The 144179-nt window shown below is 42.3% G+C and overlaps 3 protein-coding genes across 7 annotated transcripts; all 3 read left to right on the top strand.

Moving 5' to 3' along the window:
• The first annotated feature begins 9064 nt into the window (after nucleotides 1-9064).
• nprl2 (NPR2 like, GATOR1 complex subunit) lies at nucleotides 9065-29948 on the top strand. 2 transcript variants are annotated; one of them, XM_060918292.1, is made up of 11 exons: nucleotides 9065-9164; nucleotides 11848-11939; nucleotides 15220-15388; nucleotides 17528-17636; nucleotides 23999-24135; nucleotides 24354-24451; nucleotides 24545-24581; nucleotides 24696-24789; nucleotides 26590-26704; nucleotides 29190-29332; nucleotides 29422-29948. In XM_060918292.1, the coding sequence occupies exons 1-11, from the start codon at nucleotides 9081-9083 to the stop codon at nucleotides 29487-29489; spliced, it is 1146 nt and encodes a 381-aa protein (XP_060774275.1). In that variant the 5' UTR covers nucleotides 9065-9080; the 3' UTR covers nucleotides 29490-29948. The 2 variants fall into 2 exon arrangements, with proteins under 2 accessions (XP_060774275.1, XP_060774276.1); XM_060918293.1 differs by lacking the exon at nucleotides 29422-29948 and having other exon boundaries at nucleotides 26590-26693; nucleotides 29190-29328.
• Nucleotides 29949-32863: 2915 nt separating this feature from the next.
• zmynd10 (zinc finger, MYND-type containing 10) lies at nucleotides 32864-80682 on the top strand. Its single transcript, XM_060919512.1, has 12 exons — nucleotides 32864-32949; nucleotides 47715-47823; nucleotides 47941-48057; nucleotides 48150-48203; nucleotides 51318-51470; nucleotides 52138-52226; nucleotides 52342-52442; nucleotides 69473-69645; nucleotides 77567-77692; nucleotides 79205-79326; nucleotides 79464-79589; nucleotides 79811-80682. The coding sequence occupies exons 1-12, from the start codon at nucleotides 32864-32866 to the stop codon at nucleotides 79908-79910; spliced, it is 1356 nt and encodes a 451-aa protein (XP_060775495.1). The 3' UTR covers nucleotides 79911-80682.
• A 1994-nt stretch (nucleotides 80683-82676) lies between these two features.
• Nucleotides 82677-121985, top strand: LOC132885164 (ras association domain-containing protein 1-like). 4 transcript variants are annotated; one of them, XM_060919513.1, is made up of 7 exons: nucleotides 82677-83162; nucleotides 85344-85873; nucleotides 107711-107835; nucleotides 117685-117789; nucleotides 118586-118880; nucleotides 119324-119439; nucleotides 119832-121985. In XM_060919513.1, exons 2-7 carry the CDS (start codon nucleotides 85564-85566, stop codon nucleotides 119976-119978), a joined length of 1098 nt encoding a protein of 365 aa, XP_060775496.1. In that variant the 5' UTR covers nucleotides 82677-83162; nucleotides 85344-85563; the 3' UTR covers nucleotides 119979-121985. The 4 variants fall into 4 exon arrangements, with proteins under 4 accessions (XP_060775496.1, XP_060775497.1, XP_060775498.1 ...); XM_060919514.1 differs by lacking the exons at nucleotides 82677-83162; nucleotides 85344-85873; nucleotides 107711-107835 and adding an exon at nucleotides 114633-115065; XM_060919515.1 differs by lacking the exons at nucleotides 82677-83162; nucleotides 85344-85873; nucleotides 107711-107835 and adding an exon at nucleotides 115424-115510.
• The last annotated feature ends 22194 nt before the right edge of the window (nucleotides 121986-144179 follow it).

Here is a 144179-nt window from a genome sequence, read left to right as displayed (position 1 = left end):
GTAAGGACGGCTACGCACTACTACCCCCGGGGGCATCTCTATGTGGTGCTCTATGAGGTTAGTGCGACCGGGCAGGGGCGAGAACACATCCGAAAACTCGGTCTGCAACTGAGCGACCTCCGTGAGCTGGGTCGGGGAGAGGTGGTCTCCACAGGGGACCGGAGGGGTACGTGATGTTAATGCCCCTTTTTGAACCTCCGGCCCCAGCTCCGCCTTCTCCGGAACCACCAACACCAACGCCACGGGGACATCCTCCTTCCAGAGTTTAAGGAGATTGAGGTGGTAAATTTGTAGCGCCCCACCCCTGTCCGTTCGCCTCACCTTGTAGTCGACGTCCCCGACTCGCCGTGTGACCTCAAAGGGACCTTGCCACTTGGCGATCAATTTGGAGCTCGAAGTGGGCAACAGTACGAGTACTTTATCTCCCTGGGTGAACTCCCTAAGGTGCGTACCCTTGTTGTACAGGCGGGCTTGCCGTTCCTGGGCCTGCCGCAAATTCTCCTGGGTTAGGTGGGTGAGCGTGTGGAGTTTTGCGTGCAGGTCCATAACGTATTGAATTTCGTTCTTGCTTTGTGAAGGTCCCTCCTCCCAGTTTTCCCACAGCACGTCTAGGATGCCGCACGGCTTACGCCCATATAATAATTTGAATGGGGAGAACCCCGTGGAGGCTTGGGGAACCTCTCGCACTGAGAACAACAAGGGCTCAAGCCACTTATCCCAATTACGTGCGTCCTCACTTACGAATTTTTTAATGATATTTTTGAGGGTGCGATTGAACCGTTCCACTAAACCGTCCGTTTGTGGGTGATACACACTGGTGCGGATCGGCTTAATCCCCAATAACCCATACAGTTCACGCAGTGTCCGTGACATAAATGTAGTGCCTTGATCAGTCAGAATCTCTTTCGGGATTCCGATTTGGGAGATGACGCGGAAGAGTGCCTCTGCAATACTGCATGCTGAGATATTGCGCAGAGGCACTGCTTCTGGGTATTGCGTTGCATAGTCCACCAGAACTAATATAAAGCGGTACCCTCGTGCTGACCGATCTAATGGCCCGACGAGATCCATCCCAATTCTCTCGATCAATGGAAGAGGGCGCAAAGGCGCTTTTGGAATGGCCGCTGGATTTACTAACTGGCATTCGCGGCATGCCGTACACCACCTACGAACATCGCCGCGAATCCCCGGCCAATAGAATCGGGCCATTATTCGGGCTAGTGTCTTGTCCTGCCCTAGGTGTCCAGCCATGGGATTAAAGTGAGCCGCCTGGAATACCAATTCCCTGCGGCTCTTTGGAATTAAAAGCTGCTGTTCTGGGGTGCGCCCCACGTGCTGGAGGACGGCCTGGCGGAGGTCCGCGTAGGCCAGCCGGCGGTCGGCGGGGAGCTGTAGCGCGGCCAGCTGTGCCTCTCCAGTTAGCAGGGGGAGGAGGCGCGCCATGCGCTGCTCCATCAGCCACCCCGAGGCTTCGGCGACTTGTTCGAAGAGTGTGATGAACGCCTCGGGGTCATCCTGCGGGCCCATCTTGGTGACGGTGAAGGGAGACGGGCCTGCGGTAGGAGCGCTGGTGGACCCCGCCAACGCAAGGAGGTGCCGGAACGCCTCTCGATCTTCTTGTTGGGCCAACACCAGGGCCTCGAACCGCTGTTCTTGCTCCTTTCGGAGGGTGAGTAGCGCCTGTTGCTGGCTTTGCTGGGCCGTGGTGAGGGCGTGGACCAGTTCAGCAAACGGGGAGGACTCCATGGGGCTGTTAGGCTGCTGTGCTCCAGGTCCCGGGTTTCGGCACCACTGTAACAGTTCAGTGTTCGTGGGTGGAGCACAGAGGACGGCAGGACAGAGATCAGGTTTGACAGAACGTTTTATTGCCACACTTTTCAGCATAACAATTTCGTATGCACTTTGCAGACACACACGCTCAGCGTCTGGTTTGGGAAGAGCTCCTCTGCTCTCTGCTCTCCCTCCCTAAATAGGGCGCAGTCACTGGGAAGACACACACAAACAGGTTAATTGCAGTCAGGTGTAGTGATTCTGCCACTTACCTTCCCTGACTCCTCCCTCCTGTCACAGACCGGCGCTTGACCACGCCCCCACTGCCACAATGGTTTATACCGTCTTTTCTTCTCCCGGCACTTCATTCCAGCTGTGCATCCCCTTCTCCTTCTCCTTAATTCCGCGGGGATCACCGGTCTTTCCACGGGGAGTACCTTGGTGTTGCGCAGTGCTAACAGCTGCTCCCAAGTGTAAACAATGGAGCCGTGGCTAAAAGGGTCCGCTGATGCCGATTTAACTAGCCCCAGAAAGAAAAAGAGAAAAATACAAATGCACAGTCTCACGAGTAGTACATCCCGAGGTGCACATTCCCGACTGAGACTAGTGCAGAAAGAAACACGAAAAAAGTCTAAAAACATACCAAAACACATAAACACTCTCGGAGCTACTGCAACTAGCTGCCACTCTTGCGGCGCCATCTTATCATTGATGAGGCGGAGGGTGTAGCAACACCAGTCTTGATGGGATTAGTACTCATCATTTTCCAAAAGACTGGACAATGAGAGAGAAATGGGAGCACTTGGTCTACACAGGCTGTGCACTGAAACCATGCAAAGCTTGCGCAGCCTGCTAGCGCTTCCACAGATAACATCACGAATCTGGCTCCAGACTCCCTTGGGATTTTTCCAGACGCGTTTTGTTATTTTATTTTTTTCTGCTGTAGACAGATGACCTTGTGCAAAATTACCCTTCTGGATGAGTGTGTAAAGGGACATACTTTCATATAAAAAAAAAACAAAATTGGTCTAGAATATGCACTTTAACCCCTGACTGCTCCCCGGGCGCTCTAGTGTGGCTGCCCACTGCTCTGGGTGTGTGTGAGTGTGTTCACTGCTTCAGATGGGTTAAATGCAGAGGATGGATCTCACTGTGCGCATGTGACAAATAAAGGTTTCTTCTTCTTCATGGTATTAAGAGGCCCAAACCTGTTCCAGTATGTGCACAAAATGAGCTCCATGAAGGCATTGTTTGCCAAAGTTGATTGAGAGAACTCAATTGGCCTACACAGAGCCCTGACCTCAATTCTACTGAACGCCTTTGGAAGGAACTGGACTGGACTGTGCACCAGGCCTTCTCGTCCAACATCAGTGCCTGACTTCACGAATGCTCTTGTGGCTGAATGGGCAAATCCCCACAACCATGTTCCAAAATCTGGTGGAAAGCCTTCCTGGAAGAGTGGAGGTTATTATAACAGCAAAGGGGTGAATCGATCTGGAATAGGATGTTCAAAAAGTGCATACTTTGGCCACAAACCTTTAGCCATGTAGCGTATGATGTGGTTGATGAAATGAGGATGTGCAGACAGACTCCAAAGTATTGATACTTCCAATCCTGATGGTTTAGTTTTGAGACTCAATCCCCATAAAAAAAATCAATCACAGGCACTTTAAGTATTAATTTTATTATCTTCATTTTAAATGTTTATTTTTTTTCCATTGTTGTTTAGTAGAAGAACTGCTTTTCCTTCTACCTTCTTGCTTCACTCACCATAGTTTATAGAAAGGCCATAGTAAGGCACGCGGTGAAACAGATTCTGCCAGTTAGTTGCACAATGGCAGAAAGCATTGTTTAAACAACTGCGGCACGGTGGTGTAGTGGTTAGCGCTGTCGCCTCACAGCAAGAAGGTCCGGGTTCGAGCCCCGTGGCCGGCGAGGGCCTTTCTGTGCGGAGTTTGCATGTTCTCCCCGTGTCCGTGTGGGTTTCCTCCGGGTGCTCCGGTTTCCCCCACAGTCCAAAGACATGCAGGTTAGGTTAACTGGTGACTTTAAATTGACTGTAGGGTGTGAATGTGAGTGTGAATGGTTGTCTGTGTCTATGTGTCAGCCCTGTGATGACCTGGCGACTTGTCCAGGGTGTACCCCGCCTTTCGCCCGTAGTCAGCTGGGATAGGCTCCAGCTTGCCTGCGATCCTGTAGATCAGGATAAAGCGGCTAGAGATAATGAGATGAGATTGTTTAAACATTCGTGAGTCTGTTTATGTGAAGAATAACTCCTGAAAAGGATACTAGTGTAAACAAACATTTGCTGGACATTCTTGAACCTGACTGAACCAGTGTTTTATACACTGCAACCCCACTATAATGAACTCCTTGGGGGACGTCCAAATAGTTCATTACACCTAAAAGTTAGTAATACTGAAATGGACCCACTTGTCACACCAAACACTTATGTTATTATGTTATGTTAATTTTAGGCACATTCTCCTTGTCACGAATTTCTCCTTCTGAGCCACTATTGCAGTTCACTGACTGAATTAAAGGATCACGAACAGAGCCAATGATTTCTTCATCTGTTATGGAAATGATGGTGGTTTCCGGTGTATCATTGTCAATATTCACCCACTGACTCACTATGTTTAGATGAGGATGACTCACTCACTATGTTTGAACCCAAATGAGAATGGGTTCCCTTTTGAGTCTGGTTCCTCTCAAGATTTCTTCCTCATGTCGCCTGAAGGAGTTTTCTCCGTGCCACTGTCGCCCCAGGTTTGCTCATCAGGGATCTATAAATGTATTATTTATAGCTCATATGTTTGAAGTAAGCCCTGTGATGACCTGGCGACTTGTCCAGGGTGTACCCCGCCTTTCACCCGTAGTCACCTGGGATAGGCTCCAGCTTGCCTGCGACCCTGTAGAACAGGATAAAGCGGCTACAGATAATGAGATGAGAGAGATGTTTGAAGTATTTATTTTTCTGTCAAGCTGTTTTGTGGCAGTGTCTGTTGTTAAAAATACTACACAAATAAACTGCATTGACTTGACTTTTCTAAATCTTCACCATTCAGTTCATTCATGCGTTGCAAAATACCAATGTCATGTATGTTGCGGGGCTGGGTGGGGGGTATAAAAACACCGCTGGTATGCTTTAACTAGGTGTTAGGTTTTGCAATATCAGTAGTCCTTTTATTGATCCTTTGATCACCATTCTTGATAATTGTTAGTGATGGACACCTAAGCTGTCCACCATTAAACCTTTGTTTATGGCGGTAACACATATTGTTAACTTGACTGCTTATTGTTTGTCTCTGGTGGGAAGAGGAGCGCATGGCTCGGTGATGTTTTTTTTTTTTTGAAGACTCATTGTCATTAAATTTAGTTTGTTATATGTGAAAGTTCATAGAGTTTGTTCTAGCATGGTTGCAGTGTAATAGCTTTTATCCATCCATCCATTATCTGTAGCCACTTATCCTGTTCTACAGGGTCGCAGGCAAGCTGGAGCCTATCCCAGATGACTATGGACGAGATGCACCCTGGACAAGTCACCAGCCTCGCAGGGCTGACACAGAAACAAACAACCATTCACACCTACGGTCAATTTAGAGCCAACCTGCATGTCTTTGGACTGTGGGGGAAAACGGAGCACCCGGAGGAAACCCACGCGGACACCATGCAAACTCCACACAGAAAGGCCCTCGCCGGCCACTGGGCTTGAACCCAGAACCTTCTTGCTGTGAGGCGACCGTGCTAACCAGTACCAGGACTGAAACCAACAAAATGAAACTGAACCCGGGAAAGTGTAAAGCCATGCAGGTCTGCTTTGTCCGGAACCCACCTCCACCCCCTGTTCTCACCATTGGCGGCCATGAACTTGAGGTCGTCAGTATTGCCAAATGCCTAGGAGTAACCTTTCAGTCAGACCTGAAGTGGGGCACGCACGTCACAGAAGGACCGACATGTTACGCTGTGTCTGAAGTTTGTGCAGAAACTGTACAAGTCTGAACAGTACAAACATTGGTTTCCATGACTGCGGGGAGAGATAAGTGCCAGGGAAACTAGACAGAACAAAAAACTTGATCAGTTGCCAGTTCACACTGTACGATACTCTAAAAGTCCACTTCCTTGTCCAACTTTTGAATAGCACATTGTAATTGGAACGGTCAACTATGATGTTTTACTGTTTGGATATATATTCGTTTGTGATTTTAACTCTTTAAGTATGTTTGACTCATCAATGTACCTTTTATCCAATGTACAGAACATGTAATTCAGCTCTTGGGCTGCCAAATGTCATACATGTCAACCTTTGGTCAATCAAACCTGTATAACCAACCTCCAAAATCCTTATTTCCCTTATAAAATCCTTATAAGATGCAAATTAAAATAATTTACCTAAAATTTGAATGATAATTAACAATGATATATCCCAGTTACTTTTTATTCAATATTAATAAACAACTTTCGCCCGTAGTCAGCTGGGATAGGCTCCAGCTTGCCTGCGACCCTGTAGAAGGATAAAGCGGCTAGAGATAATGAGATGAGATGAGATGAGATGAGAGACCTAAAATTTGAATGATAATTAACAATGATATATCCCAGTTACTTTTTATTCAATATTAATAAACAACTTTCGCCCGTAGTCAGCTGGGATAGGCTCCAGCTTGCCTGCGACCCTGTAGAAGGATAAAGCGGCTAGAGATAATGAGATGAGATGAGATTAATAAACAATAAACCTTCAGAATGAATACAAAGCTCCAATGTTTGACAAAAACACAAAGTGTCACTCTAATGGTCTGAATTGTACTCCATGACAGCTTTTTTAGCAGTCTGCGCCAATACCTCACTAGGCTGCATGTCACAGCAAGTGTCTGTGTTGATCTTACACTGCAGTAGGCCAGGTCAGTGTGTCTGCATTCAGGTTCTTTCTGCTCTCTGTGTGTATCTTCCTGACTTGAGAGAAAACTCTCTCACAATCAGCATTACTGTGGGGTAAACAGAACACTGCCTAACTTGAACTAAAACTCCCACTACCTTGTGTTTTCTGTCTTTTCCAGTTGTTGGCATATCAGTTTTTGAGCGCGCAAATACTGTCATCAGTGGCTGATTTTGCCTTTGGCTTGCATTCCACTGATGTAGTTTCGATTTGAAATGTTCTTTCACACCGTACACTCCCAATGCTGCAACTTTGATGTCATGCACACACAGTGTGCAGTGTGCATATTCTTCGTTTTTGGAGGCTGCCGGTTGGATTATGCCATTGAAAAGGTCCTTCCATTCAGGGAGAAACCTACCGCTGTATTGTGTTTTGAATTTCTTTGCCGGAGTGCCCATTCAGAATCTTTTCAGTCACTACTGAAAGTTGCTCAGGTGGGAATACGCTTTTCAAACAAAATGTTACTTCACGGTTGGCGGGATTCTCGCAATGCGGTGTGCGCATGATCAAAAGTGGAACGAAGTCTCGCTACCACAAGATAACGCGCGATTTCATAAGACTCTTTACTGGCTGGCTGTGCTTTCTGTGGTGTACAGTACGTTTGTAAATGTTATGCGCTCTTTTATCATCGTGGGAATTGATTATAGCTCTAAATAAATATTGAAGTTTTTTTAAAGAATCCATATAACTTTATTTGTACGCCCATATACTACGTTTATTGAATCAAATCCGTATAAAATACGGACATTCCGTATAGGTTGACATGTATGCCTAGAAGGCCCTGACGGTTCCCCTGTTTTTGGTATCGGATCAAAAATAAAATCAGTGCTATTGCCCGTCTTCTTCTTCTTCTACTTCTTGCTACTCCTGCTAGGGGTCGCCACAGCGGAACATCATGTTCAAACAGGTTCCCCTGTTTGATTTGGCATAGGTTTTTCCATTGGCTGCTTCTCGCCAGGGCCGCGTTAACCCTTGCCGAGGCCCTGGGCAGACACCCCCCCGAGGCCCCACCCCCGCCTGTTGTCAACTGCGCTCAGCAAATTCACCCCCTCAGACGTGCCTGTCTAAGTAGACACAGAAACTTAAATAATGACAGTGGCACAATTAGAAATACTATTGAATGATAAAACTTTATATCCATCAACACCTATTTAATCGAGAAAAAGCAATGGTGAAATAGGCAATTGCATGGTGAAAAAATCCATCAGACATCACGGTTAACAAGTCTGGTTAAATAAAGTTTAGCCTCAAGAAGCCTTTGAATGAGTGAGCCAATGAACAACATGTCAAGAACATAACCTAGGCCTACAACAGTTTCTTTAGTATTCAGAACAAGAACATTCATTTGGTATATAACCGTTCATTTTCATTTTGGAATCCAGGCGACTTTTAACTTGTGAAAACAAAGAGCGATAACAAAGAAAGAAAAATATCTTGCTTCTCAGAAATAAATCTCAAAATGTTAGGCTATGTGAAACATTTCATCCTTTCACACACGTAATGTCCCAAACAGCAGTGGCACACAGCTTTGCGCATTCAGTTTTACAGCCATGGGTCAACTTACAAGGGCACTTTCCTACTTTTCTGGAAAGCGAAGTCATTAATTAAATCATTGAACTCAAGCTGGCGTAGCGTGTGAAGACATGGTGGACAGTAATCATATTGACAATGACGGGTGATTTATGCGACGGGACAAGGTGGGCTTCCTTACGGGTGGCGAAATGCATCAAAAATGTTATCAATATGATCAAAACTTCTGAAAATATCGTTTCATATTTTCCGATCTGGGCGGCACGGTGGTGTAGTGGTTAGCGCTGTCGCCTCACAGCAAGAAGGTCCGGGTTCGAGCCCCGTGGCCGGCGAGGGCCTTTCTGTGCGGAGTTTGCATGTTCTCCCCGTGTCCGCGTGGGTTTCCTCCGGGTGCTCCGGTTTCCCCCACAGTCCAAAGACATGCAGGTTAGGTTAACTGGTGACTCTAAATTGACCGTAGGTGTGAATGTGAGTGTGAATGGTTGTCTGTGTCTATGTGTCAGCCCTGTGATGACCTGGCGACTTGTCCAGGGTGTACCCTGCCTTTCGCCCGTAGTCAGCTGGGATAGGCTCCAGCTTGCCTGCGACCCTGTAGAACAGGATAAAGCGGCTAAAGATAATGAGATGAGATGAGATTTTCCGATCTCGCTACCTCTGAGGCCCCCTAGTGGCCGAGGCCCTGGGCAGCTGCCCATGAAGCCCATTAGGATAACGCGTCCTTGCTTCTCGCCCATGTCGACTATGAAGTCAGAATTTAGTGCGCGTTCACTCGCACTTTTATTTTGAAATACCGAGCAGAGAGAATCCTGCCGTTTAAACCGTCAACATTGTAGTCCGCTTCACAGGGATGATCATGGGCACTAACAAGCTGATTGAGTGTGTGTTTTTTAGTGAATTTCATCCAACTCTTGGACCTAAAATCACTTATCAGGTGAGAAGATGTAACAGTGTTCTGGGTGCATTTAAAAACAGTGCATTGCAGTGAACCTGGTGATGAGTGAATAGATTTCTGCTTAATGTTGTGGATCCGGTGTCACGGTCTGAATTTACCACAGTATAAATTTACCAACTTGGTATAATTGGGCCTAGTCTGAATTTACCACCCTAATATGAGATTTATGTTCATACTTGAATTATTTACACTTTATCTTGATGAATATTGATTTGTTTAAGTAAGACTCCTCATGATTATAATACAACCCCGATTCCAAAAAAGTTGGGACAAAGTACAAATTGTAAATAAAAACGGAATGCAATAATTTACAAATCTCAAAAACTGATATTGTATTCACAATAGAACATAGACAACATATCAAATGTCAAAAGTGAGACATTTTAAAATTTCATGCCAAATATTGGCTCATTTGAAATTTCATGACAGCAACACATCTCAAAAAAGTTGGGACAGGGGCAATAAGAGGCTGGAAAAGTTAAAGGTACAAAAAAGGAACAGCTGGAGGACCAAATTGCAACTCATTAAGTCAGTTGGCAATAGGTCATTAACATGACTGGGTATAAAAAGAGCATCTTGGAGTGGCAGCGGCTCTCAGAAGTAAAGATGGGAAGAGGATCACCAATTCCCCTAATTCTGCGCCGACAAATAGTGGAGCAATATCAGAAAGGAGTTCGACAGTGTAAAATTGCAAAGAGTTTGAACATATCATCATCTACAGTGCATAATATCATCAAAAGATTCAGAGAATCTGGAAGAATCTCTGTGCGTAAGGGTCAAGGCTGGAAAACCATTCTGGGTGCCCGTGATCTTCGGGCCCTTAGACGGCACTGCATCACATACAGGCATGCTTCTGTATTGGAAATCACAAAATGGGCTCAGGAATATTTCCAGAGAACATTATCTGTGAACACAATTCACCGTGCCATCCGCCGTTGCCAGCTAAAACTCTATAGTTCAAAAAAGAAGCCGTATCTAAACATGATCCAGAAGCGCAGACGTCTTCTCTGGGCCAAGGCTCATTTAAAATGGACTGTGGCAAAGTGGAAAACTGTCTGTGGTCAGACGAATCAAAATTTGAAGTTCTTTATGGAAATCAGGGATGCCATGTCATTTGGACTAAAGAGGAGAAGGACGACCCAAGTTGTTATCAGCGCTCAGTTCAGAAGCCTGCATCTCTGATGGTATGGGGTTGCATTAGTGTGTGTGGCATGGGCAGCTTACACATCTGGAAAGACACCATCAATGCTGAAAGGTATATCCAGGTTCTAGAGCAACATATGTTCCCATCCAGATGACGTCTCTTTCAGGGAAGACCTTGCATTTTCCAACATGACAATGCCGGACCACATACTGCATCAATTACAGCATCATGGCTGTGTAGAAGAAGGGTCCGGGTACTGAACTGGCCAGCCTGCAGTCCAGATCTTTCACCCATAGAAAAGATTTGGCGCATCATAAAACGGAAGATATAACAAAAAAGACCTAAGACAGTTGAGCAACTAGAATCCTACATTAGACAAGAATGGGTTAACATTCCTATCCCTAAACTTGAGCAACTTGTCTCCTCAGTCCCCAGACATTTACAGACTGTTGTAAAGAGAAAAGGGGATGTCTCACAGTGGTAAACATGGCCTTGTCCCAACTTTTTTGAGATGTGGTGTTGTCATGAAATTTTAAAATCACCTCATTTTCCTCTTTAAATGATACATTTTCTCAGTTTAAGCATTTGATATGTCATCTATGTTCTATTCTGAATAAAATATGGAATTTTGAAACTTCCACATCATTGCATTCCGTTTTTATTTACAATTTGTACTTTGTCCCAACTTTTTTGGAATCGGGGTTGTAATTTAGTTATTCTTTCAAATTTACCAACTTGGTATAATTAGACTGCTGTCATTGGACCTAGTCAGAATTTACCAGCCCAATATGATAGATTTATGATCATACTTGATCCACAAATAAATTATTTTCACTTTATCTTGATGAATATTGATTTGTTTGAGTGAGACTCATCATGATTATAATATTGTTATTCTGTCAAATTTACCAACCTGGTATAATTAGACTCCTGTCATTGGACCTAGTCAGAATTTACCAGCCCAATATGATCTGGGATTTACGTTCATACTTGATCCACAAATAAATTTTCACTTTATCTTGATGAATGAATGAATGACCCATGTTTTAGTTCCAGTTTATGCACTAAGTAGGCTGATCAGGACCAGCCAGCAGCCAGGAATGATGAACTTTATCTTCATGAATATTGATTTGTTTAAGTATATATGAAAGAACGAAGTCAGAATGTAAAGTGTTTTGAACAACTTTATTAACTTCATTTACACATACACTAATAAAATTCAATCCAAACCATTCTTGTCTACTGATGATCAAATCTCACAATTGTAGTCACAATTAGCGTTCTATTAGTCCACAAATGTGTTGAAATGCTCGGTACAAAATCGCAGCAAGAAATGGTAAATTTAGACTTCCCGGAAGTTGACCCAGAAAAAAAAAAATCGGTACGCGCATGGTAAATTTTTATACCAGCGCACGATCAGACCGTGACACCGGTCAAGTGCTCTTGTCAGTGTGTTTACATAACAGGGATTGTGCCAGTGAGTTACAGTGGTGTCGTGTCTGTTTGTTTGTTCTGCAGGTTCCTGAAGAATATATATCAAGGGAGTTGTTTGATACAGTGCAAGTATACATTATCACCAAACCCGAGCTTCAGAATAAGCTCATTACAGTGTATGTATCCATCCATCCATCATTTATGTTTCTAGTCTCATAGCTCTGGTGTTTTCTAACATTGGCACTGGGTCTAAAGACACAATGGAATGTGATGCTGTTGGAAAATAAAAAATATCAGCCGAGTGCTGTGATGTAGTTACCACCCCTAAGCTGATTATTTTCCAATAACAACACATCCCATAGTGTTTTATTTCTCTTATATCACAGCAGCCGGCAACTATTACACTTATTTTATTAATTAAAGACCAACACTGTCCATTGGTTTAAAGTTACATTCTATGGAATGTCAACGAAACAGTAAATTCCTGTTATCACTTCTGCTATAGCACACATACAGTGGGGCAAAAAAGTATTTAGTCAGTCACCAATTGTGCAAGTTCTCCCACTTAAAAAGATGAGAGAGGCCTGTAATTTTCATCATAGGTATACCTCAACTATGAGAGACAAAATGAGAAAAAAAAAATCCAGAAAACCACATTGTCTGATTTTTAAAGAATTTATTTGCAAATTATGGTGGAAAATAAGTATTTGGTCAATAACAAAAGTTCATCTCAATACTTTGTTATATACCCTTTGTTGGCAATGACAGAGGTCAGACGTTTTCTGTAAGTCTTCACAAGGTTTTCACACACTGTTGCTGGTATTTTGGCCCATTCCTCCATGCAGATCTCCTCTAGAGCAGTGATGCTTTGGGGCTGTCGCTGGGCAACACGGACTTTCAACTCCCTCCAAAGATTTTCTATGGGGTTGAGATCTGGAGACTGGCTAGGCCACTCCAGGACCTTGAAATGCTTCTTACGAAGCCAATCCTTCGTTGCCCGGTGGTGTGTTTGGGATCATTGTCATGCTGAAAGACCCAGCCATGTTTCATCTTCAATGCCCTTGCTGATGGAAGGAAGTTTTCACTCAAAATCTCACGATACGTGGCCCCATTCATTCTTTCCTTTACACGGATCAGTCGTCCTGGTCCCTTTGCAGAAAAAAACAGCCTCAAAGCATGATGTTTCCATCCCCATGCTTCACAGTAGGTATGGTGTTCTTTGGATGCAACTCAGCATTCTTTCTCCTCCAAACACGACAAGTTGAGTTTTTACCAAAAAGTTCTATTTTGGTTTCATCTGACATTCTCCCAATCCTCTTCTGGTTCATCCAAATGCTCTCTAGCAAACTTCAGACGGACCTGGACATGTACTGGCTTAAGCAGGGCGACACGTCTGGCACTGCAGGATTTGAGTCCCTGGCGGCGTAGTCTGTTACTGATGGTAGCCTTTGTTACTTTGGTCCCAGCTTTCTGCAGGTCATTCACTAGGTCCCCCTGTGTAGTTCTGGGATTTTTGCTCACCGTTCTTGTGATCATTTTGACCCCACGGGGTGAGATCTTGTGTGGAGCCCCAGATCGAGGGAGATTATCAGTGGTCTTGTCTGTCTTCCATTTTCTAATAATTGCTCCCACAGTTGATTTCTTCACACCAAGCTGCTTACCTATTGCAGAGTCAGTCTTCCCAGCCTGGTGCAGGTCTACAATTTTGTTTCTGGTGTCCTTTGACAGCGCTTTGGTCTTGGCCATAGTGGAGTTTGGAGTGTGACTGTTTGAGGTTGTAGACAGTTGTCTTTTATACTGATAACGAGTTCAAACAGGTGCCATTAATACAGGTAACGAGTGGAGGACAGAGGAGCCTCTTAAAGAAGTTGTTACAGGTCTGTGAGAGCCAGAAATCTTGCTTGTTTGTAGGTGACCAAATACTTATTTTACCGAGGAATTTACCAATTAATTCATTAAAAATCCTACAGTGTGATTTCCTGGATTCTTTCCCCCCATTCTGTCTCTCATAGTTGAAGTGTACCTATGATGAAAATTACAGGCCTCTCTCATCTTTTTAAGTGGGAGAACTTGCACAATTGGTGGCTGACTAAATACTTTTTTGCCCCACTGTACATGTGCAGCAATGAGAATGGGGATGAGAGAAGATGCAAGGAGTAGACATAAAGAAAGTTGGTGAATTCAAGTACCTGGGGTCAACTGTGCAGGAAAATGGGGGCTGCGATAGTGAGGTGAGAAAGAGAGTGCAGGCAGGGTGGAGAAGGATTTCGGGAGTTATTTGTGATAAAGTCTCAGCAAAAGTGAAAGATAAGATGTATAAGACAGTAGTGAGACCAGCTGTGATGTATGGATTGGAGACTGTAGCCTTAACAAAGAGACAGGAGTCTGTGAAGATTCTCAGTCATCCAGGCCATGGTAAACTGTGGGTGGTAAAAGAGAGCAACTGGACTTGCTTGAAGATTCTTGAAGACGTTTCACCTCTCATCCGAAAGGCTGCTTGAAGATTCTTGAAGACGTTTCACCTCTCATCCGAAAGGCTTCTTCAGAACTGAAGAAGCCTTTCGGATGAGAAGTGAAACGTCTTCAAGAATCTTCAAGCAAGTCCAGTTGCTCTCTTTTACCACCCACAGAAGAGACAGGAGGCAAAGTTGGAGAATGTTAAGGTTTGCGATGGGAGTGATGAGGTTGGACAGGATAAGGAACGAGCACATGAGAGGGACAGTACATGTGGAGAGCTTGGGAATTAACCTAAGAGAGATGAGATGGTATGGGTACATCTTGAGAAGAGATGCAGAGCATGTTGGAAGGAGAATGTTGAAGATGGAGCTGCCAGGTAAACGAAAACGAGGAAGGCCAAAGAGGAGATACATGGATGTGGTGAGAGAGGACATGAAAGTGGCAGGTGTCGTAGAGAAGGATGTGGAAGACAGGGAGTAATGGAGACAAAAGATCCGCTGTGGCGACTCCTAATCGGGAGTAGCCAAAAGAAGAAGATGACTTCTGCTATAGCAGCTATAAACTGTTGTTCTTCTCTCTCTCTCTCTCTCTCTCTCTCTCTCTCTCTCTCTCTATCTATCTCAAAGTTAATAAGACAAAACATAGCTTGTCATTTTACAGAGAAACAGGAAAGACCAAAATATTCTGTCCTGAAAACTTTTACTCTCACAAAGTCCTGAGACTGGAGACTCCTTCCAAAAATGCAAATAAACTTCACCGTATCAGCAGTGGCGCATATTTTTAAGGCCTTTTTTATTTCGACTGTTTGTGATACAAGTCCCTGTGTAAGTTGTTACGAATCACATTTACAGCAATTACAGGAGCTACTATCTGATTCATGCTGCTCTAGAAAACTAATCCGTCATCTTCTGACCAGTGTCAAGCATTCAACAGTGCTATGGTATAAATGTCCTGAAGTTGCATTGTACTGAAAAGCTTTGTTGTCTCTGACCCTTCTAGGACTGCAATGGACAAGAAGCTAATTGGATGTCCAGTGTGCATCGAGCATAAAAAATACAGTCGTAATGCCTTACTCTTCAACTTGGGTTTTGTGTGTGATGCTCAGACGAAGACATGTGCCCTTGAGCCCATAGTCAAGAAACTCTCACAATACTTGACAACTCTGGAGGTGAAATTTCATTTGAATACAGAGGACAGGTGAAGGCTTTAAAGGGATCCTCCAGCGGATTTATTCTCAAACTTATTTTAATTTTCTTTAAAATGCCAGATTGGCTTGACATATGTGAGGACATCAGGTAGTGGTCGCTTGGAGCAACTCGACTGTTTATATTCTTTGTTTACATCATAGTTTTGCTAGTTTTACAAGTATTTTACCAAAATGATCAGTTTTGAAATAAGTATGACTCATTGTGTAGCATATAAATGCCACAATGATGCTAAAAAGAAGGCACAAGCTGGAACTAGACTTCATTTTCGCAGAGAAAATTCCAAGTGTGCGTACTCAGCTGTGGCAAAGGGTCACCGGCAGAAATTGGATCAGACATGAGACCTTGTGCAGCAAAATCTTTTTTTTTTTTTCCACATCATCTACAGAAAGTGTGTGCGCGCACGCAGTGTGTGGCTGCGTGCTCTAAAATCTTGGTTTAAGATGGCTCAACTCGCAGTGCGACATGACACTTCACGCTTTAAAATATCTGTTTTAAACCATACCCTACACTCTTCGTTAATCCACCCAGCACCAGCTGTAGATCATGTAAAAAAGATTTTAGAGCACAAAGTGTCATGTTGCAGTGCGAGTTGAGCCATTTTAAACCGAGATTTTAGAGCGTGTAGTCGCACACTAGGGCTGCTCGATTATGGAAAAAATAATCACGATTATTTCAGTCAATATTGAAATCACGATTATTCAAACGATTTTTTGAAACAATGCATTTATTCAGCATTTCTCTTTAAAGCAAAAAAACCCCTCTTTGTTATTGATCATTTACATTCACCTTTCTTTCAAACTGAAAATAAATATAGTCTAGAAAAACTTAAGTTTGCGATGTATAAAACAAAATAAAAATATTCTTTTGACATAAGGCAGAGAAAAACAAATGTACATGGCTGCATGTCTTTGGCTAAATAATATCCGATGGATGCTGTGAATGCGTTGTGCCTCTCCGAACTCGTGGCATACGGAGTGGCATTGTAGAGAGTGGCTGAAATGGATGGCTGCATTGTCTTGCTGGTTGTGGCGGCGTCGGCTTTATCTTTTTGTTTGTTTTTTATTGTTTCGTCGTGAATAACTTTATGGCTCAGTTTCAGGTGGTTGAAGAGGTTTGTAGTGTTGCCATGAGGCGCAGATACTACCTTATTGCAAATCTTACACACGATGCGCTTCTGTTCCACGTCGGATTCTTCGAATCCAAAGTGATCCCATACTACAGACGTTTTTCGTCCCTTTTTGTCGACCAACCGATTCTGCCCTCCTTCTGTCATCTTGTGAGCCTACCTCGTGCCAAACAATTCACAATTTCTCCTCCTTTCACCTGCGTGAGTGGAGAGCCATAGAGACACACACACTGCTTCCGCCGCGTGAGTGTTGTCAGCAAGTCTGCGCATGGGCCCGCGGGAAGGAAATGTATTGTGTGTGCGCGTCCCCGACAAATGGTAAAATAATCGTTTCAACTCGATTATATGAATTTTGAGATCGTTTGACACAAAAATCGAAATCATGATCAAAATTCGATTAATTGCACAGCCCTATCTCACACACTACACATTATACACACTTTGCCACACACACTATCTGTAGATTATGTAAAAAAGAAAAGATTTTGCAGCATGAAGTCTCATGTCTGATCCAGTTTCTGTCGGTGACACTCTGCTACAGCTGACTAAGCACACTTGGCATTGTTTCTGCGGAAATGCAGTCTAGTTCTAGCTTGTGCTTTCTTTTTAGCATTATTGTGGCATTGATGTGCTACACGATGAGGCATACTTATTTAAAAACTGATAAATTTGGTAAAAATACTTGTAAAACTACAATGTAAACAGAGAATATAAACAGGAGAGTTGCTCCAAGCAGCTACCTGATGTCATCGCATACGTCAGCACTGCAGGAAGCCCATCTGACGTTTTAAAGAAAATTCATTTTCTCAAACACTATTTGGTCTCCGAAAATCAAAGTTTGATTTTTAAAATCTGTGACTACTTTTACTTAAAATAAGTTTGAGAATAAATCTGCTGGAGGATCCCTTTAAAGGACTGAAGTTGAGTATATTTTGGTGCACAGTATGTTAACATGGATTTTTCTCTTTATTAGCTGGAGAGTGGCTTTATTTCAAACGAGGAGAGCAAACAGAAGCTGTTGCCCATCATGTCTACATTACTTGAGGAGCTCAATGCGACAGGAGCCTGTACTCTTCCTATTGGTGTGTATATCGTGCTCTGTTATACACACTTTCATTAGGCACCTATGAAGAATTCCTGGTTCGTGCTGGAATAATCTCACGCTTAGACTGCTCAAACCCACCATGTTGTTGTGTTTCTTTCCCTTATATATGACTTTTAATTGGAGGAGACATGGAAGTATAGATTAGAGAGAAGGGGAATGAAAGTCAGTAGGAGAAAGACGGAGTACGTGCACATGAATGAGGATGACAGTGGAATGGTACAGCTACAAGGAATAGAGATGATCAAAGCAGATGAGTTCAGATATCTGGGATCAACTGTACAACCCTGATTCCAAAAAAGTTGGGACAAAGTACAAATTGTAAATAAAAACGGAATGCAATGATGTGGAAGTTTCAAAATTCCATATTTTATTCAGAATAGAACATAGATGACATATCAAATGTTTAAACTGAGAAAATGTATCATTTAAAGAGAAAAATGAGGTGATTTTTAAATTTCATGACAACAACACATCTCAAAAAAGTTGGGACAAGGCCATGTTTACCACTGTGAGACATCCCCTTTTCTCTTTACAACAGTCTGTAAACGTCTGGGGACTGAGGAGACAAGTTGCTCAAGTTTAGGGATAGGAATGTTAACCCATTCTTGTCTAATGTAGGATTCTAGTTGCTCAACTGTCTTAGGTCTTTTTTGTCGTATCTTCCGTTTCATGATGCGTCAAATGTTTTCTATGGGTGAAAGATCTGGACTGCAGGCTGGCCAGTTCAGTACCCGGACCCTTCTTCTACGCAGCCATGATGCTGTAATTGATGCAGTATGTGGTTCGGCATTGTCATGTTGGAAAATGCAAGGTCATCCCTGAAAGAAAATGGGATGGGAGCATATGTTGCTCTAGAATCTGGATATACCTTTCAGCATTGATGGTGTCTTTCCAGATGTGTAAGCTGCCCATGCCACACGCACTAATGCATCCCCATACCATCAGAGATGCAGGCTTCTGAACTGAGCGCTGATAACAACTTGGGTCGTCCTTCTCCTCTTTAGTCCGAATGACACGGCGTCCCTGATTCCCATAAAGAACTTCAAATTTTGATTCGTCTGACCACCGAACAGTTATCCACTTTGCTACAGTCCATTTTAAATGAGCCTTGGCCCAGAGAAGACGTCTGCGCTTCTGGATCATGTTTAGATACAGCTTCTTCTTTGAACTATAGAGTTTTAGCTGGCAACGGTGGATGGCACGGTGAATTGTGTTCACAGATAATGTTCTCTGGAAATATTCCTGAGCCCATTTTGTGATTTCCAATACAGAAGCATGCCTGTATGTGATGCAGTGCCATCTAAGGGCCCGAAGATCACGGGCACCCAGTATGGTTTTCCGGCCTTGACCCTTACGCACAGAGATTCTTCCAGATTCTCTGAATCTTTTGATGATATTATGCACTGTAGATGATGATATGTTCAAACTCTTTGCAATTTTACACTGTCGAACTCCTTTCTGATATTGCTCCACTATTTGTCGGCGCAGAATTAGGGGAATTGGTGATCCTCTTCCCATCTTTACTTCTGAGAGCCGCTGCCACTCCAAGATGCTCTTTTTATACCTAGTCATGTTAATGACCTATTGCCAATTGACCTAATGAGTTGCAAATTGGTTCTCCAGCTGTTCCTTTTTTGTACCTTTAACTTTTCCAGCCTCTTATTGCCCCTGTCCCAACTTTTTTGAGATGTGTTGCTGTCATGAAATTTCAAATGAGCCAATATTTGGCATGAAATTTCAAAATGTCTCACTTTCGACATTTGATATGTTGTCCATGTTCTGTTGTGAATACAATATCAGTTTTTGAGATTTGTAAATTATTGCATTCCGTTTTTATTTACAATTTGTACTTTGTCCCAACTTTTTTGGAATCGGGGTTGTACAAAGTAATGGCGAGTGCAGAAGAGAAGTGAAAGAGAGTGCAAGCAGGTTGGACTGGATGGAGGAGGGTGTGAGGGGTGATTTGTGACAGAAGGTTGCCAGCAAGAGTGAAAGGGAAAGTGTACAAGACCAGCTACAGTGGTGCTTGAAAGTTTGTGAACCCTTTAGAATTTTCTATATTTCTGCATAAATATGACCTAAAACAATATCATATTTTCACACAAGTCCTAAAAGTAGATAAAGAGAACCCAGTTAAACAAATGAGACAAAAATATTATACTTGGTCATTTATTTATTGAGGGAAATGATCCAATATTACGTATCTGTGAGTGGCAAAAGTATGTGAACCTTTGCTTTCAGTATCTGGTGTGACCCCCTTGTGCAGCAATAACTGCAACTAAATGTTTCCGGTAACTGTTAATCAGTCCTGCACACCGGCTTGGAGGAAATTTAGCCCATTCCTCCGTACAGAACAGCTTCAACTCTGGGATGTTGGTGAGTTTCCTCACATGAACTGCTCGCTTCAGGTCCTTCCACAACAATTCGATTGGATTAAGGTCAGGACTTTGACTTGGCCATTCCAAAACATTAACTTTATTCTTCTTTAACCATTCTTTGGTAGAACGACTTGTGTGCTTAGGGTCGTTGTCTTGCTGCATGACCCACCTTCTCTTGAGATTCAGTTCATGGACAGATGTCCTGACATTTTCCTTTAGAATTCGTTGGTATAATTCAGAATTCATTGTTCCATCAATGATGGCAAGCCGTCCTGGCCCAGATGCAGCAAAACAGGCCCAAACCATGATACTACCACCACCATGTTTCACAGATGGGATAAGGTTCTTATGCTGGAATGCAGTGTTTTTCCTTTCTCCAAACATAATGCTTCTCATTTAAACCAAAAAGTTCTATTTTGGTCCATCCATCCACAAAACATTTTTCCAATAGCCTTCTGGCTTGTCCACATGATCTTTAGCAAACTGCAGACGAGCAGCAATGTTCTTTTTGGAGAGCAGTGGCTTTCTCCTTGCAACCCTGCCATGCACACTATTGTTGTTCAGTGTTGTTCTGATGGTGGGCTCATTAACATTAGCCAATGTGAGAGAGGCCTTCAGTTGCTTAGAAATTACCCTGGAGTCCTTTGTGACCTTGCCAACTATTACACTCCTTGCTCTTGGAGTGACCTTTGTTGGTCGACCACTCCTGGGGAGGGTAACAATGGTCTTGAATTTCCTCCATTTGTACACAGTCTGTCTGTCTATGGATTGATGGAGCAGGGTTTCCTGCAGAAAATCAGTTAGTCAAGGTGGTGACCAGGGGGGAGGGGGCGTCGCCTGGGGGGCAGTGGCGGCGGCGACAGTCGAGCCGGGGTTGTGGTTGGGTGGGCGGTGTCCTGTTTGGGTGACGTTGGCGTGAAATCTGGATCACAGGGCCAACAACTTCTTTAAGGGCAACAGCCTTCTTTTATTTACTGAACTCTTTTTATAAATAAACAAAACAGTTAATGTGCAATAGCACAATAACAAGATAACAACATACAATCAAAGTGCAATAACAAAATAAGAAGAATGTTATTATAATTAAAAAAATAATATTAGAAAATAATGTTGGCGTAGCAACAGGTGATAGATGGCGCAGTAATATATCTAACCAGCAGATGCCGTTATTCGGCCTCATCGCGATGCGGCCATATTTTAATTGTCTATGCATGCATGGATGCGGCAGATTTTTTTTTTTTTTTTTTCCGGGGGCATGTAGTCAAGGCGGGGGGGCAGTTGTTGTCAAGGCGGCCGCCCTAACTATAAAGCGCTGCGGGAAACCCTGTGGAGTCCAAAAACTCTTTAGAGATGGTTTTGTAACCTTTTCCCGCCTGATGAGCATCAACAACGCTTTTTCTGAGCTCCTCAGAAATCTCCTTTGTTGGTGCCATGATACACTTCCACAAACATGTGTTGTGAAGATCAGACATTGATAGATCCCTGTTCTTTAAATAAAACAGGGTGCCCACTCACACCTGATTGTCATCCCATTGATTGAAAACACCTGACTCTAATTTCACCTTCAAATTAACTGCTAATCCTAGAGGTTCACATACTTTTGCCACTCACAGATATGTAATATTGGATCATTTTCCTCAATAAATAAATGACCATGTATAATATTTTTGTCTCATTTGTTTAACTGGGTTCTCTTTATGTACTTTTAGGACTTGTGTGAAAATCTGATGATGTTTTAGGTCATATTTATGCAGAAATATAGAAAATTCTAAAGGGTTCACAAACTTTCAAGCACCACTGTATATTGTATGGTTTGGAGATGGTGGCACTGACAAAAAGACAGCAGGCTGAATGGGAGGTAGCGGAGTTGAAGATGGTGAGATTTTCATTGGGAGTGACAAAGTTGGACAGGATTAGAAATGAGAATATTAGAGGGACAGCACATGTAGGACGGCTTAGAGACAAAGTGAGTGGCAAGATTGAGATGGTTTGGACATATACAGAGGAGCAATCCAGGGTATATTGGGGAAAGAATGCTGGAGATGGAGTTGCCAGGTAGAAGGAAAAGAGGAAGCCCAAAGATAAGATTCATGGATGTGGTGAAGGACGACATGAGGACGTTTGGTGCTACAGAAAAAGATACAGAGGACAAGAGGAGATGGAGGGACATTATCCGCTGTGGCGACCCCTAACGGGAACAGCCAGAAGAAGATATGACTCTTAATTATTTCTATTCTTATTTAAATTTGATTTCTATTTTATATTTATAGACTTAATTTGTATATTGCAAACCCCCCCCCCTTTTTATTTTTATTTTTTATTTTAAATTTCTGTAGGTCTCCAATGCTAGGAGACTTCTTTTTGTTTCTTCTGTTGTCTAACACATTTTAGTGGAATGTTGACCCCTGTGTTAACATACATATGACAAATAAAACTGAACAAAGTTAAAAACAAGCCGCTGGTCCTTAAAGGTAGACTGCCTTTCAGATTTTTATGCCTCCGCCACCGTAAGGTGCAGGAGGCATTATGTTTTCAGGTTGTCCGTCTGTCCGTGCATGCGTCCGTCCCGAAACCTTGTGAACACGATATCTCAAAGGCTAATGAAAGGAATTTCACCAAACTTTCACCATTTGTGCATTTGGGGACAAACATGAACTGATTAGATTTTGAGGTTAAAAGGTCACAGGTCAAGATTACTGTGAGGTCAAATGTCCATCCCCAAACTTTCTGAACACCATATCTCAAAGGCTAATGAAAGGAATTTCACCAAACTTTCACCATTTGTGCATTTGGGGACAAAGATAAACTGATTAGATTTTGAGATCAAAAGGTCTAAGGTCAAGGTCACCGTGAGGTCAAATGTCTGTCCGAAAACCTTGTGAACACAATATCTCCAAGGTAAATGAAAGGAATTTCACCAAACTTTCACCATTTGTGTGCTTTGGGACAAACATGAACTGATTAGATTTTGAGGTTAAAAGGTCACAGGTCAAGATTACTGTGAGGTCAAATGTCCATCCCCAAATCACAACTTAATAAGGCGTGTAGTCTACCAGGCGGAGGCATCCCCATCGACACCGTTGGCATCGAGTTCTATCTAGTTCAAGTTTAGGTCATAAAAAGAATGTTCCCTGACACTCAATTATTTTGTTTAGTGGACTGTAAGCTACTGAATTCGAATCACAGACTTCCAATTTTATCAGGTGTTTTTAAATAGAACAATTAATGAATTTAGGGTCACATGGCTCTAAATTCTCTGCTATTTTTTCCTGCTTCATCATGACCCAATTCAAGATACTATGTCATGCATCACATGGTGGGCTTTCCCTGTTTGCCAAGGCATTGTGGGATACAAATTTAAAACAGGAGAGGAAAATTCAGGACGTGAGTGTGCGAATGAAACGTGGAAGATCGACTACAGTAACGGTACGCGAAAAGAAAAGATATGTTGCAAAAGAAAGGAAACACAGGACCAAACTAATAAATATCGGTGGCCACCGAGCACCTTGGTGTAATCAGCTGTTCGTTTAGCGACAGAATGATGTAACTGTCAGTGTGCACGGTCAAAGGTAAACCTGCACATGCGCACACGGGCTTCCTCTGTCTGCTTGACTGTGCGAAGCGAGCGATTTCATGCACGTTTTTTGCTCGGGAATCCCTTCAAATTAAATAACTTCCCAGCCAGAGTGGCCTGATATTTTGTGAGATATTACAGAAATTAACATGTCTCACAATTACCAAATTTCAGAGGGAATTAAATTTCACCGATTTTTTTTTTTTTATGAAATTGAATGGCCATCTAGCTTTAAATGCCATCCCATAATCTCTTTGACATGCTTCTATTTAACCAACACACTTATCTCTCTTCTTGTTAGCTTTCTTTTTTCTTCTAGAAATTGGAGAAAAACTACATAATTAAATCTCATATTTTATTTGTTATTGTTGTATTATTTTAACACAGATGAGTCAAATACAATTCACCTGAAGCTGATTGAGCAGAGGAAAGACCCCGTCATCGTTCAGGAGTACGATGTTCCGGTCTTCACTCAGACCAAGGAACGCTATATCAAATCTCAGTGGGATCTCACCACACAACAGGTTTGCAGCTTAGAACTGCTTGAAACAGGAATGCAATGCTGAAAATTATGGTGATTTAAAAACATCAGTGGAACATAAATGGACTGATGTGCTACATGATCGTGGTATGGGTCTTTTGTACAACTGTCAGTAGATGATTGGGACAGAACCACTAGTGTGGCACTTTGTGTTGCTTTGGTACCATTGCTGTTACTGTATGTCACTGTATTGTATTGTAGATTCTGCCCTACATCGATGGATATCGACACATACAGAAGATTTCTGCTGAGGCTGATGTTGAGTTGAACTTAGTACGAATCGCCATTCAGAACTTACTGTGAGTTCTGTTCTTTTGATCAGCAAAACAAAATTGACATATTTATACACATTTCTAAAATTCCTGAGCAGAGCCTAATATTTCATTTTACAGGTATTATGGAGTTGTAACACTAGTGTCAATATTTCAGGTGTGTGCCACTGATTTATAAAAATCATATTATTTTGTTGGCCATGTGGTGAAATAATAATAATAATAATTATTATTATTATTATAATACGAACTTATCTGTGAACTTTCCTAGTATTCCAATGTTTACTGCCCAACACCGAAAGTCCAGAGCCTGATAGATGACAAAGCTATTCAGGAAGAATGCCTGCATTATGTCAATAAACCTGGTAAGCTAGGAACCGTGTGTAATCATTCCAGTGTTTGTGAGTGAACATGCCAGGGATTCCCTGTTTTTTAAAAATAAGTGGTAAAATGAAATATATTATTCTATCCACATTCACTGGATATAAGCAATCACGCGCTCTGATTGGCTACTCTACTACTAGAGTATCTGCTCATATACCGTGAGTAGAGAAAAACAAAATGGCAGAGCGTGTTGCGGAACCAACCGAGGACGAAATAAAAACTGTACTCAAAAACAAAACCCCAAAAATGATTAAGTATTTAAAATAAACAGAAATGGCTAAAAGAATATAGGTTTTTGGATTTCCCCCGCACAGTATCTCCTGTTCCACACTCCAGCCCAATCGGTGGTGGAAATGTACTTTTAAGTTGGTTTGCCAACCGCCAGAAAACCCAAAAGAAGAAGAAAACCCCAAAAATACAAAAAAGGCAACAAAATATGGAATAAAAGTATTTGATGGTAAGAACGTATCTTTATTTTTCAAGTATTATTACAGCATTTTTCACAAATTGCTCCTGTCATTTCGCTGGTTTGTTTACATTCTAAGCAGAAATAATTTTGTCAGACCTTTTGTATAAAGGTTTTTTTTTTATTCGAATTTGCCAAAAATAAAAATGCTGTGTTTTCTCAAAATCCAGTGAATGTGGATAGAATAAGACAGTTATTCCATGCAATCTTGTCGTACATGGCTTATAGCTGACTCGGTGCTATGTGCCTCGTCGGCTATCGGCGCGTGTACAACTTGATTTCATGGAATAACTGTTAATTATTTTGTGCCTGTCATTATGGTTAGAGTTCAGGAGTATGGTACTGTTCTAGTTTTGTATCCCTGTTTTGTGCTCAGTGTTGCTGGGATAAGCTCCAGATCCACCGCACCCCTGACCAAAGAAAACACTTACTGAAGATGGATGAACAAGGATGATTAAAAGTCTTCAAAATATGATAACATACTCATAGTGCATTCTCAGACCTCAATATTTTATGCTTCAGATGTGATGCATATTTTTTTGCCTGATGCTCATTGTAAATCCGTTTATTAATGCTGAACTGATGAGAGATTATGTTCACTATGATGAACATAATGGTTAGGGTTAACGTCGATCATGGCAATTCTAATCTGCTGCTCTGGAACTGATAACTCTAAATGTGTCATGTGTGCTCAGTTCAAGTTAAAGTATCGTGTTTGTTAAACCTTCTCTCTTACCCCTTTTCCACCAAATCAGTTCCAGGGCTGGTTCGGGGCCGGTGCTGGTTCACAACTCGTTCAACTTGCGAGCCAGCTGAGAACCAGTTTGCTTTTCCATAGCTCGCGGTGCTAAGGGGAGCCATGTCAGTTACGTCGCTGTATATGTCAGTTACGTCGCTGCGTTTGCATAAACCTTGGCGTGAATGTCGAAGCAACAACAACATGGAGAAGAAGAAGCAGCAACAACAACAATAATGGATGACTTCGCGTTTGTACAGCTGCTGCTTCTTGGCGCTTAAAAATGGCGACCTTTCGCGGTCTTGCGATTGTTGGTCTTAACAACTCTGCCCCCCCTCGACGTAAGCGGTTCTTTCTTCTGGCCCAGCAAAGAGCTGGTGCTAGCCTGGAACCGGTTTTTCTGGCCCCAGAGCCAGTTCTTTGTCAGTGGAAACAGAAAACTCGGTTCCAAACTAAGCACTGGCCCCGAACCAGCCCTGGAACTGCTTTGGTGGAAAAGGGGCATCTGTAATAGCTCCTCCCTCTAATATATAGGTTTTTACAAGTGTGTGTGTATGTGTTCGTTCTGTGGCGCTTCAGGACAACGTGTGAGCCTCCGAGATGTTTTTCAGCTTTATTGTGGTTTGACTCCAGGAACTACAGTGCGTGACCTGTGTTCTCGCTATGCTCAGCAACTACAAAAGGTAGATGAGAGGTGAGCATTAAGGGTATAGAGACTTTGCACCGTCACATGACCCCATAGCAATGGTAACTACGCTGCCATGACAAGGGGCACATTTGTAGTGCTTCATTTAGCCGAGTTAGTTGTTTATTGTTCGGTATGGGATTCATCATCCGGGGGAAAAAAACTAGAGAAATTTCTTAACATAGAAGGGAAAAATGGGGAAAAACATTCAGCAGGACTCTGTGTCGAAAGGAGAGGTAAAAAAAAAACCTATAGTATGGTCACTTCATTTCCATGAAGTGTTTAAAAACTTAAAATTAAAAAAAATTAATTTCACAACTGCAGCAAGGTGCTCATTCTTGTACAGCAAAGTGAACATGAGCCTCAATACAGCAGCTCTGCAGAGTCTAACCTTCACCGAGACTTGAGTCCATTTATGTTCAGGGATCCTTTGGCATGCGCTCGGTACCCAGTCGTGATGGGAAACATCTGATGCTGATTTGTGCGCAATCAGCACACTGTTTTCACAGAGTCTTTGCACGTCTTCTGTCCGGTATGTGACGGTAGACGGGTCTAAGTGCAGGAAGAGTGTTTGTTAGCAGGTGTGATATTTACAAAAACAAAACACAAATGAAACTGAAAGCAGAGTCATAAACATGGCTAGAAACAAACGTGACAGTAATAATGATATTTCATAAAGTCTCTGTGTCCTTATATGTGTGTGCTGATTGCACTCAAATCAGCATCAGGTGCTTCCCATAATGACTGGGTCCTGAGCGCTCATACAACGCACTCCAAAGGATCCCCGAATGTAAATGCACAAAGTCTCGGTGAAGGTTAGGCTCTGCAGAGCTGCTGTGTTGAGGCTCATGTTACACTTCACTGTATAAGAATGAGCACCGCGCTGCAGCTGTGGAATATATATTTTTTTATTCTTACCTTTGTGGAAATTAAGTGAGCATACCATAGGCAGGGATGTGGTTTTTTTTTTTTTTTCGCGAATTCGCGGAATTCCACTTTTTTCACCTCAAAATTTGAAAAAAATTTTTTTCCGATTTTTCGCTCAAAAATCCGTATTCATATCCTATTCGTTCCTACTTTCAGTATTTCCGTCATTGAGATGAAACGAGGTACGTGATTGGCCCATCGCTCTGTAACAACCAATGAACGCGCTTGTTAGATAGCTGTACGTAAGCTCACTTCAAACAAAGAGTTGAAAGATGGCAGCCTCCGTGATCGAGCGTAAAGATGCAAATCGAGTTAAAGAAATCGACAGAATAGTGAAAAACAAGTTCCGCTGGGAATGGTTGGGGAAAGAGGTTGCTACAGACGTTGGACATAAGACTGAGACATTTGTTCAGTGATTTCGTTCTTTGGGGAGAGGGCAGAGGTCTCTGGCTGTCAAGTTTGGGGATGCTAGGACCTCCCCTGCCCGAGCTACGAGCGTCCAAAGTCGGGCTGGAGCCCGGGATAGAAACGAAACCTAAGCGGAGCGCCGCGGCTCGCCTCGGGGCGAATTGCGTCCCAAGGCGCGGGGCTAGCACGCCCTGCCCGTGCTGGTTCTTTGGGGTGAGTGTGTGTGAGTGAGTGAGTGTGTGTGTGTGTGTGAGAGAGTGAATGTGTGTGTGTGTGTCAGAGTTGCATGTTGACCATTAAATTGGCTTGAATTTGTTAATCATGACAAGTTTTTTCTTGTGTGTTTGCTTGCCATTTTAGTACAATTTTTAAGTCAGAAAACCCCAGAAACCAGGAGCTTCGGGGGGCTTCGCCCCCCTTGTCCCCCCACCAGGGTGCTGCCCTGGACCAGCTGGGGGCCTACGGCCCCCAGACCCCCAGCTAAAATTTTCAGATAATTTCACCAGCCCCAAATCACATCCCTGCATAGGGTGTTTGACCTCTCCTTTTGACACAGATTCCCGCTGAATGAAATTTTTTCCCCCCTTCTATGTTAAGAAATTTCTCTATACCTCCCGATGAATTACTTTTGGTAAATTTAAAAAATCTGATGTCTTTGTTTCGTTCAGAATGATTTGCATGTCTAAATAACGCAGCAAAACCTTCCCATACTGATCAATAACTAACTCAGCTGAATGAAGCACTACAGGTGTGCCCCCTGTCATGGTGGTGTAGTTACCATTGCTATGGGGGTCACATGACGGTGCAAAATCTTTTATTTCTTTTCTCACTTACTTGGATGTTTAATCATGCAGCATGTAATTCGGATTGATTTAAAGGGTTTGTTTTGTTGAAAAGATTGATTTCAAGAGACTACTGCAATATTTCTTTTAACTCTTTGTCCTCCTGGAACCTGTCACAAGATCCAGTCTTACATTCTTCCAATCATTTTGTTATCTAAATGTCTTATTCTGTCCTGTGTATTTCCTTTCTTACTTGGTTAAAATCTGTACTTTGCTTTTTGGGTTGACAGTTGATTTAATTTGGATTTTGCCACGTTTTATCTAGCTCTAGGAAAGTTAATGCCCATTCATGAATGCTTATGTTTTCCGGATTGTAGAAAGCTGATCCAGTTTGGCTTAATGAAGGGCCTGATTCGCCGGTTGCAGAAATATCCTGTTAAAGTTATTCGAGATGAGAGGAGTCGTCCTCCAAAACTTTACACTGGTTGCCACAGTTATGATGAGATCTGCTGTAAAACTGGCAAGTGATTTCTATTGTTTTCTTTCCGAAAATGCAGTAGGGTTTAAAGATGAGGAAATGCTGATCTTTATTTCTGTCTGTGTTTGCAGGAATGAGCTACAAGGAGCTGGATGAGCGATTGGAAAATGACCCCAATATTATTATCTGCTGGAAGTGATGTCATATTAAAGATGGATTTGTAGATTAATTTATTTGATGAGGTCGACAACCACATTTCAGTCGAGCTGTAAGGTAGTATCACTGGGACCACAGACTGAGAAGCATAAGCAGACGTGTTATGTGACCTACTCTCACACAGGGCCCGACCCAAAATCCAAGAACATATATACAGTCAGGTCCAGAATTATTGGCACCCTTGATAAAGGTTATGGGGTAATATGTCATTAATTAGCTTAATCTCAAACTGAAATGAGTGAAATCTAACCTTTAATTTATTTTATATATATACACACACACACACCATGTTTAACAAAGCCACAGCTATTGGTATCCTTAGAGCTTTATTTTTAAAGCTTCCCGAGTGTTTAAACTAAATTTCTCTGGACACTTTGTGAACCCTACTTAACATTTACAATAAGTAGATGTTGCACAATAAAAGTTTGGACCCACCTTCTAATTCAGTGTTTGTTTGTTTTTTTTTTTACCTTGCCCACGACGGAGTAAGTGAGGTATTGTAATCAGTGCAGTTTGTCTGTGTCTGTCTGTCTAACAAGCTAGTGTCTAGACGGTTGCACCGCTTGAGTTCAGATTTTCAGGGTAGGTGGGCAATGGTCCATAGATTACCTGATGAAATTTTGGGGGTAATCGGGTCCAAGTGAAGGTCACTGGAAAGGTCAACCTTTCAGTCAAAATAACATTTTCCATTCTAACTCAAATGGTTGCTGACAAATGTTTACTATTATGAGCATATAGGAACTCCCATATGGCCTTTCATTTGGCACCATGATCTGTGACCTTGAAAGATCAAACTCAAGGTCATGGATTTTCAGAGGGCTGTAACTTAAATGGTTGATGGTAGACACATTTACCATTATCAACTTATAGGAAGTGCCATATGGGCTTTCATTTGGCACCATGACCTTTGACCTTGAATGACTTTGAGATGTCAAACTCAAGGTCATTGATTTTCATAGGACTATAACCTAACAGCTGATGATTGAGATATATTACCATTATCAACATGTAGGTATAAAATAAGTGCAGCCAGGCAACACTTGTTCTTTATTTTTATGAATTAAAAGTCACTTCCTGCCTTACAGTAATAATGGCTGTCGTTTCTCTTTACTTAGTTGAGTGGTTTTTGACATAATATGGATTACTACAGTTGTTGAATAGAGCTATTTACTCACTCCTTCCAGCTTGTCCCACTTGTGTGTGTGTGAATCCATATGTCATATTAGAGTGTAAAAGCATAGTTTTAAGCTGGATGCCCTTCCTGCTGCAACCCTCCCATTTCCAGGCTTGGGAAACAACAATTAATGCATGCATACACACCTATGGGTAATTTAGAGTAGCCAGTTAACCTAACTGCCTGTCTTTGGACTGTGGGGGAAACTGGAGCACCCGGACGAAACCCACGCAGAACATGCAAACTCCACACAGAAAGGCCCTCACCGGCCACAGGGCTCGAACCCGGAACCTTCTTGCTGTGAGGCGACAGTGCTAACCACCATGCTACCCACTGAATATGGCTATTTACTGTATTTTTATTATTTAACTATTTACTGTTTGCTCTCAAACACATTAAGGCGGCAAGAAATTGCACTAATTAACTGTTGTCGAGGCACAGCTGTTAATTGAAAAGCATTCCAGGTGATGACCTCATGAAGCTGGTTAAGATAATTCTGTATGTTCCATGTTATTTCATAGTTGTGATGTCTTCAGTATTGGTCAAACTTTATATATATATATATATATATATATATATATATAGAGAGAGAGAGAGAGAGAGAGAAACTACAGATACAAGTCAAAAGTTTGAACATCTCTCTCTCTCTAATATACAGTGTTTCAAGTACATATGTTATTTACCAGCTGGGAGGTCCGTATCGTGAAATACTGTGACCGAGGTCTTGAAAGTACTGCCTGAGGCCCTCTGGGCTGAGGTCAGTATTCAAGGCTGAGGTCACGGTATTTCACCATACGGACTGACCTTAAGCTGGTAAATAATATATTTATTTTTTTCTTTACCAAATTCTAACAGAAAACGAGAGCGCCCGAAAGGGAAAACCGAGCCGAGCCGCCATTTTGAATCCTCATTCACGGTTGTAATACAAATTGCTTCCTCCTCGGTATACAAGTGCACTTCCATGGCAGGAGAAAAACCCACTAGTACATTTTGCCGCCTATGTAGTCCCCTATTTATACAAAATTGAGTCATTCAGGATTCAGCCAGGTTTTTGCTCGACCTAAGTTATACAGTATTAGGACCTTTATATTGCATAAATAAAGCCATTTGGTGAAACTTTGAAGAAGATATTGTACTGGTTTAAAGTTTTTACCTAACGTAATATTATGTATTAAGATAACATGGTCCAAAATGGACCTCGTTAACTAATGAGATCAAACTGTTAGCAAGTTAGAGGTTTTTAGCTTTCTCCTGAAATGTTTTCAGCTTTCTCCTGAAATGTTTTCTTCCTCAGGGTAGTAAAACTCGCTTTCGCTGTGAACACTGTCGTTATCGCTATCCATGCTGTACAATTAATGCTATTCTCCTGAGAAATTTATATATATATATATATATATATATATATATATATATATATTTTTTTTTTTTTTAATTTTTTTTTTTTACCAAATTCTAACAGAAAACGAGAGCGCCCGAAAGGGAAAACCGAGCCGCCATTTTGAATCCTCATTCACGGCTGTAATGCAAATTGCTTTCCCCTCAGTATACAAGTGCACTTCCATGGCAGGAAAAAAAAAAAAACTACATTTTGCCGCCTATGTAGTCCCCGATTTATACAAAATTGAGTCATTCAGGACTCAGCCATGTTTTTGCTTGGCGTTAGCAACAGTTACAGGTTTTTAGCTTTTTTCTGAAATGTTTTATTTCTTCTTCCTCAGGATAGTAAAACTTGCTTTCGCTGTGAACACTGTCGTTATCGCTATCCATGCTGTACAATTAATGCTATTCTCCTGAGAAATGCGAAAATAAATGTTGACAAAAAATGCTACTATGTTTGTTGTTGTTGTGAACAGCCAATCAGAGCGCAGGATTTGGACCGCGAAAAAATATTAATTATATTTTTATATCCATGTTTATAAATGCTTACTGAAGAAATAACACACCAGTCTTAGTATTACTGAATATTGTATCGAAATTTGGGGGAGAAAACAGGAATCGTCCGCCCCTTTCAACGTGTGAATGGCTCGTGTGTGTGTGGGGGGGGGGGTACTCGTTGCCATAGTAACGGAGCTTCGCCGCTTGCTGGGGAAAGCAGATCCGTTTTCTGTGGTGAACAAAAGCAGAACTCTAAGCTAGTTCATTCAGTACCTCTGTAATCCTACACTACCCATTAAGCAGCAGTAATGGACTCCCTGCTTGTACACGGAGAGGCTGAAGGTTACATCCAAAGTTTGGAGAGAGTGGCACTGCGAGATGTTGGGGGTCCCAGGTGAGCTTTAGCTTTAGTCACCCTCCTTGACAACCGTCGTCAAGGACGAACTCTGAGAGCAAACAGTCGCGGTTTAACCCCTTGTGCGAAAGGGGGAAATGGATCATTTTCGCCTGTATTTGACTGTTTTACTTAAACCTTGAATATCTGTGTTTCTACACACTGCGTAAAAATCATTCAGAATGAGAATCAGAACCGAGTTTATTGCCAGGTATGTTCTCCCATACAGGGAATTTGCTTTGGTGATTGGTGCTTGAACAGTTCAGATAAAAGAATTAAAAAATCGACAAAAGTAATAATACAAATAGAATAAAAAAAAGAATATAAAAGACACAAATATGAAAAATAGACATATTTCAGGAGTATGTGCATGAGTTGTTTTGGAGTCCAACCTGTACACTATGCCCCAGGATGTGCAAAAACAGGTCACAGGATGAAGATGAAGAAGTCATGACATGAATGTGCAAGAACAAGAGAATATGTGCAGTGGATTAAACAAACAGGCAAACTAAAGTGTGTGTGCCCGAATGTGCAGTAAGGGTCACAGAATGAAGATGCATGCCATGATCATGAAATGTACAAAATAGCAATTCAGACACAAAGTGCATTAAAGTGCATATTCTGGACCAATTTCGGGTTTTTTTTTTTATATGAAAGTATGTCCCTTTACACACTCATCCAGAAGGGTAATTTTGCGCAAGGCCATCTGTCTACAACAGAAAAAAATAAAATAAAACGTGTCTGGAAAAATCCCAAGGGAGTCTGGAGCCAGATTCGTGACGTCACCTGCGGAAGCGCCAGCAGGCTGTGGCAGTTTCAGTGCACAGCCTGTGTAGACCAAGCGCTCCCATTTCTCTCTCATTGTCCGGTCTTTTGGAAAACGATGAATACTTATCCCATCAAGATTGGTGTTGCTACACCCTCCTATGATACATCTGTTAACCATTTTAATAATTACGTGATAACGAAGAAATTTGCAGAAAACCACCAGGTCGTTTTCTCATAAACAAACCAGCACTGACGTAGGATTCAGAGGGAGGTGTCCCGCACGCGACGTCACGAAAATCAATGTTTGCCGGGAAATCCAAATGCCAAGTTTTTTCAGAGGCGGACCAATTCGCCTCAAATGGCTTGATTTCAGCTGAATTTTTCTGGTATTGCGCAAGTTTAAAAAATTGCACAAAATGCAAAATGTGACAGATATTTGACCAAAATGTAATATAAAATAGGAAAATTACATTGATCTTGGGGCAGCACGGTGGTGTAGTGGTTAGCGCTGTCGCCTCACAGCAAGAAGGTCCGGGTTCGAGCCCTGTGGCCAGCGAGGGCCTTTCTGTGTGGAGTTTGCATGTTCTCCCCGTGTCCGGGTGCTCCGGTTTCCCCCACAGTCCAAAGACATACAGGTTAGGTTAACTGGTGACTCTAAATTGACCGTAGGTGTGAATGTGAGTGTGAATGGTTGTCTGTGTCTATGTGTCAGCCCTGTGATGACCTGGCGACTTGTCCAGGGTGTACCCCGCCTTTCGCCCGTAGTCAGCTGTGTCACGCCCACCGTGGCCATGCTGGGGGTGCGCACTGCCCCTTTTGAATAGTAAACTTGAACTTGGCTGTTTCTCTCCCTCCAGTCTGAAGGGGGAGCTGTCTAGTACTGCAACACCTGTGCTAGACAAGGGCAGGAAGTTCAAATACGGGCCCAAAATTGGCATTCGAGAGCTGGCTGCTGGCTTTGGGGTTTGGTTGTGTTTGTTGTCCTGCTACGTGGAGGCCCTGCACGGGCCGAGGGGAGCAGGTTCCTTTCTTTTATTCTTTTTTATTTATCCCTACAATTTATATATTAATAAAGTACGGGTTAACCTGAACAAACGGTGTGGTCTCCTTTTATGTTGTGCCTGCTTTGAGCTAAGTGGTCATGACATATGGGGGCTCGTGCCAAAACCTTATTTGATTGGAAGTGGCTTATCACCTTTCGGTGGTAATACTGTGTGTAATTGTTGGGGATTTGCATCGTTTTGAGAATTCAGGTTAAATTGTCTTAGGATAATTGGAGTTTGGTATTGTTTTCCTTTTGAGTATATTTTTGGATAATACATTGTTTTAAATTTGGGAGCATTTTTGTTTATTTCTTTGATTATTAATTTGGAGTGGCGAGGTGCGTTGTGCTTGCGCTTCTGGATGACATATTGCGGAGTTATCCATTTCCCCAATTAGAACGCGTTGGCGTTTGGGTTAGCTGCTGTGTCACTGAAGCCTGAGCGAGGGCACCGCCTTGGAAATCCGTCTGGAGTGGCGTTTTGTCAGGACGGCACGGATCCAACGGTATCGGTGAGTAAATGATCCTTGCTCTTGGGCTTAGTGTGAAGACAGGTTAGTTAGTGGGGGGTAAATGTTTAGGGTGAAACTCCATTGTCATCCTGTGGTGCGAGTGGCAGTTCGCTTCGCCCAGTAAACGTTTCAGTTGTCTTAATTGTTGTAGTTAAGTAAGTAGTTTACTTTTGTTTGGAATTAGTTTTATTTGTTTGAGAGCCAGCTTTGGTATTTGTTTAAGCCAGTTGCATTAGAGTAGTTGTGGCCGTGTGGTCATTTGTTTATTGGTATTCGATTGTGGATTATTGCGAGAAGATGAGCACTGTAGAAAAGTTTTTGGAATCTCCTTCCGAGATTTTGTTTGTGGCGCTGACCAAAGATCAGTTGAATAGTGTGGCCGATCACTATGACATTCAATTATCAAAGGCAGCGTTAAAAAAGGAAGATTTAGTTCGGGAGGTCCGTGCTGGGTTAGTAGAGATGCAGGTGCTTCCTGACAGGCCCAGGGGACACCCGAAAATGAGTGACTCCGACTCTAGTGAGCAGACTCCGCCTATAGCAAGTTTGTCTTTGTCGTATGACCAGCAAGTCCAAATTTTACAACTGCAGCATGATTTTAAGATGAAGCAAATGAAATTGGAGGCTGAAATTATGCGAGACAAACTTGACCAAGAGCTTGAGAGTAGACGTTTGGAGAAAGAAAAGGAACGCGAGTTTGAGATGGAGAGGCTTAGGCTTGAGCGCATGAGACTGCAGCTGGTAGCAGAGGGCAAACTCGGCAATGCTGCGCCCGCTCCTCAGTCGTTGGCCAGCATGATAAAGTTTCTCCCTAAGTTTAATGAGCGTGATCCCGATGTTTTTTTTCCCTTATTTGAAAACATCGCCTCTGAACAAAGATGGAGTGACAATGATAAAACCTTATTGTTGCAGACTTTGTTGATTGGCCGTGGGCAACAGTCATTTGTTGCCTTGCCTGTATCAGAGAGAAGTGTACCAGTCTGTTAAGAAGGCCGTGTTGAAATCTTACGAGCTCATACCTGAGGCGTACAGACAGCGTTTTCGATCTTGGGAAAAATCTGACAAGCAGACTGAAGGGCTATCCCAATACGTAGGGGTTGAATTTCAAGCCCTATCCCTTGTAGCTCAGTTTCAAGGGGAAGGGGGAGGGGTAGAAATTAGAATTGGGATTGGGCCAAACCCCTTCGTTCGGAGTCAGCTCCAGGAAAATCTCCGTTTGGAGGGGTACAGAAGCCTTACCCCTTCCCCTACCCGTCCGCGTTAACTGGGATTGGGATACCCCTACCCCTTCACGTGAACGCGCAAAATGGAGGGGAAGGGCCAAGGGGTTGGGCCAAGGGGTGAAATGGGATTCGGCCTTATTCAGAGTGGGTCGGAGACTTGTCTAGTTTTTTCCACCGTTGGCTTACGGCCGAAAATGTGAATTCATTTGGAGTTCTGTAATTTGATAATATTGGAACAGTTTAAAAATACTTTGCCTGACAGAATTACAACTTATCTTAACGAAAATAAGGCTAACATTCCATCTGAAGCTGCAATTCTAGCAGATAATTTCTCTCACGCATAAAATTCCATCTCGTGTTTTTAGTTCTGACACAAATCGCAGGGGGGTGCGTCCTACCGGTGTTAGAGTGGATGCCAATACCAATAGCAATGTAGTGTTACCTAGGAAGCCACCTGGGTTTGATCCTAAAAAGGACTGTAATTATTGTTTTGGTCAGGGTCATTGGAAGTTGAATTGCCCTGTTAGACCATGATAAAGGGAAAAATGATGCGGGCAAGGTTGGTCTCTGTGCCGCGTCTGTACCTGCACGGTCTAAGCGGAGTTCAAGAAGAGCGCCCGTGAAAAAATTTGATCGGGGTCAGTGCACAGCCTCAATTGATACGTCAATGACTACATCTGATTTTGTTGTACCTAGTTTAGTTGAATATACACCTTTTGTCTCTGATGGATTCGTTTCACTGGTGGGTGATTCCCAACGTATTCCAGTGAAAATCCTGCGCGATACAGGCGCTTCAGAGAGTTTTGTTTGTCAGTCTGTGTTGCCATTCTCCTCTGTATCGGACACGGGGAATGTTGTGTTAGTGAAAGGAATTGGTTTGCAGTCTATTCCCGTGCCATTGCATAAAATTCAACTTTTTTCTGGTTTTGTGGATGGTGAAGTAGTCATTGCTGTTCGTCCTTCATTGCCTATAGAGGGAATACATGTAATTGTAGGGAATAATTTGGCACGTGACTGTTTTTTCCCTAAACAGGTTTCACCTTCACCAGTAGTTATGACTAAGGCTGTCCAATCTGGTGAAGTGGACAGTAGTCAAAAAGATTTCCCTGATGTGTTCACGGCTTGTGCGGTGACGCGTGCCATGGCGTGCGCACGTGATGCCAAGCCATCTGATGTATCTAAGGTCTTGCCTGCTCATGTGTTTGTTCCAAAATTACCGGCCCCTTTGTTGCAGTCTGACATTGTTGAAGCTCAGAGAGAGGATGCAGGCTTAAACAAATATTTTGATTTGGTTGAACGTGATGTTGATGATTTGGACCACAGTTATTTTGTTAAAAATGGCTTATTGCTGAGACGGTGGTCACCTAGGGGAGATTCTGTTGTGAGAGAACAGATCTTTCAGGTGGTGATGCCGGAAAAGTTTAGAGAGCTTGTGCTACGTGCAGCTCATGGGGAAGCAGCAGGTCATTTTGGAGTAAGGAAAACCTATAATCACCTGCTGCAGCATTTTTATTGGCCCCGGATAAAGAAAGATGTAGCTAAGTTTGTTCAGGCCTGTCATGTTTGTCAGGTTGCTGGCAAACCAAATGTTATTAAGCCTGTGCCTTTGAAGCCAATCCCCTCTCTTTGTACACCTTTTCAGCATCTGATTATTGATTGTGTAGGACCGTTGCCTCAGTCTAAGTCTGGATGTATTTATTTGTTTACAGTAATGTGTCAAGCCACTCGATACCCTGCTGTATATGCATTAAGATCTATAACTACAAAGTCGATTTTTAAATCTCTATCTCAGTTTATTTCTGTGTTTGGCCTTCCTAATGTCATTCAAAGTGACCGTGGCTCAAATTTCACGTCGAAGACCTTTGTAGCAGCCTTGAAACAGCTCCACATACAACATAATTTGAGCAGTGCATATCATGCACAAAGCCAAGGAGCTTTGGAACGTTTCCATGCTACCTTGAAGTCTCTGATGCGTGCGTACTGTGTGGAGATGGGTCGGGATTGGGAAGATGGACTACCTTGGCTATTGCTGGCAGCTAGAGCAGTAGTGCAGGAGAGCACTGGTTTTAGTCCTAACGAGTTAGTTTTTGGTCATCAAGTTCGAACCCCTTTGTCTGTTTTGTCCAGTGATTTTGATCCTTCAGAATTGCCAAAGTCTTTGTCTGATTATGTGTGTGGTTTTCGACGCAGGTTGCTTTTGGCCTGTAAAATGGCCAATGATAATTTAACTGCAGCTCAGATAAAAATGAAAAAGTATTATGATCGTAGGGCTCAAACTCGTGTTTTCAGCCCAGGCGATCAGGTTCTGGCATTGTTGCCAATTCCTGGTTCTCCTTTTGCTGCCAAGTTTTCTGGACCGTACAATGTAGTTCGACAGGTCTCTGAAACGAATTATTTGGTTGCCACGCCCGAACGTAGGTGTGCAACACAATTGTCACGTTAACCTCCTCAAGCCATATTATGCATCTGTTCATCCAGCTGGTACCGCAACAGAGGTGTCTGTTGGTGTAGTTGGGTCTGCAATGGTTTCTGAGGTAGATGATGACATGAAGGGCCCTGATGATGAAGTATTACATGCTCATTTAAATAATTCTGAGATGTTGGCTCAGTTGGATGTGGTCCTGGGTCATATAGAGCCTCAACAAAGAGATCAGTTAAAGACATTAATTTTAGAGTTTTCTTCTTTGTTTTCAGATGTTCCCTCCTGTACGTCATGGGTTACACATGACTTACAGGTTGGTGATGCAGAGCCGGTTCGTCAGAGGTTTTATCGTGTTGGCCCTGACAAACGTAAGTGCCTAGATGATAGTGTGCAATATCTTCTAGATAATGGTCTGGCTGTTCCGTCTAGTTCCAGTTGGTCGTCTCCGTGTCTGCTGGTTAAGAAACCCGACAGCACATACAAGTTTTGTACGGATTACAGAAAGGTTAATGTGGTTACAAAACCCGATTCGTATCCTTTACCCCGTATTGAAGACTGTGTTGATCAGGTGGGTGCAGCTCGATACGTTAGTAAATTTGACCTTCTTAAAGGTTACTATCAGGTGCCTCTCACTCCCAGAGCTCAGGAGATCTCTGCGTTTGTGACACCGAATGGGTTATATTCTTATACCCGAATGCCTTTTGGGTTGCGCAACGCCCCCTCCACTTTCCAACGCCTCATGAATCAGGTGGTGGGGGGACTGGAGGGGTGCACTGTGTATCTCGATGATGTTGTGTGTTATTCAGAGACGTGGGAAGATCATCTCCTCCGAGTTCGTTTGCTGTTTGAGCGGTTTGTGGCAGCCACTCTCACAGTTAATTTAGCCAAGTGTGAATTTGCGCAGGCTACAGTAGTCTATCTTGGCCGAGTGGTCGGTCAGGGTGAAGTCCGGCCTATAAGGGCAAAAGTACTGGCCATTGATGGTTTTCCTCGTCCTGTGACGAAAAAAAGAGTTAATGCGGTTTTTGGGCATGATAGGCTATTATAGGAACTTTTGCCAGAATTTCTCTTCTGTTGTTGCACCACTGACTGATTTGTTAAAAAGTTCAGTGCAGTTTGTTTGGACATCTGATTGTCAACGTGCATTTGACAATGCTAAATTGCTTTTGACTTCTGCTCCTGTCCTGTCTGCACCTAGGTTAGAGGACCCTTTCCAGCTTCAGGTCGATGCTAGCCAGGTAGGGGCTGGAGCAGTCCTCCTCCAGAAGGATGAGACTGGGATAGATAGACCTGTTTATTTTTCTAAAAAATTTAACTGTCACCAACTTAATTACTCTACTATTGAAAAGGAGGCCCTGGCTCTTATATGGGCGCTCCAACATTTTGGAAGATGGAATTGTATGCGTGAGAGAGAAATTATCTGCTAGAATTGCAGCTTCAGATGGAATGTTAGCCTTATTTTCGTTAAGATAAGTTGTAATTCTGTCAGGCAAAGTATTTTTAAACTGTTCCAATATTATCAAATTACAGAGCTCTTCAAATGAATTCACATTTTCGGCCGTAAGCCAACGGTGGAAAAAACTAGACAAGTCTCCGACCCACTCTGAATAAGTCTGCTTGTCAGATTTTTTCCAAGATCGAAAACGCTGTCTGTACGCCTCAGGTATGAGCTCGTAAGATTTCAACACGGCCTTCTTAACAGACTGGTACACTTCTCTCTGATACAGGCAAGGCAACAAGTGACTGTTGCCCACGGCCAATCAACAAAGTCTGCAACAATAAGGTTTTATCATTGTCACTCCATCTTTGTTCAGAGGCGATGTTTTCAAATAAGGAAAAAAACCATCGGGATCACGCTCATTAAACTTAGGGAGAAACTTTATCATGCTGGCCAACGACTGAGGAGCGGGCGCAGCATTGCCGAGTTTGCCCTCTGCTACCAGCTGCAGTCTCATGCGCTCAAGCCTAAGCCTCTCCATCTCAAACTCGCGTTCCTTTTCTTTCTCCAAACGTCTACTCTCAAGCTCTTGGTCAAGTTTGTCTCGCATAATTTCAGCCTCCAATTTCATTTGCTTCATCTTAAAATCATGCTGCAGTTGTAAAATTTGGACTTGCTGGTCATACGACAAAGACAAACTTGCTATAGGCGGAGTCTGCTCACTAGAGTCGGAGTCACTCATTTTCGGGTGTCCCCTGGGCCTGTCAGGAAGCACCTGCATCTCTACTAACCCAGCACGGACCTCCCGAACTAAATCTTCCTTTTTTAACGCTGCCTTTGATAACTGAATGTCCTAGTGATCGGCCACACTATTCAACTGATCTTTGGTCAGCGCCACAAACAAAATCTCGGAAGGAGATTCCAAAAACTTTTCGAGAGTGCTCATCTTCTCGCAATAATCCACAATCGAATACCAATAAACAAATGACCACACGGCCACAACTACTCTAATGCAACTGGCTTAAACAAATACCAAAGCTGGCTCCCAAACAAATAAAACTAATTCCAAACAAAAGTAAACTACTTACCCAATTAACAATTAAGACAACTGAAACGTTTACTGGGCGAAGCGAACTGCCACTCGCACCACAGGATGACAATGGAGTTTCACCCTAAACATTTACCCCCCACTAACTAACCTGTCTTCACACTAAGCCCAAGAGCAAGGATCATTTACTCACCGATACCGTTGGATCCGTGCCGTCCTGACAAAACGTCACTCCAGACGGATTTCCAAGGCGGTGCCCTCGCTCAGGCTTCAGTGACACAGCAGCTAACCCAAACGCCAATGCGTTCTAATTGGGGAAATGGATAACTCCGCAATATGTCATCCAGAAGCGCAAGCACAACGCACCTCACCACTCCAAATTAATAATCAAAGAAATAAACAAAAACGCTCCCAAATTTAAAACAATGTATTATCCAAAAATATACTCAAAGGGAAAACAATACCAAATTCCAATTATCCTAAGACAATTTAACCTGAATTCTCAAAACGATGCAAATCCCCAACAATTACACACAGTATTACCACCGAAAGGTGATAAGCCACTTCCAATCAAATAAGGTTTTGGCACGAGCCCCCATATGTCATGACCACTTAGCTCAAAGCAGGCACAACATAAAAGGAGACCACACCGTTTGTTCAGGTTAACCCGTACTTTATTAATATATAAATTCTAGGGATAAATAAAAAAGAATAAAAGAAAGGAACCTGCTCCCGTCGGCCCGTGCAGGGCCTCCACGTAGCAGGATAATAAACACAACCAAACCCCAAAGCCAGCAGCCAGCTCTCGAATGCCAATTTTGGGCCCGTATTTGAACTTCCTGGCCTTGTCTAGCACAGGTGTTGCAGTACTAGACAGCTCCCCCTTCAGACTGGAGGGAGAGAAACAGCCAAGTTCAAGTTTACTATTCAAAAGGGGCAGTGCGCACCCCCAGCATGGCCACGCTGGGCGTGACATCACTCCCCCCCCAAAAGACAGAGACCCATATAAGGGACTCTGTTCACCCTACAACTACAGTATTAACTATAACTAAAGCCAAATCTACCAAAAACATAAAGGAATTACCAGTTACCATTTACTCTTAACCATTTTTAACCATTTCTTTTCACAATTTTGTTTTACCATTACCACTTTTTTTTAAAATTTATTTTTACACCCACCCCAACACAAAAACACATCAAAAGTAGTGACCTCCCCCCCGAAAATTGAAAACCCTGCCCCACACATGCTTTCCACCCAGCACGTCCCGGCGCCTGGACAGCGATTTAAGGGCAAAAAACAGAGGAGCAAAGAGAAGATTACGGAGAAGAGACCACCCTACCAACAGGCATCAGGAGCCCGAGACAGTGCGTCAGCGATCACATTGTCAGACCCCTTAATGTGCCGTATTGACAGGTTATAAGGCTGCAGAAATAGAGCCCAACGCATTAGGCGCTGGTTAGCATTCTGCAGGGAGGACAAAAAGGTAAGAGGATTGTGGTCAGAGAAGACCACCACCGGATGCACTCCACCACCAACATAAACATCAAAATGTTGGAGCGCCCATATTAGAGCCAGGGCCTCCTTTTCAATAGTAGAGTAATTAAGTTGGTGACAGTTAAATTTTTTAGAAAAATAACAAACAGGTCTATCTATCCCAGTCTCCTCCTTCTGGAGGAGGACTGCTCCAGCCCCTACCTGGCTAGCATCGACCTGAAGCTGGAAAGGGTCCTCTAACCTAGGTGCAGACAGGACAGGAGCAGAAGTCAAAAGCAATTTAGCATTGTCAAATGCATGTTGACAATCAGATGTCCAAACAAACTGCACTGAACTTTTTAACAAATCAGTCAGTGGTGCAACAACAGAAGAGAAATTCTGGCAAAAGTTCCTATAATAGCCTATCATGCCCAAAAACCGCATTAACTCTTTTTTTGGTCACAGGACGAGGAAAACCATCAATGGCCAGTACTTTTGCCCTTATAGGCCGGACTTCACCCTGACCGACCACTCGGCCAAGATAGACTACTGTAGCCTGCGCAAATTCACACTTGGCTAAATTAACTGTGAGAGTGGCTGCCACAAACCGCTCAAACAGCAAACGAACGCGGAGGAGATGATCTTCCCACGTCTCTGAATAACACACAACATCATCGAGATACACAGCGCACCCCTCCAGTCCCCCCACCACCTGATTCATGAGGCGTTGGAAAGTGGAGGGGGCGTTGCGCAACCCAAAAGGCATTCGGGTAAAAGAATATAACCCTGCAGAAATAGAGCGTTGGGCTCTATTTCTGCAGCCTTATAACCTGTCAATACGGCACATTAAGGGGTCTGACAATGTGATCGCTGACGCGCTGTCTCGGGCTCCTGATGCCTGTTGGTAGGGTGGTCTCTTCTCCGTAATCTTCTCTTTGCTCCTCTGTTTTTTGCCCTTAAATCGCTGTCCAGGTGCCGGGACGTGCTGGGTGGAAAGCATGTGTGGGGCAGGGTTTTCGATTTTCGGGGGGGGGAGGTCACTACTTTTGATGTGTTTTTGTGTTGGGGTGGGTGTAAAAATAAATAACTAATAAAAAAAAAGTGGTAATGGTAAAACAAAGTTGTGAAAAGAAATGGTTAAAAATGGTTGAGTAAATGGTAACTGGTAATTCCTTTATGTTTTTGGTAGATTTGGCTTTAGTTATAGTTATATTATACTAGTTATATTATACTGTAGTTTGTAGGGTGAACAGAGTCCCTTATATGGGTCTCTGTCTTTTGGGGGGAGTGATGTCACGCCCAGCGTGGCCATGCTGGGGGTGCGCACTGCCCCTTTTGAATAGTAAACTTGAACTTGGCTGTTTCTCTCCCTCCAGTCTGAAGGGGGAGCTGTCTAGTACTGCAACACCTGTGCTAGACAAGGCCAGGAAGTTCAAATACGGGCCCAAAATTGGCATTCGAGAGCTGGCTGCTGGCTTTGGGGTTTGGTTGTGTTTGTTGTCCTGCTACGTGGAGGCCCTGCACGGGCCGACGGGAGCAGGTTTCTTTCTTTTATTCTTTTTTATTTATCCCTAGAATTTATATATTAATAAAGTACGGGTTAACCTGAACAAACGGTGTGGTCTCCTTTTATGTTGTGCCTGCTTTGAGCTAAGTGGTCATGACAGCTGGGATAGGCTCCGGCTTGCCTGCGACCCTGTAGAACAGGATAAAGCGGCTAGAGATAATGAGTTGCTCTTGATCTTGCTCCTGAATTTACCCGTGATATGCAGTTTAATGTTACAGAATGAGAGTGTGAGGTTAGAGTCAGCTGCAGTGGGGGAAAAGCTGATCTTATGGTGTGAGGTTTTGGTTCTAATGGACCATAACCTCCTACCAGAGGGGAGTGATTTCAGAAAGTTTGTTTCCAGGGTAAGAGGGGTCGGCCACAATCCTTTCTGCTCTCCTCAGGGTCCTGGACTCGTACAGGCCCTGAAGAGATAGAAGGTTGCAGCCAGTTGTCTTCTCAGCAGAGTGAATGATGCGCTGCAGTCTGCCCTTGTCCCTGGCAGAGGCAGCAGTGTACTAGACGGTGATGCAGGAGGTGAGGATAGACTCAATGATGGTGGTGTAAAACTGCACCATCATTGTCTTTGGCAAATCGAACTTCTTCAACTGCTACAGGAAGAGCATGTGCTTTCTTGGTGAGAGAGCAGGTATTCATCTCCAACTTGAGGTCCCGAGTGATTGTAGTGCCCAGGAAGCGGAAATACGTCACAGAGGTTACTGGGGAGTCAAACATGGTGATGGGGGAGGGTGTGGCAGAGCTCCTCCTGAAGTCTACAGTAATCGCCACTGTCTTTAGAGCATTGAGCTCCAAGTTGTTCTGCCTGCACCAGGACACTAGATGGTCAATCTCCTACCTGTAGGCAGACTCATTCTCATCAAAGATGAGTCCAATGAGGGTGGTGTCGTCTATGAACTTTAGGAGCTTGACAGACTGATGACTTGAGGTGCAGCTGTTGGTGTACAGGGAGAAGAGTAGAAGAGAAAGGATGCAGCCTTGGGGGGGATCCGGTGCTGATGGTTCAGGAGTCCAAGACGTGTTTCCCCAGCTTCATGTGCTGTTTCCTGTCAGACAGGAAGTCAGTGATCCACCTGCAGGTGGAGTCAGGCATGCTCAGCTGGGAGAGCTTGTCCTGCAGAAGAGCCGGGATGATCGTGTTCAAGGCGGAACTGAAATCCACAAACAGGATCTTAGCATAGGTTCCTGGGGAGTCCAGGTGCTGGAGGATGAAATTTGTAAACCACTGTAATTGTGTATTGAGTTTAGACCAACCTAGGCTGTGTACTGTCTAGCCTGGAGTTAGCCGTTGGAGGCGGGGGGGTTTTTTCTTTTTTTCAGCTCATTTATATGGTTGGTTTGCTTCCTTAGCTGTTTGAGTATTAGTACTTCAGCAGAATATTACACTAAGCATTATCTTGTTACGTGTTCAGTTTCCCTTCTACGTTTAGAAATTTCTCTAGTTTTTTTTCCACCTGATGAGGAATTACTTTTGGTAAATTAAAAAATCTGATGTCTTTGTTTCGTTCAAAATGATTTGCACATCCAAAAACACAACAAAACCTTCCCATACTGATCAGTAACAACTAACTTGTCTGAATGAAGTACTGCAAGCATGCCCCCTGTCATGGCGGTGTAGTTACTGTTGCTCTGGGGGTCACCTGATGGTGCCTCTGTAGAAGCTAAAAGTCTGTACAGTTTAAAGACTGATTTTAGTCACTGTCAGCAAAAATGCTGAGAGTTTATGACCCAAAAAGCAAACGAACTCACAATCACAGTGGTTGAAACTGGAACTAAAAAAAGTGGTTGTGTTTTTTTCTGATGATGTCATTGGTCAGAATCCTTGGAATTCCATAAATCAAGCCAGCAGTTCTTCTGGGAATGGCCTGAACTAGGAAATGATAATTGTGGCTCACAGAACCAAGACGGGATGGCACGGTGGTGTAGTGGTTAGCGCTGTCGCCTCACAGCAAGAATGTCCGGGTTTGAGCCCCGTGGCCGGTGAGGGCCTTTCTGTGCGGAGTTTGCATGTCCGCGTGGGTTTCCTACAGATGCTCCAGTTTCCCCCACAGTCCAAAGACATGCAGGTTAGGTTAACTGGTGACTCTAAATTGACCGTAGGTGTGAATGTGAGTGTGAATGGTTGTCTGTGTCAGCCCTGTGATGACCTGGCGACTTGTCCAGGGTGTACCCCGCCTTTCGCCCGTAGTCAGCTGGGATAGGCTCCAGCTTGCCTGCGACCCTGTAGAACAGGATAAAGCGGCTAGAGATAATGAGATGAGATGAGAACCAAGACGGAAGCCGCAAATCGCAGAGATCGACACATACCTACTATAATAAATATAACAGTTTTGATAATGGTGGGCTGTGATTTACACCACTGTAAATAATGATTTAAAAAATTACAGATGGGAAGCATGGCAGTGCAGTGGTTAGCACTGTTGCCTCACACCATGGAGGTTCTAGGTTCGCACCTCCTGGTCGACTGGAGCTTTTCCATGTGGAGTTTGCATGTTGTCCTCGTGTCTGTGTGAGTTTCCTTCCAAAGTCCGAAGACGTGGATTAGGTCAACTGGCTACTCTAAATTATCCCTGAGTGTGAATGGCTGTCTGTCTCTCTGTGGTGACCCGGTGTACCCCACCTCTTGTCCAAAGTCAGCTGGGATTGGTTCCAGCTCACCTGCAATGGATAAGCAGTAGAATGTAATGAATAAATTAAATTACAGCTTCATAGACCCAGGGTGTCCCTTGACCTCACTTTAAGAAACATAGTGCTAACAAAGCAAGTACAGCCAAGGTATTTTACCATTCCCATATTTCTAATGAAACTATATATTAGCTGAATTTGGTAGTACTATTCCCAATGCTTTGATAGTCATTTTAGACCTGTATCTATTCTTGTATTAAGAAATTAAAGAAAATGGCAAACAGATAACTTGTTAGCTGGAGTTCTGGAAAAAAGGCAGACGTTAAGAAATAAATCTAGACAGAAAATGATGAATGGAGGAATAATATGAAGTGATATTTAATTTACCAAAAAATTGCGGAGACTTAAGGAAATAATAATTAAACTTTTTTTTTTAGAATTTGACCCATCACGATACATGTTTTGAAGTACACATTTTTTGATTAACCAGAAGATTTAGGGATTGCCAGCTACTGTTCAAAATGTTGCAGTTTCATGTAGTTTGTTGGGGCAGTGTGTGTACACACAACCCTTCACAAACAGTCTGACTGTAACAAGACTGTCTTTTGCTATGTAGCTTCTTATATGCTAAACATGTTCTGTTCAATAGGTGGTTTCAGCAGCATGAATACATTGAGAAACTCAATATGCAAGCGATTCTTCATGCCAGCGCTAATCAAGAGGAGTTTATCAAAGACCTTTTTGTGTCACTTGGAAAGGTAACTCAAGTGCATTGGCTGTTCTGAGTCTCTGTAATAGTTACAGCTGGAGAGTAATATTTATTATGAATAAGACAAATTCAGATGAATGATATATGGAGAATGTGTCATGTGCAGATTCCCACACTGGTTCATGGAATGATACTGATTGAAGTTTGGAAGCAGAAAGTGTTCCCTATCCTCTGCAAGCTTCAGGACTTCAACCCAAAGAGTACCTTTCCACTGTACATGGTGGTATGTGCACAGTTCCAAACTTTTGAAATGAAAAATTTCACATTAAAATGAATAAATAAATAAATAAATAATATATTTTTCAATGTCCTCAGATTCACCATGAAGCTACAATCATAAATCTGTTGGAGACTATCTTCTACCATAAAGTAAGCACAGTGTTTTGTTTTGTTTTTTCGTTTGTTCCATTTCATCAGACTTAAACGACCCATATCCGATTTTTTTGCCCATATGCGACCTGTATCCGATTTGTTATTGACAATCTGAACGACACAGATCCGATTTTTTCACATGCGACCCAGGCCGCTTGGATATGTGGTCCTAATTCCGATTCATATCCGTTATTTTCACATGCGACTGCAGTCTGACCGGACAGGTCGCATTCATGCAACCTACACGTCATCAGCAAGAGACAAACGTCACTATTCTGCGTTGGCTAATCCCGCCTCTTTGGTGGAAAACAACAACAATGACATAATGCGCTACATGAACAGGCACACACAGTCTCTCACACTCCCTCGTGCACTCCGTCATATGCGCGATGCAGACATTAATGTTTCGCGTGCACGTGCTTGCTCACTTGCTCTAGATTCCGGGAGATATTCTCCAATTTGCGGGCATCAGGGAGCCGCTATCAATATGCGGGAGACTCCTGGAACTTCCGGGAGACTTGGGATGTCTGCACTAGACAGTGTTTATGTAGAGAGCATGCGCACTTCAATCAATCAATCAATCAATCAACGGAGGTTGCTGCCACGGCCCCACTCACTCACACACACACTCTCTCTCACACAGAGACACTCTCTCTCTCTCTCTCTCTCTCTCTCTCTCTCACACACACACACACACTCTCTCTCTCTCTCTCTCTCTCTCTCTCTCTCTCTCTCACGCAGAGACACTCTCATTCTCACACACACACACACACACACACACACACACACACACACACACACACACACACACAACCTCTCACACAGAGACTCACTCACTCACACACACAGCACACAATGTGCTTATTACGTGTCAATTTGCGCATGCGGGACACTTTTGGGTCGTTTTCCGTTCATATTGGAGATCGCATACAAGTCTCATATAATTGGTAATGTGAAAGGCCTAACAAAAAAATCGGATTTCACAACAAATCGGATATGGGTCGTTTCAGGTTGCAGTCTGAACATAGTGTAAGTAAACTAAGTGTCGGAGAACTAAGTAAAATTATTACACAGCTCATTTGAATACTTGATTCTTGATTTAGCATTCTATGGTCAGTTATTTCTGTATAACTCGCTGTTGCTGTGTGTAACAGACCATTGCTATGGACCACACCATTAAAATCATTTTAAAGCCATAAAATCATTTTTAAATCAATATTTTGTCTCACATTATTGAATTCTTTAGCAAGCAGCTGTGTAATAAGCAGAATAATGTATAGTCATTATTACAAATTATTATACATCCAGGACACTTTTTCGATGAAATAAAAACAAGTATTCTATTCCCTTCTAGCAGGTTTCATTCATTTGGTTTGATAGCATGCAATATTGTTAGCATATTGCTTATCCTATGTGTATTACATCACTCTACCCAATGGAGAATGAGTGTTGAATATGGTTTACGATATTGCATGGTTGGCAAGACAACATGATGTCACATGTCAGAGATGTAAAACTTCCACGCTAGCGAGCGACGGTGACAATTTGTAAACAAACATGGCCACCAGGTTTGTTTCATTAAATATGGATGATTTTGAGAGAGTTTTGAAAAAGAAAGACGTATTGAAGCCCTGTGATGACCTGGCGACTTGTCCAGGGTGTACCCCGCCTTTCGCCCGTAGTCAGCTGGGATAGGCTCCAGCTTGCCTGCGACCCTGTAGAACAGGATAAAGCGGCTAGAGATAATGAGATGAGATGAGAAAGACGTATTGAACACTTGAAAGGAATGTGTATGTATAATAAATAATGATATTGGCTGGCTTTTTTTGTGGTATATCAGATATATTCTATTCAGCAAGCATGATACTGAACTCGTCTTCAACTCATTCAGTAGCATGCTGGCTGAATATATCTGTTCAATATCATATAGCTGGAATATATCTGATTATACCACTCAATGCCAGCCAATATTATTTAAATAAACCCCTTCAGGGTGATTCAAGAGCCCTTCTCTTTGCATCGGGGGTCCTGCATCACCCTGTCAGAGTTTATTTCATGATAATGACCGGCGTGTGTACATTATCCCTTACATAATATTTAAGTTATTCCACAAAATCGAGTTGTACATGAGCTGATGAGGTGCGTAGCACCGAGTTGGCTATAAGCCATGTACGATGAGATTGAGTGGAATAACTTTTATTCTATCCACATTCACTGGATTTTGAGAAACAAAGCATTTTTATTTTTATTTGTTGCAAATTCAATCAATAAAAACTTTCTACAAAACGTCTGACAAAATAATTTCCACTTAGAATGTAAACAAACTGGCGAAATGACAGTAGCAATTTGTGAAAATGCTAAAATAATACTTTTTGAAAAATAAAAAAATATATGTTCTTACCATGAAATACTTTCATTCCATATTTTGTTGCTTTTTTTGTATTTTTTGAGGTTTTATTTTCGAGTAGAGTTTTTATTTCATCCTCGGTTGGTTCAGTAGCGCACACTGCCATTTTCTTCTTTAGGGTTTTTTTGGTGGTTGGCAAATTTACTTTAAAGGTGCATTACCACCACTGACTGGGCTGGAGTGTGGAACAGGAAATATGGGGGGGGGAATATATTCTTTTAGCTATTTCTGTTTCTTTTAAATACTTGATAACAAAGTGATATATCTGACTTGATGTACGCTGCCATTTTGTTTTTCTCTCCTCACGGTATATGAGCTGATATACTAGTCGTAGAGTAGCCAATCAGAGCATGCGATTGCTCATATCCAGTGAATGTGGATAGAATAAATTCAAATGATTTGTACTTTTCATAAAAGAACCACATAGATATACTGTTTTTATTTGTTTGAATAAATGTTTCATAGAACTGTTAATTGATTTTTATTAAGAGATTATTATGAGTTTATTTCATTTGGGTCGGGGGGGTTCGGGATGGCTCTTATTTTTTTATTATTTAAATGTTAGAGACATGTAGCAAAATTTAAAGAGAACTAATGCATGTTGTTGACCAAACTTGATTTCAACATATTCTGTTGTATAAAACATGGTTACTCAAAGTAAAATAGATATGAAGCTGTGAATGTTAAGGTTTGGGATGTTGCAGGAATCATGTGAGGCAGCAGAGGATGCTGTTGTGGACCTTGTCGATTATTGTCATCGTAAACTGACTCTACTGGCAGGGCGCTGTGCTCGGGGAGAAATTCCCACTGAAGACAGAAGCTCACATGCAGAGGTCTCAGATATGAATTCTGTACAGGTAAAGGACCAAAAGTGGTGTTACTGAAAATAATTTGAATTTTTCTGAATCTTAGCCATGATTATATACAAGTTGGTTGATTAACGGGCGGCACGGTGGTGTAGTGGTTAGCATGGTCGCCTCACAGCAAGAAGGTTCTGGGTTCGAACCCAGCAGCCGAGGAGGGCCTTTCTGTGTGGAGTTTGCATGTTCTCCCCGTGTCTGTGTGGGTTTCCTCTGGGTGCTCCGGTTTCCCCTACAGTCCAAAGACATGCGGTTAGATTAATATGGGACGGCCTTGAGCGAGGCGCCCAACTGCTCCCCGGGCACTGTTAGCATGGCTGCCCACTGCTCTGAGTATGTGTGTGTGCTCATTGCTCACGTGTGTGTGCATGTGTGTGTTCACTGCTTCAGATGGGTTAAATGCAGAGAGGAAGTTTCACAAGTGTGTGATGAATAAAGTTGTTCTTTCTTTCTTTCTTTCTTTCTTTCTTTCTTTCTTTCTTTCTTTCTTTGAGATGAATTATTCCTTACTTATACAGCACCCTTTACCGTACAATACTATGAGTAGGAATTGTTTTGAAACGTGGCTTGTATCAAGATTCTGGATATTTCACACTCCAGAAATGTGGAACTGAAATCTATTTATTCTCCAATACTTTAATATCTTTATGGTTATCTGTTACAGGATCTGCAAACTCAGAGCACAATGTTAGAATTTAATATCTCCCTCAAGGCTCTGTCTGTGCTCCGCTACATTACGGACCATGTCGAGAGGTGCGAGACGTATTGCTTTAAGGCTTGTTCAGAAGAATATGTAACAGAATTTGCTCAAACTTTAGTGCTAAAGGCTGTTTAATGACGATACTTCTTATTGTTGTGTTCGATGCAGTTTGAGTTTGAGTGTTCTCACGAGGATGCTGAATACTCATAACTTGCCCTGTGTGCTGGTTCAACTTACAGAACATTGTCCCTGGAGCCGTAAATCTGGAGGTTAGTAACACTAAAGCAGAGCTTCTTAAACGATTATTATTATTAATTTTTTTTTAACTTTGAAAATAAATGTGAGTGTATAGATTCGGTCAGAACAGATTTATAAATATTCACCTCATTATTTATACACACATAATAATATGAGGCTATTTATTGGAGCCATAAACGGTTTCTTCCTGAATTTTCAACTCAAAGAACACATTTTTATTAAAGTTATTAGTTTCAAGTTATCTTTATTTATTGGTCTAATTATTGTTCGAGTCATTAAAGTTTGTATTAAAACCAGTCAATTCACATGGGCAGTTGTAACACTCTCGCGGCTCTTGGGAAATAAAGAAGTGGGAGAAAGGCTCGACAACTTGGTGTGTTTTATTTTTCGTTTCAAGTTCACTTTTCAGCAACTTTATTTTGCTCTCAAGGCAAACACACGCGCACACACACCTGGCGCTGGATTGCTCAGCTCTCTGTCTGTCTAGTTACCGCTTCTCTCTGCAAGAACAAGAGACACACATACCGTAAATTGCCTGTAATCAAATACGGGTGAAACTCCTCATGTGTTACCTGCTGGTTCTACCTGACGCTTCACCACCCATGGCTGACGCTCAATCATTCCCCTGCTGCCACACCAGTCAAGTAGGATCTCACATCAGTGCCATGAAAAAGTATTTGCCCCATACACACATTAGTTTGTCACAATAAATGGTTTCAAATCCTCATACAAAATGAAACGCAAGACAGTTTAAAAACGATCATTTCATTGATTGAAAGAAAAAGGTTATGTAACACCTATATTACCCATGTGAAAAAGTAACTGCCCCTTAACTTAATAACTGGTTGTGCTACTTTCAGCAGCAAGAGCTGCGACCAAACCAAACACTAACTAGAGCAACAGCTGCAACCAAATGCCTTGATAACAAGAGATCAGTCTTTCACATTGCTGTATAAAACTTTTGGTCCACTCCTCTTCGTAGAATTGCTTTAATTCAGCTAAACTACGCTTTCAAACATGGCATGAACTGCCTGTTTAAGGTCCTACCCCAGCATCTCAATGAGTTTCAAGTCAAGACTTTGACTAGGCCACTCCTAACCCTTCATTTCGTTTCTTTTGAGCCACTCAGAGGTAGACTTCAGAAGTGGCAGCTGGCTTCGCTTCAGACAGCCATCTTCTTTCTGTTTCTCCTGGGGGAATTCTTCTTCAGGATAGTGTAGTGTAGCATAGTGTGGTATGTTTACATTCTACGGATGTAGTAGATAATCCAGGTGCCGTTTGACTACTATTAAAAGTAGACGGCCTTTCGATTTCATAAAACTGGTGAAATTTAGTTCCCTCTGAAATTTGGTCATTGTGATATGTTTATTTCTGTAATATCTAAAAAAAAAAACCCAGGCCATTATGTGGCTGGGAAGTTATTTAATTTGAGGGGATTCCTTAGCAAATAATGTGCATGAAATCACTCGCTTTACGCAGTCAAGCAGACAGAGGAAGTCCAGTGTGCACATGTACAAGTTTACTTCAGTATCTTCTTCTCTTGGATTTTACGGCAGCTGGCATCCAGTGTTGCATTACTGCCATCTACAGGTTTACCTTAACCGTGCACTGACAGTAACATTTTTATTCAATTCAATTCAATTCAATTCAATTCAAAACACTTTATTTGTCCCCTAGAAGAAATTTTAATTCTGTCACTAAATGAACAGCTGATCACACCGAGGTGCTCCCTGACCGCCGATATTTATTAGTTTGGTCCTGCATTTCTTTTCCTTCATGACATAACATCTTTTCTTCTCACTTTCCGTTGCTGTAGCCGGTCTTCCATGTTTCATTCGCGTTTTCCTTTCCCGTTTCAAATTTGTATCCCACGACGCCTTGCACGAACAGGGAAAGCCCATCATGTGATGCATGACAGTCTCTTGGATTGCGCCATGGTGAAGCAAGAAATAATAGCGGAGAATTTAGAGCCACATGGCCCTAAATTCATCAATTGTTCTATTTTTAAAAAAAAGCCTAATAAAACTGGAAGTCTGTGATTCGAAGTCAATAGCTTTCGGTCCACTAAACAAAATAATTGGGTGTCAGGGGAAAATTCTTTTAATGACCTAAATCTGAAAATCAGTCTACCTTTAAATGCCTACTGAGTATTCGTTTACTCTACATACTACTTTTTTTGTGTAATAATGATGATAATAATAAAATGTAAGTATGCATATTCAGATGCCGCCTATTTCACATCTTCCTCCCTGAGAGCACAGCCTAGTTTTGCTCTATTGACCTCCCTACTGTGGCATTATAGAGATTTGAACTCGTGATCTTCAGATGATAGGGCAATGATTTCCTGGATGAGTCATTGATGCACCCTTGGAGGAATATTTCAGGCCGGCCATTACTGGAACGATTCCAAATTTTTTACATTTGGAAACAGTGGCTCTCACTGTGGTTTGCTGGAGTCCCAGAGACTTAGGAATTACTTTGTAATTTATTTTAGACTGATATATTTCAATAACTTTTTCTTTCTCATCTCTGCCAAAATGTCTTTTGATTGTAGCATGTTGAGACCTTTTAGCCTATTTCACACTAGTCTCTGTGTGTCTAGTCGAACTGAACCCAATTACCAACCAAATTCTGTTAATTGGTTGACTGAGTATCTAAGTGAGCAAAACCTTTTTTACAAAGGGCAAGTTGGCGCTGGATAGAAATGATCATTTAAAACTGTTTTTTTGTTGTTGTTGTTTACTCATGAACTTTTTATGAAGCTCTGAAACAATTAAGTGTGACAAATGCAAAAAGTGAAGAAATCAGGAAAGACTTTTTCATGGCACTGTATAAGAATATTTAACAATTATTACACGGCATCGAGTTGTACATGAACTGATGACCGAGTTGGCTATAAGTCATTGTAAGGTTCGCTACGTGTGGGTGGAGCACAGAGGACAGCAGGACAGAGACTGAGTTCGCACAACTCTTTTATTTATAACTTTCACTTTATTTATAACTTTCACTCTCAAGCACACACATTCCAGGCATCTGGTTGTGGAGAGAGCTCCCTCTGCTCTCGCTCTCTCTCCTTAAATAGGGTGCGGTCACTGGGGAGACACACAAACAGGTTAATTGCTCTCAGGTGTAGTGATTCTGCCACTCACCTTCCCTGACTCCGCCCTCCTGTCACAGACCGGCGCTTGACCACGCCCCCGCTGCCACATACCCCCACTGCCCGACTCAGGCCGGGCAGCCGTCCGGCCCGCAGCCGACTCCCCCCCCCCCCCCCCCCCCCCATTGACGGGAGAGGAAGTCCGCCACGGCCATCTGTGCCCCCGGCCTGTGGACCACCTTGAAATTAAAGGGTTGGAGCGCCAGATACCAACGGGTGATCCGCGAGTTGGCATCCTTCATGCGGTGGAGCCACTGGAGGGGCGCGTGGTCCGAACAGAGGGTGAAAGGGTGCCCCAGCAGATAGTAACGGAGGGCGAGGACCACCCACTTGATCGCTAGACATTCTTTTTCAATTGTGCTGTAGCGCCCCTCACGCACTGACAGCTTCCTGCTAATGTACAGGACAGGGCGGTCCTCCCCCTCCACCTCCTGGGACAAAACCGCCCCCAGCCCTCTGTCCGACGTGTCGGTCTGCAACACAAAAGGGAGAGAAAAGTCAGGGGAGTGTAATAGTGGCCCCCCACACAGTGCAGCCTTTACCTCAGAGAAAGCCCGCTGGCATTGCTCCGTCCAATGGACCGGATCTGGTGCCCCCTTTTTAGTGAGATCAGTCAGCGGGCTGGTGACGTCCGAATAATTAGGTATAAACCTACGATAATAGCCAGCCAGCCCCAGGAACTGTCTCACCCCCTTTTTGGTCTTGGGCCTCGGGCAGGCCGCAATTGCTGCGGTCTTGTTAATTTGGGGACGCACCTGCCCGTTGCCCAAGTGGAAGCCCAGATACCATACTTCCACCCGCCCAATCGCACACTTCTTTGGGTTGGCTGTGAGACCCGCTCGCCTCAGCGACCTAAGGACGGCCCTTAGGTGTTCCAGATGCCTCGGCCAGTCATTACTATATATGATGATGTCATCAAGATAGGCGGCTGCATAGGTGGCGTGGGGGCGGAGGACCCGGTCCATCAGCCGCTGAAATGTAGCGGACGCCCCAAACAGCCCAAACGGAAGTGTGACGAATTGGTGTAACCCAAATGGTGTGGAAAAGGCCGTTTTTTCTCGGGATAGTGGAGTCAAGGGGATCTGCCAATATCCTTTCGTCAAATCCAGTGTCGAATAAAAGCGAGCCGTGCCTAGTCGATCGAGCAACTCATCAATACGAGGCATTGGGTATGCGTCGAATTTAGACACTGCGTTGACTTTTCTATAGTCCACACAGAACCGGACCGACCCGTTGGCCTTGGGTACCAAGACCACCGGGCTGCTGCAGTCACTGTGGGACTCCTCGACGATGCCCATTTCGAGCACGGTCTGAAGTTCTTCCCGAACCACCTTTTTTTTGTGTTCGGGTAGCCTGTAAGGGCGGCTACGCACTACCACCCCCGGGGGCGTCTCTATGTGGTGCTCTATGAGGTTAGTGCGACTGGGCAGGGGCGAGAACACATCCGAAAACTCGGCCTGCAACTGGGCGACCTCCGTGAGTTGGGTCGGGGAGAGGTGGTCTCCACAGGGGACCGGAGAGGTACGTGATGCCAATGTCCATTTTTGAACCTCCGGCCCCAGCTCCGCCTTCTCCGGAACCACCGACACCAACGCCACAGGGACCTCCTCATTCCAGAGTTTAAGCAGATTGAGATGGTAAATCTGTAGCGCCCCACCTCTGTCTGTTCGCCTCACCTCATAGTCGACGTCCCCGACTCGCCGTGTGACCTCAAAGGGTCCTTGCCACTTGGCGATCAATTTGGAGCTCGACGTGGGCAACAGTACGAGTACCTTATCTCCCGGAGTGAACTCTCTAAGGCGCATACCCTTGTTGTACAGGCGGGCTTGCCGTTCCTGGGCCTGCCGCAAATCCTCCTGAGTTAGGTGGGTGAGCGTGTGGAGTTTTGCGCGCAGGTCCATAACGTATTGAATTTCGTTTTTGCTTGGTGAAGGTCCCTCCTCCTAATTTTCTCGCAGCACATCTAAAATGCCGCGCGGCTTACACCCATATAATAATTCAAATGGGGAGAACCCTGTGGAGGCTTGGGGGACCTCTCGCACTGCAAAGAGCAAGGGTTCAAGCCATTTATCCCAGTTACGCGCGTCCTCACTTACAAATTTTTTAAATTATGTTTTTAAGGGTGCGATTAAACCGTTCCACTAAACCGTCCGTTTGTGGGTGATGCACGCTGGTGCGGATCGGCTTAATACCTAATAACCCATACAGTTCGTGCAGTGTTCGTGACATAAACGTAGTGCCTTGATCAGTCAGAATCTCTTTCGGGATTCCAACTCAGGACATGACACGGAAGAGTGCCTCCGCAATACTGCGTGCTGAGATATTGCGAAGAGGCACTGCTTCCGGGTATCGCGTTGCATAGTCCACTAGAACTAATATAAAGCGGTACCCTCGTGTTGACCAATCTAATGGCCCGACGAGATCCATCCCAATTCTTTCGAACGGGGCCTCGATTAACGGTAGAGGGCGCAAAGGCGCTTTTGGAATGGCCGCTGGATTTACTAACTGGCGTTACGCGGCACGCCGTACACCACCTACAGACATCGCCGCGAATCCCCGGCCAATAGAATCGGGCCATTATTCGGGCGAGTGTTTTATCCTGCCCTAAGTGTCCAGCCATGGGATTAAAGTGAGCCGCCTGGAATACCAATTCCTGGCGGCTCTTTGGAATTAAAAGCTGCGTGACTCGCTCTTTCGTCTGAGTGTCCTGCGTCACTCGGTATAATCTATCCTTCATAATAGAGAAATAGGGGAAGGACGGGGTGGCGTTCGGCGGGAGCGTTTGACCATCGATTACTCTCACTTGGTCAAACACGTGTCGCAGAGTCTCGTCTCGCGATTGTTCTAATGGGAAATTCGCGAGGGATTCCCCAATAGAGAGAGGAGGAGCCGGCGGCTCCTCACTCTGACGCAGAGATGACGTAGACGGCTCTGTGACAGCTGCTCCCGCCAAAGTGACACCGGGACCTCCCCCTGTCAAATGGCAGGACCCACTCTTTACTAAGCGTGTCATTAACCCCTGAAATCCCGGCCAATCAGTCCCCAAAATCAAAGAGTGGGTAAGGCGAGGATTAACCGCCGCCTTCACTTTAATTTTTCCCCTCTGAAGAAAATGTGGACCAACACCAAAGGGTAGCTGTGAATATCCCCGTGCACACACAACACCTTCACCCCCTGTGCTTCCCCCAATGCCTCGTTTTGAACCAGGCTTTGGCGAATTGAGGTCTGATTACAACCCGAATCCACCAATGCCTGATATGTAGCCCCTTGGATACTCACCGGTATGCGATACGCTCCGGCCTGATCGAGGGCGGCCTCTGGCGCGTCGTGGATCCGAACCACCGTGCCCACTTCCATTGCTGTGCACTGTTGTTGAAGGTGGCCCGGCTCCCCACAACGCCAGCAAACCGGCCCGGGCTTTCCCTCTGCACCGGTGTTCTGGGGCTCACTCACCTGAGGTGGGGGAGAGACAGACACAGAAGGGAGAAACGGGAGGGCACCGCGGATGCGGCGGGCCTGCTGGGGTGGAGCCGGCCCCCGTCTCCGCGGTGGGGGAATGGGGCGAGGACGGGACACAGAAGGAGGGGGAGAGAGAGAAGGGTCGACGTCGTCTGCTGTCCTGCCGCCGGAACAGCCGCCAAATGATCCTCCGCCAGCTCGATTGCCTGATCCAGCGACGCCGGGCGGTGGCACTGGACCCACTCCGCGGTTCCTGCTGGTAAGCAGGCGATGAATTGTTCCAGCACCACCTGGTCGATGATCCCCTCAGCGTCGCGATCGTTGGCCCTCAACCACCGCCAGCAGGCGTCCCGGAGCTGCTGGACGAACGCGAACGGCCGGCCGACTTCCTCCAATCGCAGAGCGCGGAAGCGCTGGCGCTGTTGCTCCGGCGTGCGCCCCACGCGCTGGAGGACGGCCTGGCGGAGGTCCACGTAGGCCAGCTGGCAGTCGGCGGGGAGCTGTAGCGCGGCCAGCTGTGCCTCTCCCGTTAGCAGGGGGAGGAGGCGCGCCGCGCGCTGCTCCATCGGCCACCCCGAGGCTTCCGCGACCTGTTCAAATAGCGTGATGAACGCCTCGGGGTTGTCCTGCGGACCCATCTTGGTGACGGTGAGGGGAGACGGGCCCGCGGCCAGAGCGCTGGTGGACCCCGCTGACGCGAGGAGGTGCCGGAATGCCTCGCGATCTTCCTGCTGGGCCAGCACCAGGGCTTCAAAGCGCCGCTCTTGTTCCTTCCGGAGTGTGACGAGCGCCTGGTGCTGGCTTTGCTGGGCCGTGGCGAGGGCGTGGACCAGGTCGGCGAACGGGGAGGATTCCATGGGGCTGCTTGGTTGGTGCTCCACTCTGGATCCCGGGTTTCAGCACCACTGTAAGGTTCGCTACGTGTGGGTGGAGCACAGAGGACGGCAGGACAGAGACTGAGTTTGCACAACTCTTTTATTTTCACTTTTCAGTGCAAAATAACTTTCACTCTCAAGCACACACATTCCAGGCATCTGGTTGTGGAGAGAGCTCCCTCTGCTCTCGCTCCTTAAATAAGACACGGTCACTGGGGAGACACACAAACAGGTTAATTGCTCTCAGGTGTAGTGATTCTGCCACTCACCTTCCCTGACTCCGCCCTCCTGTCACAGACCGGCGCTTGACCACGCCCCCGCTGCCACAGTCATGTATGACAAGATTGAGTGGAATAACTGTTTTAGTATATCCACATTCACTGGATTTTGAGACACAGAGCATTTTTATTTTTTATTTATTTTTTTGGGCTTTTTTCACCTTTATAGGATAGGACAGTGTAGAGACAGGACAGGAAATGAGCAGGAGAGAGAGACAGGGAGGGCTCGGGAAATGACCTCGGGTCGGAATCGAACCCGGGTCCCCGGATTTATGGTATGGCGCCTTAGCCACCTGAGCCACAATGCCCCCAGAGCATTTTTATTTTAATTCTTTGCAAATATGATAAATAAAAACTTTATACAGAACCGCTGACAAAATCATTTCCGCTTAGATGGACTTCTTAAAAACCTATCGATGGCTGCACAAATTGACTTTAGTATTGTTTTTTTGTAGAAAGTGGCGTCTTGCTGTCGTGCCGAGGTATAGAATAGCTTTAGACATTTATTTAATTCTTCCTTGGACATTTCAGTGATGTAATTTTAAAACTTCTTTTAACTTCTGAACCAGTTTAAAAAAATTCAACAAATTTTAATACTTAAAGATGAAGAATGTAAACAAAACAGTGAAATGACGGTAGCAATTTGTGAAAAATGCTATAATAATAATTCTTGAATTTTTTTTAAACACGTTCTTACCATCAAATACTTTCATTCCATGTTTTGTTGCTTTTTTCATATTTTTTTGGGTTTTGTTTTCAAGGTGAGTTTTATTTCGTCCTCGGATGGTTTAGCAACATGCTCTGCCATTTTGTTTTTCTCTATTCACGGTATATAAGCTGATAGCCTAGTAGCAGAGTCGCCAATCAGAGTGCATGATTGCTCATATCCAGTGACTGTGGATAGAATATAGTGATTTAGCTCATGTGATGTGAAGGCCACTAAAAAGCTGTTTTGCTTGGATAGATGTAGTGTCTACTTTGCCCATGGGTCATATTGATTTTTGAAACTTTGGAGTGGGGATAAGACACTAGATCCATTAAGAGATGTTCTTTAATGGTTTAAATGTAATTACATTTGAATAAGAATGCAATAATTAATTGAGCAATGCGCAATCAGCCTAAAGTGACTCTAGTACCGCTTGTATAGGAAAAAATGTCCACCAGAAAAACAAACAGTTTAGTAAGTAATTATTTGTGTGAGTGATGAGTGCATGAACTCTATGAACTAATGTACTGCTGCTGCTGAGCTGCACTACTGCATTCCCTTCTGATCATTAGAATGCACTGATGGCAGGCCATCAGCATTCTCCCCAATGCCTCATGCTACACAACTTGAAGTATCCTCTGTACGCGGATGACACTCATATATGCTACATTTGCTTATGGCAGTCCTGATGATTGCAGGATGACTGCAGCTAAATTCGGAATTGAAAGGTGTCTGGTTGATATTGACTGTTGGATGTCCATCAACGGTCTGAAACTGAATAAGGATAGGACTGAGCTTCTCATCGTCCATTCAAAGTTCTGCAAGCAGCCGCTCTTCCCGTCTCTGGTCTTTGGTGATGAAGTCATCGCTCCCTGAGTTTCAGTGAGGAATATTGGTGCCATCTTGTATAGAAATGTTGTTACAGATCAGTGCTGTGTGCAAGGGTGCTTTCTTCCAGCTACAAAATATTGCAGATATCAGGACATTTTTGTCGTTCAACACAACAGAGATCCCTATTCATGCTTTTTTCCCCCCTATAATTGTAAAGCAACCTTGGGTTTTGAGAGAGGTGCTATATAAATTGAGCTTATTATTCTTATTATTTTTCATGACATCAAAGGTTGACTCATACAACATGCTTCTCTTTGGTTTGCTGAAGTATGAACTTCTGAAGCTTCAGCGTAGAGCCCTGCACTCCCACAGGAGTCCCGCGGGACCCGACGCAAAGCAGTGCGGCGCGGGACAAAGTTTGAAAGCTCATTGCGGGCGGGAGGGGGAGTGCACAATGCGGGAGCGGGCGGGAGAGGTGATAAGCTGCAGTCCCGCTAACTAAAAACGTGCTTAAAATAAAATTTATAAATTATTAATTTATGTCTATCATATATAATTTGTGCTGGATATTTTATTTGGCATTAATAAAAACATTTTAAGATGCCTAAATTTGCGGATGTGGTCTAATCTCGCGTACGTTTCCGATTCCTTTCCCCTCTTCCGTGTTTGAGATCTCCGATCATGGCAGAAGAGCAGACTACGTGAGCTGTAGATATTTATGCTCAAATCCACTCAAAGTAGGGGTCGGGGCACCATCACGCTGTGTCTTTTAAATTATATTAATTTCTTATAGGCCTACTTGTATTTCCTAGAATGTAAATGTGAGGAGTGACATATAAGCTATGTGCAATGTACAATATTCTTAATATCCACTGTAGATTTTGGTAGGTGTGTTGGGTATCTCTGTAAAGCCTCAGCTGCGCATGCCGCCTGGCAACGCGCACCCTCGCTACGTGCGCTAAGTGAAGGATCGGTCAGTGGAGAGCTCAGCTAAGCTCAGCATGTTTAATTCCCCAAGCCAATGACAAGAACTTTCGTGAGAAATAACGCGAACGTCTGCATCATGCAGGATTTGCAGGCGGGAGCGGGACTGAAAATCATAATTCTTGGCGGGAGCGGGACTGAAAATTCTGTCCCGCGCAGACCTCTACTTCAGCGTGTTCTTAATGCCACTGCTCGGCTTCTGATGTATACACATAAATGTATAAATCAGTTCAGTACTTTAGGATGGCACGGTGGTGTAGTTGTTAGCACTGTTGCCTCACAGCAAGAAGGTTCTGGGTTTGAGCCCAGTGGCCGACTGGGCATGTGTGGAGTTTGCATGTTCTCCCTGTGTCTGCGTGGGTTTCCTCCGGGTGCTCCGGTTTCCCCCACAGTCCAAAGACATGGTTAACATGGGGTGGCCTTAGACTGAGGTGCCCTTAAGCAAGGCACCTAACCCCCAACTGCTCCCTGGGTGCTGTAGCATAGAAAGAAAGCACAACTTTATTCATCACATGTACACTTGTGAAATTCCTCTCTGCATTTAACCCATCTGAAGCAGTGAACACACACATGCACGCACACGTGAGCAATGAGCACACACACATACCCAGAGCAGTGGGCAGCCATGCTAACAGCGCCCGGGGAGCAGTTGAGAGTTAGGTGCCTCGTTCAAGGGCACCTCAGCCCAAGGCCGTCCTTAGCCTAAGCCTAAGCTCTGGGTATGTGTGTGTGTGTTCATTGCTAACGTGTGTGCGCATGTGTGTGTTCACTGCTTCAGATGGGTTAAATGCAGAGAGGAATTTCACAAGTGTACGTGTGTTGAATAAAGTTGTTCTTCTTAAGCAGCTTCATTGGTTACTAGTAGAGAAATGCATTCACTTCAAGATTGTACTTCTGGCCTTCAAAAGGTTGCATGGTCTTGCGCCTGGTTATATCAGTGATGATCTTCAGCTCTATGTCCTGACAAGAACACTGAGATCTTCAAATGCTGTTCTTTTAAAGCCAGTGGATTACCATCCCAAGACATATGGCTATCATTATTTTGCTGTAGCTGCGCCTCACCTCTGGAACACGTTACCGATAGACATGAGATCTTGTGACTCCCTCTTTTTACAAGTCAAAACTTAAGATTCATCTGTTTAGAACTTCATACAGTATCTCTTATTGCCCATTCATATATATTTACATATTGTATATTTAGCGCTCAGAACTCTTTCGCTATGAGCGCTTTAAGTATTTTTGTTGTTGTTGCCAGCCTTACACTAAACACCTTTTCAAGCAATTTCACTGTTGCAGACAAATCCACAATGTCAGAATGAAATCGTGAGCATTTTGCTAGAATTGTGGCGTGCTCCTGTTATCTCAATCATTTGGTGTAAGATGGTCAGGATACCTGTCAGTGGCGGCTGGCTCATAGGGGGCGCTCGGGCGCCGCCCTCCCAGATGTGGAGGGGAAAAAATATATATCGATATATATTTTTACAAATGTTATTATCAATGTCAGTTTTACTTAATAGTGCATGTGCCTACATGCGATCTGAATTATTTAAACAACATTTCCACCAACTGACTCTCATTCAATGGTGAATTTCCACCGACAGATGCGTATCATTTCTCTTCTTGGGCGCTCGGCAAAGCGCCCCAGAAGTGCAGCGGAATAGCCAATCGTGTATGGTTGCTCGGGAAAAATCATAAATATTTGGCCAATCAGCATCGCCGAATTTAATGGTTTTGGGGCGCTGGAAATTTCGCCCCTGCTACAGAAAATGCATCTCTCTCTGTCTTTGATGTTCAAAACTAGACTTTTGGTTCATATTGGACAATAATCACACATCTCTCGTCATAGTTTGTATTCACAACAGGAGTGTCAACACTGTGTTTCGCTCCCCCTCTCACTGTCTCGTTTCACAGAAATACACCTAGCTCAGAACACACACACACACACACACACACACACACACCTGATTTCATAGTCACTCTCTCACACAGAAATCTTACACTCACCTTAGAATCAGACACACACACACACACACACACACACACACACACACACACACACACACACACACACCACCTCACTCAGTCCCACACTCACCTTAGAAACCTTCCTCCCTCTCTCTCACTCATTCACTCTCTCTCTCTCACACACACACACACACACACACACAGTTGATTTGTATAGATTCAGCTGAAATCATACCCTTGCTGTAAACTTCTCTCAAGAATTTGAGTATTGTATTGTATTTGAAACCGTTCCTTTCCAAAGCATAAATGGAGCCTAATATAGTTGTAAATTATTAATTTACTTTATCTGTGAAACTGCTGATTTTGAGAAGGAAATTAAATTATTATTGTGGAATTGTCATTTTCTGACTGTTCATTTGAATGCTTATACTGGACTAGGCAGGGAACTCTACTGGCACACACCAGCCCCACCAAGAATTTTTTTCACCAGCCGCCACTGATACCTGTCTTGCAACCCCGATTCCAAAAAAGTTGGGACAAAGTACAAATTGTAAATAAAAATGGAATGCAATGATGTGGAAGTTTCAAAATTCCATATTTTATTCAGAATAGAACATAGATGACATATCAAATGTTTAAACTGAGAAAATGTATCATTTACAGAGAAAAATGAGGTGATTTTAAGTTTCATGACAACACATCTCAAAAAAGTTGGGACAAGGCCATGTTTACCACTGTGAGACATCCCCTTTTCTCTTTACAACAGTCTGTAAACGTCTGGGGACTGAGGAGACAAGTTGCTCAAGTTTAGGGATAGGAATGTTAACCCATTCTTGTCTAATGTAGGATTCTAGTTGCTCAACTGTCTTGGGTCTTTTTTGTCGTATCTTCCGTTTTATGATGCGCCAAATGTTTTCTATGGGTGAAAGATCTGGACTGCAGGCTGGCCAGTTCAGTACCTGGACCCTTCTTCTACGCAGCCGTGATGCTGTAATTGATGCAGTATGTGGTTTGGCATTGTCATGTTGGAAAATCCAAGGTCTTCCCTGAAAGAGACGTCGTCTGGAGGGGAGCATATGTTGCTCTAGAACCTGGATATACCTTTCAGCATTGATGGTGTCTTTCCAGATGTGTAAGCTGCCCATGCCACATGCACTAATGCAACCCCATACCATCAGAGATGCAGGCTTCTGAACTGAGCGCTGATAACAACTTGGGTCGTCCTTCTCCTCTTTAGTCCGAATGACACGGCGTCCCTGATTTCCATAAAGAACTTCAAATTTTGATTCGTCTGACCATAGAACAGTTTTCCACTTTACCACAGTCCATTTTAAATGAGCCTTGGCCCAGAGATGACGTCTGCACTTCTGGATCATGTTTAGATACGGCTTCTTCTTTGAACTATAGAGTTTTAGCTGGCAACGGTGGATGGCACGGTGAATTGTGTTCACAGATAATGTTCTCTGGAAATATTCCTGAGCCCATTTTGTGATTTCCAATACAGAAGCATGCCTGTATGTGATGCAGTGCCGTCTAAGGGCCCGAAGATCACGGGCACCCAGTATGGTTTTCCAGCCTTGACCCTTACGCACAGAGATTCTTCCAGATTCTCTGAATCTTTTGATGATATTATGCACTGTAGATGATGATATGTTCAAACTCTTTGCAATTTTACACTGTCGAACTCCTTTCTGATATTGCTCCACTATTTGTCGGCGCAGAATTAGGGGGATTGGTGATCCTCTTCCCATCTTTACTTCTGAGAGCCGCTGCCACTCCAAGATGCTCTTTTTATACCCAGTCATGTTAATGACCTATTGCCAATTGACCTAATGAGTTGCAATTTGGGGCGGCACGGTGGTGTAGTGGTTAGCGCTGTCGCCTCACAGCAAGAAGGTCCTGGGTTCGAGCCCCGGGGCCGGCGAGGGCCTTTCTGTGTGGAGTTTGCATGTTCTCCCCGTGTCCGCGTGGGTTTCCTCCGGGTGCTCCGGTTTCCCCCACAGTCCAAAGGCATGCAGGTTAGGTTAACTGGTGACTCTAAATTGACCATAGGTGTGAATGTGAGTGTGAATGGTTGTCTGTGTCTGTGTCAGCCCTGTGATGACCTGGCGACTTGTCCAGGGTGTACCCCGCCTTTCGCCCGTAGTCAGCTGGGATAGGCTCCAGCTTGCCTGCGACCCTGTAGAACGATAAAGCGGCTAGAGATGATGAGATGAGTTGCAATTTGGTCCTCCAGCTGTTCCTTTTTTGTAGCTTTAACTTTTCCAGCCTCTTATTGCCTGTCCCAACTTTTCTGAGATGTGTTGCTGTCATGAAATTTCAAATGAGCCAATATTTGGCATGGAATTTCAAAATGTCTCACTTTTGACATTTGATATGTTGTCTATGTTCTATTGTGAATACAATATCAGTTTTTGAGATTTGTAAATTATTGCATTCCATTTTTATTTACAATTTGTACTTTGTCCCAACTTTTTTGGAATCGGGGTTGTAAGTCAGTCTCTTTCCTGTCTTGATGTTCCAATAATAATAATAATAATAATAATAGCGCAGCACGGTGGTGTAGTAGTTAGCAGTGTCACCTCACAGCAAGAAGGTCCTGGGTTTGAGCCCAGCGGCTGGCGAGGGCCTTTCTGTGTGGAGTTTGCATGTTCTCCCCGTGTCCGTGTGGGTTTCCTCCGGGTGCTCCGGTTTCCCCCACAGTCCAAAGACATGCAGGTTAGGTTAACTGGTGACTCTAAATTGACCGTAGGTGTGAATGTGAGTGTGAATGGTTGTCTGTGTCTATGTGTCAGCCCTGTGATAACCTGGCGACTTGTCCAGGGTGTACCCCGCCTCTCGCCCGTAGTCAGCTGGGATAGGCTCCAGCTTGCCTGCGACCCTGTAGAACAGGATAAGCGGTTAGAGATAATGGATGGATGGATGGATAATAATAATAAAATCAACCTTGTTTAATATCATAAATTTTTAGTCTTGGCTCATGCAAATTGTGATGTGGACATCGTCGGCAACCAATAGGTGAGCTCTCTCCAGCACCAAATAGGAAGCAGCAAAAGTGGGTACAGGAACATCTCTCACAAGGAGTCTTGCGAATAGTGACACTGTAAGATCCCCAGTCTTTGCAAGATCATAGTCTGACTAAAAACTGTGACTATAACACATTGTCTTTAGATGTGGGCGGGTATCAGACTTTAGTCTTTTAAAAGTCTTTTCGGAGTCTCCTGTGGATGGTCAGCATAAGGTAGACTCATTACTTTAATATGTGAAGTGGGTATATTAAGATACTCTGAGCTCTTCCATTGTGTTGTTCCTAACAGCTCTTGAATTTGACTCATGCCCACTCCCGGCCCCTGTACTCTGCATTCCAATGCATTAGAGGTGCTCACTCTTTCCTTTCTCAGGAGCTGAGGAACTGAGCATTCTGCCTCTTTTTGTTCCTGCTAAGCAGCTTAACCTTTTTCTTCCTCATAATCTCTGTAGCCATGTCTGTTGTTCACTCCTTTAGCCTGAACGGCCTACTTCACACATTATTATCGGCATTTTGTTCTATAGTTAGAACAAGGCACGATTTGGGCATTCATCATGTCTATCATCCAACTACATCTGGGGCTGGCAGAACAAATAGCTTGCTATCCTGCCGTGAAATACAAGAGGTTGAGAAAGTGGGGAAAAAGTTCAACAATTTTTAAACATGTTATGAATTTATAGACTTAGTTACGCTCTGTGTCCACAAAGACAACGCTGCTTCATTCCAATCTGAACAACAGGCCACCGTTCCAATGGCACAGTTAATTAAACAGGGCAGGAATAGCAAAATGTCAAACATTAAAACATCTTAGTCTCGTTAGCAAAAAAAGAAAGAAAGAATTAGGGTGCGTCTTTGAATCCACTTCCTCAACTCTTCTTCATCTGCAAAATGAAAATGGGAGCAAGGATAATAAAGCCTATGAAAGTAGGAGCTTTTTCAGGCTACCCACTACTCCATGCTCAGACGGTCTGGAATATAAGGAAAAAGGAAGGGCCTAAATAAACATCCACTACTCCACTAAATGTCCACTACAGTCTATTTAAATAAACTCTTAAAGTGCCATTCCACCATTGGATGTATTCTTTGGCATAAAATACAATATATTTTATGACAACATGACTAGACAGAAAATCTTTTAGCTTCAAAATGATATATCAAACATAATTTTTTGACAACGACAAGTATATTAATTTTGCGACCAAAGTCACCTACCCTTTTAATTTCCACGCGGTAGTGAACCGTGATGTCATCGGCAGGTTCCCCTTCTTGTGTACCACGTCACGTGTGACGTGGCACAGATTATCAGCAATGGCGGATAGAACGCGATTTCCACTTGTCGATTGCTGTGCCGATATTCACCATCGACCGTCTCCTTTGGGCATCACTTGCTATTTTCCTTCGCTTCTTTTACGAAGCTGACAATCGCGTTCTATCCGCCATTGCTGATAATCTGTGCCACGTCACACGTGACGTGGTACACAAGAAGGGGAACCTGCCGATGACATCATGTTTCACTACCGCGCGGAAATTAAAAGGGTAGGTGACTTTGGTCGCAAAATTAATATACTTGTTGTTGTCAAAAAATTATGTTTGATATATCATTTTGAAGCTAAAAGATTTCTCTGTCTAGTCATGTTGTCATAAAATATATTGTATTTTATGCCAAAGAATACATCCAATGGTGGAATGGCACTTTAAGGAAAAAGAAAAAAAAGGAATATCCATTTTACAAACCAAACTCTTTGTCTCCCTCTGTAGGTAATCTGCAGAAGTATGAAGGTGGGAAGTGGATAGACATCCCTGCAGAGGACAAGCTAAAAATGACCAAACTAGACGGGCAGGTGTGGATTGCTTTGTTGAATCTACTGCTGAAGCAAGACTGCCAGAGGAAATATGATTTCAACGACTTCAACAAAAACCAGCTCTTAAGGGTACAGTTTAGCAGTATTAAAGTACTTAAGCTGTAGTGTTGTAAGAGTAAGGAGGAAGAGTGGCTCTATGCAAATGACTTCTCCCCTTACACACACACACACACACACACACACACACACACACAGTAGTTCATATAATGCGCAGCAGGATTGAAGACCTATCTTATCAAACTGGTAATCAACAATGAAAACCATATCACATTAACAACATGTACTAATATATAACAGTTATTCCACGAAATCTTGTCATATTGCCATGCGCCTCGTCGACTATAAGCCATGTACGACAAGATTGTGTGGAATAACTGTCTTATTATATCCACATTCACTGGATTTTGAGAAACAGCATTTTTATTTTTTGCGAATTCGATAAACACTTTTTATACAAAACGTCTGACAAAATTATTTCCACTTAGAATGTAAACAAACTGGCAAAACGACAGTAGCAATTTGTGAAAAATGCTATAATAATAATCCATTCATTATCTGTAGCTGCTTATCCTGTTCTACAGGGTCGCAGGCAAGCTGGAGCCTATCCCAGCTGACTATGGGCGAGAGGCGGGGTACACCCTGGACAAGTCGCCAGGTCATCACAGGACTGACACATAGACACAGACAACCATTCACACCTACGGTCAATTTAGAGCCACCAATTAACCTAACCTGCATGTCTTTGGACTGTGGGGGAAACCGGAGCACCCGGAGGAAACCCACGCAGACATGGGGAGAACATGCAAACTCCACACAGAAAGGCCCTTGCCGGCCGCTGGGCTGAAACCCAGGACCTTCTTGCTCTGAGGTGACAATGCTAACCACTACACCACCGTGCCGCCCCATAATAATAATAATAATAATAATAATAATAATAATTCTTGAAAAATAAATAAGGTTCATTCTTACCATCAAATACTTTTTTTCCATATTTTGTTGCTGCTTTTTTTTTGTATTTTTGGGAGTTTTCTTCGTCTTTAGGTTTTTTGGCGGGTGGCAAGCCAACTTAAAGGTGTATTACCGCCACCGACTGGGCTGGAGTGTGGAACGGAAGATATTTGGGGGGATAGAAAGACGATCAACTCTCTTCCTCTTTACTTCATTTTATTCAAGTAGAAAAGGATGACGGATTAGTCATCTAGAAAAGAACAAAGCATAATAAGTATACATGCAACTACTGGAGCATGACATCACTATCTATCTCCTTTCCCCAGGGAGAAGTTTTAAAAGGTACGTAGAAAACTTGACACATAAAATAAATAACAAATTTTAGTCCTAACAATTTCCTTATTGTCCAACAGTCATTAAAACAAACACAAAGTCTAAACACACAACAGTTTATGAATGACCACCACACACTAGAGACCTCATCTCTCTTCCAGGGGGGGTATTATTGTGACCCACCGAAGACCCTGGGATATACACATAATCACACTAATCCTTATGACGCTTCTCTCTGAGTGCAGCTTCCTTGGCACCAGGCTTGTTGTAAGGTAGAAGACGCCTCAAGGAGAGTGGTAGCTTAACACTTTGTTTAGCTGGTGATGTCTCTGGCAGTGACGGGGTAGAGTCCACAACTGGTTGTGTCTCCGGGGTCTGCTCTGGAGGGGCAACATCTGGTTCAGTTGATACAGGTTCCACATTCAATTCTGATGCAGGTTGAGGTGGAAGTTGCACAGATGTCCTCACAACAGAGGGTTGTGAATGTGCAGGATAGGTAGAGTCAGTGTATGGGACTACATTATTGGGAACTGCATAATCAAGCTTGGTGGGTGCTGGCTGATATGGCTGGAATTTTCTCAGGTGTTGCCGGTTCCTGAGTGTTACCCTGCCCGAACCGTCCACACGAATAGCATACTGGTGAAATTGACGTACCTCAACAACCACCCCAGTGCGGTCCCAGCGGCGCGGGTGATTGCCAACTAAGTTTTGCAAATAAACATGATCGCCAACTCTCAGTGGAGGCAGCTGTCTTGTATTTTGAGACCATTTTTCATGTTCTCTAGAATGGCGCTTTGCCAGAGCCACCTCCCTGTTTTGCATGGTTTCCTGCCATGTATTGTGAGGACAGTATTTACCCAAGGGAATTGGGATGGAGTCACGAATCGGCCTGCCAAACAACACCATAGCAGGTGAGGTTTTAGTTTCTGGGTCTATTGAATTGCGATAGATAAGCATGGCCCTTTGAAATTTGTCAACGTTGAGGGAACCAGTGGGGCCGGTGTTGTCGGTCAACATTCGTTTCACTGTCTTAACGGCAACTTCAGCTCTACAGTTGGCATGAGGATTAGCAACAGATGTGAGATGATGGCGGACACCCCAAGACATCAAGAACTCCTGAGTCTTGCCTGAGGTGAACTGAGAGCCTCCATCTGACGTTAACTCCTCAGGGATCCCAAATGTCACAAATGATTCACGCAGGTGCTTTATCAGACCATCTGCACCTGAAGTAGATCTGAACACCATTGGCCAGTTTGAATATCTATCCACTAGCACCAAATACTCAATATTGTTGTGAAGGAAATAGTCACCACACACTTTCTGAAATGGGTAATCTGGAGGAACGATGTCACTAGGCGGCTGCAAAGCATTTGACTTGGCAATTCTGTGACAGTGAGCACACTCTTCTCGGACTCTGCTTATATCTATGGTAATACCCGGCCAGAAAATGGATTCTGCGGCCCTTTGACACATGCTATTGACACCCTGGTGTGCTGCATGAAGTGATGATAAGATATGCTTCCTCAAGGAGGTGGGGATAACAATCCTCTGACCCATGAGAATCACGCCATCGACGCAAGAGAGGCTTTGGGCGTAACGATGGAAGGGACGCAGACTTGTTGGAAGATCCAGGCACTTAGAAGGCATACCATGTTGCAGAATATTCATGAGATCATGTAGGACTTCATCGGAAGCTGTGGCCTCCTTGACCATGTCCCATGTCACGATGTTAGATATAAAGTGAAGCGTTGTAAATGCTTCTGCGAGGGTAGTGCTGTCATCAGCAAAGTCCTCTGTGCCTGAGGTTGACAGGGTAGGTGATTCTGATGATTGCAAGGATTCTGTGTCCATTCTGGTCTTGTCTGGGGGAGGATAGCGTGAGACCGCATCAGGTCCTTTGTTCTTCGCACCAGACACATGTACAAGAGTGAACCTGTATGCTAGTGTCTTTTCCTTAAGATTGAGGAGGCGCCTGTTGCTTATCTCAGTGAGGGAGCGATCATTGAGAATTCTCAGCAGTGGTTTGTGATCTGTAGCCACAATGAGGTCAGAACATCCAAGGATGTAGTAGCGTGTTTGATGCAGTGCATAAGCCACGGCAAGGGCTTCCCCTTCAATAGGGGCATACCGACTCTCAGCTGGTGTTGTGAATCTACTGCCAACAAGACAAAGTTTCCAACCATCAGGACAGCATGTCAAAGTTTTGGAAATGCACTGACAGTACTTTTGTCTTAAGAGGAATCCTATTCCATCAACCGACCAGTCAGTCGAGAGACATGTTGTACGGGCTGGGTCAAAAAGCCTAACACCCTTCTTCATTTCTGATATGATAGCATGCTTTGACCGCTCAAAGAGAGTGTTCAGTTCATCTGTCCAAGCAAATTGTGTTGATGGCTTAAGAAGGTGTCTGAATGGTCTCATCTGTTTCGCAACAGCAAATGCATAGGCTCCTTGGTTGACAAGTCCAAACCATGCTCTAGCTCCAGATATGTCCTTAGGTGTTGGGAAGTTCAAAACCGAATCAAGGAACTTTTTGCTTGGCTTAACCTGGGTGGATGTAACTGTAAGGCCTGCAAATTCAACGGATTCCTGAGCAAACTGGAACTTCTTTGGGTTGAGGGTTATTCCATTGCGGGCACATAAATCCAGCCACTTACAGGTTTGAAAGAAAGAAGCCTCTATAGACCCTGCCCACATGCAAGTATCATCAACGCATTTCACCTTGTCTGGAAAATCTGCTATGATGCTATCAAATCTTTGGGTGTAGGCATCCCCACTAGCTAGAAAGCCTTGAGGTGCAACTTTGTATCTGAACCTGCCCCATGGGGTAATGAAGGTGGTGATATGTCTATCCTCTTCTCGAATTGGCACAGAGTGGTAGCCATTCCACGCATCAGTGACTGTCTTTCTTGTATTCTGAGGAATGCGATCAGCCAGATGAAACGGGCTTGGCACATGGTGTGTTTGCCTGACTGCTTGTCTGTTCTGTGGCTGCAGATCGACAGTCCGTCTCGGACTCCCATCTGCCTTTGCTGCAACGACCATCCGTGAACACCAAGTTACAGGTGTATTGGGGCTGACCTTTTCAAGGACTCCAATTCTAACGTCACGTTCCAAGTCTTTCAGAACTTTGTCCTGCCAGTGAATTGGTACAAGGGCCGGCTTGTGTACAGCTACAGGTCTTGCCTCAGGATCAACATGCAACTGCAAGGGTTCACAGTTCATCATAGGGAGAGGTTGATGCTCGCACACGTTGAAGGTTGTGCTACCGTAATAATCGAGGAGCCATGCCTTGAGTGCTGGTAAATCTTCTTCTGTTGCTGTCAACCCCGGTGGTAGAGACTTGGGTAAGGGTGGAGGTGACTGGCCCCGCTGAGGACAATGGCAGATGGAGTCATCTGGGGTTTCAATGGACGAAACATGATCAGGGGGTTGGCTGGTTGGTATCTCAGGAAAGTTGGGTGGGACAATTCCAAGGTTCTCGAGGGCTTCTCTGCACAAAAATGCCTTCTCTATCTTTGTAGACACATACACCAAATGTTTTGATGATTTCATAGATCCGGCAATGTCAGCGAGACAAATTTGTAGAAGGATGCCGCCCTCAATTCCCAAATCTTCTATTATTGCCCCACGCATCTTAAGCTTAACAGGCATGATGTCGCTTCTCTTGTATCCCATGGCAAATGCGGTCTGAATGGGTATCACAGAGCTCTGGCAGCCTGAGTCAGCTACCATAGGTATGGAGAGTCTCTTTAATCCTGAACTGTTGCTAATAGGGTAGCCTAACTCACTCTGGTCTTCGGGTAGTGGGACTAAGTCGACGACAACTGTGGGATGGGGCTTTGATGGACGTTCGATCCATCTCTCCTCATATATGTGGTGGGCTACTGGTGTCTTGCCGATCTCTGGCTGCTGGATTTTCCCATGAAGACTTAAGGTGCACAACTGTTCAAATGCAGAAAGGTTATCCTCTGCTTGACATGCGTTAACCTTGTCCTTGTGTTCTCGATGTACAGCTTGGTCCTTTGAGTCCTTACTATTGGCACAGAATTTAGATGTATTGTCTCTATGTCCCCACTTTTTACAGGTCGAACACTTACTACAGGATGCTGTAAAATGTCCCTTTATTGAGCATTTGTTACATGTTGAAGACCAGGCAGGGCATCTCTTTGACCTTGTAACCTTGTCGTTCCGTTGACCATGACTTGAACCACCGCACGCCCAACACCGTCCAGTAACAGGAGATGAGTTGCTTGATTTCTGCATACTGTTAACCATGCCTGCACAATCACCAACTGCGTTCCTGGTTGCTTTACCTTGTTCCTTCTGTGCGATGAATGCAACTATCTCCTCAAGGGTGCGATCAGTCTTTGTGTCCCCAAGAAGATCTGCGAGTATTTCAGGATCTGCTATCCCCCGAACAAGATTATCTTTGATGATCTCATTACTGAAGTCAAAAATATGGTTACAGCCTGGCTGTTGGCACATTGCTGTGAACTGGCATAGAGCTGCTTGTCCTCTAAGACTGGCGAGGAAAGTCCTTATGCCTGCACCTGGAGGCTGTACCATCTTCCCCAGTTTAATGCGGTGGACCAAAATGCTCTCTTCTTTCACGGCAAGACGTCGGATTTCACTCAGTAGATCAGCCTCTGGCATCCCAGCAACATCACAACGCAGGTCTCGCATAACATCAGTCCTAAGGTCCTCACTGCAGCAGTAGAACAAGGCTATTGATGCTTGGTTAACTGATATGGCCATCCCTGTCTTGTACATCGCCCACTGTCGGGTGAAGGCTGACCACTGGTCTGGGTTGCATCCTGAGTCAATCTTGGGGGGATCCAGTTTAAGCTTGGAGGGAGGTGATGCTGTGTGCACTGCCTTGTCATGCATCTGTAGCGCTGTAGTGAGGGCTGCTGCGAATGCTGCTTCGAGGTCCTGAGACTCCCAGGTGCATCCCTCCACAGGACATGTAAGTTTCGGCATGGCTCAATCTTCTACCTGACACGATTACTTTTTTTTTTTTTTTTATCTACGCTGTCCAATCAAATCACGCTGTGGGAGACGCTTTCTTCAGCACCCGCCCACTGCCGTCTCCTGCCTGTGCAGGGTCTGTTATCATCAAGATGGAGTTCTTGTTGAGGAATCCGTTTAGCACTCCCGTCGGCCAGTGTATCGATGACCAATCCGTCATAGAAAGACGATCAACTCTCTTCCTCTTTACTTCATTTTATTCAAGTAGAAAAGGATGACGGATTAGTCATCTAGAAAAGAACAAAGCATAATAAGTATACATGCAACTACTGGAGCATGACATCACTATCTAGGGGACAACCAAAAAACTATATTCTTTTAGCTATTTCTGTTTCTTTTAAACACTTGATAATTTTTTCCGAGTAGAGTTTTATTTCATCCTCAGTTGGTTCAGCAAAACGCTCTGCCATTTTGTTTTTCTCTACTCACAGTATATGAGCTGATATCCTAGTAGTAGAGTAGCCAGTCAGAGCGCGTGATTGCTCATGTCCAATGAATGTGGGTAGAATAAAATACGATATCATATATATATGTTATTTACCAGCTGGGAGGTCCGTATCGTGAAATACCGTGACTGAGGTCTGAGTCCCTCTGGGCTGAGGTCAGTATTCAAGGCCGAGGTCACGGTATTTTACCATACGGACCGACCTTAAGCTGGTAAATAATATATTTATTTTTTCTTTACCAAATTCTAACAGAAAACGAGAGCGCCCGAAAGGGAAAACCGAGCCGAGCTGCCATTTTGAATCCTTATTCACGGCTGTGATGCAAATTGCTTCCTCCTCGGTATACAAGTGCACTTCCATGGCAGGAAAAAACTACATTTTGCTGCTTATGTAGTCCCCTATTTATACAAAATTGAGTCATTCAGGATTCAGCCATGTTTTTGCTCGCCGTTAGCAACAGTTACAGGTTTTTAGCTTTCTCCTGAAATGTTTTCTTTTATTTCTTCTTCCTCAGGGTAGTAAAACTCGCTTTTGCTGTGAAGACTGTCGTTATCGCTATCCATGCTGTAAAATTAATGCTATTCTCCTGAGAAATGCTGGCAAAAATTTATAAGATTTTTGATAATCTTGTAAGTAAATCTTACAAAAAAAGATAAATGTTGACAAAAAAAGCTACTATGTTTGTTGTTGTTATGAACAAGCGAGTCGCCAGAGGTCCATAATCGGGGTCCGTAACTGGGGTCCGTATCGTAGGATATGGACCCGCTCGCCAGCCAATCGGAGCGCAGGATTTGATGGAAACTGGACCGCAAAAAAAATAAAATACCATATTAGAAAGGTGACAGTAAATGTGACCCCTTTTTGTCCTACTGGACATTATTAGCCTTACTTTATCAGCAACACCCTTCAGGATGTGATGTCTATATGTCATTCTCATCCTGTGCCAAGTCATTGTCTAATGAAGTCTTATCTGATCTTTCTTTTTACTGATAAGTAAAACACTATATGCTGTGCTGCAGTATTTTATTTTTAGCACTATTTCCCCCCTTTATCCTGTTGTCTTATTTTCCTCTCTTGTTATTTCCTTGCTCATCCAGTCTGTCTTTAAGTATCATTCTACAATGGAATATTTAATATTAAAATATCTTTTTTCCAGTAAGACACACCATGTAAACGCGTTGTCAGGTTTTATTTTATGATGATCATTGGTTTTTCTGTGTGGGTGTTTGTAGCTGCGTAGGTTTTTGACAGAGGTTGTTATCGATCAGCTGCCAAATCTTGCTGAACTTCAGCGTTTCCTCAGCCACTTAGCTGTTACAGACCCTGCACCTCCAAAAAAAGACCTTATCCTTGAGCAGGTAGCATACACACACTGTGCTGTGATTCAGCAGTTACAGTGGTGCTTGAAAGTTTGTGAACCCTTTAGAAGTTTCTATATTTCTGCATAAATATGACCTAAAACATCATCAGATTTTCACACAAGTCCAAAAAGTAGATAAGTAGGAATTTTAGTCCATTGCTCCGTACAGAACAGCTTCAACTCTGGGATGTTGGTGGGTTTCCTCACATGAACTGCTCACTTCAGGTCCTTCCACAACATTTGGATTGGATTAAGGTCAGGACTTTGACTTGGCCATTCCAAAACATTAATTTCATTCTTCTTTAACCATTCTTTGGTAGAACGACTTGTGTGCTTAGGGTCATTGTCTTGCTGCGTGACCCACCTTCTCTTGAGATTCAGTTCATGGACAGATGTCCTGACATTTTCTTTAGAATTCGCTGGTATAATTTAGAATTCATTGTTCCATCAATGATGGCAAGCCGTCCTGGCCCAGATGCAGCAAAACAGGCCCAAACCATGATACTACCACCACCATGTTTCACAGATGGGATAAGGTTCTTAAGCTGGAATGCAGTGTTTTCCTTTCTCCAAACATAACACTTCTCATTTAAAACAAAAAGTTCTATTTTGGTCTCATCCATCCACAAAACATTTTTCCAGTAGCCTTCTGGCTTGTCCACGTGATCTTTAGCAAACTGCAGATGAGTAGCAATGTGCTTTTTGGAGAGCAGTGGCTTTCTCCTTGCAACCCTACCATGCACACCATTGTTGTTCAGTGTTCTCCTGATGGTGGACCCTTGAACATTAACATTAGCCAATATGAGAGAGGCCTTCAGTTGCTTAGAAATTACCCTGGGGTTCTTTGTGACCTCGCCGACTATTACACGCCTTGCTCTTGGAGTGATCTTTGTTGGTCGACCACTCCTGGGGAGGGTAACAATGGTCTTGAATTTCCTCCATTTGTACACAATCTGTCGGAGTCCAAACTCTTTAGAGATGGTTTTGTAACCTTTTCCAGCCTGATGAGCATCAACAACGCTTTTTCTGAGGTCCTCAGAAATCTCCTTTGTTCGTGCCATGATACACTTCCACAGACATGTGTTGTGAAGATCAGACTTTGATAGATCCCTGTTCTTGAAATAAAACAGGGTGCCCACTCACACCTGATTGTCATCCCACTGATTGAAAACACCTGACTCTAATTTCACCTTCAAATTAACTGCTAATCCTAGAGGTTCACATACTTTTGCCACTCACAGATATGTAATATTGGATCATTTTCCTCAATAAATAAATGACCAAGTATAATATTTTTGTCTCATTTGTTTAACTGGGTTCTCTTTATCTACTTTTAGGACTTGTGGAAAATCTAATGATGTTTTAGGTCATATTTATGCAGAAATATAGAAAATTCTAAAGGGTTCACAAACTTTCAAGCACCACTGCATGTCTACAGAATTACATTTATTATCTGACAGAGTAAATGTTTACATTTATGAACTGTGGTTCATACACCATGTACATCTAGCTACCAGAGATTTGGAATGAGATCGTCGCAGAGAATTCTGGGAAGTGGAAGGCCATAGCTAAACACCAAGTTAAGAATGTGTTCAGCCCATCTGAGTGTGAGCTGCGAGAACAAGCAAACAGGTAAGTCATGAATTGAGAATATTTCTAAGTTTTGCAGTCCAGGTTTATCTGACCTTGTGGCACTTCTCAATTGTGTGTGTGTGTGTGTGTGTGTGTGTGTGTGTGTGTGTGTGTGTGTGTGTGTGTGTGTTCATTAGGCTGGCAAATACTTATAATCTTGATGTGATGGAGTGTCTCATCCCAGATAAACCAAAATGTGGTGCATGTGGAGCAGTGGGGGTCAAGCGTTGCTCCCGTTGCCGGGGAGAGTGGTACTGCAACAGGTACCATACATCAGCTTAACATGCTCTCAAACAAAAAGATCATCGATTTAAAAGAACAAGAGTACCTCATCTTTGATTGTAACATATATTATTATGAATAATAAATTTGTTATAAATGTTGTGATAAATTTGCACTGTTATTCACTATCCAGAACTGTAAAAACACTACACTTTGGTTAACTGTGGACGACACTGTCATCAAGAAATGTGTTTCTTCACAGAGAATGCCAGGTGAAGCATTGGCCCAAGCACAAACTTGCCTGCCAAATGATCGTAGAAACCACAGAGAAACTAGAAAAAGAGCTGAACATCAAGACCTGATGGACTTCACTGTTTACTAATAGGAAAGCGACAAAGGCTTCATTTTCAGTCTTACAGAGATCAGAGGAACAAAATGATAGTCAATGCCATTGTCTGAATGATCTAAAGCTTGGGTTGCTATGGTTTTGATGGGAATTGAGGAAGAGGAGGAGCTACAGGGCATTTTATTGTCGTAAACTGAGCCTGTGTGTGATTGCATCAACTGCATTGAACCTTTTGATTGAACTTTTTTTGAACTACTGAGATTTTTTTTAAAGCAAGGAATGTTTACGACAGACCTAAGAGGATGCTTATATCTGCCTTGATCCAATGTCATTTTGATTATGCCAGCACATCATGGTACACTGGTTTAACTAAGAAATACAAGACTAAGTTACAGTTTCCCCAAAACAAAGTCACTTGGTTCTTTTTAAATGCACCAACCAGAACTCATATTGGCGCTCATGAATTTGAATTGGTTGGTATGTTGCCTGTCGAATTATGGGTTCACCAACTCAAATGAAATCTTGTTCATAATATTGTCAATGGTAAAGTTCCAAATTATTTCTCGGCTCACTTTCAACTTACGTGTAATCATCATTCAGTCGGAACAAGATCCAGTAGCACGTCTCTCCAGATACCCTCAGTGAAGTGCCATGGTAAATCTGTTTGTTTTTTTTTTTGTTACACCAGTATCTTGTTATGGAATAGCCTACCTAGTCATATACAGAATCTCAGATACAAACCCCAGTTTAAATCTCAGGTTAAAGAATTTTTATTCAATAGTTATTGTTCTCGGGAGTCTTCAGCTTTTATTTGGTATTAAACATTTACTTATTGTACTTTTATTTTGTTGACTATATAATTTTTAACCTCACTTGTTATTATATACTCTAACTTTTGTTCCCATGTTGATCATGTAACTCCTTTTGGACCACAATGGAAATAAATGCTTGCACTTTATTGTGTTATCCATTTATTCTTATGCTATTGTATCATCCATCCATCCATCCATCCATTATCTCTAGCCGCTTTATCCTGTTTTACAGGGTCGCAGGCAAGCTGGAGCCTATCCCAGCTGACTACGGGCGAAAGGCGGGGTACACCCTGGACAAGTCGCCAAGTCATCGCAGGGCTGGCACATAGACACAAACAACCATTCACACTCACATTCACACCTACGGTCAATTTAGAGCCACCAATTAACCTAACCTGCATGTCTTTGGACTGTAGGGGAAACCGGAGCACCCGGAGGAAACCCACGCAGACACGGGGAGAACATGCAAACTCCACACAGAAAGGCCCTCACCAGCCACTGGGCTTGAACCCAGAACCTTCTTGCTATGAGGTGAGAGTGCTAACCATGACACCACCGTGCCGCCCATTATTATATCATTTTTATCCATCCATCCATTATCTGTAGCCGCTTATCCTGTTCTACAGGGTCGTGGGCAAGCTGGATCCTATCTCAGCTGACTATGGGTGAGAGACGGGGTACAACCTAGACAAGTCGCCAGATCATCACAGGGCTGACATATAGAGACAAGCAACCATTCACACTCTCATTCACACCTACGGTCAATTTAGAGCCACCAATTAGCCTAACCTGCATGTCTTTGGACTGTAGGGGAAACTGGAGGAAACCCATGCGGACATGGCGAGAACATGCAAACTCCACACAGAAAGGCCCTCGCCGGCCACTGGGCTTGAACCCAGAACCTTCTTGCTATGAGGTGACAGTGGTAACCACGACACCACCATGCCGCCCATTATTATATCATTTTTATCCATCCATCCATTATCTGTAGCCGCTTATCCTGTTCTACAGGGTCGTGGGCAAGCTGGATCCTATCTCAGCTGACTATGGGTGAGAGACGGGGTACACTCTAGACAAGTCTCCAGATCATCACAGGGCTGACATATAGAGACAAGCAACCATTCACACTCACATTCACACCTACAGTCAATTTAGAGCCACCAATTAGCCTAACCTGCATGTCTTTGGACTGTAGGGGAAACCGGAGGAAACCCAGGCGAGAACATGCAAACTCCACACAGAAAGGCCCTCACCAGCCACTGGGCTTGAACCCAGAACCTTCTTGCTATGAGGTGAGAGTGCTAACCATGACACCACCGTGCCGCCCATTATTATATCATTTTTATCCATCCATCCATTATCTGTAGCCGCTTATCCTGTTCTACAGGGTCGTGGGCAAGCTGGATCCTATCCCAGCTGACTATGGGTGAGAGACGGGGTACAACCTAGACAAGTCGCCAGATCATCACAGGGCTGACATATAGAGACAAGCAACCATTCACACTCACATTCACACCTACGGTCAATTTAGAGCCACCAATTAGCCTAACCTGCATGTCTTTGGACTGTAGGGGAAACCGGAGGAAACCCAGGCGAGAACATGCAAACTCCACACAGAAAGGCCCTCGCCGGGCACTGTGCTCGAACCCAGGACCTTGTATCATTTTAATCCGATATCATTTTCATGATGAATGAATGAAAAGGAAAATGTAAGTATGACCACCATTGTGTGTCTTGTTTGTACATATGTAACTGTTTTAGAAGATTTTTATAGTTAGTCAGTGTTGAGGTTTTTGAGGATATTACTTAAGTGTAAAATTAGTTTCAACACAAACATACACACACTTGAACTCAACTGACGAGAGAGAGAGAGAGAGAGAGAGAGAGATCCAAATACTCCTACAGAAATACAGAAGTGCATGCTACGCTGATTTTAAGCAAGTCAGCCTAAGTCTAACCATACACTTGCACACTCGTGGTAAACAGAGAAGAGAAAGGGGGTTCGGGCTAAAGCGATTCGAAAAGGAGCAGCTCTCCGGAAGTGGCTCAAGAATTCATTCCGCTATTGTGTTACAGTTTGCGCGACAGCGATCAAGGGACTTTTTTTTTTTTTTTTGCAGATGTGGCAGCGGTTCACATCGGCCTGGATCAAACAAAATGCAGCCACGAGACACAGCAGGCTCTGAGATGGAAACTCGTCAAGAAGTCAGGGCGTGTTCACCCACAACTTTCTTGCAGCAGTTAAAGTGATGACAGTGAACTTCTCTGTTATCACTCCACAGTTATTTACCTCAGGATACCGAGACGGGTGTTGTGATGTCCATGTCGAGCCTCTGCTCTCTATTAGGTGATGTTTTTTTTTTGTTTGTTTTTTGGAGATTGGATTATCTCGGAGAGAACATTTCTCGTGAACGGATCTTTTGACTTTCAATGCAGTCATCATTCTGGTCCTGTCGGTAGGTCATTACATAATTCACGTTTTAAATATATATCCCTGATGTAAGCTGTCTCACATCTGCATTCGTTTTACAACTCTCTGTTCAAGTCCGTAATCTGACACTGGACTCTCTCAGTTCCTTTCTGCCTCTTAAAACATAAACTTCTCAGTTTCCTCTAAGTCTCTGTTAACTGAAACTTTGCATTAAGCTGCTGGAAAATCCACAACTAAACCTGAAACTTCCACTCAGCCGCCTTAGGAAAGCAGTTGTAATTAGTTATTGAGGTAAATATGACTGTTTCCTAAAGCTAAACATATTTAAAGATGAAGAATATTGGCTATATCAATATCATGCTAGCTGAATGGAATATATCTGATATACCACGAAAAAAAGCCAGCTAATATTATTATTATTATTATTATTATTATTATTATACATACTCAGTGTCTTTTCCAGTTTTTCATTGTCCGTTGGTATGTTTTTCTCTTAGGAAAGCAGTTTTAATTAGTCAGTGAGGCAAATATGACTGTTTCCTAAAGCTAAACATATTTAAAGATGAAGAATATTGGCTGGCTTTTTTTCGTGGTGTATCAGATATATTCCATTCAGCTAGCATGATGCTAGCTGAATGGAATATATCTGATACACCACGAAAAAAAAGCCAGCTAATATTATTATTATACATACACAGTGTCTTTTCCAGTTTTTCGTTGTCCGTTGGTATGTTTTTCTCTTAGGAAAGCAGTTTTAATTAGTCAGTGAGGCAAATATGACTGTTTCCTAAAGCTAAACATATTTAAAGATGAAGAATATTGGCTGGCTTTTTTTTCGTGGTATATCAGATATATTCCATTCAGCTAGCATGATGCTAGCTGAATGGAATATATCTGATATACCATGAAAAAAGCCAGCTATTATTATTATTATTATTATTATTATTATTATTATTATGCATACACAGTGTCTTTTCCAGTTTTTCGTTGTCCGTTGGTATGTTTTTCTCTTAGGAAAGCAGTTTTAATTAGTCAGTGAGGCAAATATGACTGTTTCCTAAAGCTAAACATATTTAAAGATGAAGAATATTGGCTGGCTTTTTTTTCGTGGTATATCAGATATATTCCATTCAGCTAGCATGATGCTAGCTGAATGGAATATATCTGATATACCATGAAAAAAGCCAGCTATTATTATTATTATTATTATTATTATTATTATTATGCATACACAGTGTCTTTTCCAGTTTTTCGTTGTCCGTTGGTATGTTTTTCTCTTAGGAAAGCAGTTTTAATTAGTCAGTGAGGCAAATATGACTGTTTCCTAAAGCTAAACATATTTAAAGATGAAGAATATTGGCTGGCTTTTTTTTCGTGGTATATCAGATATATTCCATTCAGCTAGCATCATGCTAGCTGAATGGAATATATCTGATATACCACGAAAAAAGCCAGCTATTATTATTATTATTATTATTATTATTATACATACACAGTGTCTCTTCCAGTTTTTCGTTGTCCGTTGGTATGTTTTTCTCTTAGGAAAGCAGTTTTAATTAGTCAGTGAGGCAAATATGACTGTTTCCTAAAGCTAAACATATTTAAAGATGAATATTGGCTGGCTTTTTTCATGGTATATCATTCCATTCAGCTAGCATGATATTGAACGAGTCTAGCTGAATGGAATATATCTGATATACCACGAAAAAAAGCCAGCTAATATTATTATTATTATACACACACAGTGTCTTTTCCAGTTTTTTGTTGTCCGTTGGTATGTTTTTCTCTTGTAAATATGCATGAAGGATATCTAATCAAGTTTTGGTAGCCTTTCAGATGTTCAACAAGTCTTTCTCTTTCCCAGCGAATAAAGAAATCCTTCTGCGCATGTGCAGTAGAAAACTCTCTCATTGAATATTCATATCAGCTCCAATGTGTGACATCATGTTGCCTTGGCAACCATGCAATATCATAAACCATATTCAGTGCTCATTCTCCATTGAATAGAGTGGCATAATACACGTAGGATAAATGATATGCTAACAATATTGCATGCTATCAAACCAAATGAATGAAACCCGCTAGAAGGGAATAGAATACGTGTTTTTATTCCATGGAAAAAGTGTCCTGTATGTATAATACTGAATATCAAAACATAAATCTGATTATCATCTTTTATGTTGTTGTTGTTTGTATTTATTTCCAGAAGTGCAAAGTCAGTGTTGAACCCAAACCTTCAGAACCTCATAGACCTTCAACTGTGAAACAATGAAAGGTTTTGGACATTTCATTCAGATATTTGTCTTAAATTGGACTGGATATCAACTGCAATCAGTTGACTCCAAATCAAACAGCATGCTCTGACTTAAAGATTCAGAAGACAGTTTATTTCAACACAGGTGGATTATAAAGCTGTGAAGAGCATCATGTCATTTGGGGAATTGATTGAGCTTGAGGAGCTTGAGGAACGTATTGAGCTTGCTGATTCTTTACCATCCCGGACTCCTCGCTTAGAGAGAGTCAATGCCTTGAGAATAAGCCCAGGAAAATTCCCAGAGCTCTGGAACCGTGTGCGGATTATCAGGCTCCTGGGAGACACAACGAAGGACCCACAACTGGTTGAGGAGACAGGAGAAGGCCACGACTTCCAGCCCTGTAGCCATGCTCAACCCACCTGGTGTGATCTGTGTGGAGACTTCATCTGGGGGGTGTACAAACAAAGCCTGCGCTGTGCCAGTGAGTGTTGGTCTCTTTGTGAGGTTATTTGTAATAGTATTGTACTCTGTCTTCCATTAATGAAAATTGTGTGGTCTGTGAGAACAGCATCCAGGTAAAGGCAAGCAGACTCAAATTTGGACTCGTAGCCTCCCAGCTGTTATCCAGACATACATTTCTCACCACATACACTGTAACTACATAGCTTTTGTTATTATTTCCACCGTATTTACAGAATCATTTGGTGTAGGTACTAAATAATATGCTTTAAGATGATAAGATGAAAAAACAAGATGTTTTCCTTGACGGTCTGTTATGGAAATATATAATCAAACAGGGATCAAATAATTTACATTCAAAGTATAACTATGACCGTATTCTGTTACGGAGTAAAAAGGAAATCTGAAACGGGTATACTATTTCCATACAAGTCTCCATCAGTAACAGTTGATTACTGTACTTCAACAAATAGACTTTGTGTCAAAACTATAATGAATTTGCTCTTTTTGGCCTTATAGGATACAGTTACAGAAGCGAGTTATGTATAATAATGTTATCTGTTATCACCCACATGAGGATGGGTTCCCTTTTGAGTCTGGTTCTTCTTAAGGTTTTGTCCTCATGTCGTCTCGGAGAGTTTTTCCTTACAGCCGTCACCTCAGGCTTGCTCATTAGGCATAAATTTGTACATTCATATGTTAAAATTTTCTGTCTAGAATTTACATATTTCTGTCAAGCTGCTTTGCAGTAAGGTCTATTGTTAAAGGCGATATACAAATAAAATTGAAATGGATTGAACTGAATTAATGTACACAGATAACATTAAGCTGTACTGCTATAGGGGTGGCACAGTGCCGCAGGTAGCCTCACCACTTCTTAGCTCCAGGGTCTACAGCTTGGGTGGAGTTTTGCATATTCTACTTACATCCCATCTCCTGAAAACATGCCACTCGGTAGACTGGCTGCGCTAATTGTCTGCGGTGTATTCTTGCTTGCATCTGGCGTTCTTAGGATTGGCTCAAGGTTCACCATCACCCTGACCAGGATAAAGGAGTTACTGAAGATGACTCAAGAAACATATTGCAGTAGACAGCAGTATCAAAAAAAACATTATTTTCATGGGTGGTGTTCTGTGAAATTCAGCACATGATTTTTAAAAAGATTACTTTAAAAGATAAAAGTAATCAAAAAAAGGTAAACAGTCTTGGCATGAAATCAGAAAAAAAGCACTTCTCTTTGCTTTAATGAAGTACTACAGGCTAAGAGTGATGCTCTTTACAAGTTTGTGCTAAAATGACATTTAACAGTTAGTTTCTTGCGAAAGTATTCCCCCCCCCCCCCCCCCCCCCCCCCCCCGGCACCTGTTTTGTTGCATTACAAGCTGAAATTAAAATGGATTTTTGGGGGGTTAGCACCATTTGATTTACACAACATGCCTACCACTTTAAAGGTGAAAATTGTAGTTTTTTTGTGATACAAATAATAATTAAGATGAAAAAAACAGAAATCTGGAGTGTGCATAGGTATTCAACCCCCCCCCCCCCCCCCCCCCAAAAAAAAAAAAGTCAGTACTTTGTAGAGCCACCTTCTGCTGCAATTACAGCTGCAAGTCTCTTGGGGTATGTCTCTATTAGCTTAGCACATCTAGCCATCGGGAGTTTTGCCCATTCCTCAAGGCAAAACTGCTCCAACTCCTTCAAGTTAGATGGGTTGTGTTGGTGAACAGCAATCTTCAAGTTATGCCACAGATTCTCAATTGGATTGAGGTCTGGGCTTTGATTAGGCCATTCCAAGATATTTAAATGTTTCCCTTTAAACCATTCCAGTGTAGCTTTAGCAGTATGTTTAGGGTCATTGTCCTGCTGTACCATGAACCTTCATCCCAGTCTCAAACCTCTGGCTGACTCAGACAGATTTTCCTCCAGAATTGCCCTGTATTTAGTGCCATCCATCTTTCCTTCAATCCTGACCAGCTTTCCTGTCCCTGCAGATGAAAAATATCCCCACAGCACGAAGCTACCATCACCATGCTTCACTGTAGGAATGGTGTTCTCAGGATGTTGGGTTTGTGCTACACATGGCATTTCCCATGATGGCCAAAAAGATCAATTTTAGTCTCATTTGAACCTTCTTCCACGTGTTTGGGGAGTCTGCCACATGCTGTTGGGCAAACTCCAAACATGTTTTCTTAAGCAATGACTTTTTTCTGGCCACTTTTCCATAAAGCCCCGGTCTGTGGAGTGTACGGCTTAAGATGGGCCTATGGACAGATACTCCCATCTCCGTTGTGGAGCTTTGCAGCTCCTTCAGTGTTATGTTTGGTGTCTTTGTTGCATCTCTGATTAATGCCCTCCTTGCCCGGTCTGTGAGTTTTGGTGGGCAGCCTTCTCTTGTCAGGTTTATAGTGGTGTCATATTCTTTCCATTTTACTATAATGAATTTAATGGAGCTCCGTGGGATATTCAAAGTTTGTGATATTTTTTTATGACCCAACCCTGATCTATACTTCTCCACAACTTTGTCTCTGACCTGTTTGGAGGCTCCTTGGTTTTCATGTTGCTTGCTTAGTAGTGTTGCAGAGTCAGGGTCCTTCCAGAACAGGTTGGTTTAAACAGACATCATGTGACAGATCATGTGACACTTTGATTGCACACAGGTGGATCTTAATAAACTAATTATGAGTTATGAAGTGAATTGGTTGGACCAGCTCTTATTTAGGGGTTTCATATGAAAGGGGGTAAATACCTATGCACACTCCAGATTTCTGGTTTTTCATCTTAATTATTGTTTGTGTCGGCACGGTAGTGTAGTGGTTAACGCTATCGCCTCACAGCAAGAAGGTCTTGGATTCGAGCCCCGTGGCCGGCGAGGGCCTTTCTGTGCGGAGTTTGCATGTTCTCCCCGTGTCCGCGTGGGTTTCCTCCGGGTGCTCCGGTTTCCCCCACAGTCCAAAGACATGCAGGTTAGGTTAACTGGTGACTCTAAATTGACCGTAGGTGTGAATGTGAGTGTGAATGGTTGTCTGTGTCTATGTGTCAGCCCTGTGATGACCTGGCGACTTGTCCAGGGTGTACCCCGCCTTTCGCCCGTAGTCAGCTGGGATAGGCTCCAGCTTGCCTGCGACCCTGTAGAACAGGATAAAGCGGCTAGAGATAATAAGATGAGAATAATTATTGTTTGTGTCACAATAAAACAACAATTTTCACCTTTAAAGTGGTAGGCATGTTGTGTAAATCAAATGGTGCTAACCCCCTAAACATCCATTTTAATTCCAGCTTGTAATGCGACAAAACAGGACAAACACCACTTTTGCAAGACACTGTATTCCACGAAATCAAGTCGTACATGAGCTGATAGTTGATGAGGTGCATAGCGCCGAGTTGGCTATAAGCAATGTACGATGAGATTGAGTGGAATAACTGTTTTATTATATCCACATTCACTATATTTTGAAAAACAGAGCATTTTTATTTTTATTTTCTGCAAATTCGATAAATAAAAACTTTATACAAAACTTCAGACAAAATCATTTCCACTTAGAATGTAAACAAGCCAGCAAAATGACAGTAGCAATGTGTGAAAAATGCTATAATAATAATAATTACTGAAAAATTAAAAGAAGATATGTTCTTACCATCAAATACTTTTATTCCATATTTTGTTGCTTTTTTGTATTTTTTTGAATTTTTATTTCAGTTTCGGTTGGTTCAGTAACACACTCTGCCAGTATGTTTTTCTCTAGTCACAGTATATGAGCTGATAGCCTAGTAGTAGAGTAGCCAATCAGAGTGCACAATTGCTCATATTCAGTGAATGTGGATAGAATAATTAACATTATCCTCATATAAAATGTAAAGTTCCAAACAAATACCGTCATATACCAGCATTGTAACAGTAGGCTGAAAGATTGTAGTTATTTTTAGAAAGCCTCATATTTACATACAACAAAATTCTTTTCTTTGCATATCCCAACTTGTTAGGAAGTTGGGGTCAGACCACACGATCCCACTGAGACACTGCTGCCAAATACGTACTTCCAACACTAGTTTCACCTGTAGTTCACATTGGCGTCCTTTAAAAGTACGCTTTGCAAACAAATAGATATACAACCATTTTTAGAACTCTGTGTGAAATCACAAACATCTTATTTGCTTATTGCTTCTCCTTTTGCTTTTTGCATGATGTGACATTTAAAGTATCCTTCACAATCTCTTCATCTTCGTAGAAGGTTTGGTGGTTTATGACTGATGTGTCTCTGTTGCACTTAACCTTTGAACATATTTTTCTTTCTTATTCACTGTGAATGTTTTGTCATTGCATAATAGAGCTGTTTGAAAATTCATAAATATTGTCCCAGTTTTAGATATTGACCTTTATTTAGTAATACATAATTATCGCTGTCATAACTGAATATTCTGGTGTCGTTTATAGAGTGATGAATAGGATTGCATTATAGAAACATTTAAGACTGAAATGGACACACACACACACCTGAGCTCAGAACAACCGTAGATTTTAAAGGGGCCAGCTCATCCCTTCCAGAATCCAATTCATTGTTTTTGTTTACATAAGGGGGCGGCACGGTGGTGTAGTGGTTAGCACTGTCGCCTCACAGCAAGAAGGTCCTGGGTTCGAGCCCCGGGGCCGGCGAGGGCCTTTCTGTGCGGAGTTTGCATGTTCTCCCCGTGTCCGCGTGGGTTTCCTCCGGGTGCTCCGGTTTCCCCCACAGTCCAAAGACATGCAGGTTAGGTTAACTGGTGACTCTAAATTGACCGTAGGTGTGAATGTGAGTGTGAATGGTTGTCTGTGTCTATGTGTCAGCCCTGTGATGACCTGGCGACTTGTCCAGGGTGTACCCCGCCTTTCGCCCGTAGTCAGCTGGGATAGGCTCCAGCTTGCCTGCGACCCTGTAGAAGGATAAAGCGGCTAGAGATAATGTGATGTGTGATGTGATGTGTGTTTACATAAGAAGAAGAAGCCTTTATTTGTCACATGTACACTCAAGCACAGTGAAATTCCTCCTCTGCATTTAACCCATCTGAAGCAGTGAACACACAAGTGAGCAGTGCGCACACACACACATACTCAGAGCAGTGGGCAGCTATGCTACAGCACCCGGGGAGCAGTTGGGGGTTAGGTGCCTTGCTCAAGGGCACTTCAGCCATGATACAGAGGGAGGAGAAAGTCCTGTTCATTCACTCAACTCCCCTCACATTTTTCCTACCAGTCCCGGTAATTGAACCAGTGACCCTTTGGGCCCAAGGCTGATTCGCAAACTTTCAGGCCATGGTTGCCCCCATACAGACCACTGTGTGCATGCTGCAGCAAAACCTTCACAAATTCACTGTTACACTCAAAAAAACCAACATGGGTGTCTGTTACATGAACCTAAGTCTAACATGTAATGGTTGACATTTAGGTCACTCAACAAAATTGTTTCTGGCTAAGTTAACGCATTTTACTTGGGTGGAAATACTTTCCATAATTTTATTATGTTCACTGAGCAAGTTATTTTTTTGAGTGTAGTGATCCCTTTGAAACCCATCTCGAACTTTTGAACACAATATGCCTGATATATTCTTTCCTTTCATGGCTGCCCACGAGATGGCTGAGGCCGGTTCTGGTCTATTACAATGGAATAACCTTACAGAAATGGAATGGATCATCTCATCTCATTATCTGTAGCCGCTTTATCCTGTTCTACAGGGTCGCAGGCAAGCTGGAGCCTATCCCAGCTGACTATGGGCGAAAGGCGGGGTACACCCTGGACAAGTCGCCAGGTCATCACAGGGCTGACACATAGACACAGACAACCATTCACACTCACATTCACACCTACGCTCAATTTAGGTGGTGTTTACATTAGACCGTATCAGCGGATCATCAGATTAACGTTTTTAAAACGATTCGCGTGCATACAGCAATGCCAATACATGATTCGCATGCACACAGCAACGCCAATACACGGATACGCTCGGCTCCGCAGGCATCCTGCGCTCCGAATCACTCCGCCCTGAACAGCGAGTGCCCTCTGGAGGGTGCGCACTCTGGCCCTGTGCAGCTCACAGAGCGCGCGAGTGAAGTGCACGAGCAGTGAGTTGGGACAGATAGCAGGAAGTGAAAGTCCGCGCCGTTTTTCAGCAGTCGCGTCACATGACCAACGTGGCATGACCAACGCCAGCGAATCAGGAAGGTGGATGTCACAGTGACATTGTCCAATGACGACGTCAGCTAGAGCTCAGCACAGCATATCCTCGTTCCTCAATGTTTACACAGCACCGGATCAGATACGTAATGGATTGAATACGTGGGCCCTGGCGGATTCAAGTTGTTCCGCCTGTGGAGTCATTTCCCGGCGTTTTAATGTGAACGGACAGTGCATCCGCGACGAAAACGAGACGGATATGGTCTAATGTTAACACCACCTTAGAGTCACCAGTTAACCTAACCTGCATGTCTTTGGACTGTGGGGGAAACCGGAGCACCCGGAGGAAACCCACGCGGACACGGGGAGAACATGCAAACTCTGCACAGAAAGGCCCTCGCCGGCCACGGGCTCGAACCTGGACCTTCTTGCTGTGAGGCGACAGCGCTAACCACTACACCACCATGGATCAGTCGAAAGAATTTAAAATATTACTAATTTGACCAAATATCTTCAATTTCAATGTCGCTGCATTCTTGTGGATTGTTTACATATTGTTGCGGAACACTGATGGAATAGAAAATGGTGATTTACTTCTCGGTGCAGAGGCCTCTGGGAAGCATGAGCAGGTCCCTTTAAACTTGAGGATTTAATGTCTTTTCAAAGACAGAATGCTGAACATGCTTAGATTTTTTTTCATGCTAAATTGTAATAAAACTGCTCTGAGTATTTACACAGACATGTGACTATTACCACATTAATATTGGAACACAATTTCCACTTTGGTGGAAACCTCACTGGTTTGATTCCAAAATTAAAATTAACGCACAGTAAAGAGGCGTATATGATCAAAAGTGCCCATGTTGTCTGTCTGCTTCTGTAACCAAACACATGCAAGGTCATGATATAGCTCATTACTAATCTTTTCATCTGTACATGCACTCTGTTATTCATAATAGATTAATTGCAGTGTAAACATAACCATAACCATAACCATATAACATGTTTATAACTATTTGACTTCTGTTCGTGTGTGGGAATGGAATTATACAGTACATACCTATGTACGTACAAGGACAGATGTGGGTGTGGAACAAATGTGTTGTCAACCACAGAATTGTATGTATGAAATCAGCATGTTTCCTGCTGAGCAAATTGTCTGTGCTTTCTTTCACTGCTATAGTCTCTTGCCCCCGTCTCTCACCCCCACTTGTGATAGCCGTCTTACTGCATATCACTACTTTATGTCGAGCCTTACAAACATTTCTTTTCACACTCTTACCTAACTCCTTTGTAAAACATTTTCGATTTGATTCCACTCCTGGAATTTCTGCTCTTTCGTGAAATGTGCAGTTCTGTTTTGAACATGTGGTTTTTATTTTGTCTGCCTCTCTGCTGTCTGCTCTTTTGGAGAAAACATGAAACAGCTGCCATTTTCTGTAAATGCTGCACTGCCTCAGTCTTTTACCTCAACGGGACATTTGCACTTCTCTTTCTTGACTAGCACTGGCTGGCAGTTGTAAATTTTGAATAGATGTTTGAGATGTTTTGCCTGTGGTTCCCGTAGTTAATGTGTAAATCAGGAAGGTTAACTAAAGAGGAAGCTATCATTCTAAAGCTTCATCATCAGGCCAGTATATGTGACAAGCTGAGAAACTAATGTTGTGGCAAAAGGATATAATAAACAGTCTCTAATGCAATATGAATGTGGCTGCTATGTGCAAAAAATGTCACACCATTTTGACAATCATTTTGGACAATCAGCAGTCAAAATTCCCTCCTGTGGGTTTTTGTTTTTCAGACTTATTTCAAAGGCTTACTGTAGGATGTGTGTGTGTGTGTGTGTGTGTGTGTGTGTGTGTGTGTGTGTGTGTGTGTGTGTGTGTGTGTTAGTCTGTACATATTTTTCTCTCTGTTCCTTCATAACTGCTTTACAAATTTTGAGTATAAATCAAATTCTTGTCAAAATGAGAAATGTCACGGTACTGAATTTTCTGTGCCATCAAGAAATTTTATTCCCTAGTTGAAAAAGCAGAGAATGTACAATTCAATAAATAGTGGGGGTTTTTTCCCCAATGAAAATGAAAATTGATCATCCATAAGCTACAGAGGTGGACAGTAATGAAGTACATTTACTGAGTTCTGTACTTAAGTCCACTTTTTGAGTATCTGTACTTTACTTGGGTATTTTTTTTTTAAATCTATGACTTTAACTTCACCACATTTGAAAGACAAATATTGTACTTTTCACTCCACTACGTTTCTATCAAGGTCCTCGCATACATGTCAACCTTTGGTCAATCAAACCTGTATAACCAACCTCCAAAATCCGTATTTCCCTTATAAAATCCGTATAAGATGCAAATTAAAATAATTTACCTAAAATTTGAATGATAATTAACAATGATATATCCCAGTTACTTTTTATTCAATATTAATAACAATAGGCGGCACGGTGGTGTAGTGGTTAGCGCTGTCGCCTCACAGCAAGAAGGTCCTGGGTTCGAGCCCCGTGGCCGGCGAGGGCCTTTCTGTGTGGAGTTTGCATGTTCTCCCCGTGTCCGCGTGGGTTTCCTCCGGGTGCTCCGGTTTCCCCCACAGTCCAAAGACATGCAGGTTAGGTTAACTGGTGACTCTAAATTGACCGTAGGTGTGAATGTGAGTGTGAATGGTTGTCTGTGTCTATGTGTCAGCCCTGTGATGACCTGGTGACTTGTCCAGGGTGTACCCCGCCTTTCGCCCGTAGTCAGCTGTGTAGGTATCATGCCGCCATCTTGTGTCAGAACTACAATTCCCAGTCCACTTCCGTGTGACCTACGTCACGCGTGGGCGGGATCATCTACGTCATCATACAAGGAAGCATAAAACAATGGGACAATGCTTCCATCTTTGTCTCTCACGTCTGGCTTCCGATGAATCTGGACATATAAAGAGGCGCGCTCTCCACCCAAAAAGACGTCTTCTTTTTTGCAAGATCCATCACTCAGCGCGATTTTCTTTCTTACCCTTGGCAAAGGTAAACTCTAGAGTTGCGCGATCTTTAAACTCAACCTGAGTTACAACCGGTTTACTTGCATTAGAAGTGACGTCACGACTGCAGCCCAGGCAGTCAAAAGTTAAGAAGCGATTGAATCCTTTTTAACTCAAAAGCGCTGTGCATCTGATTCTGATCAGAGACTTTTCCTCACGAACGCTGAGGTTCGGACCAAGAATCCTCTGCTTTCCACGGGAACCACCCAAGTGCTCCGCTGGACCAGAAAGTTTTCTACACCTCCATCCCGAGCAGCTCACGTGCTCCCACGGCGAGGCCTGAAACTACACCGGCGAATAGTTCTTCATATCTTGCTAAAGGCAGGATTAAGTAAGATTTTGGCATTTGGGCATAATTAGGATAGTCTTAGGAATTTGCTTTTATTTGAAATAGTGTGAATTTAAACCCAGGTTTATGTTACACTGTTAGACACGCAGCGTGTTGATTTATTTTGTTCTGTGTTCTCTCAATTGTTTAATAGATAGGCTGCGCATGCTTCTCTCTTTTATTCTTACTAACATTATAATTTCATTATTATACATCTTGATGTCATTAAGATTTCAGTGGATTCAGTATGGTTATGAGCTAGTGGGTTAGCTACAGCTTCCCTTTTGTCTGCTTAGCAACACAAAGCTAATCAAGGCCTACCATGTGCTCAGCAGGCCATCAGGCCTGATAAACCACACCTCAGCTAGAAATCCACAAGCCAGCTTTTAGTTAGCTACAGCTAATACCCTTGTCTTTAGCAACACGTGCTCAGTAGGCCTCACCAGGCCTAACAGACACACTTTAGCTAGGCCATAGGGCCTTTAGCAAACACACACTAGCAATACAAGGCTAATCTAGGCCTCCACCACGTGTAGTTAGCTACACGAGGCTAAACACATGGTCAAGTCCTACACACACACACACACACACACACACACACTGTTTTAGCTAGCCACAAGCTAGGCCATACACACACACCACACATGTATATACACCTCACTGCTTGTATATATTGATTATCCATTTTTTTTTAATCTTTGTATAATAAATTCATTTATTATCAAAGCTGTGTGTATTCATCTTGTTGGTGAACAACATCTGAAGTCCCCAATCTTCTCAAAGAATTCAAAAAGGGTGCGTATGTTATGCAATATGGTAAGTGATTGTAATAATTTGGAAATATACCATAATTTAGCTGTTTGGTAATTTATTATTAAGCACCAGGATTAATGGTATGATTCACTAAATGATTCCCTAAACGATTCATTGAATGATTCACCAAGTGATTCATTGAACGATTCATTGAACGATTCACTAAATGATTCACTGAATGAGACTGATTCTATGGTATGATTCAATTCAAACGAGTCAAATTAAACGATTCAATGGGATTGATTCATTTTAATTATTGACCTTCAAAATTTAATGAGACTGATTTAACGAGATTGATCACTTAATTTCAATAATTAACTGATTGCACCCACAGCTGGGATAGGCTCCAGCTTGCCTGCGACCCTGTAGAAGGATAAAGCGGCTAGAGATAATGAGATGAGATGAGATTAATAACAATAAACCTTCAGAATGAATACAAAGTATTTTTCCAGTCTCACCTGTGAAAGGTAATCCCATGTGATCTCGTTCAGACGGTAAACCTGTTGGTACAGTTAAACGCAGCACATGAATGAGGCATCTTTATTCTCGGCTACTGTCTAGACGCTATACCAGAGACGGTTGAAGAATCTCCACTTTGCCACATCCAATATGGATGACGTATGATTCTACGCAGAAGGCGGCGTCTGTGTTTATATGTCTATGACTTCACGGTTGGCGGGATTCTTGCAATGCGGTGTGCGCATGATCAAAAGTGGAACGAAGTCTCGCTACCACAAGATAACGCGCGATTTCATAAGACTCTTTACTGGCTGTCTGTGCTGTACAATACATTTATCATCGTAGGAATTGATTACAGCTCTAAATAAATATTGAATTTTTTTTAAAGAATCCGTATAACTTTATTTATACGCCCGTATACTCTAAAACTTGATTGGTTTTTTCGCAGGTGACACTGAGACAGCCTATCAGTAATCACTAGAGTCATTTCACATCCATAGACTGGATAAAATCAAGTTCAATGATTTCTCAGCAGCATTATTTAAACACAATCAGTTGATGGCAGAATGGAAGGAGGTGGTTCTTCTGGGAATGCATGCACTCATGGCCATACCTAGAACCCATGTTTCAGTTTTCTGAAAGGATTAAAGATTTGTTTTGTTTTAAATGTTTGCCAAAAACGAACCACATCACGGCCTACAAAAACTTGCCGTCCAACCTGCAGGAGCATATTGAGGTATATAAATGTTTCATTCCAAGAGAAAGCTTGCGACAAAGTTGTCTGTGCTTTTAGAGCTAGCGATAATGTTGCAATAGCTCTGCAGTCTGGTTAGTCAAATGACTTTCTATGGATTTGCCCGCCAAGTTGCCGTAGCCTTGTCCATGGCTAACGTTAACTCATAACTAGTTAACTTGGACACTGTTAGTTAGCGTGTAAAAACGGAGTTACGCTAACATGAATAATGTTAACTTATCTGAAGTCCTTTCAGAAATATGTTTTAGCATAATCTTGCCAAATAAACAGAATGTAGAAATCTCTCTTTTCTAGTAGCATTAGCTACCCAGTATGATTTTGAGTTTGAAAAGAGTTTGCTAGCATGTCAGGTGGAGCTTCACTGACTAGCTAGCTTAACATTAAACCACCATGATGGCACAGCATGCGTTCATTTTGTGAATTCACATTTCTGTATTTGGTAACGATGTTAGGTTTTGTAAGCGTTGTGGCAATAATACAACGATGCGTTGACAGAAAATTTACTTTTAATACTTAAGTATTTTTAAAAGCAAGTACTTCAGTACTTTAACTTAAGTAAAAATTTGACTGGACAACTTTCACTTGTATCGGAGTAACATTTAACCAGCGGGATCTGTACTTTGACTTCAGTAATGAAGTTGGGTACTTTGTCCACCTCTGATAAGCTACCATATAAAATGACTGCAGCTTTCCAATCTGAGCAGTGCATTTGCATTGAAGAACAGTGCACATGAGTCAGTCACAGTACAGCCTGATCTCCAATTAAGTCATTACTCTCGAGTTGGGAATAAGAGTGTAGGGCGGCAAAATGGGCAAAAATTAATAAGAGTGTAGGGTGGAAATAAGCATGCAGGCCGGAAAATTCTCGAGTTTCGAATAATAGTGCAGTTGGGAATAAGAGTATAGGATGGCACATTAGGACAAATATAATAAGCGATAAGCACACTTGTAGTCTAGAAAATTATGCTGAACAGATCTTGGAGACCAAATATCAATTCAGTAAACAGACAAATCATATCATGGCTGTCAAAATTTCTTGTTCGTGTTCTTTTTAGCTAAAACAAAAAGAATATCTGGATACTAGTAGAGTACTTTTGCTTGAGAAACTCAGGTATGCAAATTGCTTTAATTTACCTTTATTTAAGGTCTTAAAACATCAAAATTCTAATTTTAAAATGTCAAAATTCTATTACAGAGGCAGAGGAAGACTTTATTGCACCATTTGAATCCAGCAGGTGAAAGAGCATGAACCGTTAAGTCTTCATCCAGCAATATTGAACCGCTGGCATAAGTATTTAATTACTTGGAAAAATTGCATTGTAATTCACTTCTATGCTATTATATCTCAAGAATATGCTACCTTATGGAACTGGATGGGTGAAATTCATGTCAATTTTCGGTGGATTGAAATCGATCATAGATACCGTTGTTTATCACCGGCAGTGTTGTTGGTGCATTGGCGGTGCTTCGTTGTGTCTGCACATGTGCGTAGTGAGTCGTCTGTGTTCAGGCATTATTTTCGCTCATTCGTCACACGTGCTTGTATTGACAAATAGAATAAGCGTGTAGGCCCGAATAAGACCGTGCAGGCGGGAATTTTTCGCAAAAATAAATAGCCGTGCATGCACGGTTATTCGGAACTCGAGAGTACATTTTACATATTATACCCTCTTACCACAACATTAGTTTCTCAGCTTGTCATATGTTACGGCCTTCAGGCTTCACTTTTTCTGTCATTATTTTTTGGAGGGAGTCATGAGATATTGAAGGGAGATATAGGACTTTATGTTGGGAGACTTGGGACATAGTGCGGAGACATGGAAAAAAAATGAAATACCCAGGCAGCCGTGTTTAATTTATATTTATTATCAAAACTTGTGACATACGAACTGTATGAACACACAATGCTGGTACAGCTACAGAAAAATGTCAGTTTACTCAAAACCTGACGAGACAAAACAGTTCCATTCTCAAGAAGGAATGAAATAAGTTTAATCCTCATGCAGGGACATGCCCACATTTTGAACAACATTTTTGAAACAATTTTATATTTGTAAACCACAAGAAAAAACCTGTAACATGAACTGTCCCAAAGCCTCGGTCACAACCGGCCGTACATGCTCCTACGGCCGGTCTACGTGCAAAAAACGCAAGAAACGCACGGAGGGCGCGCGTGTGATGTTCTGATTTTCGAGCCGTAGACTGGCCGCAGACCGGCTGCAGAGGTTCTTTGTCATGTCAAACAAACTCTACGGGCGCTTACATTTTTTTCAGGTTGCAAGACAAACTTACGGCCAACGTGCGTCTTTCTCCATGAACAAAAAAACACAGCAATTTGGGAAACGCCAAAAATCGCACGGCCAAAAAATCGTACGTCCGGTTGTGACCTAGGCTCAACTCTCCCCATCTGGCCATTTTGAAAAAAAAATATTTAAATGTTTTTCCCCGGAATTTAAGTTTAATAAATAATATTATATACGGTAACTCTAGGCTACATACTTTAATTCCTAACAAATCCCGAATTCACCAGCGTACATTACAACCTAGAATGGAGGTGGACTGAAGTAGAAAATGCAAGTTTTGGTTGACAGAGTTATTGAACTGTACAAACCTTACTGCAGTGTCCAGCTTCGTGGCTCCAAAGGAAGTAGGTTACTCTCAAGGGCAACATCTAACTTCTGATGTAATCTAAAACCCGATTGGTTGAAATTAATTTCTGGGACTACAAACTGTCCCAGGTCTCCCTGCTCTCCCCTACTGAGGTTGAGAAGTTTGTCAAAAGCAACAAATGTCATTTATACGGCAGTTAGTCCCAGTCCACTAATTTGATTGGTTGAGTGGTGTTCCAAGAGTGCTGATATTTCGCAGTAACAGCACTAGGATGTTTCACTGTGTGTATCACTCCACTTGTCACGTAAAATTCCACTTCCTAGTTTGAACCGCTTACGATGGTAGTGTTAGCGACATCATCAGTGGACATGGCAAATAATACTTTTCAGGAATATAACTTCTTAACTTAATATAAAAGCTTGTCAGATTATGGTGAAAAGGAAGAAGGGATGCCAAATTGCACCAGAAGTACCTTTAACGAGAATGTACAACTAATGTGAGCTAGTTAGCCAGGTCACTGACAGCTATAAATTGAGTGTGGCTTCTTATGTCCGTTTGCGGAGCAAAAATAAATGGAATCTTTGGTCATATTGTGTGCAAAATATCACTTATTCGATATGAATTTCTTGTGTATAGAACTGTTGTATAAAAGCAATATCACACTCGAGGTCGTGCTGTGGTACTGAATATCAGCACAGCTGTGATGAGCTACAGCCCTCGGCGCTAGTACTGAATCTCAGCCCTGCTGATATTCAAGCACAACAGCACTTCCTCTCATGTGATATTGCTTAATTCAAAACCAAACTCAAAACATTAGCTAATACAAAACAAAAACATAAACAAAGTGCCTATATTTAGCTGTCAGATGGTATTTCCTAATTAAAAAGATTAAAGTTATATTCATTTTAGCGTCAGGCTGGGCCACATATTGTTAATGTCTGCTCAGCTAATGACATTTCATGCTTTCAATAAATCATGCAAATGGAAAAAAGGGGAAGTAAAAAGCTAAATGGAACATTTCATACACAAGTATGTGATCTTCTGATGTGGCCGGGGATGAATCGGGTCACTTCGGCATTCACAAAACAAATAACAATACAGCCAAACAGTAACAAAGCCACATGCATCCCAAACCATCAGATCACAAGACACATGTCACTACACTCAGATCTGTATTTAGATCTGTCTACTTGTGATTTGCTCACTATAGACTGATGTTAATACAAAGTCTGAATGGGATCTAAATGTGTTTACTTCTGTTGTTTCCAGATTCCACTGCTTGGCTGTAGATATACTTGTGTATCAGATAGATCCATGGGTGCAGATCCTGGGGGGGACGGGGGACATCCCCCCCCCCCAATTTCTGAAAAACATGAATTGTCCCCCCCCCAATAAAAATCCCCTAAATTATTCAAAATTGTACAAACAAATGTATTTTCAGACTTCACATTCTTCACATTTTAGATAGAAATGGTGGAACAAATAATGTTTGACAAATATATTTCTGACTCTGCATTCCATCTCTGCATGGTATGAGTTGCATACGGGCAAAAAAAAAAAAAAAAAATCACTTTTGTGTCCCCCCCCAATCCTGACATCGGATCTGCACCCTGGATAGATCCTAGTGCAATGGATTGACAGAACGTCTATGGTTTACAGATGTTACTTATTGGAGTGGTTGTTCCTAACTGTGAACATATTCATATACAATATTGAAAATGAGTCATGAATTGGATTAGGGAAATGCAGAGGGGAACCGTCAGGGCCTTCTAGGCCTTCAGAGAAGGCCCAAACATATCAGTAGGTATATCAGGTGAAAATTTAAATTCAGTCCAATTTGCTTGAAACTGCTGTCATGGAATTTAGAATTGAACCCTGAACAACATACTTTTTACAGAATTAAAATATGTTTATCTGTTCTTGAGATATTACAAATCAAAGATTGAAGAAACAGCTTAATTTTTAGAAAACTGTCGTAATATTATGTATGAGGATCACATGGTCCAAAATCTCATTAACGAATGAGATCAAAAGTTTTTTTCTTAATAACTTTTCTATTTTTCAAGATATTTACATGGAAATTAGTAGGCGCATAGATGGTTGTATACCGAGTACAAATTTTGAAAAATTAGTCAAAACAAAATTATGCAAAGTAGTATTTAATGAGCATTAATTATGCTAATTAGGTTTAAAAAACATAAAAATTGGTACACTCAATAAAAAAGTAATAAAAGATTATTTCTACTACCCTCTTTGTGCTCTGTAGGCCTTTGTATTTCTCAAAAGTGTTTATATGAAAGACTAGAAAAGCACTCGGAGAGCGCAGACCTCCACCAAGAATCCTTTAAAAAAATCCGGGATCCAGAAGGTGATCCAGATCACCGCCAAAATTTAATGGATTGTTACTTGTGCCCAGTCACACCTCTGGAAAAAATTTCAGAGCAATCCGTTCATAACTTTTTCCTTAATGTTGTTAACAAACAAACAAACAAACGCTACCGAAAACATAACCTCCTTGGCGGAGGTAAATATATATATGTTATTTACCAGCTGGGAAGTCCGTATCGTGAAATACCGTGACCGAGGTCTTGAAAGTACTGAGCGAGGCCCTCTGGGCCGAGGTCAGTATTCAAGGCCGAGGTCACGGTATTTCACCATACGGCCCGACCTTAAGCTGGTAAATAATATATTTATTTTTTTCTTTACCAAATTCTAACAGAAAACGAGAGCGCCCGAAAGGGAAAACCGAGCTGAGCCACCATGTTGAATCCTCATTCACGGCTGTAATGCAAATTGCTTCCTCCTCGGTATACAAGTGCACTTCCATGGCAGGAAAAAAACTACATTTTGCCACCTATGTAGTCCCCTATTTATACAAAATTTAGTCATTCAGGATTCAGCTGTGTTTTTGCTCGGCATTAGCAACAGTTAGAGGTTTTTAGCTTTCTCCTGAAATGTTTTCTTTTATTTCTTCTTCCTCAGGGGAGTAAAACTCGCTTTCGCTGTGAACACTGTCGTTATCGCTATCCATGCTGTAAAATTAATGCTATTCTCTTGAGAAATGCTGGCAAAAATTTATAAGATTTTTGATAATCTTATAAATACATCTTATTAAAAAAAAGATAAATGTTGACAAAAAATGCTACTATGTTTGTTGTTGTAGTGAACGAGCGAGTCGCCAGAGGTCCATAACTGGGGTCCGTATGGTAGGATACGGACCCGCTCGCCAGCCAATCAGAGCGTGGGATTTGATGGAAACCGGACCACAAAAAAAATAAAAATGATTATTTCAATTCATATTTACAGCTTTCAAGGCAAACCTCGAAAAAACTGTGTGAGCCACATCCAATAAACAATTCCAATTAATTTAATTGAAATTGACACTCGTGTTTCTGACTTCAGGTTTTTTTAAATCTCATTCCAACCACTAAGATCTCACTATTTTTCATTAAAACAACTGCAGTTATAATTTAAAATAGTCACTTATTTACAGGAATCAGTTTGATTTGAAAAAAATAAGTAGGTAAAGCTATGAAAACTCACTTCAAAGTCTCCCATGAATCATAACATCAAAACTAGCTGATGGAAAATTTTGCTGAATACTTCATCAGAAACCATGAGAGCGAGAGAACATCCGTAAAAAAGTTATCTAACTAATAGCTATGAGTAATCTAGTCAGAAACTGATTAGAAGAGAACCAGACCGCTTTCCTGTGACTCAAAAAGCACAGACAGTTTCCCGATGTCACGCGAGCAGAGAATGCACTCTGCTGTACCAACTTCAACCTGCCATTACTCCCAAAGTACTGAACAGATCTTAATGAGATAAATTTCTTTGGAAAGCAGAGATTATAAGCTTTTTAATGATAGTATTCATGATAGAAAATATTGACAGATTTGGAAACTTAAATGAGCATCTGCATGTAAAATGTTCACACCTAACCTGCATGTCTTTGGCAAGAGAGTAACTTTGATTTTGACATTGGTGGGGACACAAAAGTGATCCAAGGCAGAGCTTCCGAAAGGTGTTTTTTTTTTTTTTCAAGTCAGCATGCGAGTCGTAGGGGAAGCATGCATGGACATCGAAGTCCAGCTCAATTTGTAGGCTGACGGAGAGTGGGGGGTGCGTGGGGTAGGTCAGGTGTGTACGTGTGAGATACGGGGGGTTGATGGGCGGGTAGTCACGGCTGCTGTGGGAAGTGTGCTGCTTTTACAGCAGATGGAGTGACAGCTGGGATAGCCAACCATGTAAGTTAGCGAGAAACAGGTACCTAATCAGAGAATGATATCTACGTTAGAGGGGGGATTATTAGCAGTGTCATACATTTAACCCTTTGTGTGCCATATAATCATTGCTCAGGTTAGGACATCGGTTTTATTGATCGTGATTACACAGTAGCGGCTGAATATTGGTAGGGACACGTCCCTAGCATCCCTACCCAAAATTACGCCCTAGGCCTCATATTTTCAGTAGTTGAATATTAACAATATCTTTCAGTGTTATATACATTATTCATTATCTGAATACTTAGCTAATTTTTATCATGCACGTATTTTTAATTCCCTTATGTGTTATCAGTGTATGCATCTTAAAGCTGTACTGCCTTTCAGATTTTTCAAGTGTAGGTCATAAAAAGAATTTTCCCTGACACCCGGTTATTTTTGTTTCGTGGACCGAAAGCTACTGAATTCGAATCGCAGACTTCCAATTTTATTCGTTTTTTTTAATTGAACAATTAATGAATTTAGGGCCATGTGGCCCTAAATTCTCTGCTATTTTTTCCTGCTTCACCGTGATGCAATACAATGTACTACATCATGCATCACGTGGTGGGATTTACCCGTTCGCGCAAGGCATTGTGGGATACAAATTTGAAACAGAAGAGGGAAATGGAGGATGTGAGTGTGCGAATGAAATGTGAAACACCGACTACAGTAAAGGAAAGCAAGAAGGAAATATGTTATGCTGCGAAGGAAAGGAAACGCAGGACCAAATTAATAAATATTGGCGGTCAGCGAGCACCTCGGTGTGATCAGCTGTTCATTTAGCGACAAAATGATGGAACTGTCAGTGCACGGTCAAAGGTGAACCTGCGCATGAGCACACAGACTTCCTCTGTATGCTTGACTGCGTGAAGCGAGTGATTTCATGCATGTTATTTGCTAGGGAATCCCCTCAAATTACATAACTTCCCAGCCACAGAATGGCCTAGGGTTTTTTTTTTTGAGATATTACAGAAATAGGGCGGCACGGTGGTGTAGTGGCTAGCGCTGTCGCCTCACAGCAAGAAGGTCCGGGTTCGAGCCCAGCAGCCGGCGAGGGCCTTTCTGTGCGGAGTTTGCATGTTCTCCCCGTGTCCGCGTGGGTTTCCTCCAGGCGCTCCGGTTTCCCCCACAGTCCAAAGACATGCAGGTTAGGTTAACTAGTGACTCTAAATTGACCATAGGTGTGATTGTGAGTGTGAATGGTTGTCTGTGTCTGTGTCAGCCCTGTGATGGCCTGGCGACTTGTCCAGGGTGTACCCCGCCTTTCGCCCGTAGTCAGCTCGGATAGGCTCCAGCTTGCCTGCGACCCTGTAGAACAGGATAAAGCGGCTAGAGATAACGAGATGAGATGAGACTAAATTTCACCGATTTTATGAACTTGAAAGGCCGTCTAGCTTTTAATTAATTGTGTATCTGAACAATCCAAAAACAAATGTTGTACTTTTTATGGTGATTGAATTAGAATTAGAAACATACCCTTGCCAGTTTGGTCTTGTTGGGCCCAATAACACCTAAATTACCTTACAGAAACAACATTAACAACATCCTGAGAGATTTGTTTTATTTATTCAAAGATTCTTTATTGTCAATTCACTATATATCCATGACATATAGGAGAATCGAAATGCCGTTTCTCTCTCACCTTACTTGCAAAAAACAGATAAAGATTACACACACACAAACCAAAAAAACCCCAAAACCAATAGATATAAATATTTATAAATATAGATAATATAGATAAAAAATACACTCTAAAATCAAACAATGTACAAAATAGCAGTAGTGCAATACAGTACAATAACGGAGAAGGTGCTAGAAGAGCAGCTTATGAGATGTATATGACAGTAGTGCAAATGAGCAATAGCAGCAGATACAGCAGTAATGCTAATGTTTGTGGTGTGATGTGCAAACAGATGAGGTAGTTTTTTTGTGTGAATGAATGGGTTACAGACCAGGGGTAGGTAGTGGACAGAGTTCAGCATCCTGACAGCCTGGTGGATTAAGCTGTTCAGCAGTCTTGTGGAGCGGGCCCGGAGGCTCCGGTACCTTTTCCCTGAGGGCAGGAGGCTGAAGGGTGGGAGGTGTCACCAGCGATGCTGATGGCTCTGCGGGTGAGACGGGAGTGATAGATGTCTGTAAGGGAGGGCTGAGGGGTACCGATGATCTTGCTGGACGTGTTCACTATGCGTTGCAGAGTCTTCCGGCAGGAGGCATTACAACCTCTGTACCACGCAGTGATGCAGCCAGTGAGGACACACTCAATGGTGCCCCTGTAGAATGAGCACATGATGGGGGGTGGGACTCGTGCACTCCTCAGTTTGCAGAGGAAGTAGAGGCAAGTTTGAGCTTTCTTGGCCAGCGATGCAATGTTGTTGGACCATATACTTACTACTTATAATAAATACCCCAAAGTTTTGAGAAGCTCCCTTGTTCCTTGTCACTGTTTTATTATTATTATTATTACAGGTGATTTTTGAGATCATGTGAATCTGGATTCACCTAGGTGTTTCTAGATTTACCTCGGTGAATTAGGTCGACATTATTAAAAGGGATTTTTTTTTGGGGGGGGTGTTATAAAAGAATGAGAACACTTCAACAACCAACTATCCTCTTATACTTCTCTACCCAGAAATACACTTATATTCCTGTCTAATTTAATTTGTTAGTTTCCCCCCTTTTACTGTCCTTGGCGGGAATCGAACTCAGGGCCTTCTGCTTTGAAGTCCACCACGACACCACAGAGGATTCAGTTGCAACAAAGAAATTAAACATTCCAATAGCTCACCCAACCCTAACCTTAACTCTAACCCTAAATCCTAATTTATCTAGATAAATCTAGAATCACCTCGGTGAATCCAGATTCACCTGATTTCAAAAATCACCTGTAACATTATCATAAATGACATGGTTTGTTATTTACCTGTCTTCAGTTTCATCTCATCTCATCTCATTATCTGTAGCCACTTTATCCTGTTCTACAGGGTCGCAGGCAAGCTGGAGCCTATCCCAGCTGACTACGGGCGAAAGGCGGGGTACACCCTGGACAAGTCGCCAGGTCATCACAGGGCTGACACATAGACACAGACAACCATTCACACTCACATTCACACCTACGGTCAATTTAGAGTCACCAGTTAACCTAACCTGCATGTCTTTGGACTGTGGGGGAAACCAGAGCACCCGAAGGAAACCCACGCGGACAACATGCAAACTCCACACAGAAAGGCCCTCGCCGGCCACGGGGCTCGAACCCGGACCTTCTTGCTGTGAGGCGACAGCGCTAACCACTACACCACCGTGCCGCCCTGTCTTCAGTTTAACAGTCTTAATTTGTGGCCGATACCACCAGAATTGCACTTTACTCCACTTAATATGCTTCGGATACGTTTCTGATATCGAATGACAGAACCGATGTCAAATTTCTCATGATCTCTCATCTAATTTTGTCTTCCAGACTGTAGGTTCACCTGCCATTACCGCTGTAGAGCTCTCATTAAACTGAACTGTAATCAGGGTGACGCCTCCACTACCGATCAGTCCAGTGATGTCCAGGACAGCATCGAAACTGACACCAACGTGGTAAGATATATATTTGAGGGTTGGTATGGTTGCATATGTTTGTATTTTTGTGATTTACATGAAACACAAGTTAGCACAATTATTTTTTTATATCACTATCATGACTTTGTCTTCAGTATTAAAGTAATAGCAAATGTACATGTTAATACAAACCATTTAATACCTTTTGAGACACAGACATATTAATAATGTTAAACAGTTTGGCTCTGCTATGGAGTCCCCATAACAAATCTCAGATATTCATTGAAGATCATAATTTTAGCAGCTTGAAGTCCCGGTTTTTATTTAAAGGGGAACTGAAGTCATTTTTAAATTTGCTTTATTTCTTAATTAATGTGTTATTCAATTATGTTTTCGGTTTTAGTAACCTTATATCATGACTCGTATTGGCAACTAATTGCAATTAAATATTATACTTATCGGCCTATTCGGTTTTTAGCCATGTTGAATTTAGTTTGTTTGGTCCACGGCAGGCGTCGCTTATCTGCGCGATCTTCACGAGACTTGTCCGAGACTTCGAAAGGTGAAGTGTCAGCCAGGTGCCAGTGCCGCCATTCTGACAACTGTTTTCCAAACTAAATATTGCACAAAAACGAGTTTAAATGACGATTACGTCCTACTTTTTTCAAACTTTCCTGATTGCTATCAAAACAAACAAAACTTCCGGCTTGATTATGTCAGCATTCGAAAGAGGGCGCGCGCGTCTTTTGACAACGTTGGCAGATGTTGGTCACTTTGATTTCCGCTGTACATTTTACTTCCGTCCTACGATGTCTCGCACAAGTCTCAGCGAATCTCGTTTATGCTATTACATAGCATATTTCAAACGCTCATAACTTACTTGCTATAGCAATGACAAAATAGCTACCAAAATGCATTCCTATATTTAATAAAATGAGATAAATAGAATTTTGATAATAAAAAAAATTTGCCTTCAGTTCTCCTTTAATGCCTAATTTATAATTACACTTAGGCAGGGGTGTGGTCCTGTGGGTGCAACAGGGTGGCAGCTGCCTCATCTGACAATCTGAGTGGCCTTGCCACTCCATTCACCACCCCAATTATGGCCTCAAGTCATATCTTAATACTCTTGTTTAACTTATGCACACTTACTGCATCCTATCTAACGTAACTTTACTGCAGTCATCATTGCTGTGTTGTAGATATTTGACTCAAATCCTGTAAAGAACTATTGCTAATTTTTTTAAGTTTCCCTACAATTACAATTGCCTTAAAGCTAAAAAAAAAAAGTTTTATTCATAGATTGTTATATACACACAAAGCCCTATACACATACACTTGGACATATTTCCAGGGCTTCAGTATAAGACTATCTTTGATAAATATATTGAAATGCTGAAAAACACAGAGTTTTATACTGTCATAAAAAAGCAAACAGCTATGAGTATTTACCAATTCACTGACATACAATATACATTCATATTGAAACATACAGACCGGGGCAGCACGGTGGTGTAGTGGTTACTGCTGTCGCCTCACAGCAAGAAGGTCCGGGTTCGAGCCCCGTGGCCAACGAGGGCCTTTCTGTGCGGAGTTCGCATGTTCTCCCCGTGTCCGTGTGGGTTTCCTCCGGGTGCTCCGGTTTCCCCCACAGTCCAAAGACATGCAAGTTAGGTTAACTGGTGACTCTAAGGGCATATTCACACCTACGTTGTTTGGTCCGGACCAAACGACCAAACGAACCAAATTTCCCTTGGTCCGGACCTTTTGGGTTGGTCTGAATACAAACCACTGAACTCTGGTCCGGACCAAACAAGCGGGCCGAGACCGAGCTGCAAGGTCGGACTCGGTCCGGACCAAAGGAACCCTGGTGCGGATCTTTTGGAGGTGTGAAAGCAGACCGGACCTAATCCAACAGTTTTGCTTTTTTGTACCTCGGGAGCTTCCATCGTTTGTCGAGCATTATGGGAAACAGAGTCTTGACACTCCACCGCAAAGTGCAAACACTGTTTCGGTTGTCAAGGGTCGTTCAGTCACCAGTGGTAGGCGAGTACAAAAAATGAGTAGGGGCAAACGTGGGCCGAGGAAGAAACGCGTACCCTTGTGGATATATGGGCAGATGTCCACATATCTGAGCTTTTGGAGAGAACACACAAAAATGCCGACGTGTTTGCTGTATTCAGTGAGAAAATGAAGAAGGGGTTCACGCGCTCCCCAGAACAATGTCAGCTAAAAGTGAAGAAACTCCGTCAGACCTACATTAAAATCAGGGACATTCTTTCAAAAAGTGGCAGTACTAGCGATGCAAAAAAGAAATTCATCTATTGCGTGAAGAGCCAGAACTGTCACAACATGATGTGCGCTCATCAGCGCTATCCTCCGTAGCCGCCTTGCCCTTTGTCGTCGTCGTTGATAAATTACTTGTACAACAGCATAGTAATCGCACAATTGTGAAAACAGTAAAAACTGGAAAAAACATATAGCTTTGACATTAAAAAGAATAACAGCACGGAAAGCCTCCATGACTACTTTTGAACTTAACGCTTTGTGCGCGTCGTCTCTGACCAATAGCTGAACGACCTCAGGGCGCGTGGCTTTGTTGACAGATTTTGGTCCGCTTACTAAAGTGTACAGTGTGAAAGCGAACCGCACCAAAATGAAAAAATAAAAAAAACATTTGGTTCGGACCAAAGCAAGTGAACTATCGAACTATCCTGGTCTGAATACACCCTAAATTGACCGTAGGTGTGAATGTGAGTGTGAATGGTTGTCTGTGTCTATGTGTCAGCCCTGTGATGACCTGGCGACTTGTCCAGGGTGTACCCCGCCTTTCGCCCGTAGTCAGCTGGGATAGGCTCCAGCTTGCCTGCGACCCTGTGGAACAGGATAAAGCGGCTAGAGATAATGAGATGAGACATACAGACCGGGAAAAAAACAACATAAAGTGTCTTTTTAAGTCACGCAAACACCTTTGTGTTCATTGGCATTGATTCTGCAATTCTCCAGAACTTTACTGGAATGATGAACGCCACTGTTCCAAAAGATATTCCCTTAATTGGTGTTTTGATGATGATGGTGGAGAGCACTGTCTGTTACATCTCCCCAGATTCTTCCATCTGTGTTCAATTCTGTTGAGATCTGGTAACTGTGAAGACCATCACATATGATTCACATGATGTTCGTACTCATCAAAGCATTCTGTAAGCCCTTGTGCAGTGTCCATGTGGTACTGTCATTCTGGAACAGACTACATCCATGAGGTTAGGAATGTTTAATCAGAGGATAAAGATGATCAATCAGAATAACTTTGTATTGATATTAGCCATGTAACGATACACCTAATTCACAATTCGATTTGATTAATGATATTGGGTTCATGATTAGATTTTTCCATGACATTTTTGGAAAAAAAATATTATATGAAGAAAATTTTATTACCAAAAAAATGCAAAGTTTATCTTCTATTCTTTATCAACTTAAATATTCCTTTTGTTAAATTAAAAAAAAACAACTTTTGTTTTATTTTCTTAATAACCAACAATAATTGTTTACCCACATTTGTAAAGGTTGGAGTAAAATATAATAGTCTATAAACTAAAATATTCCTTTTGTTAAAAATGAAAAAAAGTTCATCACAAATAGGCCTTTTTTTAATAAACTTTTATGAACATTTGTACTACCTCCATTTTTCTTCTTTTTTATTTGGCTTTCAGCAGTCTGTAAAAAGGTAGCGCCGATTTCTTGTTAAATCTATTAGTACAATCAATGGCACAACAGCACTAAAAACACTAAAACTGTAAAATAATAACAACAGATAATGGCCAGGGTACACATAAAGGAAGCAAATCCTCTCCTTTCCTGTCCGATTCTCTACCACATTCACGCTGTGCAAAATAGGATTCATGTGTGCAGGAATGAACTACTCAGTCTGGGCAGGAAGGCCCTCCCACAGACAGTTGATTGACATGTCATCAAGTAAGTCATGTAGTGTGTAAGTGACGTCACAATCCTAGATTTTCTCACGTAATTTACACTCAGACCGCAATATTTGAACCTCAGAGAAAGTAAGATGTCAGCATCCAGGGACATTTGGCATTTGTACATACTTTTGTAAGCCTTTAGCATCTCTCCGGTGTATTTAGAAGTCCCAAATACTAAATAGTTCAGGATGTCATAGTGTCCCAAATCCGGTAGCTGGTTTGCCATACACTTTTCAAGTGGAATAAATACATTTGTGGGTAAATTAAGAAGAAGCCTTTATTTTTGTCACACGTACACTCAAGCACAGCAAAATTCTTCCTCTGCATTTAACCCATCTGAAGCGGTGAACATGCGCATGTGCAAACACAAAGAGAGAGAGAGAGAGAGAGAGAGAGAGAGCGCAGTGTGCAGAATAAATAATAAATGAATACATTTGTGGGTAAATTATATGGTTCTGTGATTCCTGCATGTTTCAGCTTTTGGATGTAACGCAATCTGCTTGTACAATCTATATGTTTAATGGTTTCAGAGAGATTGTATTGACTGCGTCTCAAGTTTCATTATTAACTGCCGTGACTGTTTCTTTGTTTGCCTGGCAATATGGCAGACGTTGCGTGATAAAGAAAAATCTATGACGTCAGTGAAAGACCTCTATAGTGAATAGCAAAAACAATAAAGAAAATAATTTCTCTTCTTATTCTTTTTTTATTTCTGCATATATTTTTGTATTATTTTATTTTTACATTTGTTTTCCTATTCTTTTTTATTTCTGTATTTTTTTTATTCATTTTCTGATTCTGTTTCAACATTTATTTTCTTATTCTTTTGCAGATTTATGCTTTTTTTATGGCATTTCTGTGAATCCATACCCCTTGTCTGTTTCACGAATCAAGGATCTAATGTTATAGATGTACAGTGGTGCTTGAAAGTTTGTGAACCCTTTAGAATTTTCTATATTTCTGCATAAATATGACCTAAAATGTCATCAGATTTTCACACAAGTCCTAAAAGTAGGTAAAGAGAACCCAGTTAAACAAATGAGACAAAAATATTATACTTGGTCCTTTATTTATTGAGGAAAATGATCTAATATTACATATCTGTGAGTGGCAAAAGTATGTGAACCTTTGCTTTCAGTATCTGGTGTGATCCCCTTGTGCAGCAATAATTGCACCTAAACTTTTCCATAACTATTGATCAGCCCTGCACACCGGCTTGGAGGAATTTTAGCCCATTCCTCCGTACAGAACAGCTTCAACTCTGGGATGTTGGTGGGTTTCCTCACATGAACTGCTCGCTTCAGGTTCTTCCACAACATTTCAATTGGATTAAGGTCAGGACTTTAACTTGCCCATTCCAAAACATTAACTTTATTCTTCTTTAACCATTCTTTGGTAGAATGACTTGTGTGCTTAGGGTCGTTGTCTTGCTGCATGACCCACCTTCTCTTGAGATTCAGTTCATGGACAGATGTCCTGACATTTTCCTTTAGAATTCGCTGGTATAATTCAGAATTCATTGCTCCATCAATGATGGCAAGCCGTCCTGGTCCAGATGCAGTGAAACAGGCCCAAACCATGATACTACCACCACCATGTTTCACAGGTGGGATAAGGTTCTTATGCTGGAATGCAGTGTTTTCCTTTCTCCAAACATAACGCTTCTCATTTAAACGAGAAAGTTCTGTTTTGGTCTCATCCGTCCACAAGACATTTTTCCAATAGCCTTCTGGCTTGTCCATCTGATCTTTAGCAAACTGCAGATGAGCAGCTATGTTCTTTTTGGAGAGCTGTGGCTTTCTCCTTGCAACCCTGCCATGCACACCATTGTTGTTTAGTGTTATCCTGATGGTGGACTCATGAACATTAACATTAGCCAATATGAGAGAGGCCTTCAGTTGCTTAGAAGTTACCCTGGGGTCCTTTGTGACCTCGCCGACTATTACACGCCTTGCTCTTGGAGTGATCTTTGTTGGTCGACCACTCCTGGGGAGGGTAACAATGGTCTTGAATTTCCTCCATTTGTACACAATCTGTCTGACTGTGGATTGGTGGAGTCCAAACTCTTTAGAGATAGTTTTGTAACCTTTTCCAGCCTGATGAGCATCAACAACGCTTTTTCTGAGGTCCTCAAAAATCTCCTTTGTTCGTGCCATGATACACTTCCACAAACATGTTGTGAAGATCAGACTTTGATAGATCCCTGTTCTTTAAATAAAACAGGGTGCCCACTCACACCTGATTGTCATCCCATTGATTGAAAACACCTGACTCTAATTTCACCTTCAAATTAACTGCTAATCCTAGAGGTTCACATACTTTTGCCACTCACAGATATGTAATATTGGCTCATTTTCCTCAATAAATAAATGACCAAGTATACTATTTTTGTTTCATTTGTTTAACTGGGTTCTCTTTATCTACTTTTAGGACTTGTGTGAAAATCTGATGATGTTTTAGGTCATATTTATGCAGAAATATATATTAAAAAAATCCTAAAGGGTTCACAAACTTTCAAGCACCACTGTAACACACCCAACTCCCATCCAGTTGAATTTATTTAAAAAACAAAGACAAAAAAAAAACAAAAACGGCATTCAAAAGTCGCCCAAATCTGCTGGGGAAACAGGCAAGATCAGAAATTCAGGCTTTGGTTGAATTCCAAAAACCTCTCTGTCTTCCAAAGAAGTGCACTAGTCAGTGACATGGACTAATAGATTCTGGGCTGTGTAGTGCTCTATATGTGGTTTGAGATTCAGCCTGAATAAACATGGCGCATTGCAATGTCGTCATCGTCGAGTTGGAACTTCCTGTGTCGAGCCAATGACAGCGCGCCTTAGCCTGGGTTGTATATTTTCCAATTTTAACGTCCAGGGCGGAGCGTTTCCGGTTTAAGGCAAGAAGAAGAAGAAGAGCAACGTGGGCTAATATTCTTCATCGACGCTTGATATATCGAGACGGTTAGCAGCTTTTCGACGCAAAATTTATAGTTGTTAGACGATATATACTCTTAATTTGAATAGAAAACGACACTACATTGACTCGGACTGCGTAGAAGTCTTCCTCACCAAGTAAATAGCGGTTTATTAGCAACTTTTAACCACTCAAACTTTTTTCCGCGATGAGTGGCGGTAATACCGGTAGTTGTGCCGACCAGACCCCGTCGTTTGAGAAGACCTGGGGCAGCTCGGCGAGCAGCGGCTACTGCAGTGACTCGGACTCGGACTCTGAGCTCGAGCAGTACTTCACCGCGCGCACTTCCTTCTTTCACAAACCGCAGAAAGAGAAGGTGAGCTCCATGACAGCCGCACTCAGTACATTACACCGCAGTACAGTGCATCAAGAGCTGCTGTTTCATTTCCTGTTACATTTTCATTTTGTCGTCTTGCTGGAACAGATGTCGAAGATCTCTTTGTAGAGCTCTCTCCTCACTCTAACGATAAGATCAGGGGAAAGACAAATAAAGGAGTATACTGCAGATCAAATGTAGTGGAACGAGCAATGAGTAAACAACTATACATATAGTGCATAAAACTGTGATAGGAAACAAATACAAATTAATTGTATATCTGTTTCCTGTCATCTTATTCTATTTGTATATGTAAATATTTAATTTATCTAGAAGTTTTCTCTATTTCTTTTCTTTGTTTATCTGCTGGAATCTTAATTTCCCTGAGGGAACCCTTCCAAAGGGATCAATAAAGTTTAATCTAAGATGAACAAAACAGCTTCAGGTATTTGCACTTTTCAGAATGACCCCTTACCTGTGTACAGTAAGAGTACATAATTATAGACAAGTTTTTATTTAGCTCTTGTATAATACTTCTGAAAGGGTATGATTGATTAGTATCAGTTTTTATGCTATAATGTTTGCTTTTTTCCTGCTGTTTAGAAAGTACAGTATGTGCATATTATTTACAGATGAACTGTAGCCAGTATCTTCTGTGTTCTGTACCTGTCTAACAAAAAGCTTTGTGAAAACTTGGTAAAACAGGAAGGCCTACAGACATGTTTTAGGGAGGGGTTGGGAGAGAGAGAGGAAGGAAGGAAGGAAGAGAAATGTTAACAACTGGTAGATTCATTAGAAAAGCTGGCACAACTGCTTGCTCTGTCCGGCATGACATGTTGACCATTAATACTCCTTTTGAAACCACTTCCTAATCAATCTGGATTATCTAACTTAATCAGATTTCTGTTTCCTGTATTTCCTAATTATGTCTTCCTTTACTATTTGTGTGCGCTGGCTGGCACAAGATCTGAGGGCACAAGACCCTATTCCCTTCATTAGTATTTTATCTGGTTATTTGGGTCCCCCCCCCACAATTAATTTGTATTTAGCAGTCACTTAACCTTTACAGATATTGGTCTAATATCGAGTCTGATAATTAAAGCTGTGCAGACTATTAATAAGCAAACCTAATAGCAGTGTGACTTTTTTTTTTTTTTAAACAGTTGGTCAATAAGAGGTTGCATATTTTGCCAGGGCCTTTTAAAATGACATGTCTTTGGTTCAGTGATGATTTAAATCGGTGTCAGTAGTGACATGAACCAAATTAAACCAATCCATTTAAAGTCTGCTTTTTTTTGTTTGTTTGTTTTACTTTTAGGCTAATTGAGTTTATGGAGGTCTCTAGTACTTGCGTTAGAACTTGCTCAAGTGCATGAGAAATATTTTGCCATAAGAACATGTATGTGAACGACACTTGGAGGAACTCGTTTCCGATGAACGCAGCTATAGATGTGGTCATGTACAAATAGGATGGATGATGAAACTGTTGAAAAATGACACCATGTGACATCCACATGTGAGCAATGCACACACAAAAGCAGCTTTCTGCCCATGGTGTGAGACTTTTGGGGGGAGGGAAAAGAGGCTATTTTTACTCTAACCCGGTACAGGAATGCCAGCTTTAAAGCTAAAACATGCATGACTGACTTCTGAAAGGTCCACTTAACTTTCTTTCTCTTGAATAATGGGATGGACCAAAGTTTGTGATTGGCTGGCAGTGACGACATTGCTTTTCCCTGTTGAATTCAACAGGAAGCTTTCAGAGGCTGATGCAACTGGGCTTCTTTTACTTGATTTAAAGTAGAATGGCAAATGATAGCATAATTACATTTTCGAGGAGGATATTCATCTTTAACATCCACGTGCTTTGACAAGAGTCACAAATGTATCTGAAAAGCTTGTTCTGTGGAATCAAGTTTTAGTCATTTTCAAAAGTTTAGAGAAATCCCATATAGGCTCTGAGATTGCATTACTGGAGTTTGAGGGTGATTTTTTTAGAAGATACTTTTTACAGGAAGTGAAAATGCTTACTGGATTTAATCTAAGAAATAAATTGTCTCGTAAATGTTTCCCCTGTGTATTGGTGTGTCTGAGAACGTGGTGAAGACAGGAATTGACTAAGAGGAACTGATCATGCGTCAGTTGTCCCCAGCTGTTCTTGCAGCTGTTTGATATGCAGCCTGTTTCTTTAACTACCTCTACCAGCACATTTGACTATCATATGATAGTTCCTGTCCGAAGCTCTGTGGTTTAGAGCTCACCTAAAATGTATAGTTAAAAAGGGTTTCAGATTTTTTTTTTTTTTTAATGTAAGGAAGCGTGACTAAGAATCTGTCACAGTCTATGCTAGCTTGTTTTGATAAACTCCCATCCACATGAACCCACATCCGGTCAGTCATGCACAAATTTGTGACTCATGCTGTGACTCTCACACTGGTAATGAGCACTTCCTCTTTTTTCCCAAGGTTATGGCATGAATCTGTTGTCTGGATAAATTCTCGACAGCTGCTTCAACACTTTGAATAAATGTAAATCATTCCATATACAAAGTAATGGAGTTTCTCTGTTGTTTTTAATAAAGTTGGAGTTAATAGAGTGATTTGTGTGCTTCTCTGTTAGGATGAGGTAACGGAAAGCAAGAAACCAGAGCTGTCACATTCAGAGATTCAGCAGAAGATAAAGGAGTATAATGCTCAGATAAACAGTAACCTCTTCATGTCTTTGGTAAGGTTTCACATGCATTCATACATTCACATGTAGGCACGTAATGATTCACTTAATTCAAGATTTGATTCACAATATTGGTTCATGATTCCCCACCTCCATCCCCCCCCCCCCCCCCCCCCCCCCCCCCAGTGGTATTTTTGGGGGAAATAAAATTTTATAACCTCAAAAATGCAACATTTTCTTATTCTTTATCAACTTAAATACTGTTTGTTTGTTTTTTTAATTAAGAAAACCCTTTTGTTTCATTTTCTTAATAATTTGCCTGCATTTATAAAGATTGGAGTAAAATAATAACCTATTAACTAAAATATCCCTTTTATTAAAAAAGTTCAGAACAAATATAAATTTTAATGAACATTTGCACTACCTCCATTTTTCTTCTCTAGTTTTTGGCAGTCTCTTAAACAGAGCTCCAATTTCTTGTTAAATCTGTTTTGTACAGGCAATCGCATAATATCTCTCCCGTTTTAGATCTGCATTTTGTGTTTTGCAGCATTAGAGCTGCGTTATGTCAGCCTAGGGTGACGTCACATGCATTCCCATTATTGTATATTGCGCCCTCTGCTGTATAAATGCAATTACAGCTGTGAAAAAACAGATTATGCTACTTGATGGTAATTGTGAATTTAAAAAAAAAAAAATTTTTTATCGAATCGTGATTTTATCGTTGCACGATATGTTGTTGCATGCCCAGTTTTTCAAGTTATGTTACCTTCAAGGTTTTCCCATAATATACCGCTTTCTATATTGCGATTTCATTCAGTAATCATCTAATTCTGATTGTCTTACACAGAACAAAGATGGCACCTACAATGGTTTCATCAAAGTTCATCTGAAGCTGGTACGGCCTGTGTCTGTTCCACCTCCACGAAAGGGTGCTTCATCTCAGGAGCCAGCCAACGGGAAGAGAGGGGGAGCAGTAAAAAGACGCACGTCCTTCTACCTCCCAAAGGACACGGCCAAACATCTACACATCAGTTCTCGAACTCGTGCACAGGAAGTGATTCAGGCCCTGCTTAAGAAATTCACGGTTATCGACAATCCTGCAAAGTTTGCACTGTTTGAGCGCACTGAGCGCCATGATCAAGGTATGGCCATGTTTCCTTCATGAGTGAATTTTGACAAGATGGGAATGCCATTTAGTTTGTGACCTTAGTGCATCATCTGTTCATTATTATAAACTAGTCGTTTGATTTTCTAATTATATTCTTATTTAGGTTATAGCTATATGTTATAGTTTAATTTGAAAGCCTGCAGTTCTCAAAGTTGCTCATGGTTAATTTCAGTTCAAGGTGCTTTACTGATGGGACAAATGGTGGGACAGTTGCATTGTCAAAGCTTGTTGCATAGTGCATGGTTCTCAACAACTCCAGCTGGCCATGCTGCCTCAAAAAAGTGCTGCCTGTTAGGAAGATTAACCTTGTATTAACTTTAGGAGTATTTGCTTCATATGACACAACCTTTCTGGTCAAGTTGAGGTATGTCTTGGTTTGAATGAGAATATGATCAGCTGTTTTTCTCTGTCTCTCAGTGTATCTAAGGAAGCTGCCTGATGACGAATGTCCACTGTTCCTGCGTTTGTGTGCTGGTCCAAATGAGAAGGTGCTGAGTCTTATACTAAAGGAGAATGAGACTGGAGAGGTCAATGTAAGGAAAACATAACCACAACCCACGCTGCCCTCACACGATTAACACAACTGCTGATTCAGTTTTAGCTCTGTATATAATCTCCCAATTTACAATACCTGCAACATCTCGTGTTAAGATTCAGGTTTCTTTCTGAAGATGCTCAGTAATTTTCTACAAGGGATCCTTTCATGTTTTAAAAAAAAAAAGCCAGCAAAGCAAGTTTGTCTGCAGAAACGTGTACTTTAGGTGACAGTCTTTGTTCGTTAGGTCGGCTGGATTCATTTAAGGTGTCCCTTGAGGTTGTCCTTGCTTTGTAGTGAGAGACCTGAGCATGAAAGTCTATCATGCTCACATGCATTATTAATGGAATAGTTGCTTATCGCTGACTTTATTATTTACTCTTCTCCCAGTGGGATGCATTTTCTCTGCCGGAGCTGCAGAATTTCCTGCGCATTCTGAAGCGAGAGGAAGAGGAGCATGTAAAGCAGATCATGCAGCGCTATGCAGTCGCCCATGATCGCATCCAGCAAGCTCTGGTCAGCACCAACCCTGGCTGATCACATACCAGATCCTGTCTTACTGATGAGTGGTCACTAGGGGGCATCAGTCTCCGCCATGTCCAACGATCCATATGGACTAGCATCAGTGCGATTAGTGTGTGAGAGTGCGAACGAGTGTGGAAATGCAAGTGCGCAACCAGATGTGCGTCTGTGGAGAGAATGAGTCGTGACTGAGAGCGAGCGAAAGCATACTGTGGAATGGACGAGTGAAAATAGAACACCTTGTCATGAATGGTGTGTGATTTTTTGTTCGAGTGAGTGAAGAGTCCTCAAAATAGAACAGTGTGTTTCTATGGAGACTGCACAGGACTCTCTTGACTTCACTGTTGAAGTTGTAAATGTACTTTTCCTTTCTTCTGTCAGCTATGAGACTGGAGGGTTTTTTTTGGGGGGGGGGGTCTCCCCCCCTCTTATCCAGGTCATTTAAAGTCTTTTGCAAGTCCATGTGACCTGGACTTGCTGTGCAGTGTTGAAGATGTCTGGTATCTCATCCATCTGACTTCTTTAGAATTACTGAGTGGTAGAGAATCCCAGGGAATTCCCAATTATTCAGTAAAACTGATGAAGCCCATTGGATGAGGCATGAAATATCTTTAGCATTAAAGCAACAAGACCAGTTGCCTTAACTTACTACTTCTAGACTGTTTTTGCTTGGATTACTTGTCTTCATTTCCAGACTTCTCTTGTAACACTGTTCAAACTGAAAAAAAATAAGATTTTTTTTAATCGTCTCTATTCTTGTTGCATACCTGATTATAAAGCTGTTCTGTCATTTTTGTGTCCTTTATATGTTGTCAGTCCCCTTTTTTTAAAAAAGTAAAAGCAAAGTAATTCTTATATGCAGTCACTTCATAGTTCATGGAAACTCCCCAAACCCCCCACACAATAAGTTATTTCCTTTTTATTAGTTAGATTAGATAGAACTTTATTGATCCCTTTGGGAGGGTTCCCTCAGGGAAATTAAAATTCCAGTAGCATCGTTACAGGATAAACAGAGAATCGAAAATGGAGAACTTCTAGATAAATTAAGTATTTACATATGAGTGATTCCACGCTTATGGGTACTGAAATGGGGACATGAACTTATTTTTAAAAATTCACCTAAAACCATTTCTTTTTTTTTTACCATCAGGTCACAAAACATGTAATCTTTAATGAATGATATGTTAAAAGATAACTTTAATTTTCTGAGATGTAATAAAAACATATTTATATGCCAAAGTCAGAACGTAACAGAAGTGTTGTGGACATATAGATTCTCAATTTTAACAATGTAGAATTACTTTTTGAAACATAGGAAGGTGATGTTTTAGCAAATATAATTAATAAACATGTGTAGTAGAATAAACATACACATTCTTTCAATAAAATTAACATGGTATATAGCTAGATTGTAATTAATTTGTAACAGACGCGAGATGGACAATCGTAACAGAAGTAATGTAACAGACATCATTTTGGAACTCATAGGCTTGACTTTGGCATATAAATATGTTTTTATTACATCTCAGAAAATTAAAGTTATCTTTTAACATATCATTCATTAAAGATGTTTTGTGACCTGATGGTAAAAAAAGAAATGGTTTTAGGTGAATAAGTTCATGTCCCCATTTCAGTACCCATAAGCGTGGCATCACTCATATACAAAAAAAAAGTCCAGCAGGAGAGGTACTGCACTTTATATTGCACATTGTCCAGTACTGCTTTTTGTCAGGCTAGGCTACTGCTCCTTCCTGTTACCTCTGTCCTCCTGTTACCCCCCCCCCCCCCCCCCCCCCGAGAGGAGTTGCACAGGCTGATGGCGTGAGGGACAAAGGAGTTTTTAAGTCTGTTAGTCCTGCACTTGGGAAGGAGCATTCTGTCACTGAACAGGCTCCTCTGGTTGCTGATGTCATGTCTGTTCTTGAACTGGATGAAGTTATTGTGGAATATTGAGTAAGCACACAATGTGGGTGACCTTGTAATCTGAATGAATTAAGTTTATAATAAATTAAATCAAAATCATTTGACTTAAATTTTGGTTTGTAATGTTCTATGACAAGGTGGTGGAAGATATTTCTCCAAGAGCAAATGCTCCAGTAGATGGCAACAGATAACTATTCAGCTAGAATGTATCTGATGTACTTGTTTGTTCTTATAGATCCTGGAGTTCACAAATCTTAGTCACAAAAGCTATGTTAATTTATAGCAAAAGCCAGTCATATTGGAGATTCCTAACTGTAGCAGTAGCCTATAAGTATCTTTTGTTTTTTTGCTCTTTTGACTACTGTGTTTCTACATTAGCTAGACTGAGGTACTTTTATGTAGCGTGCAGATATTAAATTGATTGCTGTAAAGACTTGAACCACAGAATAAATGTTTGAAAGAGGGAAGTAGCAGTAAAACAGTAAAAGATATTTAAATAATACACCAATCAGCCATAGCACTAAAACCACCTACCTAATGTGCTGCTAAAACCACTCTGACCCATCAAAGGCATGGACTCCACAAGATCTCTGAAGGTGTGTTGTGGTATTTGGCACCAAGACTTCAGTAGCAGATCATTTAAGTCCTGCAAGTTACAAGGTAGGGCCTCCATGGATCAGACTTGTTTGTCAAGCACATCCCACAGATGCTTGATTGGATTGAGATCTGGGGATTTGGAGGCTGTCTGTCATGTTCCTCAAACTGTTCCTGAATAATTTTTGTAGTGTTACAGGGCACGTTATTCTGTTGAATGAGGCTAGTGTCATTAGGGAATCCTGTTGCCACAAAGGTGTACTTGGTCTGCAACAATGTTTAGGTATTTGTCAAAGTAACATCCACATGAATGCCAGGACCCAAGTTTTCCCAGTAGATCGTTGCCCAGAGCATCACACTGCCTCTGCTGGCTTGTCTTCTTACCATAGTACATCCTGGTGCCATCTTTTTCCCAGGTAAGCAACGCACATGCACCCAGCTATCCATTTGATATCAAAGAAAATGTGACTCATCAGACCATTGCTCCATGGTCCAGTTCTGATGCCTGTTGTAGGCGCTTTCTGTGATGGACAGGAGTCAACATGGGTAGTTGGACCAGTCTGCAGCTACACACGGCAAGCTGCAATGCGCTGTGCGTTTGGACACCTTTCAATCTTAGCCAGTATTAGCTTTTCAGCCATTTATGCTACAGTAACTTTTCTGTGGAATCAGACCAGACAGGCTAGCCTTTAATCCCCACATGCCTCTGTGAACTTTGGGTGTCCATGACCCTGTTGCTGGTTCATCAGTTGTCCTCCTTTGGACAACAACTTTTGGTAAATACTAACCACTGCATACTGAGAACACCCTGCAAGACCTGCAGTTTTGGAGATGCTCTGATCCAGTTAGCTAGCCATCACAATCTAGCCCTTGTCAAAGTCACTAAGAGCCTTATGCTTGCAGCTTGCCCATTTTTCCTGCTTTCCACACATCAACTTTGAAAACTGCCTGCTCACTTGCTGCTTAATAGATCCCACCTCTTAAGTGCCACTGTAGCAAGATGATCAATGATGTGTTTTAATATTATGGTTAATAATAGGGCAGAACTGTTGCCTCACAGCAAGAAGGTTTCGGGTTCAAACCTCACGGCCAACAGGGGGCCTTTCTGTGTGGAGTTTGCATGTTCTCCCCGTGTCTGTGTGAGTTTCCCCCACAGTACAAAGACATGCAAACCCAGCCACTGGGTTTGTACAAGACAATGCATACTTGGTGCCGGTCCCAAGGCCGGATAGATTTAAGGCCCAGGGCGAGATTAGCATGAGCTAAATTGGCTTAAAAGCAGACGGCATTTCAATTTGATAAAATTAGTGAAATTTAGTTCCCTCTGAAATTTGGTCATTGTGATGTGTTTATTTTTGTAATATCTTTAAAAAAACAAGCCATTGTGGCTGGGAAGTTAGTTAATTTGAGGGGATTCCCAAGCAAATAATGTGCATGAAATCACTTGCTTTGCGCACTAAAGCAGACAGAGCAAGTGCGTCTGCACATGTGCACAACTACCTCAGTTGTCATCGTCGTCTTCTTCATCTTTTGGGTTTTACAGCAGCTGGAATAGCAAGATGTACGTAGCAGGAATTAGTAAGCTGGAAAAATTTGCAGTTGTAGTGCCAGACCAAATCTTGTAAAATAGTATCAAGTCACTAATCTCACGCCTGTGTTCTAACAGTAAAAGTTTAAGAGATTTAAGTCTTTCTGTGTAGCAGACATCAGAAGCAGGGTAATTTAGAAATGTAGTATCTTGAATAGGCCATTTGCAGGAATTGGTCACGTGTCAATTTTCCCCATAGCAACAAGTCCGTGGTGGGCAAGCTAACTTGACATTCCTTGACAACCAAAAGAGTTTGACTGGCGATGCGAAGCAATCCATTTCTATAATAGTTATTTTTACCTTTTCTGCTGTCTTTTTTGACCCAAATTTTCGTGTCTACTTGGAAAAAGTTTGTGGTTTTAACTTCTGTTGTAAGTTAAAGCGAAATATTGGCCGTAAAAGAGAGTTTTTTGGACTCAAGTTGGTCGCTGCCGAAAGAAATTGATTATCGAACAAGAAGTACCAAAGGAAAAAGAAATCTAAAATCTGGTGTTTCTGTTTTTAACTGGAGTGGTACTGTAAAGCAAAGAAGAAAAATCGTATGATATGTCAACAGGTAAGAAACTGACTCAAATACAGAAGAAGCAATGCTATGTTTGCAAAAGAAACAGTGCAAAAGGGGTTTCGAGCGAATGGTGAAGGTAGAAAAGGAGAAATAAGTTATAAACATACCTGAGAAATCCGCCATTTCGCACGTGAATTTCTTTCGGCGGCGACCAACTTGAGTCCAAAAAACTCTTTTACAGTCAATGATTCGCTCTAACTTATGACAGAAGTTAAAACCAGAAACTTTTTCCAAGTACACGCGAAAATTCGGGTCAAAAAAGACAGTAGAAAAGGTAAAAACCGCTATTACAGAAATGGATTGCTTCGCATCGCCAGTCAAACTCTTATGGTTGTCAAGGAATGTTAAGTTAGCTTGCCCACCATGGGCTTGTTGCTATGGGGAAAGCTGACACGTGACCAATTCCTACAAATGGCCTATTGGGTCATTTCTATTTCTAGGCGCAACCAAGGGGCGGAGGGTGTCTGGTTTGGTGGCATCAGGATCATGTCTCTGCTTTTTGCGGATGATGTGGTCCTGTTGGCTTCATCAATCTGTGACTTACAGCATGCGCTGGGATGATTTGCAGCCGAGTGCGAAGTGGCTGGGATGAGGATCAGCAACTCCAAGTCTGTGGCCATGGCGCCCAGCTGGAAATGGGTGGAGTGCCTACTCCAGGTCAGGGGGGAGTTGCTGCCTAAAGTGGAGGAGTTTAAGTATCTCGGGGTTTTGTTCACGAGTGAGGATAAGGGGGAGCGGCAGTTGGACAGACGGATCGGGACAGCGTCAGCAGTGATGTGGACGCTAAACCAGTCTGTTGTGGTAAAGCTGAACCAAAAGGCAAAGCTCTCAATTTACTGGTCCATCTACGTTCCCACTCTCACCTATGGTCACGAGCTATGGGTAGTGACTGAAAGAATGAGATCGCAGATACAAGCGGTAGAAATTAGTTTTCTCCACAGGGTGACTGGGCTCTCCCTTAGAGACAGCTTGGTCATTTGGGAGAGACTCAGAGTAGAACTGCTGCTCCTCTGCATCGAAAGGAGTCAGTTGAGGTGGTTCGGGCACCTTGTTAGGATACCCCCTGGACGCCTCCCAAGGGAGGTTTTCTGGGCATGCCCCACCGGGAGGAGACCCCGGGGCAGACCCAGGACACGCTGGAGAGATTACATCTCTCGGCTGGCCTGGGAATCCCTCGGTATTCCACCGGAAGAGTTGGTGGAGGTGGCCGGGGAGAGGGAAGTCTGGGCTGCTCTGCTTAGGCTGCTACTCCCGCGACCCGGATCCGGATAAGCGGTAGAAGGTGGATGGATGGATGGATGGATGGATGGCCTATTGGGTCATGGTGAAGCAGGGAAAAAATGAGGGAGAATTTAGGGCCACGGGGCTGTAAATTCATTAATTGTTCTTTTAGGGGGGAAAAAGTAATAAAATCTGAAGTCTGTGATTCGAATTCAGTAACTTTCGGTCCACTAAAAAAAATAATCAGGTGGCTGGGAAAATTCTTTCTGTGACCTAAAGGTGAAAAATCTGAAAGTCAGTATAGCTTTAATATCCTTCTGAGAATAAAGTCTGTATTATAATCGGTGTATATTAATTGGCCTATATCTCATCTCATTATCTGTAGCCGCTTTATCCTGTTCTACAGGGTTGCAGGCAAGCTGGAGCCTATCCCAGCTGACTACGGGCGAAAGGCGGGGTACACCCTGGACAAGTTGCCAGGTCATCACAGGACTGACACATAGACACATTCACACACCTACGGTCAATTTAGAGTTACCAGTTAACCTAACCTGCATGTCTTTGGACTGTGGGGGAAACCGGAGCACCCGGAGGAAGGACACGGGGAGAACATGCAAACTCCACACAGAAAGGCCCTCGCCGGCTACGGGGCTCGAACCCGGACCTTCTTGCTGTGAGGCGACAGCGCTAACTACTACACCACCGTGCTGCCCAATTGGCCTATATGTCAATTATATTTCTCAAGAAAAGATGAAAGATGTGGATTTGTCGCTAAGTAATTTAGAAACTGTTCCAGGTATCAAGCATAACAAACCTAAGTGTTTGTACTGAGGCTGGATTTTTTTTTGTCTCATTATAGCAAATAATGAAACCAAACAGCAGGTTTGTAGGTTAACCGTGTACTCAGAGTAGGCTAACTTTTTCATCTAGTGTGTGTGTGTGTGTGTGGGGGGGGGTTTGATAGTGTGTGTTTGTGTGTGTGTGTAGTGGGGGGTTTGATAGTGTGTGTGGGGGGTTTGATAGTGGGGGGTTGATAGTGTGTGTGGGGGGGGTTTGATAGTGGGGGGTTGATAGTGTGGGGGGTTGATAGTAGGGGAGTTGATAGTGTGTGTGGGGGGGTTTGATAGTAGGGGGGTTGATAGTGTGTGGGGGGTTTGATAGTGGGGGTTGATAGTAGGGGGTTGATAGTGTGTGTGGGGGGGGTTGATAGTAGGGGGGTTGATAGTGTGTGTGGGGGGTTTGATAGTGGGGGGTTGATAGTGTGTGGGGGGGTTTGATAGTGGGGGTTGATAGTGTGTGGGGGTTGATAGTAGGGGGGTTGATAGCGTTGGGGTTGATAGTAGGGGGTTGATAGTGTGTGTGGGGGGTTGATAGTAGGGGGGTTGATAGTGTGTGTGTGGGGGTTGATAGTAGGGGGGTTGATAGTGTGTGTGTGGGGGTTTGATAGTAGGGGGGTTGATAGTGTGTGTGGGGGGGTTTGATAGTAGGGGGGTTGATAGTGAGTGTGTGTGTGTGTGTGTGTGGGGGGGGGGGGGGGTTGATAGTGGAGGCTGAGTGCAGCGAAACACCGTGTTACTCCTGTACTGTGTGTCTGTGCGCGCGCGCGCCCATTAACGACCCTCCTGCTTCACATTATTCATCCTCACGAGCTCGAAGCGCACGCGACTCAGCAGCGGTTCGGTCGCGAGCGAATGCAGACGGAGTAGCAGAAGAGGAGAGACGCGGAGGAGGACAGTCGCACACGGCGGTCTGTCTGTCTGTCTGAGCACCTCTGGTTTTGGACAGCGCAACAGCTTTTCTCTTTCCCTTTCATCTGCCGAGATTGAAAAGATTTCCGTCTTTTTCTTGTAAACCGCGCTGTGGACGGAGTTCGGTTCGGATGGAAAGTCGACGATTCGGTTAAAACAAACAAACAAACAAACAAACAAAAAAAGCACCAAATATCACCAGATATCCGGGTTAAGTTGTGAACTGAAATCACAGAAGCTACTCACGGTAAGTGGCAACTGGCTCAACTCTGAAATCCAGCACATGCATGTGTTTACTAAACAGCACAAATGTCACTCAGACACCTCATGAGCATCAGATCTTCAATGGAGAAGGAGCTAAATATACTATACACTATACTATCCAAACACAAAGGGCGTGGGGAAAGCTTTCCCAAAATTCCTGAAAAGAACATTCTGGACTGCTGGTATAGAAATGGACTAATTTATAATGATTACGTTTGCCTATAAATGTACAGAGTTATACACATTTGAAAAGATAACGCAAAGAAATCGAAACACGTTTTGAGTCTCCTACGGTACATCCTCGTTTTCAACAGGTTTCTTAGTGTTTCATCCTAATAGTCGAAGACAAGTATGTAGGTCCTGGAGTAGCCTACCCCCTGCACCCACTTTCACTCAGGAAGGGCTTTTCATTAGTGGATTAGCTGAATCGGGTGCGAGAGCAAGGAAAACACTCAACTGTGCTGGACATCCAGTACCAGGGCTGGGAACCTGTGCAGTAGAAACCAGGTACGGTAACCAATGGTAACTCATTTCAGAAAGCTTCTCCATCCTAAAATATAAAAAAGCATGGATGGATATTAAACCCAGGCCTGGATATTCTCAAAAGTACGAGTTTCAGCAGGAGGTGCGGTTTAAAGAGCTGTATGGGTGAATCATGAGTTAACATCGATTACTCAGTCAGGATATTGGACCGATCTGTTTACAATTAGAAATCAGTAGTGAATGAGTAAGTGAGAGGATAATATGGTGTTGAACATAATTTATCAAGAGCCCCTTTTCACATAGGGATTCCCTAAACACATTAGGCCAACAGGGAAAAGAGTGAGTGGAAAGAGATGATGTTGGCTCATGTAACTACGATCCAGCCAACCTATTTTCCACTGCTACAGGTGCTGAAGCTTTTGGCACTCTGGAGGATATGGTCTTGATTAAAGCTTATTCTGGACAGTGAAAAATGACTTGCACAGTTTATGGCTTCAACCCAAATGAATAATGAAGTAGAAATGTCAACACTTGTTGTTCAAGGACCAACAATTTAGGAAACTAAGTTTCTCCATCCTAAAATGTAATAAGCATGGACATGAAACCGAAGCTAAAGGCTGCAATATGCTCAAAAGGAAAGCTAAAACATAGCAGTGTTTGTGTTGTCTGTCTTTAAAAAAAAACACAAAAAAACCCACTTATTTTGTTTAGTTGTTTGTCCATTAATACTCCATCAGATAAGAAGAAAACCTCTGTGAATTTGGCATCTTGTATGACGAGAACGTGAATAAAAGTATTTGCGTGCATGATTGTGCATGCAAAATAAAAATTTGTGCTCAAACAGTTTTAGAGAAATTAAATGTTAAAATGATTCCAAACATGTCTGATTCGTTTGTGCGTCAATTGTGCACGTTTATTCATTTAAAATAAACATATGTGCTTCATTAATGGGGTGTTGAGTGATGTCACACGTCAAGAAAATAGCATTTAATAACTGAAGAAATCATGAAGCACGTGTTTATCTTGTGTGCACAAATGTGCACAAATGAATCAGACATGTTTGGAGTCATTTGGGCGTTAGTGGGGTGCTAGGTCATTAAAACCTCATTAAAACATTTAATGGTTAATTTCTCAAACTATTTGAGCACAAAGTTTTATTTTGCATGCACAACCGTGCACAAATGAAGCAAGAACGAATCAAAAATACTTTTATCCACATTCTCATCATATGGCGTGCCAACTTCACGGAGGTAAGAAGGCATCCTCTGAGAGGACAGAAAGAAACAGATGGCAGAGTGAAATTAAAATGAAACACATTTCATCTATTTGATACATGCACAAATCTTACATTTTGGGTGCAACTAATGCTATATTAATAACACATACATGCTACTATTTTGTTAATTGCATATGTGAATTGCTTTGTGTCCTTAATACATGCCCCTTCTACACATTTGGCATTTATTATTGATTACTGAGTTCAGTTACTGTACTCTGTCAACTCAACAGCAGCCAAAATGCTGAAAAGCATTTTACTGTTTACTCCTCAATCAATTTTTTATGGGTCCAGGTATTATTTAATAGACAGAGGGCTGCACTGGGGTGTGGTGTGCTCTGATTGGAATGCAGACTGTGACTTCTGTTTGCTTTTAGGCAAGTTAATGATAATGAGATTGGAAGCCAAGTGAGCAATACAGTTGGATGAGAAATAAATCCAATGAAATTAAATTGATTGTCTGACAAAACTATATATCAAAACCCCTGGGTAATAGATGGGAGATTTTTATGAGCACTTGAGGGATCAGTTCAGGAGATCAGAACTCAGTCGCTCAAACTTTTTATGCTTTTATGTCATCATGCTCTTACTTATAGGCCCTGGTGGGGTAGTGTGACAATTTTACAAGGTTATCTTGCTAATGTCTTACATGTTAGTGCACAGAGCTGTCCACAAGTGCCAGTGACCGGCAGTTTTCTCCGCTTCCACAGACGTTCTGCGCTGGCTACTCAGTGTTGTAGTCGAGTCACTAAACCTCAAGTCCGAGTCCAGTCTCGAGTCCCCAGTGTTCAAGTCCGAGTCAAGTCCAAGTCATTAAAAAAATTTTGAGTCGAGTCCGAGTAGAGTACACTACTGATCCGAGTCAAGTCCGAGTTGAGTCTGAGTCGAGTCCACTATTGATCTGAGTCAAGTCCACTACTGATCTGAGTCGAGTCCACTACTGATCTGAGTCGAGTCCACTACTGATCCGAGTCGAGTCTGAGTCGAGCCCACTACTGATCTGAGTTGAGTCCACTACTGATCCGAGTCGAATCTGAGTCGAGTCTACTACTGATCCGAGTCGAGTCCGCTACTGATCCGAGTCGAATCTGAGTCGAGTCCACTACTGATCCGAGTTGAGTCCGAGTCGAGTCCACTATTGAGCTGAGTCAAGTCCGAGTTGAGTCCACTATTGATCCAAGTCGAGTCCGAGTCGAGTCCACTATTGGGTCAAGTCAGAGAAAAAGACTCCAACCGCACCATTTGACGGTGGCTGTTTCCAGCACTATTAACATTAGTTTGTTCCTGAACATGACGTATGAACAGGTGAATGTGCATTCTCTTTGTCAGGGAGTGTGAAGTATTCTGTTAGAAATGGTTGGGAGATGGATGTAAGTGCAGAAGGTGTGTTTATTAATACAAGTGAAGACAAAAACAATCCAGGATGGCAGGCAAAATCGTAAAACAGTGAAACAGGCAATAGGTCATACGAGGCACAAACAGGCTATAGTAGATGAGGCAGAATCAAAGACGAGAAACAGGAAATCAGGGCTCAGGAAATCAAACAAGAAAATAAGGCTCAGTAATGTATCAACAACGCAACTCAATACTTCGCAAAGTAAGTGTGTTTTCACAGTTTTTATATAGGCACGCTAATTGCAACTTAATCCTGTGCAGGTGTGAGTCTCATGCATGCACTGTCCGGATCGTGCCCAAGAGTCTATTTGATGCACATGCCAAGGCGCACAGGTGTGACACTCTTGCACTCATGCAATTAGTACAAAATTTAATGTAGATATAAATATTAGTGCTGTCAAGTGATTAAAATATTTAATCGCGATTAATGTCGCGACTGTCATAGTTAACTCACGATTAATCGCAATTTAATCGCACATTTTTGTCACATGAAAAACCATTGTAATTCTCTTATCAGCATAAAAAAGTGAATGGGCTTGCTCACCGTTCGAACTACGGGGGTACTCGGGGGATCCGAGATCCCCTGAAACAGACATGAGATCCCTTGAAAACATGATTTGGGAAATGTTGGGGGGTCTCTAAAATATTGGCAAAATGATGTTTATTGATGTTAGGACTAGGACTGTTTTGGCCTCTAGAGGCCGCTGTTATTTCCTTTTCATGTCGTGTTTATTTTGGCCTCTAGAGGCCGCCACTGTTCCTGTGTCTTGTGTTTGTGTTAATTGCCTAATTATCTTCACCTGTGTCCTTAATTAGTTTGTCTATTTATACCCCTGAGTTCAGTCCTCTTGTCACGGAGTCTTTGTGCTGTTATGTTTATCTCCAGTTTCCTTTGTACTGTGTTTTTTTGATCTTCTTAGCTTTTGTATTTTTGCACTTTGCTTTTCTTTTGGATTACACTCTTTGGTTTTTTTTGTCTTTTGTTTTGCCCTGTATATAGTGTATATAGTTTAAATAAACCTTTTTGATTCTTTTTCTACTTCCGCCTCACGCCTCTGCATTTGAGTCATCCCCCTGGTGGCCTAGTGGGGGTTTGCTGGATCATCACACCAACGAACCAGGTTCGAATCCCAGCAAAACCCTAACAATTGACATAGCAATCGTGTGTAACGGGAAGCATTTGCATATCCGAAGTGAGCGCGCGATGGAGATCCGCGCTCTGAGACAAGTGCAAGCACCCCCCCAAGGGAAAAAAGGGACCCCCCGAAAATATCGGCATAGTTCGAACACTGGTTGTACCAATGTTTGGTTTTTTTTTTATTGCAGAGCATAACACGTCACAGCCACTGCAAAGTGGGGCTGGAGCCGCCGATGGGAAAACGAAACCTAAGCCGAGCACCGTGGCTCTTCGGGGGAGGGCAGAGGACTCTGGCTGTGCGGGGCGTGGCATCATGTCACAGAGCGTTAATCTCGCGATAAAAAAATTATCGCCATTAAAATTGAGTCAAGTTAACGCGTTAATAACGTGACATTTTTGACAGCACTAATTAATATCTTATGTCAAATTATTATGGCATGTTACAAAAAGTAAAGAAAAAATCTGAGTCCTCATCTCCAATTTACGAATCCTAATGCAGTTAATGCACGAGTCCAAGTCCGAGCCATCAACGTTCAAGTCCAAATCGAGTCATGAGTCCTTAAAATTAGAGCACGAGTTGGACTCGAGTACTACAAGCCTGCGGCTACTCAATCCCAGAAAAAAAAACCTTGCTTTGCAAGGTTCAAGCGATTTATATCGTCTCCACTGCCCATAATTTGCTGCAGATCCAATTATTCCACTGCAAAATAGTTTTTGATTCGGGTCTAACATGACTGGAAGTGACACCATATTTATTACTTGATTCCCGCACTCTAATTGGCTGAGCTGGACCACGTGACCACGCCGTGGCGTATGTAGTTATGTTACAGAGTCAGGCGGCATACTGCAGAGGGTAACTGAGAAAGCCAAACACACACACACATCTGGAGGGAAATTTCATACATATTTTTCAAGTATTTTACAGGGAAATGGTTAGTAATTTATTAGCTGAGAACGCACCAGAAGGCATGTAAATTTCAAAATTTTTACTACTTTTTTATAGCCGGCTACTGCAGATTTTCTGGTGAACCCTGAAGTGCATGTAAAAAGATAAGACTGTTCATCAAACTCTCCATTGGTGTAAATAAGTTAGAACATTCAACATTTTATTTGCATTTCATTCATGTATTTGTTTGTTCATTCTTTCATCTTCCTGCTTCAGTAACCACTTTATCCTGGTCAGTGTCACATACATACATACATACATACATACAATCACACCTCGTGATTGAGCATAGCCAATAGGCATGTTTTTAGGAGGTTGTAGGAAACTGGAGAACCCTGAGGAAACCACATGGACATGGAGAGAACAAACATAACTGCACAGGCAGTCACCAGAGCCCAGACTTGAACCAAAGACCCTGTTTGAATCACATCATTAATCATTCAGCAGGCCAATTTTTAATAATAGAGAATTGGCCTGATTAACTCGCCATTCTACAAACATCATGGGCAATTCTGTCTTTCCCAACATCATGTGCAATATTTACTTTCACCATCAGATTAGTCTCTCATATAACTTACCTTATTTTCTATTGTTAGAATGCTAACTATCTAGGCAGTCCCCCCCCCATCTTATATTTTATTGTTGTACTATTATGCAATGTTTTTTAAGGCATTTATTTCTTGTACAGTTTTATTTTTACATACAGTTTATTCTTCAGCTTGTATTGTTATATTTTAACATGTATTGTTATGGAGCGATTTCTGGCACAAGAATTTCCTTTGAGATTAATAAAATTTTATCTTCTCTTATTTTGTGAACACTTATTCATGACAGAGTTTACAAGCTTGATGAATTTCTGTCCTAGCAGTCTTTGTGTTCATGATGTGGTGATGTAGTGGTTAGCATTGTCGCCTCACAGTAAGCAGGTTCCAAGTTTGAACTCGCAGGTTGTCTGGGACCTTTCTGTGTGGAGTTTGCATGTTCTGCTCATGGGTTTCCTCTGGCCGCACCATAGTAAACGTACTATTGAAATGAATGCCTCACTAACACACCTCTCTTGCCCCTTTTCCACCAAATCAGTTCCAGGGCTGGTTCAGGGCCAGTGCTTAGTTTGGAACTGGGTTTTCTGTTTCCACTGACAAAGAACTGGCTCTGGGGCCAGAAAAAACAGTTCCAGGCTAGCACCAACTCTCTGCTGGGCCAGAGGAAAGAACTGCTTACGTCAGCGGGGGGGGCGGAGTTGTTAAGACCAACAACAATAACAAGACAGCGAAAAATCGCCATTTTTAAGCGACAAGAAGCAGCAGCTGTACAAACGCGAAGTCATCCATTATTATTGTTGTTGTTGCTGCTGCTTCTTCCGTGTTGTTTTTGCTTCGATATTCGCGCCAAGGTTTATGCAAACATAGCGACGTAACTGACGTATACAGCGACGTAATGACGTGGGTTCCCTTAGCACCGCGAGCTATGGAAAAGCAAACTAGTTCTCAGCTGGCTCGCAAGTTGAACGAGTTGTGAACCAGCACCAGCACTGGCCCCGAACCAGCCCTGGAACTGATTTGGTGGAAAAGGGGTAAATCACATTTTCCCAGGCCGAGAACATCTGCCCACTGGTTCTATACTCATAAAACACGAAAGACTCCACAATAATTTCTACGAATTAACACAACATTAAATGCAGTGTGTATGGATGAGTGTGGATAAGTAAAAAAAAGAACGACAACAAAATTCCTCTTTGAAGAGATGATTGGGTTACTTAGCTGACACTTATATTTTAAGCAGTATTTTAATGTCTTGTGGTTCCTTCATTCTCATCACTCACACCATCAGAATGTGAAGTTGTCTCACTCACTCCTTTTCTTTACACCCCAAGCCTATAAGTATTTTATAACACTTGCTTATGTAACTGAAGCATTTTAATCTATACAGTGGCTTTTGACTTTTGAAAATAACATGCATTCTACATTTAATCATATTGAATTAAAGAGTCATTGTTCAAATTGTAAAATTGTGCGATATAGCAGTCTCAGTAAAGATGACTCAATGTGCGTCATACCTGCAGGATGTTTTTGGGCTCTCAAGTGGTTTGTTGGTTGCTCTGATTACCACAAACAAAGATGCTTTGTAATCATTATCCTCATGAATCTCTTCTGCTCAACACACACACACACACACACACACACACACACACACACACACGAGCAGGGAGTATGAGTGTTTACAGGAGAAAAATACTATTACCCTTAGTTCAACAAATAAGTCCATGGACTAGATTAAAACATTAAAGAGCCTATTACCAGAGAACAAGTTCATAAACAAAGCCGAAGTTTCACAGACTCTAATGTGAGCTAAAACCAGTAGCATTTCATTCCAAATCTAGGCCAGGCCATTTTTTTCAAAGTGTGTTGCTCTGCTTTGGATATGCATTATTTAGAAGCTGGAAGCTCATTCACTTGTGCATTTGTTTCTCATTTACATGTTTATTTTGGCATTTCTAAACACAGTCTTTAATACCGGACTATCTCAGCCTTTCTGCATGGTCTGGTCTTGGGTAGAGACAGAGCAGAGACAGATGCTAGTCTGAGGAAACAATGATATGGAAGAGACATGACAACCCAGGAATAAAGAGTAAACCCATTCACTGCCCCTTACTCCATCAGCACATGACACTCCATATATACACACAAATGCAGGGTAGTTTTGCACATATTTTAGACAGGTGATGTTAAAAATGTAGTCTCTAAAACCAAATAAATGGACCCTTTCTGTGATGTGCATGCTGTATTGACTCATTTTGGGTGTTTGCTGATGGTTCATGGGTTTTGGTAGTTTCTGGGCATGAATCCATTAGGCTTGACCCTGCCCATTAAGTCTGCTTCTTGTATCATTAGTTTTGGAAGACAAACCACAGGCTTTGTTTGCAATTATATCTAAAGCTCCCTTCTCTCCAATAGGTTTGTTTGTTAAAACTGCATCTTTGGGGCTCGTTTCAAATGTGCTTGACAAGGAAAAGCATATCTGAAGAAGTCCTCTGCAATGAATGCTTAGTTACAAGGTGTAACAATGAGCTGGCAGTGTACTGACAAGTGATAAAAGGGACCACCCGTTTCACCTAAAATGCTTTTGATGGTCTCTGAAAATGTCACACTGCAAATGAAGCACATCAGATAGAAATGAGACATGAAAAGACGAAAAAAAGATTTTGTTGCCTTACAAAAAAAGATGTGCAGAAACTTTTTGTTCACATCCGTTTTTCCTCCGAAATGTAAGTATTCACAGAGCGTTAAGAGCATTCATCCTACTAAGTATCTTGACTGTTTTACCTCAGTAGCCCTGTCATTGTTTGGCACATTCCTCCTGTGATGTGCACGATCTTGCCTCAGAATATATTTCCCCTGCTGGCTGCATTGTGTTGATGAGAGCTTCAGCCTGCTCAGAGGAGAACTCCAGTATTCAACTACTCTACCTGAACATGCAGCTACCTTATTGGCTGGTATATTGCTTAGAGATAGGAATAAGAAGAAAATACTCTATTGCTCTGTCCTCTGTAATTATTGTTTGGACACAAACAATAATTAAGATGAAAAAAAAACAGAAATCTGGAGTGTGCATAGGTATTCACCCCCTTTCGTATGAAACTCCTAAATAAGAGCTGGTCCAACCAATTAACCTCATAAGTCACATAATTAATTGATTAAGCTCCACCTGTGTGCAATCAAAGTGTCACATGATCTGTCACATAATGTCTGTATAAATCAACCTGTTCTGGAAGGACCCTGACTCTGCAACACTACTAAGCAAGCAACATGAAAACCAAGGAGCCTCCAAACAGGTCAGAGACAAAGTTGTGGAGAAGTATAGATCAGGGTTGGGTTATAAAAAAAATCCCGAACTTTGAACATCCCAAGGAGCAGCAATAAATCCATTAGAGCAAAATGGAAAGAATATGTCGCCGCTACAAACCTGACAAGAGAAGGCCGCCCACCAAAACACACAGACTGGGCAAGGAGGGCATTAATCAGAGATGCAACAAAGACACCAAAGATAACACTGAAGGAGCTGCAATGATCCACAACTGAGATGGGAGTATCTGTCCATAGGACCACTTTAAGCCGTACATTCCACAGACTTAGGCTTTATAGAAGAGTGGCCAGAAAAAAAGTAATTACTTAAGAAAACACATTTGGAGTTTGCCCAACAGCATGTGGCAGACTTCCCGAACACATGGAAGAAGATTCTCTGGTCAAATGAGACTAAAATTGATCTTTTTGGCCATCATGGGAAATGCCATGTGTGGTACAAACCCAACAATTCCCATAACCCTGAGAACACCATTCCTACAGTGAAGCATGGTGGTGGCAACATCATGCTGTGGGGATGTTTTTCATCTGCAGAGACAGGAAAGCTGGTCAGGATTGAAGGAAAGATGGATGGCACTAAATACAGGGCAATTCTGGAGGAAAACCTGTTTGAGTCGGCCAGAAGTTTGAGACTGGGACGAAGATTCACATTCCAGCAGGACAATGACCCTAAACATACTGCTAAAGCTACACTGGAGTGGTTTAAAGGGAAACATTTAAATATCTTGGAATGACCTAGTCAAAGCCCAGACCTCAATCCAATTGAGAATCTCATCTCATCTCATCTCATTATCTGTAGCCTCTTTATCCTGTTCTACAGGGTCGCAGGCAAGCTGGAGCCTATCCCAGCTGACTACGGGCGAAAGGCGGGGTACACCCTGGACAAGTCGCCAGGTCATCACAGGGCTGACACATAGACACAGACAACCATTCACACTCACATTCACACCTACGGTCAATTTAGAGTCACCAGTTAACCTAACCTGCATGTCTTTGGACTGTGGGGGAAACCGGAGCACCCAGAGGAAACCCACGCAGACACAGGGAGAACGTGCAAACCAGGGGCGATTTCTCAGAGACAACAAGGGAAGCCGAGCTTCCCCTAAAATTCTCTCCCCAAACTGCGGCATCTACGACGTTGAATTCTCATTAAAACAATAACTTGCATAACATAATATATGCCCAAGATTGTATTTACGTTTATAACTATCCTGTAACTTATTTGAGTGATGTCTGACGAACTTGCAGTTCGCTACGAGAATCACCTTTGCTGCCAGGCTGTAACCAGCGTTGCCAGATACTGCTGACGTTTTCCAGCCAAAATATGTTCAAAACCCGCCAAAATGCACTTAAAACCGCCCAATCTGGCAACACTGGCTGTAACCTTTCTTATTTCAATGGGCTTTATGGCTGGCAGCCGGGTATCCGTTGCAGTCTATGAGAGGGCTCTGAACAGCCAATTTCGGCTAGTTGTTATTGGTTAAAATTGACAAAATTGTCACTTCCAGGGAAGCCGGGCTTCTCTGGGACCAAACGAGACAGTGGGAGGGACAAGAAGCCGGGCTGATGAAGGATTATTGGAGGTAGTGTTTGAAAGACATGAGGAGGGCGGGCTCTGTACTTTGGCGTCGGCGAGGAACACGGAAGTATGATCAGTCAGTCCCCAGCGGATGTCGAGAAAGTGTAGTCGTGTGCCAAAGTGCTGTCCGACTTTCTTTTCATATAAACGTTTCTTCTCATTGATGTCTCTGTACATTACTCTGTAAATAAATGTAAATATTACTCGTGCTCCGTTAATTTTCATCCATTCTATCAGTTTGATCATATGCGAATTCACTCGTTTATTTCATTTGTAGTTCAATCTGGTTGTAGGCTAGCTTGAGCCTTATTGGGATCTGCAGTGCTAGCTGCTAACAGAAATTGGTGAAGTCTCTGGAAAGCACAACCAGCTAGTATGACAGGGTCACAGACCATTTTTGGAAAAGGAGCGGAGGGCAGAATTTGTGTATAAATAGTGTGCATCATATAATGTTCATGAATCTGAAGTGTGTATATTGTTCAGTAATGTTAAGAGAATGGTAGGCTCTGTGTTATAGGTAATACCTGGGTATAATATTCAAGGTTCTGTGTGTTGCATAGCCTACCTGGTTATGAATTTCCAGACTGTGTTGCAGAAGATGTTCAAGGATGTGTTGCACAGCTGGGTGTTGTGTTAAAGACTCTGTGTTGCATATCAGGGTATGATGTTCAAGGCTCTTCGTTGAATAGCCAGTGATTTTTGGATGTTTGATATTTTTGATTAAGGATATGAGGCACTAGCCTGGCAAGCCAGACTATAACATGAAATGTAGAAGCAAAAATACTTTCTGCCACTAGGTAGGGTTGTCTAGTTCACTATGCTAATGGGGCACACCTTTCTATGCTTTGATATCCGGCCTACAGGTTTTACGATGAATGCGTAAAATGGGCTTCCCCTGTTTTAAAAACCAGCAGCCGCCACCGGTGCAAACTCCGCACAGAAAGGCCCCCGCCAGCCACGGGGCTCGAACCCAGACCTTCTTGCTTTCAAGGCAACAGTGCTAACCACTACACCACCCCAGTGGCTAGATGTGCTAAGCTAATAGAGACATACCCCAAGAGACTTGCAGCTGTAATTGCAGCTAACGGTGGCTCTACGAAGTATTGACTTTGGGGGGATGAATACCTATGCACACTCCAGATTTCTGTTTTTTTCATCTTAATTCTTGTTTGTGTCACAATAAAGAACAATTTGCACCTTTAAAGTGGTAGGCATGTTGTGTAAATCAAATGGTGCTACCCCCCAAAAAATCAATTTTAATTCCAGCTTGTAATACAACAAAACAGGACAAACACCAAAGGGGATGAATACTTTTGTAAGACACTGTATAGGAATATATTGTATGAATTAAGGCAGTGTTTCTCAACCACTGGGCGTAGCGCCATCTAGTGGGCTGTGAATTTTTTTCAAGTTTGAAGCCAAATACTAAATAGTTCAGGATGTCATCGTGTCCCGGATCCGGTAGCTGGTTTGCCATACACCTTTCAAGTGGAATAAATACATTTGTGGGTAAATTAAGAAGAACAAGTCTTTATTATTGTCACATTCCTCCTTTGCATTTAACCCCCACGTGCGCATGCACACACACACACACAGTGTGCATGTGCAGTGGGCAGAACAAATAAATACATTTGTTGGTAAATTATATGGCTCTGTGATGCCTGCTGGAAGAGAATAGCAGGGAGGATTGAAAATTGAGTGCCTGTGGTTTGTTTACACCCGATACTAAAACTTCTAGCGTCCTAGCAACCATCGCAAAGACACGTACAAAGCACAGAAATTCCTCCTTTCCCAGGCAAAAGTGATACAGGATTTATCTTGTAGTGTCTTAATCCCCAGATCTTTAAGCCAGTCACATATAAAAAGTTGTACTCCTCCATGCTCTTCCAGGTTTTCATTTTTGTGTCCTTGTAGAACGATGTCTGCAGCACCAGGTAGTTTGAGATGTCGGGGAACTCAACGGATGGATAATTAACTTATCATAATGAATAAATAACTTTATTTAAACATGATAAGTTGATCAGCAGAGCTGGTGAGGTCATGCATGTACAGATACAAATAATTACAAATACAAAAATAAACACAATCTTAAAAAAAACTTCAATCTGTTGATTACCTGTTAATTATCTTCACATTAAGTTAATTAATTGTGTGCGTAACTATTGTCTTTGTATTTAGTTCCAGCTACAATAGGATCAAAATTTATTCTACTCATGTCAAATTGAGCTCGTAAATTTTTCTTTCATAGAAAAAATCCTTCTCTGTTAGCATGTAAGGATCTAATCCCATTGAGTGGTTTCTATATCCACTTCTTTTGAGTGTACTTCTTGGTTTTAATAACTTGCTTGTTTGCTGTACACAAACATGGCAATAAGTTCTTGTATTAATGGACCAGATTCCACTTTTGGATCATTAATCCCTTTTGATTGAGAATGCCCTGCATGCATGGTTTTATGTTGGCTTCTGGCACATCCATACAGTTTTAAATACAATACCTACATTTAAAAACCAGTTTGTTTTTATTGTATTTATTTAATTCCTGGGCTCCCATCTGCATAACAGGGAGTGATGTTGCATCCCATTAATACACTTTACAATAGATTATTAGATTCTAATAGAATAGATGAGCCAAAATAATTGGGGCCCTTTTTTACTGGGCCCTGACTTGTTACAAATATGAATAGGTGGGCCTCGAAGCAGAAAAGTTTGAGAACCCCTGAATTAAGGCATTCAAACCAATCTTTCAATCAAAAATCTCCTCTCGTCCTTAAAGGATATGGGACATGGATTTTTTTCTGGGCATAATTATTTATAAAGGACATAAGAAATGCCATCTAAATCACTGCAGGGCGTCAAAAATGTGAAAATCATCACATTATTCAAGTTTTTTTTATACATCAGCGTAAAACAAGGATTCGTTAATTAGCTAGGTGGTCACGTGACCCGTGACGTAACAAAAACTTTCCAAGGAGCCAGCGCTTGGGAATCTAATGTAAACAGGTTACCGAAATGGACACCATCGACAGTGATATTCCCGATGTTTCACAGAGATGTGAAGTTAGACCTTATCAATTCGAACCGATAGCTGGAAATTCACATGAACATGGATCTTGTATTTACTCTGACGGGTCAGATGATTCTGAGAGTGAGGGTTCATTCAATCCCCATGAAACTGAAAGCGGTCGGCTCGATAACACTTCCTGGTAAGTTAAAAACAATTCTGCTCAAAGGCTAATGATCTGTTGAAAGAAGTATTATTTTTGTATCATACATTGAAAGTTCATCATAGATCTAGCTACAGTCCGTTGCAAGCTAGTTTTTTTTGCTGATATTTTTCGAGATTGATTGAGATACAATGCTTCCAGAGTCCAAGATGAAAACATTCAAAATGGCGAAACGAGTCAGAATTATGATAATCAATAATTGATACACCCAAAATTATAATACTAATCCTTACCTCGGCTTTCAGTCGCTTAGCGAATGCACCTGGGCATTTTTCCGCATGAGGCCCATGGTAAAACCGCACTTCCAGGAGGGGCTGCCGTCTGCCTCCCAAGCCGGCCGAGAGCGCTCCTCGTCGGGCATGGCCAGGCGGGCGAATGCCCTGGTTCGTCCGCCCTGTCTAAAAAATAATGGTACAACTCCGAGTGAAGGTAAATTTGGCTTGGCAATTAATTTCGTTCAGTACCTGAGTATTAAATTTGAAAGAATCCTCTGTGAAATGGTCCGAACACAGTTTGTGGGAAACAGTAGGTGCAAAGTTTTTTCTACGACAGTAGTGAGCCCACACTTTCCTCAGCTTCGGGTCCTTGGGGAATGCAAAAAAAACTTACTCCAGGGCATTTCTCATTGGAATTATTGCAACCATAAGCAGCACAATACACCATGATGTCCAATGTATGATGTCCAATGTACTTTAAAGACTATAAGAACAATTTTCTTGTCATCCACTTCTCCATTCATCTACCCGCTTGTGCTGTGCCCGAAAGTTTTTGTGACGTATGATCACGTGACAGCGGCTCTTCCTGTTGTAGAAAATGCATATCGGAAGTCGAGCAGAAATGCCATATAATCATCACGAATATAACGATTTTTCTGAATTTAATAGATGATTTTGTATTTGTTGATGCAATTAATTCATATTTTTAATGGAAATAAACTGATATAGCGTGCATTTATGTTTCATGTCCCATATCCTTTAAATGAGTATAAAATCATAGTATCTTATGTCACATGGAACATCTGATAGAGTTCATGTATAGTGTGAAGAGCATGTCGTGGCAAGCTTCTGTGAAAGTACGCGTGAAAGAACAAACCTTTCTAAGGCCAGTGGCATCAGTCTCACACAGAGCATGATGTCTGCTGTCTACCTCACCTCAAACCAAGCGCCTCATCACTATCATACATTTAATCACACTTTCCATCTGCACTCAGAGATATAGACGACACCATAAGGCAACATTAAACAACCATCAGTGTGCTTTATGCAAAACTGTGTGACTGAAAACACATGCAATCCTCAAAGATTAAAAGGTGTCCATAGTTTAATATAAGAACAAATATTTACATTATAACTGTAAAATATTAGCAAAACTGTGATCCAAAATGTGTTAGTGAAATGCAGTGAGCATTCAGACTTCTCATTCAAATGCAGTTCATGTTCAGATATGAATGAAGAGTGCAATAAGTGATTTGCCAAGGGCCTTTCATTTCACAGAATTACTTGGCTGGAGATCTTGCATCTACACACCACTTGCTGTTTCTAAATGAAAAATCATTCCTTTCACAAGCGAGAACTAACCATGGTTTTAACACGCCATTCATGACTTATATCTGTCAGAGTTCATGGGTCTTCTTTTTGTTTCCTCACTAACAGTAATAGAGTTAATCCCATGAATTAGACACTTCCCATGAATCAATACATTAGACACTTTCTGGAAGCAAATAAGCTGGGTGACAAAAAAGTTATTTCCCCAGTATACCTTTATATAAGGGTGCTAAATACGGATTGTTCCTTTCTCACTGGTTTCAGCATGTAGCGTGCCACAGCCTGGAAGGTGTTGCCTCATTCTAATGTTGCAAAAATTGAGGCAGCTCAAACACTTATTATAGAAAGAGAGAGGGAGAGAGAGAGGGAGTGAAAAGAATAAATAAAGCATGTGAGAGAGAGACATGAAGAGGTTGCTGTTTATCTGAGATGTATACGTACTGCTTTATCTTCTGCTGAATCTCTGCCAGTGACAGCTCTAGTTTCTTCTTCTCATCCACCTTATCCTGACAGACAAACAAAGTGGCAAAGAGAGAGAGAGAGAGAGCCTCTAGCATAGATTCCTGGGTTTTGATAATGAGATGTAATTATTTACTTTGAACTTTCCAATTAATAATGCAAAGGCGGTAACCTGGGGAGAAGGACACATGGTTCTTCTCAGCTATAGGTATATTAGGAAGCATGCTAATTAACTGATGGCTTGGCTAGGGAGAGTAGACTGCAGAGATGCTAATGACAGACCTCTCAACTCTTCTTCAGGGTGCTTGTGTGCATGAATGTGTGACTAGGGTCTGCTAGAGGAATGGGGGAATTATGTAGTGGGTAATTATCCACAGAGTTTCATGAATCTAAAATACTCAGCAAGGTA

This window comes from Neoarius graeffei, chromosome 4 (genome assembly GCF_027579695.1).
Source record: "Neoarius graeffei isolate fNeoGra1 chromosome 4, fNeoGra1.pri, whole genome shotgun sequence".
NCBI lineage: Eukaryota > Metazoa > Chordata > Actinopteri > Siluriformes > Ariidae > Neoarius > Neoarius graeffei.
The sequence above is the reverse complement of the archived record's forward strand: the minus strand, read 5'-3'. Positions and strand labels throughout refer to the sequence as shown.

Excerpts from the sequence above, each read along its gene's own strand:
- nprl2 (XM_060918292.1), top strand. The coding sequence starts at position 9,081 with ATGATCATGGGCACTAACAAGCTGATTGAGTGTGTGTTTTTTAGTGAA. Across the intron at positions 11,940-15,219 it reads CAGAATAAGCTCATTACAGT|GACTGCAATGGACAAGAAGC; the intron begins GTATGTATCCAT and ends TGACCCTTCTAG. Across the intron at positions 15,389-17,527 it reads AATACTTGACAACTCTGGAG|CTGGAGAGTGGCTTTATTTC; the intron begins GTGAAATTTCAT and ends TCTCTTTATTAG.
- zmynd10 (XM_060919512.1), top strand. The coding sequence starts at position 32,864 with ATGGACTCCCTGCTTGTACACGGAGAGGCTGAAGGTTACATCCAAAGT. Across the intron at positions 32,950-47,714 it reads CGAGATGTTGGGGGTCCCAG|GTGGTTTCAGCAGCATGAAT; the intron begins GTGAGCTTTAGC and ends TCTGTTCAATAG. Across the intron at positions 52,443-69,472 it reads CTGGAGCCGTAAATCTGGAG|GTAATCTGCAGAAGTATGAA; the intron begins GTTAGTAACACT and ends CTCCCTCTGTAG.
- LOC132885164 (XM_060919513.1), top strand. The coding sequence starts at position 85,564 with ATGTCATTTGGGGAATTGATTGAGCTTGAGGAGCTTGAGGAACGTATT. Across the intron at positions 107,836-117,684 it reads TCGAAACTGACACCAACGTG|GATGAGGTAACGGAAAGCAA; the intron begins GTAAGATATATA and ends CTTCTCTGTTAG. Across the intron at positions 117,790-118,585 it reads GTAACCTCTTCATGTCTTTG|AACAAAGATGGCACCTACAA; the intron begins GTAAGGTTTCAC and ends TGTCTTACACAG.